Raw genomic sequence first — 144,179 nt, forward strand, 5'->3', positions numbered from 1 at the left:
CCATCCCGGCATTTGCCTGAAACGATTTAGGGAAATCACGGAAAACCTAAATCAGGATGGCTGGAGACGGGATTGAACCGTCGTCCTCCCGAATGCGAGTCCAGTGTGCTAACCACTGCGCCACCTCGCTCGGTGGAGCGGTTCTGTCACTGTCCTTCGCTCCCCTTCCGCAAAGCGAGTCCAATAAGAGACGCAGGATTCACTGAGGTGGCTAACGTAGCTCTAGAATGTAAAATCAGCAGTAGACAGTCTGTCTTTATCACTGATACATCTGCACAAGTAAGTGTTTTGTTCACTAAATCTTCTCGCGTTTACTATTAAAACCGCCGCGTTATAGGCTTAGTGGATTGGGAAAAAAGAAAAATGACCCAAAAGGTTCACAATATGTGGAACTGGGAATAGATGGACGGAAGTACCAGTTCATATTCGAAGCGGTTTGGAAGGATGACCACGATTTTGAAGCCATTTTAAACTACGACTCCATGTGCCAGTTTCAAGCCATAGTTAATTTCCAAACACAAGAAATGCAGATTGGGGAAATGTCTGCCATTTTGGCCGTGTTTTCGCTAGATGGACGAGATGGGTCGAGAACGAACTGCCACTTGGTGCTAATCCACTAAACGATGTACTACAGCGAAACCGAGAAAATTTTGGGTGGTACTAGGAAAATCGTTTTGATACAAGTGAAGATAGAACATTTAAGAGAGATATTTTCAGTGGAACCATTAACAAGACATGAAGCTTTAAATGATAAGCAGATGCTTGTGAAGCGCAATTTATCTCAGTTGAATACGACAGATGACGGTACGTTTTCTCCCGTGACTATAGATAATTTTGGAATAGATGTCAAAATTCCCTGGGTTTCCGTAGTCGTCATAGTGCGTAAGGCAGATCGAGATGTATTATCCCGCTCTAGACGAATTTGCGAGTTTGTTTGAAGAAAAGAAACAACTTTTGGCAACCTTCTTAACGTGCCATGGGATTCTTATAGGTGATGCTAAGCTTTATCATTTACATTATTTGCAGCCCGTAGTAGAGAAAAATATTTCAGATTTGCTAGAGTATAACAGCGATAGGTGCCGGGTTGGAGTCCTGAGAAGGAAAAAATTAATGTTTCGTCTGGTCATTTCAGTTAAAACATCTAGCCACTGCCGAGAAAATTCAATTTTCTTTCAGCCTCTGTTTTCACCTATAGTGATCGTCCTGAAGAAAATCTGTAATGGAGAAAAAGCTTGTCGTATTTGTGTAGAGCCCGCATCTCGTGGTCGTGCGGTAGCGTTCTCGCTTCCCACGCCCGGGTTCCCGGGTTCGATTCCCGGCGGGGTCAGGGATTTTCTCTGCCTCGTGATGGCTGGGTGTTGTGTGATGCCATTAGGTTAGTTAGGTTTAAGTAGTTCTAAGTTCTAGGGGACTGATGACCTAAGATGTTAAGTCCCATAGTGCTCAGAGCCATTTGAACCATTTGTGTAGATAAGCGAGCGGTCAATAAAGTCACAGAACCGGGTACTTGTCCCTTTCCAAGGATTGATGACACTTTGGATCACCTTGGCAAATGAAAGTTCTTCACCATCAAATACCTAGAGACGCAAAATAAATGGAAAAAGACATTGTTGTGTCCTCTGCGCGTTACAAGTTCCTATCAATGCCCTTTAGACTCCGAAACACTCCTGCTACATTTCAGTGTTTTATTGATTTATGTGGTCTTAAGCTGATCATGTGTCTAATATACCTGAATCACATAATTGTCTTTTCAAGTACGATGAGAAAACATGCAGAGCGTCTGACAAACGTGCAAACTCGTGTTGACAACTCTAATCTAAATCTAAAATTAAGAAAGTGCAGTTTTTCTCAGTTACAAAGTGCTATAAGTCACATAATAACGGCAGTAGATGTGTGACCAGAGCCGTGGTAAACGGGCGCAGTGAACGATTTTCCAGCGCCAAAGAACGTTAAAGAACTGCATTCATTTCTTGGATTAACAAATTACTATCGTCGTTTCTTGGAAAACCATACAGCCATCATGAAACCGTTCACAAAATTACCAAGGAAGGAAATTCATTTTGTTTGAACAGCGGATTGCGAGAGCGCCATTTTAAAAGTGAAAGAAATTCTTACAAGTTCACCTGTCTTGGCTTATGTGGATTTTGCGCTACCCTGTAGCTGTTGGCTACACTTTAAGTGGAATACAAGAGAGTCACGAATCGCATCAGTTGAATCAAACTGAAGAAAAGTATAACACCATGGAAAAGGGACCTCTGGTACTTGTTGCTGGTACGCATTACTTTCGGTGTTACCTATAAGAACGACAGTTCACAGTAATTAAAGACCACAGGAGCAGACTTGGTAGATGGGCCTTAAAACTTAGTGAATAGAACTACATAGTCAAGAACAAGACTGTTAAGTCAAACGAGAACTCAGAGTAGGAAAAGTAGGAACCTGAAAGTAAACGACATGCTTGTTGAGGAATTGAAAAGGTCACAAGAATCCGATGTTAAGTGTAAGTTAGGCTACTTCATCAGACTCTGTTACAAGAGATGACGTTTTATATAATTCCCAGTAGGTTCGTGGCATGTGGAACTGGAAATAAATGGAAGGAAGTACCAGTTTATATTCGAAGTGGTTTCGAAGCATGACCGCGATTTTGACACAAGTGTGTGTGTCTTTTCGAACTCTAGCCTTCGATGTGGTCCGACCGTTCCCCGTAAAAGCCCAAAATAACAGATATGCTTTATCTATCGCTGACCACGGCTTCGACAACTTATTATAATATCTGATGAACACATTACCGCTGAGACAGTCACGAAAGCATTTGTCAATCAATCAGTACTACCATTTGGAAGTTTAGAGGCTATTATAACAGCCCAAGGAGCAACATTTATGTCCAATTTTACAGTACAGGTGTGTTGACTGCTTAAAATAAAGAAACGGCTAACTACTCCGTTTAACTCTAAGAGTAATGTCAGGCTTCAGTTGAAAATGAAGCGGTATTTTCAACCTCTACTGTATTGGTCAGTTGCGGATGTTTCTCCAGCCGGATTGCTTGCAGTTGTAAAAATGTTGTGTTATTAGGTGAACAGCTCACATTCAGATTGGAATAGGCTATTGCAGTTTGTAATTTCATTGTACAATACCAGGAAACAAGAAGCAACAAGGTTGAGTCCCTTCTGGGTTGTTTACGGATAGAGAAGATAATTCAGCAGATCAATGCAGCCATGACGCGGAGGCAACAGCTTCGTAATGAAAAGAATGCTACGACGCCGCTATACCAAGTAGGAGATTATGTAATGTTACGACAAACCGCCGTGAAACCGGGAAGAACTAAGAAATTTACGTGACACAGGGATGAACGACTTCAGATACAACATTTCACGTTGTTCGTCAATGCCGAATTACAGCTCCCAGATCGGAAGATCGTATTTCATTTGTCGGCCGGAGTGGTCGTGCGGTTCTGGGCGCTACAGTCTGGATCCGAGCAACCGCTACGGTCGCAGGTTCGAATCCTGCCTCGGACATGGATGTGTGTGATGTCCTTAGGTTAGTTAGGTTTAATTAGTTCTAAGTTCTAGGCGACTGATGACCTCAGAAGTTAAGACGCATAGTGCTCAGAGCCATTTGAACCATTTTTGTATTTCATTTCGATCGCTTAACCAAATGTACAGGTAGCGACATACCATCAAACTTGTTTTACAAAAGCACAAATCACACTATCGTGAAGAAGAATGCAGCGTTATTTTGAAGGAGATTGGCAGAAATAAGATCCAGCCCTCCGCTGATCAGGAGCACCTACTGTCCAACCGCTGCTGAATAAGCGCAGCCTGGCACCACTCCACGTGCCTGGTCTTCGAGTAGACATAGGTAACACACTTCAGCATCGCTTGTGGACTCGTCCTCCTTTTTCGATCATAACTGAAGACAGTTTCTCATTTGCAAAAAAATCAGCTGGTTCCCGCATTTACTGGTCGAATTAACGCAACCTTTGTTCCACGGCATAAGAATGGGCTAACTGTACGCTGTCCCATATCCTATTCAGCTTTCATCTGTGCATTCAACTCAGAATTTCATTCCCTGCGCCTACCCCGTAATGCTAGATAATAGCGGACTTCCATTCAAAGCTTTCCGTTACTATACCGTGTGACCTAAATTTCACTTCTCTGCACAGTAGAAAGGAACTTTGAATGACATTCCTCTTATTCATCCCGAAATTTAGCTTCTCTCGCAGCGAGCGTTCTACCTTATCAGTTCTTCCGGATAGTAACAACACTGAATTGTTCAAGTCCTTGGATTAGTTTATGATACAGCAGCATCAACAGATTTCACTAGCTCAAGCAGCCGCCCATATTACGGCATTCTGTCATAATTTACGCAATATAACTGTTCTCGTAGTTACTCCCGACCTGCTTGTACTACGATACTGAGCATTACCATATACTGATGTTTCACACGCAATTTATCTGCCATAGTAGACCACATACAAAAACTCCAACTGATCAAGTTCCTTGGCCAAGTTCCAGTGCAAACATTATGACTACTTTTATTCGCCTACTCTTACGAACTATAATTTTCTAATCTCACTTAGAACTGTTTTGTTTAATTAAATCTGTTTTTTGTATTTGTCTTACGAATTGGTTGCTTTTGTGACTTTCAAACAATAGGCATTTATTTGTTCATTTGATATTGTTTTATTGTCATGGGTTGTTTTACAATCTGTCAATCCAGGTTAACTGGACTGACTTGTTATGCGATCAAGTAAATCTGGATAGAAGGAATCACCCTTCCGGTGTTTGTTGTGAATGGTTTATTATTCGTTTGTAAGATGCACCAATATAATGAAGAGGGTCATATTTTGCAGCTGTTAATTTATAGTTTTATTAGTCAAACCTATTTAATTACATACGTCATTCTGGTTGAAACTTAGAAAGATTTAATCAAGTAGTTGACTTGGCAGCCTCAGCACATTAGTATATTTTCTGTTTGTTTAACTTTTCTTGGGACAGATACATAGTTACAACGTTACTTAGAGGTGGTGATAAAGGACTCGAAATGATTATGAATTTTGAGTTGCAATGCTTCCATCCTCCATGATTACAGTTAAAACAAACTGTCGTGTTTCAAAATTCTGTTCTGTGATTTCGAGCTGCCTTATCGTCAGGTTGGGAAACAATTGGTTCCACCCTGGTGATTACCAGGTCACCGTAAGGGTGTTCGACACTGTGTGTCATTGTAGCACCGACCGACTGCATTCTGACAAGAAGGCCTCTCAATGTCACGTGGATTTTATTCTGAAACAAACTACATCTGGTACAGTAATTCTTCCAATGACGTTAGAAATCAATCAGTTATTTCCTTTATTAATTAAAAAAACAATAAAAGAACTTAAGAACTCGATCTGTAAACGTGTGCCTTGATGTAAGACTTGGAGAATCCGGGACAACAGGGAGATTGGTACAATGACTCATGGATTGGCGTCATTTTCCGCATGGAGGAGCACCCCGTTGACGGCCACCAGTTGGCGGATGGAGAAGAAGAATCGGAGGTCAGCTTGGCGGAGGAAGCATCGGCCAGCCGCGGAGAACATAGCGGCGCACCAGTTGCAGGAGCGGATCTGCGGTCGTCGCTGCGGCCTCTCTCTCAGCTGTGACTGGGAACGCAGCTAAGGCATCCTGTATGTCGTCACTGACCTGAAAAATTAGGAGGTCCGACGAATCGAATGCCGAATCCTGGCCGGAGAGGAGCTGAGGCAAGGCACCGGCACTGCCTTGCTGGGACGTGGGCTAGAAATGGATGGCGTACCTAAAACGTGAAAGGAATAGGGCCCATCTCTACAGGCACTGGGAAGTCTTCATGGGTAACTGGGCTGACGGGTAAAATAAGGCCACGAGGGGCTAATGGTCAGTCATTAAGCGAAAAGACGCACTGTAAAGGTACAGGAGGAATTTGGTACAGGCAAACACGACGACTAGGGCCTCCTCCTCAATTTGGGAATATTTGCATTGGGCATCTGTAAGGGATTTAGATATGTACAGCACTGGGCGTTCTGATCCATGTAGTAGACGGTGCGAAAGGACAGCACCAACACCATAGTCTGAGGCGTCCGTAACCAAGAGTAGAGGAAGAGATGGATTATATGGCGTGGGACACGCCACAGAGTGAAAACTCCGCTTTTAGGTTTGGAAAGTCGATTCACAAGCCGGGGACCAATAAAAAGGCACGTTCTTTCGGTATAGGTGGTGGAGGGGCGCCGCAATGTTGGCGGCGGAGAGAATGAACTTTCGATAGTAAGCAATTTCACCCAGGAAAGAAGGAAAATTGGTGGACATCGCGTGGACGAGGAAGGGCCCCTATACCGGCGATGTGGGAGGAGGTAGGTGCCATTGTGGGAAATGATATGACCCAGTTAGGAGATAGCAAGTTGAAAAAAGGAGCATTTAGCAAGGTTGTATTTTAGACCCACAGTCTGCAAGTGCAGGAACATTTGTCGCAGATGACTGAGATGTTTATCCGTGGTATGGACAGTGACGATGATGTCGTCAAGGTAGTTGATACAACCTGTCACATCCCGCAAGAGCTGTTCCAAGTAATGCTCAAAGATGGCTGGTGCACTAGCAATGCCATACATGATGCAGAAGCAGAACAGCCCACACGGTGTGTTGACGACGGCCAAGTGAGTAGAAGGTTCATCGAAAGGTATTTGGAGGTAGGCCTCGGCAAGATCAATCTTAAAAAAAAAATTGCCCTCCTTCGAGCTTGGAGAACTGGTCCTTGGGACATGGAAGGGTATAGTCTTCAGCCTGTAGCAGAGGGTTAAAAGTAGCCTTTAAGTCGCCATAAACTCGAAGACGCCCATCTAGTCTCTTGAGGATACCAAGGGTGTCGCCCACGAACTATAACAGACCGTAGTGACGACTCTCTCCCTGGTGATACGGTCCATTTCTTGTTGGAGAGGCTGCTCGAGGGGATGGGAACCTGCCGGGCGCAGAAGTACTTCAGGCAGGCAGACGGTTTCAGCTGGAATGACGCATGAAAATGTTGAACACAGAAAATGCTTGGCAAGAAGAGGTCCTGGAATTCCATGCACAACGTATCGACTGCCAGAAACGGAATCTAGGAAGACTCCAGATGAACACTGTAGTCTATGGCGAAGCCAAAGGCCCAGAAGGTATCCAACCCGAAGAGATCCGCCATGACCACGTTGTTGACCACAAGGAAGATAACTTCCTGGCGAACCGACTTATACAGGATGGAAGCTGCGAACTGACCCAAGAGGGTGATTGCTTGCTTATCATAAGTAAGGAGGCGTCGAGGTGTGGGCTCCAGGGGGGGAGGGGGTGGCGCCCCAATGTTCGCATAAGAGGAATAGTTGATCAGTGAGACCGCTGCTGCAGGATCCACCTGCATCTACAGCAGCTGATAGTTGATCTGAACATTGATCATCAGCTTGGAAGATCCCATAGACTGCACCTGGTTGATGTCCATGTGTACAGGCCCCCGATGGTCATTGGCTTGATGAGTAGGGGGCTACCAGAACTGACATTTCCGTTATGGGTACACGCTGCACAATACGCCCACCTGTCAGGGCAGTCTTCCTGTGCATGGTTCTTAAAGCATCATGGGCAGAACAGCAGCCAGAGGGGCTGACAGCACTGGCAGGGCACGGGGACCTCCGTGCACCGATGGTCTGAGCTGGGCCCATGGAGCCATCTGAAGGCACGAATTCCTGCACAGGGCGGCTTCCCTGACAGTGCTGTAATGCTGTGCAGAACATGATGGTCGGCCCCAGTCATCGGAACAGATGGTGGCAATGTCTCCTACCTCTGCCAGCGATTCTACAGGCTCTGAGGCGTCGTGGTGGTGGAGAGCCGCCCAGGATACCAAACACTTGTAGGCCGCCATAGAGACTTCGTACTTGAATGCTAGATCAATGATCTGGTCCAGAGTAGGATCGTCGAGTCTGAGGGCGTCGCGGCAGAAAGCCATGTCAGAGGCGGTCTGGATGAGGTGGTCGCAGACCATCTCGTCTGTGTTGGATTCTTTGGACACTCGTGTGTTGAAGTGACATTTCCCACTGAGACCTTGCAGTTCTGCTGCCCACTGGCGATAGGATTCACCAGCCTTCTTGTGTCACTGGTAAAATTCGGCACGGTCATCCAACATGTGGAACCTTCGTTAGTAGTAAGCCATGAGAACCTCACAAATCTGGGAGAAACTCAAAGATCCAGAGATCGAGGTTGGAGTTTCATCAAGAGAACATAGGCTTTGGACTGGTTCCAGGACAAAACGTAGGAACGACGAGCAGCCTCTTGGACAACCTGGTGGATCTGAAAATGCTGCTTGTGCTGCTTCTCGTATGTTTCCCAGTCTTCAGCATCCTCGTTGAAAGAGGGAAACGGCAGGACGACGGAACGGGGCGGTTTTGTAACAGTCCTGTAAATAAACGTTCTTGTGTATCCTGAGATTACTTGCAAATCTGTTGAAAACCTTGTAGTAAGTCGTGCACACTTTGGACCAGCTGCTGAAGTACAACGTCCGCCATGAGGAAGACACAAGCAGGCACCAACTTGTCGCCACTTGTGTTGTGACTGAAAATTCGCAATTTTTCACAAAAAATTACTTTTATTTTTATGTAAGTTACAAAGTTGATGACTGAACAACAAAAGAAAGGGTACAATAACGATGCCAGTAAAAGTCTCCTAATTGAGGCGAACATAAGTTTACTACTAATTTTCCATACAGGTTCGTGGCACCACACACACACTAAGAATCCAAATCCTAGACGAAAACGTAATCTTCAGCGGTCGAAGTCTAGGAGGTCGGCATCCAGAATGAACTGAACTTCAGGGCTGGTTCTATCCCCTAAATAGCTGTCTCCAGCCAATCAGGTTTTGGCATAGTGATGCTTCCTGTAGGTCGTGACTCGAGCCCCCCCTGCAGGAAGTAGTGCTAGGAATGTCTGTTTCCATTATCTTGTATGTAAGTAGCCAGAGTTTACCATGGTGCTTTTGGTACGCCTTGGACATAGACAGCCCCATCCTGTGTGGTGTAATATGGGTTGCTGGCCCTCACCGGCTACCTTGGCTCTAGCATGACACCACCAATCGTTGATTTTAGGTCAGTATTATTTCGTATCGCCAGCAATCGGTATTACACTTTGTAGTAGGGAGTGCGAGATAGGTTCGCCTTGAGCATCAGGCTTATAAAGTATGTGTTTGTGTTCCGACATATACAATGGAAACGACTATGTCCAGTCATAAGGAAGGTATGGATCTGACGTGCAGTACTGTGATAGCAAAGGGAGGAGTATGTCAAGTCATAAGAAAGGTACCGATGTATCTATTTCCAGTCCCACAGCAGTCAGCAGGGTGTATTTCCAATACTTCGTTCACTGTCGAATATTGCAATCATAACATTTAGTTGCAAGTACAGGGACAAAATATATATGAGGCCAGTTTTATCCTAGAACGATTGTGTCTATTCGTGTTTGACGTGCAGCGCTGGTGACCTGTGGCAAGAATGATTCACATTTGCCATTAACAGTAGGAGCTACATTTTGGATGACGTCATCAGATGACGTCATGGCCACCTTCTAGGATGACGTCATCGCCACCATCTTGTATAACAGTACTTGGGGTGACACCACCCATGTCCTCCTACTGCCAACAACATCCAGTATGTATATTCCTGTACAGGGAGACATTTTACTTGAAAGTCACTTGTCTGGTGTCGTGGGATAAGTACAATATTGCAGTGTCTGTGTTACTCTGAATTATGATCCAATGCCACTTCAGGCAGGTATACAGTATCTCATATGCTGATTTCTTCAACTAATTTTATTACACTCAACGTGCTTGCCTCGTCCAGCGTTGCCAGCAATATCACATATTATATACGAGGTGCAACAATAAAGTAATGATACTGATGTGAAAAAAATGTTGCCTACCGTTTTAGTCAAGTTTAGTGCACTCTTCTGATTGCACACACTTTTTCCAGCGCTTCGGCCATTGACGGTAACATTTCTGGAACTGATCTTCTGTAATATCCTCCAAAACCATCGTCACAGCTTTTTGAACATCTTGTGTTGTTTGAAAATTGGTGCCCTTTGACCGCCATTTGGACTCTTGGAAATAGAAAAAAGTCGCACAGAGCAATATCTGGTGAATAGGGTGGCTGTGGTACTTCTGAAAGTTGCATCGATGTGCCGCTTGGACTAGAAGCAGCTTATAGACCAAGGTCAAAGATATTATCCCTAAGCAACAATGCAGGGCTACCACATCTTGCAAAGAAAATCAGTCTCATTAGTTCATTGTCACACCTCATATATATTGTTGCTCTTCTGTGGTTTCAATACAACATCAGCGACTATAGCGGTCGCCCTAACATCCAAACAGTTTACCGTCACTGCGAATTTTGTGTGATCGTCCGTCACCTGGTTCTGTACAAATGCTAGGTGTGACATTGCTAACTATAATTCCGGCTTCTCTGTCAAGGAACGTGGAGTTTGCAGTTTCATGTTTGGCTTCACTTGTATATTGTGTTTGCCTGTTTACAGAATTTCTGCCACATCTCAACGATCATGGACATGTGTCTCTGTTATCCTGCATTCCTATCGTAAGAACAGCTGCAGCTCAGACTGAGCTTGACTAAACTCTTGATAGATGATACTTCATGACTCTTCATAGCATTTTTTCCGTTTGCGAATTTTCTGCATTTTCGGAATCACCAATTTTGAGCTATCCTGCTTGTGCATCATGTTAGCAAAACAACTAAAAGATACTTTGATTGGTTCAATGAGGTTTATCAACTCATAACTTATGAATTTACACAAACTGTCATATGATGACAATGTGGAGAGTGATCTCTAACTCCTAAGAGTAAACTGTTCCAAGGGACACAAACATACACTATGAGGTTTAAGGTGGTTTCACACAAACAGAACGCCGCTGTCACACCAACAGATTCTCCTGACATCAGCCTAATGTCAAGGTTTCTCAGGAAGAATGTTTTGATGGGCCACAAATGTTGCCTACTTGTCGTGCAACTGTTACGTTAAGTACACAGTGTAAATTAATACGGAAGTATTCTCCACTGAGTGCTATCGCGAAAAGATCTTAATATGTGCTGGAAGATGATACTAAATTAAAGTATTTTATTTTATACATACACTGCAAAATGAGTGATACATATCTTGTATTTTGCCAGTGGAATAGCGAAAAGAAAAACATGGTGTACAGCTGATTAGACAAGCAGAAGTTTAAAATAAGAATCGTAATAAATTGATGATGAACAGCAAGTAGCAGAAATATAAGTAAACATAGTTCAAGTACACTCAAACGGACCATCTAGGCATAGAGTAGGCAAACCATCAGCTTCTGTCAAGGTGATACTGGACGCCTAAATCTTGAATTTATCTTCGTAATTTATATTTGTATTTTGCTTAACAGTAAAGAAGTGGTTGTTTGAACATTCTGAAATCCTTCACAGTCTCGATTTCTCAACTTTTTCGAACTCAGCCTCTTTTTGCTCTGTGTTCCTCATCGTCAAGTGCAACAGCAATAATTGTAAACTGCTTTAAACTGAATATCGGCATTTTATGATAATCTACCAAGAATTACGAAATAGCAGCTCTGCTGAGTATTGAATGAACCAGCTGTAACGTCATGACGTTCTTTCGACATTGAAGTGCTGTGTAGTTTGAATGCTCACGAATTCCTCTGATCGTCGACGTTCAAAAACGTAACAGTTACGTGACGGTGACGTTTCAGTAAGTGTGAACCCACCTTTACTCTGACAGCAACGATTCCTATACTCATTTAGACTCTCGATTCAGGTAGACATATACACACGACCACATTATATTACACTTTTGAAAAATATAAACGCACGAACACCTGCCAGTACTATATCCATCACAATTATTTTTGCAGTTGATTCTCTTTTGTGAGTTGGTCTATTGAACTACATTCAGAGTTAGTTTGTCACATTCAAAATTGGTTACGTAGGAAATTTCGCTACCTGTCGATAGTATTTTTGTTAGCGTGTTTGACACTTCCAAAAGATATCAACAAAGAGTGGATTTTCGTATACAATATCTGGAGTCCGTTTCCTCTGTTAACGCTATTGTAGTCTCTTGAGTCAAAGCAGCTCAACCACAGTAACATCCTTGAAATTACTTCATTTGTTGGCATTTTGCAAACTGTGCTATAAGAATTTCCCACCGCACGTTTCGCACATTTTCTAACGGTATTATCACAGTTGTATTATTATGGTGACGTATTCGCTAGTTTTCCATGCCTCTGGTGACGCAGCTTTTAATCGAGAACTTGTTTTTCGAAGTGTATAATGATCCGTGGAGAGTGTTATATCTTCGTAAGCAGTATTTACTACTTTGTGCATTGTTTACGATTTCGGCGTAGACCAGAGTATAGCACTACTGTACGCTTTAGGAGTTTGCGTCATCGCGGTTCTCATAAGTTGTGTTGAGGACTGGGTGTCCAACTCGGAGTTGTAGAGATGTTTTTACGGGAGTTAATAATTGTTTTAATATTCGGTTTTGTTATTGCGAGTGAACATAACAAATATTCTGCCGGTGCAAATGTGAAATCTGACATTTTAAGTGAATCAGGAAATTACTTTAGAACACTGCAAAAACCGTTTAGAATGGCAAAATTAAATATGTTATGGTCCAAGGCACAATTGGTGAGTGACGTCATCTGCAGTATTAAGATTTATGTAGCGCTTTTACACTTGACAGGAGCAAATTAACAGGAATGATATTAAATGATAGAAGGTTTTAGTAGAATGTCGCGGGTTGAAACGAAGTATCAACAGTTATTCGTTAAGACGTTTCTCATCATTCTTATCACATTATGGTCACGTGAAGTGGCATAAAATTATATTGTTATCATTCTGCACGTATGCCTATATTTCGTGAGTACTTAAATCGGTGGCTGATGCTCAGTTTTTTCATTTAATTATCCCCTGGTTCATCCGATCGTTCTCCATTTGGTACACTGCTTGTGCCTTTTTATTGTTTTGCATATGTGGCTTGAAAGCAACTAATTGATTTATGCTTTACTTTTTTGCAAAGTTAGTAATTACAGGCAGGCACAGCTGCGATACGAGGCCTAATAAAGCGATTCCATGTGGATGATTTCTAGCTGTAATGAATTATAAGTAATCTTGACTAAACGAACATGTAATTCTGTCAGCACTCGTTACGTGTTGGGCGCCCCATTCGTGTAAGAATGTATTGTACCCTGTATCCATTCTTTCTTTGAATCAGTAATGCTGAATAATTTGACCTCTTTGAAAGGAATGCCACATGCAATTGTGAAATATTGACACTTTATATGGATCAGGATTTTTGAGTTTTCTGCACAAAAATTTGATTCTTGACTTTATAAATTTTCACGTGCAACAAAGAAGAAAAAAAAATACATTTACTTAGGGAATAGAATTACACTTCAGCTATCAAAGTGGAAAAAACATGTAACACCACCCATGATCACTGCAGTATGGGTCAAAGCTGATGTCTGGATTTGCTGGAGTCATTTGACCCCAAAACATTAGTTTCAATGGAGAATACATCCATCTGTTGGCAAAAGAAAAGAAGAAGTGAAGGGGCTGGGACTATTCAAAGGTGAAGTATGGAGGTCTACGAGAACTTTTGATCAACTGATAGAAAGCAGGACAGGACAACAGGAAATCATGTAAAACTATCTATTTCATCTTTATGGGATACCCATGTAAATAGATTAGGTTGTTTAGATGTGCTGTCACAGAGTGTTGAAAAATGTTAGTGCTACATGCAGTTCCAATACTGATGAATGCACCATTTAAATCTCACTCAATGGACTCAATAAATTTCAAAAACAACTTCATTAATTTTTAAAGCTAAGATTCGTCGAGTGATTTTCTGACACTGGCACCAGTATCCTTGGTGCTTACTTCATTTTACTTCAATGTATAATATTTTGCCCTCACTTTCTTCACAATTTAATTGCTTATAATTTTTAGCAAATTTTAGAAATGATAGCTGTTTCCAAACAACAAATCATGTTGTTCTTATTACACAATACTGTCCTATCCAGATTGCACCAATTAACACCAAGGGCATTACTATTTGAACTCGTGCCTGAAGATAAGCTCACATTGCCCATTGTTTTCTCTGCAGCCCCCCAAAAGGTCTTTAATTCTCCAACACCATGTATTTATCACTCTGTTTATCTCTCTGAAACCCATTTCTGTACAATGTGGTGTATTTATTTATTTATTTTATTTATTTATCCATCCGTAGACAATCAGGATTGTATGGATGTTGTCAACATGAGTATATACAATAAGTACACAAATTTATAATTGTCACAATCGGAATTCATGAATATTATAACAAGATGCATTTTTAAAGCACTTAATGACATAGTTGCTAATTTTTACATATTTCTATGCATTCACATCATCTCAAGTAATCATTGACAGTATAAAAGCACTTTTCTGAGAGATATTTTTTTAGCAATTTCCTCAGGTTATCTATTTTGCTTATGTCTTTGATGCCTTGTGGAAGTTTATGGTATAATTTAATTCCATTATATAACATGCTATTTTGAGTTTTTGATTTGTTTTTCCTATAGAGGTGTAAGTGTTGTCTGTGTCTGGTGTCATGTTCATGTATGGAACTGTTTATCGGGAACTGGTCAATGTGTCTTTTTATGTATATTACTGTCTGCAAAATGTATTCACACGGAACTGTCAATATACCCAAAGATTTAAATAACTCTGTGCAATGGGATCTACTGCTACTTTTTGTTATGATTCGTACGGCCCGTTTTTGCAACTTAAATATTGTTTGTCTGTTCTGCTCTGTTGATCCCCAGAAGGTTATGCCATAACTAATTATAGAGTGGACATACGCAAAATATGCAGTTCTAGTACACCGGCTACTACACACTGAATTTATAATCCTAAGTGCATAGCATGCTGAAGCTATTCGCTTTCCAAGTACCGTAGTGTGCTTGGTCCAATTTAGTTGAGAGTCGACATGCATGCCTAAAAATTTTGTTGATGGTACACATTCTATGTGCTCGTCATTAACTTTTAGCTTGCTACTGTTCGGTTTTCTGTTTAAGTGGAAGCTAATACTGTTGGTTTTTTTTTTTTTTTTTTTACATTTAGGGTTAATTTATTAGTCTCTAACCATTGGCATACATGCTTAAGTGTTTCCTCAGCTTTTTCATTGAGTGCACTTGGCGACTCAGCTTTGATTAGGATGTTACTGTCATCAGCAAACAGTACTGATTCACCATGTTTGACACTTTGTGGAAAATCGTTTATGTATATTAAAAATATACTTCCTTGGGGGACTCCTATGTTGATGTATTCTGGGTTTGAAAGGTGGAAATCTATAAATATTTCCAATTCCATATAACTGGTGGCGACATTCCATTACACCACATTCTTAACATAAATATTAATTTTCCAATTTCGTATTTTTTTCACCTTCCAATAATTTGGTTCTCACTGGTTTCCTCTTCCACTGTTTTTCACTTGTATGCTTTTGTTTTCAGTCTCTCCTTCTTGCATCCGTTGTTTATTAAACTGCTGTCCATATTACTGATTCATCCTTTGCTAAGAGTTATGTAGTGCTGCCGGTCGGAGTTGCCGAGCGGTTCTAGGTGTTACAGTCTGGAACTGCATGACCGCTACGGTCGCAGGTTTGAATCCTGCCTCAGGCATGGATTTGTTAGTTCTAAGTGCTAGGGGACTGATGACCTGATAAGTTAAGTCCCATAGTGCTCCGAGCCATTTTTTATGTAGTGGCCTCTCTCCCCTTTAGCATTTTTCATAGTTGATGTATGTATGTAATATGCATCCAAATACTGATTGGAGATTTGTCTAAATTATACAACACAGCATTTCTAAATTTTAGACAAAAATGCGTTTAATTAGGAATGAGTGTAGAATTTGGCCTACAGTAAAGATTAGTATTTTACCAGAGTATTATTTTGTACTCACCTAATCGTCACATTTAGATTTAGTTGAACCGAGTGAGGTAGCACAGTGATTAACACACTGGACTCGTATTCAGGAGTATGATGATCTAAACCCCCCTTTTGGCCATCCTGATTTACGTTTTCTGTGATTTCCTTAAATCGCTTAAGGAAAATGTGAGGATGACTGCTTCAATCAACATCGCTTATTTACTTGACCAGTCTTCCTTAATTCAAGAGGGTGTACCATCTCTAATGACTTCGATGTAGATGGGACATTAAGCACTAGTTTTCCTTCGTTTAAATATATTTTGCATAATGGGGGCAGGGAGAATTATCATCACACTGTAGCTGACAAAAGATTCTGTGCGACTTTCTCCCTCTTACTTTATTGTCTTGTTTCCTTCAAGCTTTCTTCCTTTTAACTTGTACCAGGTGAAGAAATAAGGGTTAGTAAACAACATGATACCAGGTGAAGAAATAAGGGTTAGTAAGCAACATGATACCATGCTGATAGACCACCAGTGTCATCCACATGCTGGAAACAGGAGCTTGCATGGGAATAAGGATTTTGAGTTGGCAAACACAAGAAAAGAAAATCAACCTGTTGTATTAATCACATAATCTAGACCAACACAGCCTCCTCGGTGGATCACCATTCCATTAGATCTGTATAGAATTAGCACACATGAATCAGGCCGCCACCTTCTCAATGGATTAGGCTGTAAACAAATTTTTCATGCCATCATATCCCAACCAACATTTGTAACAATTGAAATATGAGCCTATCGCAAAATCATGCAAACACCGTGACACATACAAAAAGTAAAGAGCATACCTTAAACAGGTCGCACAAATGACACCTTATTAAAGCACTGCAGAAACATTCACATGACACCATACTTGAAAGAATGTACTGATTGACAGCATTGTGTGCTATATCCAAGAAACCACGTATTATTATGACAGCAAATGTTTATTTACGGGTCTATCAGTTGATACTGCTTTGTAGCTGTAAGTTCTTCTCTGTCCCTGTTATTGTGTCATTTAGTGCTTGGAGCCATTTTTGTGGTTTGAGAATTTCCAGAGATTGAAGATGCTTCTGTGTGATTATCAAAATACTGTTAGCTTCTGTGATGAGTGACTGACCTCAGGAAAACATATGGATAGTGACGTATTGCCCTGACATATGTAGCCACATACATGAGGTGGTTGTGGCAATTTATCCATGTTGTGTTAGATTAGATTCATTTTTCGTTCCATAGACCCAAAAAATGAGATGATTTTCGTGGATGTGGAACATGTCACAAAATATAAAATAAAGCATTATTAATATAATACTTTCTACCCTGATAATTTGTCAGGAGATTGTCAAAATAGGTGAATACAATGTGGTAAACTGGAGCAGCTGATATTTACAGAATTAACACACTGTCAGGATGAAACACTGTTATGAACTATTAATAAATTTGTTGTTGTTGTGGTCTTCAGCCCTGAGACTGGTTTGATGCAGCTCTCCATGCTACTCTATCCTGTGCAAGCTTCTTCATCTCCCAGTACCTACTGCAACCTACATCCTTCTGAATCTGCTTGGTGTATTCATCTCTTGGTCTCCCTCTACGATTTTTACCCTCCACGCTGCCCTCCAATGCTAAATTGGTGATCCCTTGATGCCTCAGAACATGTCCTACCAATCGATCCCTTCTTCTAGTCAAATTGTGCCACAAACTCCTCTTCTCCCCAATCCTATTCAATACCTCCTCATTAGTTATGTGATCTACCCATCTAATCTTCAGCATTCTTCTGTAGCACCACATTTCGAAAGCTTCTATTCTCTTCTTGTCCAAACTATTTATCGTCCATGTTTCACTTCCATACATGGCTACACTCCATACAAATACTTTCAGAAAAGACGTCCCGATCCTTAAATCTATACTTGTTAACAAATTTCTCTTCTTCACAAACACTTTCGTTGTCATTGCCACTCTACATTTTATATCCTCTCTACTTCGAACATCATCAGTTATTTTGCTCCCCAATCAGCAGCAACTGATTTAATTCGACTACATTCCATTATCCTCATTTTGCTTTTGTTGATGTTCATCTTATATCCTCCTTTCAAGACACTGTCCATTCCATTCAACTGCTCTTCCAAGTCCTTTGCTGTCTCTGACAGAATTACAATGTCATCGGCGAACCTCAATGTTTTTATTTCTTCTCCATGGATTTTAATACCTACTCCGAATTTTTCTTTTCTTTCCTTCACTGCTTGCTCAATATACAGATTGAATAACATCGGGGAGAGATTACAACCCTGTCTCACTCCCTCCCCAACCACTGCTTCCCTTCCATGTCCCTCGACTCTTATAACTGCCATCTGGTTTGTGTACAAATTGTAAATAGCCCTTCGTTCCCTGTATTTTACCCCTGCCACCTTCAGAATCTGAAAGAGAGTATTCCAGTCAACATTGTCAAAAGCTTTCTCTAAGTCTACAAATGCTAGAAACGTAGGTTTGCCTTTCCTTAATCTAGCTTCCAAGATAAGTCGTAGGGTCAGTATTGTCTCACATGTTCCAATATTTCTACGGAATCCAAACTGATCTTCCCCAAGGTCAGCTTCTACTAGTTTTTCCATTCATCTGTAAAGAATTCGTGTTAGTATTTTGCAGCCGTGACTTATTAAACTGATAGTTCGGTAATTTTCACATCTGTCAACACCTGCTTTCTTTGAGATTGGAATTATTATATTCTTCCTGAAGTTTGAGGGTATTTCGCCTGTCTCATACATCTTGCTCACCAGATGGTAGAGTTTTGTCAGGACTGGCTCTCCCAAGGCTGTAGTGGAATGTTATCTACTCCCGGAGCCTTGTTTCGACTCAGGTCTTTCAGAGCTCTGCCATACTCTTCACGCAGTATCATATCTCCCATTTCATCTTCATCAACATCCTCTTCAATTTCTATAATATTGTCCTCAAGAACATCGCCCTTGTCTAGACCCTCTATATACTCCTTCCACCTTTGTGCTTTCGCTTCTTTGCTTAGAACTGGGTTTCCATCTGAGCACTTGATATTCATATAAGTGGTTCTCTTTTCTCCAAAGGTCTCTTTAATTTTCCTGTAGGCAGTATCTATCTTACCCCTAGTGAGATAAGCCTCCACATACTTACATTTGTCCTCTATCCATCCCTGCTTAGCCATTTTCCTCTTCCTTTTGATCTCATTTTTGAGGTGTTTGTATTCCTTTTTGCCTGCTTCATTTACTGCATTTTTATAATTTCTCCTTTCATCAATTAAATTCAATATTTCTTCTGTTACCCAAGGATTTATACTAGCCCATGCCTTTTTACCTACTTGATTCTCTGCTGCCTTCACTACTTCATCCCTCAAAGCTACCCATCCTTCTTCTATTGTATTTCTTTCCCCCATTCCTGTCAATTGTTCCCTTATGCTCTCCCTGAAACTCTGTACAGCCTCTGGTTCTTTCAGTTTATCCAGGTCCCATCTCCTTAAATTCCCACCTTTTTGCAGTTTCTCCAGTTTTAATCTACAGGTCATAACCAATAGATTGTGGTCTGAGTCCACAACTGCTCCTGAAAATGTCTTACAATTTAAAACCTGGTTCCTAATTCTCTGTCTTACCGTTATATAATCTATCTGAAACCTGTCAGTATCTCCTGGCTTCTTCCATGTATACAACCTTCTTTTATGATTCTTGAACCAAGTGTTTGCTATGATTAAGGTGTGCTCCATGCAAAATTCTTCCAGGTGGCTTCCTCTTTCATTGCTTAGCCCCAATCCATATTCAGCTTCTTCCTTCAGTTCCTTCTCTCCCTTTTCCTACACTCGAATTCCTGTCATCTATGACTATTAAATTTTTGTCTCCCTTCACTATCTGAATAATTTCTTTTATTTCATCATACATTTCTTCAATTTCTTCGTCATCTGCAGAGATAGTTGGCATATAAACTTATACTACTGAAGTAGGTGTGGGCTTCGTGTCTATCTTGGCCATAATAATGGGTTCACATGCTGTTTGTAGTAGTTTACCCGCACTTCTATTTTTTTATTCATTATTAAACCTACTCCAGCATTACCCCTATTTGACTTTGTATTTATAACCCTGTAGTCACCTGACGAGAAGTCTTGTTCCTCCTGCCACCGAACTTCACTAATTACCACTGTATCTAACTTTAGCCTATCCATTTCCCTTTTTAAATTTTCTAACCTACCTGCCCAATTAAGGGTTCTGACACTCCACACTCCGATCCGTAGAATGCCAGTTTTCTTTCTCGTGATAATGACGTTCTCCTGAGTAGTCCCCACCCGGAGATTCGAATGGGGGACTATTTTACCTCCGGAATATTTTACCCAAGAGGACGCCATAATCTTTCACTATGCAGTAGAGCTGCATGCCCTCGGGAAAAATAACGGCTGTAGTTTCTCCTTGCTTTCAACAGTTCGCAGTACCAGCACAGCAAGGCCATTTTGGTTAGTGTTACAAGGCCAGATCAGTCAATCATCCAGACTGTTGCCCCTGCAACTACTGAAAAGGCTGCTGCCCCTCTTCAGGAACCACAAGTTTGTCTGGCCTCTCAACAGATACCCCTCCGTTGTAGTTGCACTTACAGTACGGCTATCTGTAACGCTGAGGCACGCAAGCCCCCCCCCCCCCCCCCCCCCACCAATGGCAAGGTCCATGGTTCATCGTACACATGGTTAATCGTACACAAAATACCTAATCTTGACTGTTATCATGTGCTATTAAAACTGAAATTTAACAGATATTTTTACTTAAGCTGGCTTAACAGTCTCTGTTAAGATATTCATCAATGGAGTAGCCTATCAGAAAGTCTTTCAAACTCTTTTTACACCTTGCTTTATCAGAACCCAAGTATAATGGTTGCCTTCAATTTATTGAAAATGTGTGTTCCTGAATATTAGACCCCTTTTTGGACCAAAATAAGTGATTTTAGGTCTTTATGTAGATTGTTCTTATTCCTAGTATTGATACTATATATTGAGCTATTGGTTGGAAATAGAGATGTATTACTTGCAACAAATTTCATTAAGGAATGAATTTTTGTTTGTATTATGTTAGTGCTGGGATTCCATACAGATTAATGTAACACACAATTAGAACTCTTAACTTTACTAACAAAACTGTTAATTGTGTGTTTGGTCAACTAAATGTGAAATGTGGTAACATAGACATACAAAGCAAATGAGAGAATGCTCTTATTTTGTTTCACTTTTCACTTACTATCTACTAGTCACTTCATCAGCTGGTGTATTTATATTTATTCGCACATTTTGTCTCATAGATTTTCATACTTTTGCTGTATAATACTAAGCATTAAAGTTGTCAAAGATTTCAAGAACATCTTTCTCATACTTTTATTCAGGTCAACAGAGGCATCCGATCCCACACGTCGGCTTTGACCCGGAGTTTGGCTTGTGAGTGTGGCGTGTTTGTAGATGTCATCTTGTTGTGGTTTGTTGTGTTCTCTGGTGGTATATTCAGGGTTTTCGTTTGTGTGGTGTAATGGGCTCAGTTTGCTTTTGCTCATTATCCAGAATTGTTCGAGTGTCGGCTGTGTTTGTAGCGGAATTCGCTTCAGTGAGTTAACGATTTTGTGTGAAGGTTAATTTAGTGTTGTTCACTGTACATCATGTGGTAATGATCAGATGCTTCCATATTTCCTTTCATTCTCCCAATATTTATCTTAGTATCAGTCCTTATCACAGTATTAAATAGGTAAGGTGTTTGCGCTGATAATAGTACTTGCAACACATAAGAAGTAGGAGTTGAAAATTATTCCAACACACAGCTACCTAATTTTTCTAGTAAGAGCAACAACTAGTCAAGTAATTAAGCAAGGAAAGGAGGTTATGGTAGAAGTTCATGGAAGAATTTTGTTTCTGTTGTAGAGTCCTATTGAGAAGACTGCAGGGTAATGTCTGCAGTGCCAGTCAGTAACATTAGACAATCATTTGTCATCCCTAGTTAATATTTTCCAAGTGACGAAAAATCTTGAGTACATAATTTTTATATTTAGAGAAAGGTTTTCGCATGCTGTGTTGACTGCAATGCACTTTTTGAAATTTTAAACATAGCAGATATAAAATATTCAGGGTGTGAAAGGTTTACTAAAACTTGTATGGAAACTAGAATGAAGTTATAAGAGTTGAAACTACATAAAAGGAAAGCAGTAGTTGTGAAGGCAATGAGACAGGGTTGTAGACTATACTCCATCTCATTCAATTTGTGTATTGAGGAGGCAGTTAATGGAACTAGAGAAAAATTTATAAACTGAATTACAGTTAAGGGAGAACAATTAAAAACTTCAAAAGTTTTTTTATGACATTGTAATTCTGCAGGAGATGTCAAAGGCCTTGGAAGATTAGTTGAGCAGAATGGGCAGTGTTTTACAAAGAGATTATGAGATACTTGTAGAGAAACAGTAACAAACACAGAATAGAAGACTTTGAAATTAGATTAGATTTACTTTCATTCCAATTGATCCTTAGTGAGGAGGTCCTCCAGGATGTAGAACATGTCAGCAAAACAATAATACATGACAGGTGTCTACAACTCAAACAAATAAGCTAATTTACCATTTCACAGGTCCCAAGTGGCGTAGTCGTCATTTTTTAATGAACGGTATATGAAAGGATCATTTTACAAATACTAATGCATTGAATTTAAAGTAATTTTTTTTATTTATTTTTAAGGTAATAAATGTGTAATACAACTACTAAATACTTATTTACAATGAACACATTACTGCACTGAGCTCGTGCAGAAGTTAGATTGTACTTACGCACGCGCGCGCGCGCTCACACACACACACACACACACACACACACACACACACTTATTTACAATGAACACATTACTGCACTGAAATTGTGCAGAAGTTACATTGTACTAGAAACATTCCACATGGAGAAAAATTATATATAAAAAATCGGTTGCCTCTACTGAGAACTTCATCAATGGAGTAAAAGGAGTTGGCCACCAATAAATCCTTTAGGCTTCTCTTAAACTGAATTTAATTGGTTTTTAAGCTGTTTATGGCTGCTGGCAAGTTATTGAAAACGTGTGTTCCTGAATAATGCACTCATTTGTGTACAAGACTAAGTGACTTTAAATCCTTCTGAAGTTTATTCTTATTTCTAGTATTGATTCCATGAATTGAGCTGTTGGTTTGAAAAAGTGATATATTTTTAATGACAAATTTCATTAAGGAATAAATATATTGGAAAGCAGTAGTTAGTAACCCTAGTTCCATAAACAGGCTTCAGCAAGATGTTCGTGAGTTCACACCACATATAACTCTTACTGCACGTTTTTGTGCCCATAAAACTTTAGCTTGGCTTGATTAATTGTCCCAAAAAATAATTCCATATGTCATTATGGAATGAAAGTAAGCATAGTATGCCAGCTCTTTCATTTTTATATCCCCTATGTCTGACACAATTCGCTTTGCAAATAGAGATTTGATAAGACGCTTCAGCAGTTCTGTGGTGTGCTCCTCCCAGCTGAATTTATTATGAAGCTGTAATCCCAAGAATTTAACACTGTCCACTTCTTCTATCTGCTTGTCATCGTATGTTAGGCATATACTCGTGGGACACCCCTTACAAGTTCTGAACTGCATGTAGTGTGTTTTTTCAAAGTTTAGTGACAAAGAATTGGCTAGGAACCAGTGATTAATGTCCACAAATATTTTATTAGCTGATCTTTCTAAGACTACACTTGATTTGCTATTTATTGCAATGTTTGTGTCATCGGCAAACAAAACGAACTTGGCCTTTGGTAATGTTACTGGTGAAAGGTCATTGATATACACAAGAAAAAGTAAGGGCCCTTAAATGGAACCTCGTGGGACCTCACATGTAGTTAATTCCCAGTTGGATGATGCCTGATAGATTGATACATGTCTCTTTCCTAAGAACACCCTTTGTTTCCTGCCAGAGATATAAGATTTGAACCATTTTGCAGCATTTCCTGTTACGTTGTAATATTTTATTTACTTAAAAGGATATTGTGATTTACACAATCAAATGCCTTTGACAGATCACAAAATATACCAGTTGCATGCAATTTTTTGTCTAATGAATTAAGCACATTTTCACAGTAAGTGTAGATAGCCTTCTCAATATTAGAACCCCTTAGAAATCTGAACCGTGACGTTGACAGTATGTTATTTGAGATAAGATGGTTATAAAGCCAATTGTACATTACTTTTTCCAAAATTTTTGAGAATGCTGGCAAAAGTTAAATTGGACGGAAATTTGATGCTATTTCTTTATCTCGCTTCTTAAACAGTGGCTTAACTTCAGCATATTTCAACCATTCAGGAAATATTCCACTGATAAATGACTGGTTACACAGATAGCTTAATACGTTACTTAACTCCAGAATCACATTCTTTAATTAACTTTGTTGATATTTCATCATACCCACTAGATGTTTTTGATTTTAATGATTTTATGATGGATATTGTTTGTGCTGGGGTAGTGAGGGTCAAATTCATAATATGTAAGGTATTCCATAGCAGCATCTACAGAACCTGACAACCCCATCTTGTCAGTAACAGTTAGAAAATGTTTGTTAAAAAGTTCTGCAACACTATACATGTCTGTCACCAATGTATCATTTACTCTTAATGCTATTTGTCCCTCTTCATGTCTGGTTCTACCGGTCTCCTCCTTTACTATATCCCATATAGTCTTTATTTTGTTATCTGATATGACTATCTTTTCCTTGTAATATCTTTGCTTTGATGTCCGTAGTACAGTCTTTAATACTTTGCAGTATTTCTTGTAATGTGCTATAGCATCAACATCGGAACTGTTTCGGATTGAAGGATACAGTTTTCTTTTTGTTTTACAAGTACCCCTATTCCTTGAGTAATCCGTGGCTTCCTTGTAGACTTTGCTCTAACCTTGGTAAGTTTTGGGGGAAAACAGTGTTCAAATAAGGCAAGCACTTTATTAGCAAAAGTGTTATATTTTTCATTCATGCCATGAGCACTGTAAACATCAGTCCAGTGAATGTCTCTGAGGAGTGTCCTAAAATAATCAATTTTTGGCTTATTGGTTACCCTTTTGAGCTCAGATTTAACAGATTTTATATCCTGTTCAGTATTAACATTAAACAGAAGGAACTGCATGTCATGGTCTGAGAGACCATTGACTATTGGTTTTGTAATATGATTTTGTTCATTGGACTTTTCTTTTTCTATAAAGATATTATCAATGGCTGTTTGTGAGCATATGGCTACCCTAGTGGGGTCCTTTACAGTGGGAATTAAGTTGAATGATAGTGTTACTAACTCAAATAAGTTCTTATTGGGAGAGTCATTAAGGAAATGTACATTGAAATCACCAGCAACCATTATTTCTTTGTTTTTGGTTGTTAAATGAGCCAGTACTGCTTCAAGGTGGTTTATGAACAGATCAAAGTTACCTGCAGGTGCTCAATATACACTAAATATTACGAAGGATTTTTTGTGAAATTATACTTCTGTTGCACATGCTTCCATATGCTGTTCTAGGCAAAATTTATGAATTTCTATGTTCGTACATTTATGACAGTTCCTGATTGAAGCGTTAGCTCCTCCTTTCTCAATTTCTGATCTACAAAAGGGAGATGCTAAGCTAAACCCTGTAACGCTTAAAATTTCTATACCAGTGCTCACATGCTATTCAGAGAGGCAGATTATGTCAGCTGGGTTTGAAGACTCTAATTCATCTATGCAGATAATTAATTCATTAATTTTATTTCTCAGTCCTCTAATATTTTGATACAATAAAGAGAGCCGACATTTCACATTGACTGAGTTAAAATTGGGTAGAGTTAAAATATCTTCTGCCTGTTGTAAATTCTTAACCAATAGCTGCTTTTGCTGATGTAATAAACTAGGATTATGTTTGTTGGTTTCTTTCTCAAACTGAAGGTTTGTCTCAGTCCTAGCCTCTCTTAAAATTTGGTTTCTTTCTGTCCTTGCTACCCTAAAAAAGGATCTTTTCTGAACTCTATAACCACTGGTATTTTATCACTCATGACAGTGCCTCCCCCCTTTAACTTTCCTGCTATTTTCCCAGCCACTTTACCCTTCCCCCTTCCTGTTGAGGTGAAGGCCATGCCTAGTATCATCCCACCTATTGAGAGAAGCAACAGGAACCACACCAATGTGTGACCCTGCACCCAGCATAGGCAGCCGTTCCAACTCCAAATTAACTCTCTTGACAGAAGAATTCAATTGAGGTCGGTCATGGCGCCCAAGAACAGATACAAACTCAACACTAGTATGCTTCGATGCTGATGCATTCTTTGCCTGGTCACACTCTATACTGTACCCAGGATCTCTGTCAATACTATTACCTGCCCCACCCACTATAACCACGGTGTCTTCCTTAGTGAAATCTTTGCAAAGTGATCCTAAATCCTCTGTCACCTGCTCCAGGCCAGCACTAGGTTTAAAAAAAATGGTGACCTAGTATTCTAATACTAGTTCATCCTCCAAAAGTTGGCCAACACCTCTTCCATGGGAACTACCTAACAACAACACTTTCTTTCTCTTTACTGATTTCCCTACATTCTTACTTTTCAATTTGCTGCTGAAAGTTCGTTGTGCCCTGTCTACACCTGCAACTGCTTGAGGCTCACCAGCTTCTAACTGAAGCAACAGGTCAAATCTATTTTTCACATTCACCACGAAGCTCTCAGACAAAGTTCTAGGCCTGTTCCTTGTGTTGCCTGTTGTCAATTCCCACCTCTCTTTACCCTTCTCCCTTCTTTACCTATCAAGATCTCCCCTGGCCTTGTCTAACTCAGCCTGAAGGGCGGCAATTTTCCTCTCCTGTTCTCCTGTTCTAGTATCTTCCTGTCTCTACTATAAAACCACTGATGAGTCTCATTTACTTCCCCTATTCCCATGCCATTGCAGTCGCCCACACGAAAAAAAATACAGCACCCATCACACCAAAGCCCCGACCTAACAATTCTACGGCAGATCAAGCACTTTTCACTCATGATAAACGAAAATATGGTTCTGCAAATTTGGCCTATACGCAACTGTGTGTAAACAAAAACAACAGTGCAAAGTTTCTGGATTGACAATTTAAACTTTGCGCTACTTTCCAGAACTTCTAGTTAAATAATGAAGAGGTATGATACAGTTAAATTGCTGGAGAGAGCAAAGAACAACTAAACGAAACTCTATAGATTTACTGTGGCAAAACTTAAACGGAAAATATGACTGTACAATCTTTTCGCGTTTTCTGCCATATTACATAAAGAAAAATGAAACCTTCAATGGTACACTTAAAAGGCACACTATTACACCTATTCACCAAGTAATCAGTAGTAAACTATATGTTTTATAATCTAAAATGACTTAACTTTAAGAGAACACCAAAACTCGCGCTAGTCACCTGGCTGCAGGGTTGCAGAAGAGTGCAGAAGATAGACTGGGTAGTGTGGCTAACTGAAGAAGACGTATTGAATCAAATCATGGAAAAAATATTTTTATGGCACAACTTATCAATAAATGAATTGTTTGGTAGGCCACATCCTGAGACACCAAGGAATAGTCAGTTTGCTGATGGAGGGAATTGTGGTAGTTAAAAATTGTAGAGGGAGACCAAGGCTTGTCTACAGTGGCAGGTTCAAGTGGATATAGGGTGGGCTAGTTATGCTTGCACAGCGTAGACTAGCATGGAAAGCTTTATCACACCAGTCTTTAGATCAAAGACCACAAAAACAACCCCACTGAATGACAATCAGAGCACCACATTTGACGTCAAAAGACTTACCACAGAGAAGGAAACTTACATTTTACTTCAGAAAACTAAAAAGCTTGCAACAGCCCTATTTCCTTCAGAGTCAGTGTCTTATTTATCGCTTATGATATGGCATGAAGAACAGATTGGCATTTGCTATAAATTACTAATACACGGGACGTCATATCAACAGAGACAATCCCTGATATTTAAATGAAATATGGTTTGAAGGGCTTCATACTGACTTCTGTTGGAAGATCATGATGACTCCATTGCTGCTATATTACATTCATTATCAGGTGTCAAAGAGTTGGTTCCACATGTAGTGTAGGAGAGACCATTAAATGGAACACCAGCCACTGTTCTCTTTTAGAGGCTGCATTGATGAGGACCCTATTTTTTATGTTACATGTACAAGTCATCTTTGTGCTTTACTAATATAATCTTCTGCTGGTGGCTGTGCAAAAGAACTTTAAGTTTGGAAACTTCTAAATATCTGTCTTGGTACTGCAATGGAATGAGTAAAGACAACCATTCACCATACAAAATGGGGGCTATAACCTGTTAGCAAAGTGTCATCAGTGCATTTGAAATGTATCTCCTGGATATTCATAGTGGCCTTGACTGTGTGAAGAGCTCTAATTTCTCCATTTGAACCAGTTAAAATGGTAAATCTCAGATTCCTAGCAGGAGTCCTACCAGTCCTCTATAATAGTATCAATAAGTTTTTACCATGGTTCAGCAACCACTGTGCCCATGGCCATGAAACATTGCATATCACAGGGATCTTGGAGTAACAAGCTATAATTCACAACCAGATTGAATTAACAATTGTTTTGTTTCACCACCCCCCAAACTCAGATGATTCAGTTGCTGTACAGTTAAAAGAAAACTTGAGTCTTATTTCAAAAAGGTACATCACCCATACAATTGTAGTTGGGAGTGACTTCGATTTGTTCTTGAGCTGTTGCAAAAAAAGATGTTGAAAGCCGATGGTAGGCATAAAAGATCATCTAAAATTGTACTGAATGCTTTCTCAGAGGATTATTTTGAACAATTAGTTCAGGAACCCACTCAAAGCATAAATAGTTGTGAAAGAATACTTGACCTCGCAGCAACAAATAATCTTGAGCAAATAGGGAGCATCCTGTCAAATACAGGGATTAGTGACAAAGCAGTTATAGTGAGATTGAATAGCATAGCATCCAAATCCACCAAAAAATAAACACTAACTACAGCTGTAAATCTTGAAACTTTCCTGGCGATATGTTGACATGTTCAAAATCGGGTATCTGCCAGTTGTTTGCATCGTTCTGTCACAATATTTCGATAGTGAGGTACACTATCGAAGTATTGTGACAGAACGATGCAAACAACTGGCAGATACCCGATTTTAAACATGTCACTAAGTACAGCTATTTAAAAAAAAAAAAGCAGATAAAAATTTGCTCTACACTTTTCTGAGATAGTTCCTGCTATTGCTCTCTAAGCGTGGACCGAGTGTGGTTTGAATTCAAAGAAATGATTCCTGCTATTGCTCTCTAAGCGTGGACCGAGTGTGGTTTGAATTCAAAGAAATGATATCAATGGCATTTGAGAGGTAAGCAGTAGCAACTGAGACATATGGGACACAAAATGGGTCAGAACACTGTTCAGAAGCAATGAATAAAGCATTCCTAATTTAAAAGAAAATTATGTTCTCTTACCACTTTCCATTCTTAGTTCAGTTTCTTTTCTCAGGTGATGTGAAGCTGTGTGTTTTGCTTGTGAAACATTTTCTGTAGACAGGCTCCATAGCTTCAATGTGTTTAAAGAATATCACCGTAGAACCTCCAGCTGCTGTTGTAATGAATGTTTATTTCTGGACACCTACTTAAAATCAAAGAACTATCTATGTGTCACAGATTAACACAAAGCTTAAGGAAGGTGTCTGGACATCTAATAAATGTGTTTAAGTTGCTTCATCTCTTTGTGCAACTATTGTAATAGAAGCACTTACTGTATTCAAACATTATGAATCACCTCGAAGGGAACGATCTATTGACACGTTATCAGCATGGCTTCAGAAAACATCGCTCTTGTGCAACGCAGCTAGCTTTTTATTCGCACGAAGTAGTGGCCGCTATCGACAGGGGATCTCAAGTTGATTCCGTAGTTCTAGATTTCCGGAAAGCTTTTGACACCGTTCCTCACAAGTGACTTCTAATCAAGCTGCGGAGCTATGGGGTATCGTCTCAGTTGTGCGAGTGGATTCGTGATTTCCTGTCGGGAAGGTCGCAGTTCGTAGTAATAGACGGCAAATCATCGAGTAAAACGGAAGTGATATCAGGTGTTCCCCAGGGAAGCGTCCTGGGACCTCTGCTGTTCCTGATCTATATAAATGACCTGGGTGACAATCTGAGCAGTTCTCTTAGATTGTTCGCAGATGATGCTGTAATTTACCGTCTAGTAAGGTCATCCGAAGACCAGTATCAGTTGCAAAGCGATTTAGAAAAGATTGCTGTATGGTGTATCAGGTGGCAGTTGACGCTAAATAACGAAAAGTGTGAGATGATCCACATGAGTTCCAAAAGAAATCCGTTGGAATTCGATTACTTGATAAATAGTACAATTCTCAAGGCTGTCAAATCAACTAAGTACCTGGGTGTTAAAATTACGAACAACTTCAGTTGGAAGGACCACATAGATAATATTGTCGGGAAGGCGAGCCAAAGGTTGCGTTTCATTGGCAGGACACTTAGAGGATGCAACAAGTCCACTAAAGAGACAGCTTACACTACACTCGTTCGTCCTCTGTTGGAATATTGCTGCGCGGTGTGGGATCCTTACCAGGTGGGATTGACGGAGGACATCGAAAGGGTGCAAAAAAGGGCAGCTTGTTTTGTATTATCACGTTATAGGGGAGAGAGTGTGGCAGATATGATACACGAGTTGGGATGGAAGTCATTACAGTATAGACGTTTTTCGTCGCGGCGAGACCTTTTTACGAAATTTCAGTCACCAACTTTCTCTTCCGAATGCGAAAATATTTTGTTGAGCTCAACCTACATAGGTAGGAATGATCATCAAAATAAAATAAGAGAAATCAGAGCTTGAACAGAAAGGTTTAGGTGTTCGTTTTTCCCGCTCGCTGTTCGGGAGTGGAATAGTAGAGAGATAGTATGATTGTGGTTCGATGAACCCTCTGCCAAGCACTTAAATGTGAATTGCAGAGTAGTCATGTAGATGTAGATGTTAAGTGAATACTAACACTATGCTCAATTATTGCATGTACCATTCCTCCAGCCGAAAAGAGCTGTACATGAATGACAGGCATCATTGTATCTGACTTGAACGACAACTGCCAGACTGTTGCACCCATTGCAGTCAACAGCTGCTAGTAGAACCTCTTCTGTGTGTCAGATGAGATCTCCCTCCAGTTAGCCTCCCTTCCCAACTTGTCTGCAGTTTCTCTATTAACCATCTGGTGTTGGAGGTTGCAGTGACAAGCAGTCCATACTTTTGTACAAGTCTATATTTGCAAGCTGATCAGACCCAACTCAGGTGATGAAGTGGCATATGCTATCTCAGATATCTTCTCGTCAACCTTCTGCCCAGAGATTCTTGACCCTGGCACTGTCTGCCATTCATCGTTGGCTGACGTTGAATCAACAGGATAAAGTGTATCATATGCAACAATGTAAAGCACCTCAGGTTTTTTGATGGCAGCCAACTCCACCTTCATCTGCACACAACTGCCACAGTCCTCAGATAGAAGTAACCAGCTGTGTGAAAGAATCTAAAGAACTGGTAAAGTGTGATGAATTAAGTAAATTAGGCCTGTTAAATGAACAAAGTACCACGGTTGCTGTAAATATTGCTTCTGAAACTCCCTATTGCATAAGCTGTTGTCTTACTGAGCTATGTTTTCAGTGGTCACTGGCTTGTTATAATCAGGCAGTTGTGACCTTCATGACAGTAGGGCTCTACATTACAAAATTCTCATGTGCATCCCTGGCTCTTGTAAATACATAGACAAGCAAAATAGTTTAAAAAGCAAACAGTAATATGTACACACAAAATCTAGAGATCATACATTTCCAGTTAGAAGTATCAAAAGAAATAAGCAATGTTAACACTTTGCACAACTCAAATACTACAGTTGTTCTCACCAGTGCTGTGAAAGCTGACACATTGTCTTGAGGTGCTTGTCACATAAAACAGTGTAGTGCGTATGTGTAGCTTTTTTATAATGCTACAAATATGCTGAGCATCACCTCCAGTTTTAAGAAACTGTGAACTGAATGCAAACTACTTAGCAGAAAAAATTATGTAGTAGAGTCCTGATCTATTATAACTTTTATGCAAGCAGAAGCAATTGGAATTGGAGGCCAAAATCATTGTATGTCATAGAGATACCGTATATTGTCTCTCGTGATCCAGTCCATTATGCTGTGGAAACTTTATTAACTGATCATGAAACTGTGGGAAATTTTGTCTTGTGTTGCACATATAATTCCCTCTGAAGTAGCATTTAGACTTTTAAGACTCAAAATGTATTGATATAGAATTGAAAGTGATGAAGTAATATTAACATTTTGAAAGAGAACTGGACTGTAAAACTGAAACTACCAGTAGCTATGTGTTGGGTGACGCATCAGACTAGAAAAAAGAAATGTATGTAAACCTTTATCCATTCATGATACCTATTTTTTTTAAAATATGATTTTTGCAGAGATTAACAGAACCAAAGCTGAAGTCTTTGTATAGTGAACTGAAGATCCATGACAAAGAAGAACTGGTGTGGAAGAAGATGAAAGCAGATGGGTTAGACAAAGATGGCCTAGAAGAAGCAAAAATGAGAAAGCGTCTGATTGGTGAGTGATATTAAAATGGATAGTGCAGACAACACCATTCTGATTTGCTTGTGAATGAATAATCAGTGGATATTAACAAATAATTTCATAATGAGATTTTCAATGTGCAGTGGAGTGTGTGTTGATATGAAACTTTCTGGCAGATTAAAACTGTGTGCCGGACTGAGATCGCAACTTGGCACTGTTGCCTTTTGCATGCAGGTACCCTACCGCTGGGCTACCCAAGCACAACTCGCAACCCATCCTCACAGCTTTACTTCTGCCAGTACCTCATATTAGTTAATAGTCCACTACAGGTTGAAAATCTCATTCTGGAAACAACCCCCTGGGCTGTGGCTAAGCCATGTCTCTGCAATAGCCTTTCTAGGAGTGCTAGTCTTGCAAAATTCTGTGTAGTTTGGAAGGTAGGAGATGAGGTACTGGCAGAAGTAAAGCTTTGAGGACAGGTGATGAGTTGCACTTTTTTATCTCCATTGATAGAGCACTAGGCCATGAAAGACAAAGGTACCGAGTTCGAGTCTCGGTCTAGTACAGAGTTTTAATATGCCAGGAACTTTCAAATCATCTCATATTTTACTCTTGTCAGAATAATGCATTAATTATTTGCAACAAGATAAACAGTGTGCTGGACAGGGATCTTAATGGAGATAAATGCCGTATGTAGTCAGTCCCCTTAAAATTCTGCTTCACAGCTCAAGTGAAAGCTTTAACCTGCCATAGGTTTCCCTCAATTCTTTCCAGGTCTCCTTCAAGTGATGCAAGTCCTGAAGCATTACAGAAGATCTTCTGTAATGTGTTAAAGGAATGGAGGAGAGACAGTGGCACATTGAAACTGCGAGTTTTGCCGTAAGCGTACTTTATTGGTTCAGAAAAAAGAACTACTATTCACAGACAAGAGGTACTGTGGACTGAGTCTCAGTCCAGTGTATAGTTTCAACTTGCCACAAACAGTTGTTCTACCTGTTAAAACAACTCTCTAACAGTTTCTTATTCCAGTCCAGTCGTGGGTATATCCTGCCCTTTCAGACTCAGTGCCGCCTGTGAGAATATTCATGTTGTATAGGAAGTTGTGCACAGTGATTTATATACATGTGAACACAAACCTGCTGTCCATCCAAATGAATGGTCACTAACAAACTAGGTGACGAACAGAGTTTACAGCACAAGAGCAGAACATGCAGTTGACCACAACATGTTTGACTAACTGTGGCCATTTCACAAAGCTTGTAATGACCATTAAGAGTCAACAGAGAATTTTTCAGTTGAAGACATATTCCTCGGCTTCACACGTAGTAACTCAAGTTTATTGACCTGTTGAGTATGACAAAACTGGAGTCAGTAAGACAGCAGGAAGCATTAGGACTGGCAAAACCAAGTGAATTTTATCTCCATACGAGAGCATACTAAGTTATCCAGAATTGGCTGCCCTCCAGGTAAGAAGTTTCTCTGACACTAGTGACATGATGATTGTCACACAGCACCACAGTGAAAGATGGCTAATGACTCCTACCACAAAAAAGAATAGTGCATTTAATCATTAAAGATTGCAGCCAAATCGCTCTGTAAAATAAACAATTCATGTGCAACCAATAAAGACTGTTTTCAGCAACGCCACCAAAGCTAGATGATGAGAACTGAACTGTTACTGAATTCATTATATGAGGTGGGAATTCAGGCTACAAACAGATAAGTGTAAAAGTCTCAAAGACATTGTTTCGAACTTGAGTACCTTTGAATAGTAGTTAGCATTTAGTAGTAGATCAAAGTTAATGACTTTAACTTCTGATCTCTGAAAATTTCTGCATAGTATTCAGGATGAGTTTGCAACTAGCTCTTGTTTCTGAAGCTTTCAAGAGTTTTACTTAATACAGAACAGAAGCAGTTCCGATATCTGTCTCTATAAAGTAAACTTCACTTATATAGTTTGATCGCTGTGAGAAGTTGAGGGATATAATTTAGGGAAAAGAGATTACTCTTCCTCTGAAGAAGTAATAGATGTGCTAGAAGAGCTTTATATCCATGTAAATTGCCTAGACTAATATGAGTGTGATAACTAAGGTCTGTAGAAGACATTTCACCCCTGAACTTCCTCTAATTACTTCACCTAATAAAACCAAAAAATTGATGGTGCTGAGCCACAGTCATACCATATTGTTTGAAAGAATAAATGACCATTTGACTATATATTACTGTACATTACCTGCTTTGTGCTGACTTTACCTGATATGATGTGTTAATGTCCAAGAACTTTTAGCATTGTACTCAGTAACAGCATAAAAGCCGAAATCTAGATAGTACAGAGGAAACATCAGTAATCTACAGTCAAATGGTGGTCTCAAACAAAACCAACCATTTCAGTGACTCTCTCTACTCCTTCTCATCTCTGAAGACTTTACTAAATTACCACCCTTTAGAACAATGCTGCCCAGCCTTAACTCAATTAAGCTGTAACAAAATGTAGTGATGCACAACAGCTAGAATATTGGTTCACTACAGCCATTTGGATCTCCCTCCCCACAATATGAGTTTCTCTGAATTACATAGCTGGTGATCCTCCTGCCTCAGAAACCCAAAAGTCCTATGACACCCATCTCGCAATACCACCCACTTTACTTCATTAATGTACACTCAGACTTTTCTCTTTGTGGTCTCCCTCTCTCTCTGTGGCATATTCTCTTAACTACCTTCCCCCTCAACTCACTCCTCTTCATTATGTCTACACACAGCTTCCCCTGCCAGCTCCAGGTGGGCTCAATGTTGCCACATTCTTGTCTTGTTCCCCTACCACCTCTTCCTCCCAGCTGTAAGATTCCTTTCCTTCCACCCCTCCAGTCCTCATCCTTCCTTGGCCCTTTCAGAAATACCACTGTCTGCATTAGGAAGATCCTTGAACAGATCATCAACTGTTGTTTTAGGCAAGTTTCTAAAACATGGAATCTCAACTCTGTCATAAGAGGCAACTAAAAGGAGTCTCACACTTTTTGGTCCTATAAGTTCAGGTCCCATTTTATAGTATGACCTGCCACTTTCCAAATTCTACAGGAGTGCGGACCTTATAGGGAAGAAGCCTTACGTGGTGCATGAGTTCTCCATAGTGCCCTTAGATTCGATCCCCTGAACCTCTTGTCATGGCTTTGCATCTCCACCTGCAGTTCAGCTATTTGGGCGAGGACACTTTCCAGTGTATGTCACCTTCTTCTGTTGTCTCCTGTCCTCTTTCGCCCCCATGACAGTATTGGATTTCTCTGTGCCAATTATCCAGCACTGTAACCAGTCCTATGTGGTGGAGCTGTCATGTACCCATTTGGTCATAGCCTCCTGACAAGGATCACACTGCTGATGCCTGAGCTGTAAACTCCAAATGCATGCCAAGGAGTAGATGTCTGCCTTCCTGGGGCATCAGGACTCCCGGCAACAGCCATCATGCCAGGTGGCCTTAGCTGTGGCTGGGCAGCACCCATGGGGAGAGCCCCTGATCAGAGTGGGTGACATCAGTGCGGATGACCCCCAAAGCCTCAGTTTGTTGTTGAACACCTTGAGGATAAGTTTGGGGAAGTTACAGCGCTGTTAAAGATGAGAAGTGGTGCAGTCTTGATTCAGACAATATCCCCAGCCCAATCCCAGGCGTTACTCGCTTGTGACCTGCTAGGTGATATTCCTGTTTCTGTCACTCCCCATAGAAGCCTCAACATAGTCCAGGGGATTATTTTCCATCACAACGTCCTCTTGCAGTCTGATGACAAGCTCCACGCCAATCTAGAACGGCGGGGGTGTTCACTTCATCCGGCACATTTACAGGTGCCCAAAGACAACAGGGTTGCTATTGGTGCCATTATCTTGGCCTTTGAGGGTGATTCAGTGCCTGAAAAGGTCAGGGTGATGGTTTACTGCTGTGACATTAAACCATACATCCCTCCCCCTATGCAGTGCTTTAAGTGCTGGAAGTTCTGGCACATGTCTTCCCGCTGCACTTCTAGTGCCACATGTCGAGATTGCGGACGTCCACTGCATCCAGATATTCCCTGTGTGCGTCCTCCCACTTGTATCAACTGCAGAGAGCTGCACTCCCCCTGCTCACCAGACTGCACAGTACTCCAAAAGATGTGGGAAAACATGGAGTACAGGACCCTGGACTGGTTGAATTACCAAGAGGCTAAACGTAAATTTGAATGGTTACAGCCCTTTCAGTTTACGTCCACATAACGCAGCAGCTACATTACCATCGCTATGACAAGTACCAGTCATACCACGCTATATGCTACGAATAGTGGGCCCTCCAGGTCTCCAGAATACATCTGCCCCCTTGGTGGTAGGGGGAAAATCTCCTTCCATTGCTCCCAAAGTACCTACTTCGGGAGCAAGGGCCCCCCTCCCCCCCCGCCCAAATGCAGGGGACATCGATCCCCTGCCCCCAGCCGGAGAAGCAACAGCCTCCTCCGGCTCCTCTTGTGCGCAAGAGGCTCCTCAGGGCCCTCTCTTCCAAGTTCTCCACTAATGCCACAGTGGACACTTGCCAGTGGCTAAAGGAATCAAAAGCTGCTGGACGAAAAGCTTCACAGTCTTCCTCCATGATTGAAGCTGCTTTGGAGAAGTCCTCCTAGCAAAGCCCCAAAAGAGAAGCGAGTGGCAAGCAAACAAAGAAGTCTGCTAAGAAAAAGGACCCTCTGATGGTCCCAGCACCACCACTGTCTACCAATTCTGCACCTGTGGATGAGGTGGAGATCTCTGTGTCCCCCGAGGACCTGGTTTTCAGTAATACCTCATCCACAATAGGCATGGATACAAATACTCAATCGGTGGCAGCAGGTGACCCTGAGGCATAACTTGCCTCCTTGCATGCTTCATGCCTTCCCAACCTCATGGTAATGTCATCCTCCAGTGGAATTTCTGCGGTTTTTTCCACCACCTGGCTGAGCTACGGCAACTGTTAAATTTAACATCTGCTTTCTGCATTGCCCTCCAGGAAACCTTGTTCCTAACAATGCAGGCCCCTGGCCTTTGCAGTTATAGGGGATATTACGAGAACCATAGTGACTATAGTAGAGTGTCAGGTGGAGTTTGTGTCTATGTCCTGAACTCAATGTGCAGTGAACCTGTGCCCATTCGAACCCGTCTTGAAGCTGTGGCTATCAGGATGAGGATGACGCAGGAAATATCTGTCTGCAACGTATATCTTCCTCCAGATGGTGCATTACTCCTGAATGCATTGGCTGCACTGATTCATCAACTCCCTAAACCTTTTCTAGTTCTGGGAGATTTTAATGCCCGTAACCCCTTACGGGATGGCACTGTGTTACTTGCCAAGGTAGAGATGTTGAAACTTTTCTGTCTCAACTCGACCTCTGCCCCCACACATTTCAGTGACGCTCATGGCACTTGCTCGGCCATTGATTTATCCCTCTGCAGCCCATGACTTCTCTCATCTGTCCACTGGAGAGCCCTCTGTGACTTGTGTGGTAGTGACCACCTTCCCATCTTCCTGTCACTCCCCCAGCACCAATCCCCTGGATGACTACCAAGATGGGCTTTAAACAGTGCAGACTGGGAAGCTTGTACCTCTGCTGTCACTGCTGAATCTCTCCCACATGGTACCATTTATGTGGTAGTTGAGTAGGTCACTAGAACGATGGTTTCTGTGACAGAAAACACGATCCCTCGTTCTATAGGGTGCGCCGAGCAAAAGGCCGTACCTTGTTGGTCGCCAGAAATCGCTAAGGCCATTATAGAGCGTTGGCGAGCTCTAAAGCGACATAAGTGGCACCCTTCCCTAGAGAACCTAATATCTTTTAAACAGCTCCATGGCTGCATTCACCAGCTGATAAAAAGACAGAAACAGGAGTGTTGGGAGAGGTACGTCTCGACCATTGGGTGCCATATGTCACTTTCCCAAGTCTGGACGATCAGACATGTTTGTGGGTTCCAGACCTTGACAGGTGTTACTGGCATTAACATCAATGGCAGTTACCTACCAACCCAAACACAATTGCCGAGTGTTTTGCTGAGCAGTATGCTCAAGCCTCCGCGTCAGAGAATTATCCCCCAGCATTTTGCAACCTCAAACAGTGGATGGAATGGAAATACCTCTTGTTCACTGAAAGTCACAGTGAACCATATAGTGCTCCATTTACAGAGTGGGCGCTCCTCAGTGTCCTTGCACATTGCCTCGACACAGCTCCTGGGCCAGATCGGATCCACAGTCAGATGATCTGAAATCTCTCGTTCGACTGCAAGCAACATCTCTGCATCATCTTCAACCGGATCGGGTGCAATGGCCTCTTTCCATCGCAATGGTGGGAGAGCACCATTATTCCAAAGCTCAAACCCGGTAAAAACCCACTTGATGTGGATAGCTATCGGCCCATTAGGCTCACCAACATTCCTTGCAAGCTGTTAAATGTATGGTAAGTCGGCCGTTGTTTTGGGTCCTGTAGTCACATGGCATAATGGCTCCATGCAGGGCCGTTTCCACCAGGGTCGCTCTACCATTGATGATCTAGTTTCCCTTGAGTCTGCCATTCGAACAGCCTTTTCCAGACGCCAACACCTCGTTGTCGTCTTTATTGATTTATGAAAAGCTTATGACACGACTTGGCGACATCGTATCCTTGCCACATATATAAGTGCGGTCTCTGGGACCCGCTCCCGATTTTATCCAAAATTTCCTATCGTTAGGTACTTTCCGTGTCCAAGTTGGTGCCTCCCATAGTTCCCTCCATATCCAGGAGAATGGTGTCCTGCTGGGCTCTGTATTGAGTGGATCTCTATTTTCATTGGCCTTTAACGGTCTAGCAGCAGCTGTCGGGCCGTTGGTCTCACATTCTCTGTTTGCAGATGACTTCTGCATTTCATACTGCTCTTCCAGTACTGGTGTTGCTAAGCAGCGCCTACAGGGAGGCATCCACAAGGCGCAGTCATGGGCTCAGTTTTCAGCTGCGAAGTTGTGTGTCATGCACTTCTGTCAGCGTTGTACCGTTCATCTGGAACCAGAACTGTACCTTAACGACAATCCACTTACTGTACTTGAGACATATTGATTCTTAGACTGGTGTTTGATGCCCGATTGACATGACTTCCTCATCTTCGTCAGCTTAAGCGGAAGTGCTGGCAGCACCTCAATGCCCTCCGCTGCCTGAGCAACACCAACTGGGGTGCAGATCACTCTACACTGCTGCAGTTCTACAGAGACCTTGTTCAATCCCGCTTGACTACGGGAGTCTGGTTTATGATTCGGCAGTGACCTCAGCATTGCATTTACCCGACCCAGTGCACCACTGTGGCATTTGACTGGCATGTTGCACAGCATATATTCGTAGTTCTCCTGAGAATCTGAATTACCGTTTCCTTTTCCCATCCACAGTGGTTCATCTCTCGCATAGGAGGCCCAGGTCAGGGCTTACAATTGTGGTTGGTCTCCAATCTCTTCTGTCTGAAGTGGAGTCCTTGCCTTTACCACCTATACTCAAGGTCCATTCATGTACACCTTCATGGTGTATATCTAGGCCGAATCTTCTCCTGGACCTTACACATGGTCCTAAGGACTTGGTTAACCTCGCAACTCTTTGCTGTCACTTCCTCTCAATCCTTGACGTGTACCGGGACCATGAAGTGGTTTACACCAATGGATCGACAGCTGATGGTCACATTGGCTTCGCGTGTGTTCATGGAGGACAGATTGAACAGCACTCCTTGCCAGATAGTTGCAGTGTTTTCATTGCAGAGCTGGCGGCCATTTCTCGAGCACATCCACTCATGCCCTGGTGAGTCGTTTCTTCTATGCTCCTTTAGCAGCTTACAAGCTATTAACCAGTGCTACCCTCTCCATGCTTTGGTAGTGACCATCCAGGACTCCATCTATGCCCTGGAACGGTCCGATCATTCCGTGGTGTTAGTGTGGACCCCAGGCTATGTTGAAATCCCAAGAAATGAACCCGCTGACAGGCTGGTCAAACAGGCGGCTTGTTGCTGCTGCTACTACTACTACTACTACTACTACTACTACTGCTACTGCTACTCTCCTTAGCTCCTTTCAGAGTAGCACTGGCACCCAGCATCCCCAATTATTTGTTGAATATATTCCAGTATCTACTTTCCCCTACAGTTTTTACCTTCTGCAGCTCCCTTCAAGTATGATGCAAGTTATTACTTGATACATTAACACATGTACTTTCCTAGTATCACTTTTTCTTGTCAGTGTTTTACACATGTTCCTCTCCTCGCTGATTCTGTGGAGAAGCTCTTGATTTCTTATCTTATCAGTCCACCCGTTTGTCAACATTCTTTTAGAGCACCACATCTCAAACCCTTCAGTTCCCTTCTTTTCTGGTTTTCCTGCAGTCCATGATTTACTTTCATACAATGCTGTGCACTAAATGTACATTCTGAAAAGTTTCTTCGTGAAATTGAGGCCTACATTTGACACCAGTCAACTTCTTTTGGCCAGAAGTGCCCTCCTTGCCTGTTCTAGTCTGCTTTTAATGCTCTCCTTACTTCATCTGCCTTGAGTTATTTTGCTTCCAAGGTCACAGAGTTGCTTCACTTCACTTCACTTACTTACACTGTAGCCCCACAATTTTGACGTTAAGTTTGTCACTAATCTCATACTATTTGTGAAAAAGCCATTGCATTGGACTTCATGAAAAAAAAATTATTTATACCTAAAATAAGAGGAATGCAACCACCTACCTTTAAAGGATTGATGTGCGCAGCATGGATATACATGCACAGAAATGCACAGCTGAAAACACTGAACATTGGCTTTTGCTCTAGCGCTTTTTCTAGTAAAACGCATTCGTATTTGGGTGTCTGCATCGTTTTGTGTGTGTGTGTGTGTGTGTGTGTGTGTGTGTGTGTGTGTGTGTGTGTGTGTGTGTACTGCTTCTAGAAAGAGCAAGAGCCCGAAAGATAGTGTTGTTGTTTTCTATTGTGTGTTTCTGTGCATGCACCAATCTTTCCCTGTTTTACTTATGTTTTCATCCATGAATTTTCATTATTGTTGTAAATTTTATTTAGGTGATGTCCCACAACTTATAAATATTTGAAGAATATCATGATTACTAGATAACCTGCTGTTTGAATAAAAACTTGACCTTTTTTTTTTTTACAAGTCCGCGTACAACAGAAAAGCATCAATAATATTTGACTAGTTTTGTAATGAAAATAAACCTAATATGACGCCCTTCTAATGTGAAAAGTAATATACATATGTAAAAATTCATACCGTATAATAACGAAAATAATCAGTTTTTGATGATATAGTGTAAACAAATAGATAAAAAAGTCTATTCGCCAAGTGGCAGCAGGGGAACACTCTTGCGAAAGGATTTCACTTTTATAAGCTTTTGGAGCCAGTGGCTCCTTCTTCTGGGAGGAGAATTGAAGGGGAAGGAAAAGGGGTGAAGGAAAAGAACTGGAGTGGTTTAGGGAAAGGGATACTAGAAAAGTCACCCAGAACCCTGGGTCAGGGAAGACTTACTGGATAGGATGAGAAGGAAAGACTGATTTTTGGGGACTGCACCGGACAAGATTTGAAAACCTGCTTTGAGGTCTGTCTTTCCTTCTCATTCCATCCGGTAAGTCTCCCCTGACCCAGGGTTCTGAGTGACTTTTCTAAACTGTACCTCTTTCTCTAAACCACTCCAGTCCTTTTCCTTCCTCTTCAACTCTTCTGCAAAGGAGGAGCCATGGCTCCGAAAGCATGTAAAAGTGTATGTGTGTGTGTGTCTGTGTGTGTGTGTGTGTGTGTGTGTGTGTGTGTGTGTGTGTGTGTGTGTGTGTTTTCCCCTGCCGTCACTAGTTAATAAATTTTTTTTATCTATCCATTCACATTAAAATTCATATGTACTTCATGTATATTATAATATGAAGTCAGTAATAAAATGAAGTCAAGAGTGGATTTATTATATTCATATCCACTGCTGATAAACAGGAAATTCAAGCTACAAGAAAATGATGGTAAAAACATATTGTGATGTTTCTAAAATTATGTGGATAATAAGTAGAGATGTACATGAGCCACATAAACTTTGGAACAGTATGATGATAAGTTTCTGACAGAATTTTACATAATTATTTTAAACAGTACTTACACTGGTGGAGTGAAGTTGCTGGATTTGCAGACTTTTCCATTCCTTTTCCTCTTTAACTTTACATGCACAGCATTAGATGAGGCTTCATGATAACAGGACATTCCTTGTCTGCTCTAATTCCCAGAGACAAGTAAAAGTAGTTGAGCAGATAAATTAGTGAAGCAAATTGAAGATACTTCTTCTCCAAGAGGCGGTTGCAGATTGTGATATTCTTGTGGGTACTGGGTGCAAGGAAAACTATTTGATAGAAACAAAAACTTCCTGGTCAAAAGTTGAAATAAACTCAAAAGGATGGCCTTCTGAAATATTGTAATGTTCTTCTTCAAACTGTTCTCACAGTAGTGAAGCAGAGTAATTAGTCAACATGAAAAGTTAGGGGCAAAGGGGAAAAAAAGGTACTACTGTTAGTGAAATAGGCTGTGGTACCTCTCTTCATTCTCTCATAGGCAATGAGAAATGGGTCTCACTTTCCTGTTGTGCCTTTTGACACATATTTTCGTCCTCTGGCATGAAGATTCACTTGGATCTATTACTTGTTAATGTGCTCCATATTTTAATCTCATGTATTTTATACGGAGGAGGCCCTTGACCTATTACTCAACCTAATATCCATCTATAGTAATGATTGGTTAAAAACATATTTTAGGTTTCTGTGCAGGATTAGGTCTGCAGCCAGTTTTGATTGAGAAGAGATTTTGGTGTGGGACCAGATGACTGACTCATTTTTGATTTTGTGTGATTCAGATGTACAGCACCTGCATTATTGTTTTAGGTATTTGTTTGGATTTATTCTCTTAGTAGGTGCTAATTTGTAATAGATTTGAACATGTTTATGAAAGCACTTTATGTACAAGGCTATTATGTGAATACAGATGGCATTCTTAGTAGTTTATGATATATATTTAGGCTGTCTAAAACACTTTAAACTATATCCATTCCATTACGAACACAAATCTATGGTGAAAACTGTGCTGTTGAGTATTTTGAATTTCATATCCACCAACCATATTCCCTAAAAGCCCTGTAATTTTTTGGTATGGATGGTTGTGTGTAATGAAATTTAATATTTACTAGATACAATTAGCCATCATGAAAAGAATAGACCTTATTCACTTTAACAACAATATGAAAATGTTAGATTGCTACTCAGACTATAGAGGAGGCACTGAGTTGCAGATGCAATTAAAAGGCCACTAAACTTTTAAGCTTTTGGACAACTCACTCACTCACTCACTCACTATTTCAGAAGGATGACTTTTTGTTTGAAACTTGAAGTTTATCAATCTTTTCATTGTATTTGTCTGTGAGCCAATGCCTCCTCTGTGTGGTAACAATCTATCCTTTACATATTGTTATTCCACTTTCAGAATTCACTTCATATATATTTATTATGTATGTTAATAATTTCTTGCAGTAACAGCCTTGGTTGTTTTTTTAGCTAAATTTTTCTCTCTGCATGCATTTTAAAGTTATTTATTGTACATACAGGTATAATGAGTATGTAAAGTCTTCTTAGACACTTAGGTGACATCAATAATTCAAGAGTTTTCTTTTTTTACAGGAATAATGAGTACATATGGTCTTCTTGAACATTTTGAAGATATCAATGACCCAAAACAGTACAAGCAGCACAAGGCTTTTAATGAAGCATCTGAGGATTATATAAATAAAAGTCTATTTAAGGACAAGAAACTGAACAAGTTGTGGGAGAAAGCAGAAAAGGCGGGTTTCACAGGTGACTACATGATATTCATAAGATTTTTTAACTGCAGAAATGTATAGGTATGCTTTTTCAAGGTAGCTGAAATAGCATTTTACTATCCACTCTCTTACATGGTTGGATACACTTTGTTTGAATATGTTCTTATTTTTTAAAAGTTTTTTGACTCTTTGTAATGTAACTGTTTGTAAATCATCATTACATTTTGTTATTAAAATGTTATTGAGCCATTTTCATTAATGTACATTTAGAAAATAATAAAGTGCCCTAATTATTTTGCCTGTGCTTCCATACAGCTGAAGAGTTACAAGCCTTAAAAGAGGAATTTGGTCATCATCAGGACAAGATAGATCAGTATTATTCTCTCCTGCACGAAGTAAAGGAAGGAATGGCAGCAGACGATACAGACAGTAGTAAGCCATGAAATTCATTTATTATTCTTTTTCATTCTTTCTCATGTAATATATGGCAAAAGGTTGGCCCATACTTTTCTTCAGGAGGGGCAAACCATGAGCACTGCCTACATAAACGCTTGAAATAGAAAGCAGCACTCATAACATTTTGTAGAATAGATTTCTTTTTCATGTATGAAAGAGAAACCAGTTGGAGGAGGAGCCTCGAAAGGGAGAGCAGGTCATTCAGTTTGTAGACTAAGAGCATCTGTTATTGTAAGGATGAGACATAATATTGAAGTAAAAACCATCACAGTAGGATATCAAAGATAGGACCTTAGAAAGCGTTATGCTAGCAGTTCAGAAGTGATGAAAGGGACAGAGAAGAATTAAAGATAAAATGAAAAGGGAGGAGACTTCACAATTGCCAGAATATAAAGGAAAGAAATAAAGGCAAAGGAGAGGGAATTTTTAGAAGAGAGGGACAAAATAAATAATTATACATTAAAGAGGTAAAATTCTAACAAACAATGTGTAGGAGAGGAATGTAAGAAAGTATGGGTTAAGCTTACTTTGAATGTTATCAGTTCTCTCTCCTTGTCTGTAGGTCAAACAACACTGAGCAGATTTTCTCCTCAGATCACCACTAATGGAAGACTGTATTGTATGTCTCAATAAATGATTCAACAATTTGTTGCTGTTGTTGTTGTTGTTGTCGTCGTCGTCGTCATCCTCAGTCCAAAGACTGGGTTGATGCAGCTCTTCATGCTACTCTATACTGTGCAAGCCTCTTCATCTATGAGTAACCACTGCAACCTACATCCGTCCAAATCTGCTTACTGTATTCACCTCTGGTCTCCCTCTATGATTTTTACCGTCCACAAGTATTATATTGGTGGTCCCTTGATGCCTCAGAATGTGTCCTACCAACTGATCCCTTCTTCTTGTCAGATTGTACCACAAATTTCTCTTCACTCCAATTTTCTTCAGTACCACCTCATTAGTTACGTGATCTATGCATCTAATCCAGAATGAGATTTTCAGTCTGCAGCGGAGTGTGCGCTGATATGAAACTTCCTGGCAGATTAAAACTGTGTGCCGGACCGAGACTCGAACTCGGGATCTTTGCCTTTCGCGGGAAAGTGCTCTACCAAGCACGACTCGCGCCCCATCCTCACAGCTTTACTTCTTCAGTACCTCGTCTCCTACCTTCCAAACTTCACAGAAGCTCTTTACAGGAGACGAGGTACTGGCAGAAGTAAAGCTGTGAGGACGGCGCTTGAGTTGTGCTTGGTAGAGCACTTTCCCGTGAAGGGCATAGGTCCCGAGTTCAAGTTATGGTCTGGCACACAGTTTTAATCTGCCAGGAAGTTTTACCCATCTAATCTTCAGTATTCTTCTGTAGCACCACATTTCAAAAGTTTCTATTCTCTTGCCCGCATCTCGTGGTCGTGCGGTAGTGTTCTCGCTTCCCAAGCCTGGGTTCCCGGTTTCGATTCCTGGCGGGATCAGGGATTTTCTCTGCTTTGTGATGGCTGGGTGTTGTGTGCTGTCCTTAGGTTGGTTAGGTTTAAGTAGTTCTACATTCTAGGGGACTGATGACCATAGATGTTAAGTCCCGCTCAGAGCCATTTGAACCATTTCTATTCTCTTCTTGTCTAAACTGTTTATCATTGATGTTTCACCTCCATACGTGACTACACTCCATACAAATACTTTCAGAGATGACTTCCTGACACTTAAATCTATCCTCGATGTTAACAAATTTCTCTTCTTCAGAAACACTTCCTTGCCGTTGCAAGTCTACATTTTATATCCTCCCTACTTCAATCATCATCAGTTACTTAGCTTCCCAAATAGCAAAACTCATTTACTACTTTTAAGTGTCTCATTTCCTAATCTAATTCCCTCAGCATCACTTGATGTAATTCAGCTACATTCCCTTATCCTTGTTTGGCTTTTATTGAGTTCACCTTATATCCTCTTTTTTAAGACATTATTTGTTCCATTCAACTGCTCTTCCAAGTCCTTTGCTGTGTCTCACAGACTAACAATGTCATCGGAAAACCTCAAAATTTTTATTTCTTCTCCATGGTTTTTAATTCTTACTCCAAATTTTTGTTTTGTTTTGTTTACTTTACTGCTTGCTCAATGTACAGGTTGATTAACATAGGGGATAGGCTACAACCCTGCCTCACTCCCTTCTCAACCATTGCTTCCATTTTGTGCTCCTCGACTCTTATAACTGCTATCTGGTTTCTGTACTACTAGTAAATAGCCTTTTGTTCCCTGTATTTTACTTCTGGCACCTTTAGAATTTGAAAGAGAGTATTCCAGTCAACATTGTCAAAAGCTTTCTCTTAAGTCTACAAATTCTGTGAACGTAGGTTTGCCTTTCCTTAACCTATCTTCTATGAGAAATCTTAGCTTCAGTATTACTTTGGATGTTCCTACATTTCTCCAGAATCCAAACTGATCTTCCCTGAGGTCGGCATCTACCAGTTTTTCCATTCTTCTGTAAAGCATTCGTGTTAGTACTCTGCACCCATGACTTATTAAACTGCTACCTCACAATTTTCACACCTGTCAGCACTTGCGCTCTTTGGAATTGATACATTTTGCTCACCAGACGGAAGAGTTTTGTCATGGCTGGATCTCCCAAGGGTATCAGTGGCTCTTCCTGCTTACCCATTTTGCACTTCCTGTCAGTGTGAATTTTGAGACATTTGTAGTGCCTTTCGCCTGCTTAATTTATTGCATTTTTATATTTCCTCCTTTCATCGATTAAATTTATTATACCGGTATCTTGTGTTGACCAAGAATTTCTACTAGCTCTCGTCTTTTTACCTACTTGATCCTCTGCTACCTTCACTATTTCATCCTTGAAAGCTACCCATTCTTCTTCTTCTGTATTCCTTTCCTCTGTTCTTGTAAATCGTTCTTTAATGCTTCCTCTGAACCTCTCTTCAACCTCTGTTTCTTTCAGTTTATCCAAGTCCCGTCTCCTTAAAATCTTGCCTTTTTGCAGTTTCTTCAGTTTTAATCTGCAATTTATAACCAATAAATTGTGGTCAGAATCCTCAACTGCCCCTGGAACTATCTTACAGATTAAAACCTGGTTCAGTAATCTCTGTCTTGCCACTGCATAATCAATATGAAACCTTCTGATGTCTCCAGGTCTCATCCACATACACAACCTTCTTTCATGATTATTAAACCAAATGTTACCTGTGATTAAATTATGCTCTGTGCAAAATTATACCATCTACATCGATACCCTGCAAATCACGTTTAAGTGCCTGGCAGAGGATTCATTGAACCACCTTCACAATTCTCTGTTATTTAAATCTCTTATGGTGCGCGGAAAGAACAAACACCTGTATCTTTCCGAAAGAGCTCCAATTTCCATTATTTCATCGTGGTGATCATTTCTCCCTATGTAGGTTGGTGTCAACAAAATATTTTTGCAGTCGGAGGAGAAAGTTGGTGATTGGAATTTCGTGAGAAGATCCTGTAGCAGTGAAAAATGCCTTTCTTTGAATGATGTCCAGCAGAAATCCTGTATCATTTCAGTGACACTCTCTCCCATATTTTCCGATAATACAGAATGCGCTGCCTTTCTTTGAACTTTTTTGATGTATTTCGTCAGTCCTATCTGGTAAGGATCCCACACTGTGCAGCAGTATTCTAAAAGAAGATTGACAAGCGTAGTGTAGGCGGTCTGCTTAGTAGATCTGTTACATTTTCTAAGTGTCCTGCGAATAAAATGCAGTTTTTGGGTTATCCTTCCCCTCAACATTTTCTATGTGTTCCTCCCAATTTAAGTTGTTCATAATTGTAATTCCTAGGTATGTAGTTGAAGTTACAGCTTTTAGATTTGACTGATTTATCGAGTAACTGAAGTTTAACGAATTCCTTTTAGCAATCATGTGGATAACCTCAAACGTTTCATTATTTAGAGTCAACTGGCAATTTTTACACTATTCAGATATCTTTTCTAAATCATTTTGCAATTTGAATTGATCTTTTGATGACTTTATTACTAGATATGCAAACATCCTAAGATGGCTGCTCAGTCTCCCAAATCATTTACATAGATAAGGAACAGCAAAGGGCATATGGCACGACCTTGGGGAACGCCAGAAATCACCTTTCTTTTCCTTCTGTTAGTTACTACAAACAATGACGAATCTGACCGGAAATCACAAAACCTGTCACATAACTGAGATTATATTCCATAAGCATGCCATGTCACTACCAGCCACTTGCATGTTAAGGTTCCGAAAGCCTTCCAGAAATACAGACTCAATCTGAAATTTTTTGTCAATAGCACTCAACACTTCATGCGAATAAAGAGCTAATTGTGTTTTACAGGAACGATGTTTTCTAAACCCACATTGACTGTGTGTCAATAGACCGTTTTCTATGAGGTAGTTCATAATGTTCAAACACAACATATGTTCCAGAATCCTGCTGCACATTGATACTAATGATATGGGCCTGTAATTGAGTAGATTAGTCCTACTACCTTTTGTGAATATTGGTGTGACCTGTCCAACTTTCCAGTCTTTGGGTACAGATCTTTCCTCGAGCAAACAGTTGTATATGATTGTTTATGGAGCTAATGCATCAGCATATTCTGAAAGGTGCCTAATTGGTATAGAGTCTGGGCCAGAAGACTTGCTTTTATTAAGTGATTTAAGTTGCTTCACTGCTCCGAGGATATTTACTTGTACGGTAACCATGCTGGCAGCTGTTCTTGATTCGAATTCTGGAATATTTACTTTGTCTTCTTTTGTGAATGCATTTCAGAAGGCTGTGTTTAGTAACTCTGCTTTGGCAGCACTGTCTTCGATAGTATGTCCATTGCTATCGCAGAGTGAAGGTATTGATTGTTTCTTGCCGCTAACATACTTCACATATGACCAGAATCTCTTTGGATTTTCTGCCATGTTTCGAGACAAGGTTTTGTTGTGGAAACTATTATAAGCATCTTGCATCGAAGTCTGCACTAAATTTTGAGCTTATGTAAAAGATCGCCAATCTTGGGAATTTTGTGTCTGTTTAAATTTGGCATGTTTGTTTCGTTGTTTCTGCAACAGTGTTCTGACCCGTTTTGTGTACCAATTTGCTATCGATACTATTTCTTTTAATTCAAGCCACATCTGGTCTACGCTTATATTGTTGATATGGAAGGAGTGGAGATCGTCTCTCAAGAAGGTGTCAATGCTTTTTTGAACAGGTACATTTTTCGGGCAAGTGCTCTACCATCTGAGCTACCCAAGCACGACTCACGTCCTGTCCTCTCTGTAAAGTTTGGAAGGTAGGAGACGAGGTACTGGCAGAAGTAAAGCTGTAAGGACGGGGCGTGAGTCGTGCTTGGGATTGTCTCTCTGTAAAGTTTGGAAGGTAGGAGACGAGGTACTGGCAGAAGTAAAACTGTAAGGACGGGGCATGAGGCGTGCTTGGGTAGCTCAGATGGTAGAGCACTTGCCCGCACAAGGCAAATGTCCCGAGTTCGAGTCTCGGTCCGGCACACAGATTTAATGTGCCAGAAAGTTTCATATCAGTGCACAATCCACTACAGAGTGAAAATATCATTCAGGTATATTTTTCGTTTATTTTTGGAGGATTTGGGGATTAAAATATTCAATCTCACTACAACAACCATATGTTCACTAATCCCTGTATCCATTTTGATGCTCATTATTAACTCAGGATTATTTGTTGCTAAGAGGTTAATGGTGTTTTCCCAACCGTTTACTATTTGCGTGGGCTCATGAATTAACTGCTTGAAACAATTTTCAGAGAATGCATTTAGCACATTTTCGGATGATGTTTTTTTATCTGTACCTCCGGAATTAAACATCTGCTTTCGCCAACATATCTAGGGTAAATTAAAGTCACCACCAACTATAATCGTATGAGTCGGGTATGTGTTTGAAATCAAACCCAAGTTTTCTTTGAAACTTTCAGCAACTGTATCATCTGAATTGGGAGGTCAGTAAAAGGATCCAATTATTATTTTATTCTAGTTGCCAACAATGACCTCTGCCCATACTGACTCACAGGAACTATCTACCTCAATTTTGCGACAAGATAAATTACTTCTAACACCAACAAACACACCACCACCAACCGTGTGTAACTTATCGTTTCGGAACACCATTAGGTTCATTGCAAAATTTTCGGCTGAGGTTATCTCTGGTTTTAGACAGCTTTCAGTGCTTTCTATTAGTGCTTGGAGCTCTGGTACTTTCCCAACACACCTATGACAATTTACGACCATTATACCGGTGGTTCCTGTATCTATGTTCTTCCTATGTTTGGCATGCACCATTTGTGACTGAAGCCCTTCTTGTGTTTTCCTGAGACTCTAACCTAAAAAACTGCCCAGTCCACGCCACATTGCCCCTGCTACCCGGGTAGCCACCTCCTGCGTATAGTGGACATTTGACCTATTCAGTGGAACCCGAAACCTAACCTCCCTTTGGCACAAGTTGAGGAATCTACAGCCTACATGCTCGCAGAACCATCTGAGCCTCTGATTCAGACCCTCCACTCCAGCTCTGTATCAGAGGCCTGCAATCGGTCCTGTCGACTATGCTGCAAATGGTCAGCTCTGCTTTCATCTTGCAAGCAAGTCCGGCAGCTCTTACCACTTCTGTAGCTGCTTGAAACCAGAGAGAATCTCTTCTGATCCAAAGTTACACACATCATTGGTACCAACGTGAGCAACCACCTGCAGTTGGCTGCACCCTCTGCTGTTCATGACATCTGGGAGGACCTGTTCCACATCTGGAATGACTCCACCTGGTATGCACACTGAGTGCACGTTGGTTTTCTTTCCATTTTTGGCAGTCATGTCCCTAAGGGGCCCCATAATGAGCCTAACGTTGGAGCTCCCAACTATCAATAATTCCACGCTCTGTGGTTGTCCGGATCTTGCAGGCTGAGAGGTTTCGTCTGAAATAGAACAGGCAACAGCATCTGGCTCAGCAACAGTGTCAGCCATAGACAGCACCTGGAACCTGGTTGTGAGACAAACTGGGGAGGCCATACATGCGGCCACCTGGGAAGTCTTTCGCCACCTGTTACGCCCAGGAGCCACCTCCCAGTCGACCACAGGTGACGGGTCAACCTCGGTGCAAGCAGTAACTGGGCTGGCCACTTCTGAGGACCAATTGGAGGACTCGGACGTGCTGGACATCTGTTGGATCCCCACAGCTAGCCCACAACAGTGGTGCCCATCCACTGCAGCCTCAAGCTGTGTAACCGAAGCCATCACAGCCTGAAGCTGAGAGCGAAGTGTCACCAACTCGGCTCACATCCACACACTACAATTGCAGTCCCAGTCCATACTAAAGACCATGGAAAACTAAACTATGCAGATAAATGGACTATCGGCACATGCTGCGCAACTCTACTGCAGACCCTGACATAAATGCTGGAACTGTGTCTAATAAATTAGATTGATATGCAGATTCAGAAACCTAACTACCAAAGCACTCTGGTGAAAATAAATAATTTGCCCCTGATTAAGAACTTGTAATATGTCACAAAATTGGTTTACTTTCTGGCGCAAACGAAAACACGAAAACTGTGGCTATTAGATATTAAATTAACATGCAGAAATTCAAGAAACTAAATTATTAAAGCGAAGAAAATTTGCTCCTGGTTAGGAACTCGTAGAAGTCACAATATTGATTACTTCCCTGTAGCAGCTTGTGCCTCAGCCGGCTACAACTGCCTGACCAGGTGGCTTCCTCTTTCATTCCTTTCCCCCAGTCCATATTCACCTCCAACTTTTCCTTCTCTACCTTTTCCTACTATTGAACTCAAGTTCCCCGAGACTGCTAAATTTTCGTCTTCTGAAACTATTTTAGTAATTTCTTTTTCTCATCATACTGTTCCTCAATCTGCTCCTCATCTGTGAAACTAGTTGGCGTATAAACTTGTACTACAGTGGTGGGTCTGGGCTTCGTGTCTATTTTGGCTACAATAATGCATTCACTGTGCTGTTCATAGTAGCTTATCTGCATTCCTATTTTGTAATTCATTATTAAACCTACTCCTGCATGACCCATATTTGATTTTGTATTTATACCCCTGTATGCACCTTACCAGAAGTCCTGTTCCTCCTGCCACTGAATTCACTAATTGCCACTATATCATCTAACTTTAATCTATTGTTTCCTTTTTTAAATTTTCTAACCTACCTGCCTGATGAAGGGATCTGACAGTCTACTCTCCAATCTCTAGAATTCCAGTTTTGTTTCTCCTGAAAATGATGTCCTCCTGAGTGATCCCTGTCCAGAGATCTGAATGAGGACTATTTTACCTCTGGAATACCTTGCCCAAAACAATGCCATCATAATTTAACCGTACAGTAGAGGTGTATGCCTTCAGTGAAAACTGTGGCTGTTGTTTCCCCTTGCTTTCAGCCATTTGCAGGATCAGCACAGCAAGACTGCTTTGGTTGTGGTACACGGCCAGATCAGTCAGTGATCCAACTAGTGAAAAGACTGCAACCCCTCTTCAGGAATCACACGTTTGTCTGGCCTCTCAACAGAAACTCCTCCATTGTCGTTGCACCTACAGTACAGCTATCTGTATCACTGAGGCATACCAGCATTCCCACCAACGGCAAGGTCCATGTTTCATGGAGGGGGATTCAACATTTATGTGGAAACAATTCACTGGTTGTCTGTGTCCCTGATGTGAAGAATTGTATCTGTATTGCAGACTGAATATGTTCCAAGATTCTAACAGAAAAGTTTATTCAAACATTTCTATTATTTTGATAATTGCATGAATGTGCACTCTTCATATGTCAAGTGTCTAAGATCTCATCATAGTACTGATGTGTATATTCATTTGTGTTTAAATGTTGATATGTATGCCTTTCTGTTCAACAGATTCTGTAGATAATACATTAGACCGTTTCAATGCTCTTGAAGAACAGGAAGAGCCTGCAAAGGATCACAGGCACAAAGCCAACATGTTACGGTACAGTTTGGTTACAGTGATCATTATTAATTATAATTTTTTTTTAATTTTGTGACCTATTTTTTGTTTATAATTAGGCCTTCTAAGTCGCAGTGTAGCTTGTTGCTATTCATAAATATTGACTCCATCAGGGGCATCCTTCTAATCTATAATTTATATTTTTTCTTGCTTATGACACATATTAACTGCAAAGAAAAGCCATTTTCTGCAGTAATTGCCTGCTGCCTTACTATTGTTTTTAATTTTTGTGATTCAAAGGGAGTTTGCTTGGCGTGAATCATTTAAAAAAAAACAAGTATCATAAACTCAGAAACAAAAAGATACAATTTGCACAGTAAAAAAGATTTTTTTAAGAGGTGATAATGTGAAGTGTAAATTAGATAATAATGATGAATGTATTTCAAGCTCAAATGGTGCAGAATTTCTGATTATTTCCTTGATACAAATTCAAGCCAGTATCACACAGCAGAAGTTTGTTTGATAATGCAGATTAGTATTGGCTAGCATGCAGTTTGGACGGCTGTCTCACCTCCTGAAACTTTCACACAGTGTAAGGTCTGGAGCAGGTTCTTTGGTGGCAAAGTTTTTATTTCAGTTTCAAATATTTGTTGTACTGATTGAGAGTTACCTCAGAATGTGGGAATGATTTTTCACTACATGCGTCAATTCAAGCAGTAATGATGTCTTCACTCCACTGTGGAGTCACGCGCAGCAATCAAAATAAACTATGAGGTTAAGTTCCAACCAAGTATCTCTCTAGCATGGCTGCACTTGCCTTGTAATTTGTTCAAAAATGTTCAAATGTGTGTGACATCTTATGGGACTTAACTGCTAAGGTCATCAGTCCCTATTGTAATTGGTATTATAATAAAACCTGACATGCGTAATCACTAATAATCAGTAAGAGGAAGGTTTTCAAAGTGACTGAACTCGTTAGCTTGTGAGGAATAGCTGAAAGAAATGCCAAGAGGCTCAACAGTTAAAGCTGGCAATGATGGTGCAGAAAATAAGGAATTGTACTGTGCTAATTTGACACTTTTGGTTTTCATACCTTTTCCTTTTTTCTCATTCTGCCATTTGACTTGTGTTCTTGTCATCCAGTCATATTTTTTATTCTTTGCATCTCTGTTGTTTTGTGCTAACATTTCACTGCCCAACATTTATTATTGTGATGTCAATAGCTAAATCTGTGCAACGTTAGTAGCTACTTCTCTATTGTCAGTTGAATTTAACTCCTTTTTTTCCAGTTCCAGTAGGTAATATTGGTGGGTCACTCTTTGCTGTGTAACATCTTCCATTATCTGAAAAATGGAAGGGATTGGTTGTTAGTTACCATATAAAGGAGGTGTTGAGTGACAGACAGACACCATGAAAAGAGTGCTAGAAATATTTAGCATTTGGACAAAGTCCTTCAGAAGTAGAAAAACACACACACACACACACACACACACACACACACACACACACACACACACACACACACACAGAGCCACTGTGTAGGTGCTAAGGCCCAAGCTTGGCAATCTATCCCTTCCATATTGTTGTTATTCCATCCCAGATCCCCTATTATTCTATTTATACTGTTTTTTAATGCACATAATCTTTCACATTACTTAAACCAGCTACATGCAAGGAATAATGTATTAGGTTGGTGCATAAGTCTATAGCGTTTTTGTTTTGCATCTCACTATTCCAGTTGCTGTTGGTTCATTCAGTGATTGTCATTTTTTATTTGTAGTTCACTGTTGCTATTTGAGTTTACATATTGTTGTTCTGTCATTTGGAGATACTGAGTGGAGCTGTAGATGCTGGTGGAAAATGGTGTGCCAAGAGGAGAAATCAGAACATTTTCGACATACTCACCTGTTTGAGTTTAGCAGAGGTGTGACAGCAGCAGAGGCAGCCAGAAACATTTGCAGCATGTATGGGAATAACATCATTGGACAGTGTGCAGCAAAAACATTTTTTTAAAAAAAAGGATGATTGTTTTAACATTAGTGGATCTCCATGTTAAGGAAGAACTTTGGGGTTTGATGAAGGTCATTTAAACGTGTTAATCCACAATGATCCACGTCAGTGTACCTGAGGAATGGCAAATATGATGAAGCATGCATCCAAGATAATGTTATGCATCTGGTGGAACAGCAACTGTGGGTGTACTACAAATTGCTTCCCCATCACTCCTGACATTTATCGTCAACAGCAATGACGAGGAAGATGATAAGTGATGCTACTCCATGATAATGCCTGCCCAAATTCTGTTAGACTGGCAAAAAACACTGTACAGGAGTTGGGTTGGGAAATCATTCTGCACCCACTTTAGTCACCTGATCTTGTGTCCTCAGATTTTCCCTTTTTCCACTCTGTTGAAAAGCCTCAAAGATACTTCCTTTCTGGATGAGACTGTTGGCCCACAAGTGCTTCACCTCAAACCACATGATTTCTACAGTCACAGAATCAAAAAGGTACCCTAGCATTCGCTGACTGTTGTAAATAGTGAAGGGGAATACACAATGTGATCAAAAGTATCTGGACACCTGGCTGAAAATGACTTACAAGTTTGTGGCACCCCCCCATTGGTAATGCTTACAGACGTATGACACAAGTGACACCCAATCACCTGATCACGTTCAAAGCCCGTGATTTCCACGGAGTATGCCATTCTGCTCTCTCACGATGTCTAATGACTACTGAGGTCACTGAAATAGAGTATGTGGCAGTACCGTGCACATAATAAGAAAAATGTATGTTTTTGGGGGTGCCTGGATTCTTTTGATCACATAGTATATATTATTGATGGTGACTAAAGTCTCTGTGATGTGTATACGCTGGGTTTATTAAACTTGTGGAAAGACACTACGAACTTATGGATCAACCCAATACTTTTAGCATCCAAGAAAGGATACCCACTACATTTTTAGCATCAAATGTGATCAGGAATTGGATAGTAAGAATTGTGTGACCTGGTGCAGTGATAAAGACACTTTACTCATATTTGTGATGAGTGAATTTCAAGTGTCCATCTGTCCATCCTTTCAGTGACTTACCCAGGTCACTTCAGGTGAATGCTAGGCCATAGCCTTCAAAAGGGCCACGGCTAATTTTGCACTTTATGAGCTTATTTTCCATGTCGATTAACCTCACTATTCAGAGGAATTTTAAGGCCATTGAAATGAAGGATTTCATGTTTGGCAGCATGTTCAGCAACAGAGTGATCCACTTGTTTCTTGGCCACAGCTTGTCAGTGACCATTCATGCAGATAGACAGCTTGTTGGTTGTCATGCCTACATAGAATGCAGCACAGTGGTTGCACATACCCAGTATGGTGGCTGTTTTTTCTTTTATTTTTTTATCATTTTGAAAAATAATATTGAAATTTTTGAATTTCATTACCACCATATTTTTAGCTAGGCTTCCCTACCGGGATTGTCTGTTGGCGAGTACAATTTTGGGACGTGATTTACACCTTAAAGCTTAAAGCTATCAGGCTTCGTTTTGCTAAAAGTAAAATTTTAGATGCAGATTCTATTTTGAAAAACCAAATGTATTACACTGATTGGTGTCGTTAATACACGATCATTCACCAACACGCACTCCCACACAAAGTGAGCCACATTTACTTCTCAAATTCATGAAAAAAAACCTGAGGAAAAAAGGTATGATTATTCTTAATTACAAACACAATGAAATTAAATAATAATAATAATTATTATTATTATTATTATGCAAAATGAGCACAAATAACAGAACCTCTACTTAACTGCGACCTTACCGGACAATGGCTGATCAAAAAGAGAGAGAACAAAAAGGTTGCCAGTCCAGTTCATTTAACATAGATGATGAAATTACAGTGTCTATTATGCAGTGATAAAATCGTCTCATCACTATTGCACGAAAGCACAGAGTCACGAAAGCCACTAACACTTGGGGAACATTACACAGCCCCCTAAATTTTTAAAATTTTTTTAAGTCTTTAAAAAAAATTAAAAATTTACAACACTTCATTAACTTTTAGTCTTTAGATTGTCCATTTTATATTATTTTCATTTTATTTGTTTGAGTTGGAGCCTGTTTTAGCTTTGCTAGGAATGTAATTTGCCCTCCCATTTGTGTGCGATCCTGGTGAAACGACAGGAAAGGCATAGGCATCCAGTTCCTTTCTCATAGAATTTAAAAACATTACACATTGACAAAAGCGATCATTTAGTATGATTAATCAGGATGAACAAATTACATCATTAGAAAAAACATTAAGGTAGTAATTTTTAGGAATCATCATATGGGTTTATTACCATTGTAAGATTGAGGCAGACTATCCTGCTTTTGTTACCATTACTGTTTTTATTGTGATATTGGTAATAGTTATTACTGTGGTTACTCAAAACTTGAGCATTACTGCCCCAATTCAATTTCACATCTTCATGTAACAGGTCAACAGAATCAAGCGTTGACATTAAAAGTTTTACATCTGAATCTGGTACATGAAGTAGTTTTTCTTTAATTGATACTGGTAATTTTGAATTTAAAAGCCATATGGCTTTTTGTTTGGGCATTGGTTTATCCCAATATGTCGTCTTATTTATATACTTCTCAAAATATTTACGCAGTATACCTGCTTTACTATTGTACATCTCGGGATTATATACCTCACACCTTAAATTTTCTTGTGTTTTTGCTGACCAATACTTATTTAGAAAAGTTTTCTCGAATTCCTCATAGGTATGGCAATAATCTATTACTTCACTCGCCCATAAGGCTCCATCACCTTGAATATGGGTTGTGACAAACTGTATTTTCTGTTTATCATTCAATGACTTTGGTAGTATACCATGAAAGCTTTTGATAAAAATGACAGGATGTGCTGTTTTGTGATCAGGTGTAAAACTTTGGAATTGTCTGTATTTTAGTAAGCTCTCTTCAACAAGTATGTTAGAAAGAGAACTGGCCACCCCCTGTTCACAAGCTACGTGAACAGATTGCAGACTGAACATTGTTGCCGAACAGCTATTTTGTGTTGTTGCTTGAGATGTCATGGTCTGTGCCTCTGGCAACTTATTGACACTTAAATCAGCTGCACCTGCTGCATTTTTTTATTGCTGCCACCTCGCTTTTTAATATGTCTACTTCTTGTGTAAGTATCTGTTTCCATTCAGAAACCTGTTCGGTGTTTTCACTAACATATTTGCTGCAGACAAAGTTTTGTTTGTCACTATCTTTATGGTTACAGGCAGTTCGTTCCATAAACAATCTTGAAATTGGTCATCTTTTCATGTTCAACCAGTGTACAAAGTCAAGAGTAAACTGATTTCCTTTCTCCACAAACTTCGCTTGTACTGATTTCTCCTGTTCGATAGTGAGTGCCTGCATCTGTGTAGTCGTTTGCTGCACAGAATTTTCTAATGTACTTTGTGCTGCATTAACTTGTGTGACCTGCTTGGTTACATCATTGACAGCTTCGGGCAAATGCTTGTATATTTTTTGCATTTCATCAAATTCATGACTAATATTTTTGAAGTTAGTTTCAATTTTACTGAATTTTCTATCAAGGTTGTCACAGATAAGCGTGGCGACATTTTCTTGTATCTGATAGGCTGTGGCATTCAAATTTTTGTTTACTAATGTTGTTATATTATTTTGAATTTCAGTGGCCACAGTTTGAAGCTTTCTTCTTAAACGGCCAGTCTGATTTTGAAGTTTTGCGTCTAATCTGACAGTTACATTTTGTAGTTTTGTGTCTAAATTACCACTCATATTAGTTTTGATTTCAGTGGCTGCAGTTTGCAGTTTTGCATCTAAACTGTCTGCTACTGTTTTTCTGAACTTCTATAAAGTGTGCATTTTGTTCATGAACAGCACGATGTAAACCTTACATCAGTTCTCTGAAAATTGTGAACAGTTGCGCAAAATTAGTAGGTACTGATTCACTCTGCATGGGTTCTTCAGTATGTTCGGCCATAGGTGCATTTTCACCTGCTGATAATTCATTATTTTGAGTTTCGTGAGTCACCGTATTTTGCTCGTCACTCTCTACTTCTGATTCTACTATGGGTGATGTAGCCATTTTAATGTTTCTACCAACTTAGCCCATGAATTAAAAAAAATACACCTCACTGAATTTAATAAAATTGACCCGTTGTTCTAGAAAGCGGCCATCTTGCCGACATTATGTTTTGCAAAAATTCACAGAAAAAATTTGCAAGCTATTGTGGGCAATGTCGTTTAGAATTTAACACTCCGTAACTGACTTTTGCACACCAGAGTAAAGGAAAACAGTAATGTCCTTACCTCCTTTCATACTGCACTTCAGCAACATCTTGACTCATGGTTTTTTTCTTTTAAGGATCGTGCTCCGTATCTCATATTACCCAGCTCATTGAAATTGTCTCGTTGCAGCAGTTTTTCATGTAATAGATACCAAATTTACAATAGTATGTATACATACTTATAGACATAAGTCCTGTACTAAGGGAGCCATTTTTATGGTGGCCATTTTTTCTTTTATTTTAGCTTTTTTTAATGAAATATTGAAATTTTGGAATTTAATTACCACCATATTTTTTAGCTAGGCTTCTCTACTGAGATTGTCTGTTGGCGAGTATAATTTTAGGGCGTGATTTATGCCTAAAAGCTATCAGACTTTGTGTTGCTAAAAGTGAAATTTTAGATGCAGGTTCTATTTTGAAAGCAAACTAAACGTATTACACTGATTGGTGCCGTTAATACACAATCCTTCACAAACAGACACCCCCACACAAAGTAAGCCACATTTACTTTTCAAATTCATGAAAAAAAAGCTGAGGAAAAAAGGTATGATTATTCTTAATTACAAACACAATGAAATTAAATAAAATGAGCACTTAACTGCAACTGTACCGGACAATGGTTGATCAAGAAGAGAGAGAGCAAAAAGGTTGTCTGCCTGGGTCATTTAACATAGATAATAAAATCACAGAGAGGTTTTATTGTAATCACAGTGTCTATTATGCAGCAATAAAATCGTATCATCGCTACTGCACAAAAACACACAGTCACGAAATCCACTAACACTTGGGGAACATTACATCAGTCCTTTTAATTCTCTCCTTTTCTGCTTCTTACCGCCCTCCTCACCTCTCCCTTGCACTCTGTCTAACCTACAGCACTTCACTGACCACCATCCCCACCATACTATCCCTCCCCCTCCCTGTCCCAGTCTCGTCCTTACCTCCACGCAGTTGCCACTCCCATCATGCACTTGTGCTGCTGCTCGTAGTGTTGTTTCAGTTGTCTGAGACTACAGTCATGTGTGTGACTTGCATTTGTGTGTGTGTGCGTGTGCGTATGTGCGTGCACGCATATGTGTTTATTGTTGGTGAAGGCCAATGACTGAAAACTTTAATTGTGAAATTGTTTTTGTTGTGCCTCCCCTCTCCGAGTCAGCATCTCCGCTGTATGAAGAGTGCAATTAAATTTTAATAAAAAATAGTACTTACCAAGCAGTAACATCAACATGCAGACCAATATAGTCAAAGACATGTTATCTGCTAGAAACAAAGATGCATTTTTTGGCAAGAGATATAAAGGTTGGAGGACATGAGACTAATTAGAAATTTATTATTGAAGTTGACACACGTCTTCCATTCAAGGGAGACAGCAAAATATATGATTGTAATCAACAATTACATATTAGTAGCAGATGAGATTTGAAAATTGTAATAGCAATGAGTGTCATATACTTTCAGGTACTATGTACAGTACAACTAAAGGTGCATAAATATTTCCCTGTTGCTTGATCAACCACACATTCTCATTCTCATTCTAGAGGTTAAATGAAAAATTAAATACTATTAAACTTCTACTTGTTCGAAGGAAGTAGTAAAGACTTGAAATGCTGAATGACTAGCACTCAGTTATTGTGGTATTGAGCTGTGCATCTCCCCATTGTAGTAATCTTCAAATGAAGGAAATAGGCTCTACATTCCAATGTTACTAATAATGCTTTATCGCTGAAAGTTATGTGAGAATTGTTTTCCTAGATTAAAAACCTCTTTCTTATGAAAGAAAAAGCTGAATGACAATGGAATTCCTTTATAATAAACCTAAAGAAAACTGTACTTACTTCTTAAGATAAGTAAATTTTATATTTTTGTAGTGGCCCATGGTAGGTGACCTCTGCTGTGGCAAGGTTGAGTGGCAGAGTTGAATTGAGGCATTGGATTATCATCAGGATTTTGACCAATGGTGGCTCAAGAAAAAATCAGTAACAGCACACATTTTATTAGAACACAAGCTGCAGTATTTATAGTGTCAATCCATAGTGGGAACGCCCTCTTGGTGTGTTCTGAATGCAGCAAGTGTAGTAGTCATGATGCAGAAGGGGACCAGCAACCTGCTGATGGTGGCAGTGTGACTTTTCAATTGAGGACAGGGGATGCCGACAGATTTGGAAACCCACTGTGATTCACGTAGCAGATGGCAGTCCCAGTGGTCGTGCCCGCCCTTGTGAACAGATGTGTACAGTGTCAGTATGGAGTGGCTGCACCACCCTCTCATGAAAGACTGCCCTCCGGTGCAGGAGGTTGGTTGCAGCTGAAATGAGCTGAAAGATGGCCCACCAGCTGGAAGGTGCCAGGTCCACTCCTACGGACTTAGACCTAGCAATAGGCTCATCCCTGGTGGAGCCCAAGTCTCACAGTGGCTGCTTACAGAACCACGTCATCCCACCACATGGTGTAGTCCTCAGTCGTCCTCTCATAGATGCTGTTGCCAGACTGTGAACCCTTTAGCTAAAAATGATAGGTATTTATACAGGTTCAGTGTGTATATGGTGTGCTGAGGCACTGCTTCCATCCATTTAGTCTAAAGCAAGACATGGCCAGAAGGTGAAGCAACTGGCCTGCTATTGCCGTGTTTGTCGTGCCTTTCTGCTGTGTCATTGGTATTGCAGGTGCTGGCCCCAGCCTGTAACAAGGGAACAGGATGGTGGTATTGATGCATATGATGTAACGGTGCTGTGGTCAGCTCTGCACTTGCAGGCTTCCACAGCCCTTTTGCAACAGCCATGGCAATGCTGCTGTTTTACTCCATACCACTGAAAAATGGTGCTAAACCTTATTCTTTACATTTAAAGAGCCCTATAATGCAACAGCAGAGCATACACACAAGGGATTACTGTGTCTTATAGACAATGTGCAGCAAGTTAACTCTGCCTGCTGTTATGTGGGTCATTGATAGCTGGCTAGGCCAGTGGCTCAAACAAGATTGCCTCTGGCAACTTGAGCTTGGCGATGTCATACCAGTGGTCAGTTAACATACTGCACCAGTCAGCCCGCTTGAGGCAGGCTGGCAGTTGTGATTCACAACTCTGTTATTGTCCTTTCATTCTTATCTGGAGCGCAGAGGTCAATATGCTGATGTAGAAAGCTTATCTGGAATTTCACATAATTATGGGTCATCTTACAAGTACATCTACTTTGATAGAGTAGATCTTTACTTCTGATTGTGCTGGATTACAAAGTGTGAGGATGGCACATGCAAAAATTCTCACATCATAGTGCTTACAATGTTGTGAATGCAGTGATGAGGAACTTTGCACGCAGTAACAACATTGGAGAGGTTGGTAGTGTAGTGTTTACAGAAGGGCCCTTATGTCCAGTAACACATAATTTTACATTTGTGATTCATTCACTACCACAACACAATACACAAAGTAAATATTAATTACTTCAAAGATACTGACAGTAGTAGCCAAGTAACAGTCACAAAATAACCTACATAAAGGTTTTTAGTAAACTATCACAGCCTGCCTGCTTGACACCATGTAATAATTTAAAGTCAAAATATATAATATTTTATGAAATAAGAGCAAATTAGTACCACTTCAGAATTTCACCAAAATCAAAGAAATTATTAGAAATAATAATAATAATAATAATAATAATAATACAAATATTAAAGAAGAACTAAAAGAAAAATATAGACAAAGACTAACAAAAATTCCGAAAACAGAATTGACAGCAAGAAACAAGACAAAAGCTATAAATACTTATGCTATACCAATATTGACCTACTCATTTGGAGTAGTGAAATGGAGTAACACAGACCTAGAAGCACTCAATACACTTACACGATCACAATGCCACAAATATAGAATACATCACATGCATTCAGCTACAGAAAGATTCACATTAAGCAGAAAGGAAGGGGATTTATAGACATAAAAAAACCTACATTATGGACAGGTGGACAATTGAAGAAAATTCTTTATAGAACGAGCAGAAACTAGCAAAATACACAAAGCAAACACTCATATGAATACATCGGCTACAACATTGCAATTTCATAACCACTTCTACACCCTTTAGATCACATAACATCAACAGATACGAAGAAAGTAAATTGGAAAAAGAAAACACTACATGGCAAGCACCCATATCATCTAACACAGCCATACATCGATCAAGACGCATCCAACTCATGGCTAAGAAAAGGCAGTATATACAGTGAGACGGAAAGATTCATGATTGCAATACAGGATCAAACAATAAACACCAGATATTACAGCAAGCATATTATTAAAGATCCCAATACCACAACAGATAAATGCAGACTTTGCAAACAACAAATAGAAACAGTAGACCACATCACAAGCGGATGTACAATACTAGCAAATACAGAATACACCAGAAGACATGACAATGTAGCAAAAATAATACATCAACAACTTACCTTACAACATAAACTAATAAAACATGTTACCACATACAAGTATGCACCACAAAATGTACTGGAGAATGATGAATACAAATTATACTGGAACAGAACCATTATAACAGATAAAGCAATACCACTTAACAAACCTGATATCATACTCACCAATAAAAAGAAGAAATTGACACAACTAATTGAAATATCCATATCCAATACTACAAATGTACAGAAGAAAACAGGAGAAAAAATTGAAAAATGCATCCAACTGGCTGAGGAAGTCAAGGACATGTGGCATCAGGATAAAGTTGACATTATACCAATTATACTATCAACTACAGGAGTCATACCACACAATATCCACCCATACATCAACGCAATACAGCTACATCCAAACACATATAAACAATTACAGAAATCTGTAATTATTGATACACTTTCAATCACACGAAAGTTCCTAAATGCAATGTAACATATACTGTACAGTTGAAAGGAAGTCACGCTTGATCAAGGCCTGCGTCACTTTCCATTTTTAACCAGACATAACGTCTGAGAAAGGAAAGAAATTATAATAATATGTTCATAATGATTAGGTGCACAATAATGGTTATTTTGTTGATGCTGAATAGTAAGTAAAATAATGATGACTACTCCTTGGACTGCTTTTGTGAGCTGCACCAGCCTCCTTTCTCTTCCTGTCTAAAACATACTCTTTGATTGAGTATTATGCAAGAGTGCTGTGTCAAAAAGCGTAAAGCAGGGTGCATTAAATATGCATTTCCATGCACTTTATCAGTTTTTTTTAAAATTATCATTGAGAAGCAGAATCAAGTGTGCTTATAGTCTTGTATCTGACCAGCGTGGCAACTAATATTCTCTATTTAATTTATCTTAAGTGGATATTATTCAGAGTAACTTGGGAAAGTTGTATTTTCACAGTCTATAAAAATTTTCCTGCAGTATTGTGTAAAATTAGGAATGGAGCCTGCAGCAGTGTTATGTGTAATATGTCATATTTATATTATTCTGCTGATGCATAAAATTGTCTCCTGTGTTTAGACTTTTATAATTTAAAACAACACTGTGGTTTTCTAACATTCCATTATATAATAATTGATTGAATTTTAAAATTAATTGTAGTGAACGCCATCGTGACATCAGAGATGGATACGATCGCTTGCACCGAATAGCTGCAAAAGGCCCTAATAGCAAAGAATTTGTGGAACCAAAAGTACAAGGATTGTGGCAGATGGCATTGAATGGTAATTTTAGTACTGATGAATTGGAGTCTCTTCGGGTAAGACCCTCTAAAATATTGTCCATAAAAAATAACCTTATAAGTATTCCGTGCATGCAGTTGTTTCCACTGACCTCTCCCACTTTGTCCATCCTCTCCTGCAAGCATGGAGAGAGAAACAAGTAGCTAGGATGTCACACTGTTGTCACATTGTTCACTGCCTAGAAGAATGGAAGCAGATAAAAATATTTAATTAGACTTCGGTTTATTGGTAGAATACAGAGGAAGTGCAATCACTCTACAAAGGAGATTGCTTACAAGTCATACATGCGACCAGTTCTAGAACATTGCTCAAGTGTTTGGGACCCATACCTAATAGGACTAAGAGTAGATATTGAACGTATACAGAGGAGGGCAGCATCAATGGTTACAAGTTTGTTTAATCCATGGGAGAGTGTCACAGAGATACTGAAGGAACTGAACTAGAAGACTGTTGAAGATAGGCATAAACTATCCCGAGAAAGTCTATTAGCAAAGTTTCAAGAACCAGCTTTAAATGGTTACCCTAGGAACATACTACAACACCCTATGTATCTTTCACACGGGGATCATGAGGATAATATTAGAATAATTACTGCAAGCACAGAGGCATTCAATCAATCCTTCTTCCTGTGCCCCTTATGTGAATGGAACTGGAAGAAACCCTAATAACAGGTATAATGGGACATACACTCTGCCATTCACCTCATGGTGGTTTGTAGAGCAAGATGTAGATGTAGATATAGATTTAAATGTCCATAACTTGTTTAGTACTTTCAGCAGTCATTTTCAGAGATAGTGATTGTACAATACTTGACACTGATTACTGTAAGTGTAGTCACCACACAATGCTGGTTAATATTCCTTTTATGATAGTCTTGTAGGAATGGGGTAGAGGAGGGTTTCTCAAGCTGTGTTCTGTGGAACAGTGGTGTTCTATGGGAAGTGGATAGATGCCTCACAAAAAACTAGTAATAAAATGGCATTTTTTGACATTTTAATCATACAAATTATTTTTTAAAGTTTTGTTATGAGTTTTGTGTTATTATGTATGATTTAAAATCGATGTAATCATTGAATAAAACAAATTTTACTAACCTTCAAAATAAAAAACATGTTCCATCAATGCACCAGGTTTCTCAAAGTGTTTCGTCAGAGGATAAGTTTGAGTATCCTTGGGCTAGAGGAATCCTTCTATGTGGATGAATAGGAGTGCAATGTTTTATTTTTCTCCCTAGATGTTGCTCTTTGATTACTACATGTAGTAATGATCCCACCTATACATCATTCTGGTTGTATAAAGGTGGTATGGCTTCTGTTTAACAGGCAGCAGCAGATGTAATATAACATGTGAATGAAAGGCAGCTCAAAAGCACAGTTGTTGATTTCCTTTTCCATCCTTCTATGGCAACATTCAAGGACTATTCATTAATGAACTTCCAATTGGCTGCAAAAAATAAAGAAATGCTTGTACCCTCATGGCTCTTCTGTGGTTCGAAAAGGAGACTTTAAACTTGACATTGTGTCAATGAGCTCTCTGTCCCATTTCGTCAGTATGTAAACAGCAAGTAACTGAAATGGACAGTGTTGTTGCATCTCCCACTAGTTGCTATGTACATTTTCATATGCTTCCTGCAAGCAGTAGGAGTCACCAAGATTCATCATCGATTATATCATGTGTGGAGGGGATGGGGTTAGAGGTGGTGATGTTGTGACAGAGTGGTGCAGAAAATTCAAGGTTGGTCTCATGGGTGTGCATGACAAAAGTATTAAAGGCTGACATTTAGATGTGACTGGTAAATTTATGCAACATGTAGACAGAATTGTGTATTTGAGACATTGTTTTCCAATTTCTGAACTTTCTGAAGATATGCCTCACATGTCCAGGGCAACTCTCTCTAACATTGCCACGTGGAGGTTAGGTTACCATAAGTTTTATGCACAATGGGTATGAAAATGTCTAACTGATGTTCACAAAATTGAAAAATCTACATCCTCATAAATACTCTGCAAGCCACTGTATAGAGTGGTACCCTGTATGAATACTAGTCATTCGTTTCCTGTTCCACTCCGCAAACAGAGCAACTGAAAAATGATTGTCTCTATGCCTCCGTACAAGCTATAATATCGCTGATCTTGCCATCAGGGTCCTTACGCGAAATGTACATTGCCAGCAGTAGATTCTTTCTTCAGTCAACCTCAAGTGCCAGTTCTTTAAATTTTCTCATCAGTGCTCCATGAAAAGAGCATCGCCTTCCCTCTGATATTCCCCATTTGAGTTCCCGAAGTATCCCATAACACTTGTGTGGTAAGAAATCTAGTTGCGTGCATCTCAATTGCTTCAATGTCTTCTTTAATTTGAACTGGTATAGGTCCCAAACACTCAAACAGTACTTAACATTGGGTCGCACTGGTGTCCTTTATGCAGCCTCCTTCACAGATGAACCACTCTTTCTTAAAATTCTCCCAATGAACCACTTGCTTTCCCTACAACAGTGCTTACATGCTCATTCCATTTCATATTGCTTTGCAGTGTATTGCTTAGATATTTATAGCAGCACACTAGTGAAGCTTTTATATTTTTTACATTTAGACCTAGCTGCCATCCATCACTTCAACCAGAAATTTTGTCAAAGTCCTTTTGTATCCTCCAATAGTCACCCAACACCACCAACTTCCCATACATCACAGTGTCATCAGCAAACAGCCGCAGACTGCTGCTAATTCTGTCCACCAGATCATTTATGTATATAGAAAATAACAGCAGTCCTATCACACTTCCCAGTGCTACTACTCCTGATGATACCCTTATCTATGATAAACATTCTCTGCCGAGAGCAATATACTGTATTCTGTTCTCAAGAAGTCTATGAGTTACTTACATTTCAAGGAACCTTATCCATATTGCTGAATTCAGTCTGGATGAACCTTCAGTGTGCTACTGTGAAGAGGGGAAGGAATTCCTGAATGGACTTGTGACTGGTGTGACACATGAGTGCAGTACGTGAACTGTGAAACCAAGGAACAGTCCACGCAGTTGATGCACACTCATTCTGCCAATAAGCCCAAAAAATTCAAGCAGATACTGTTAAATCACATAATGCTAGTTACTGTTTTCTGGTATTGCAAAGGAATTTTGATGGCAGATATCATAAGGGTAATACATGAGAATACTGTGGCATCATGGTTTTATTGTGAGGCTCATCCAAAACACTGAAGGTCAATATTAAACAAAAGGCATTAGATGATTACAGAAGTAATCATTCCCCTTCACAATAATGTGCAACCACTCACTGCCAAACAAATGAAGGAAGGAAAAACTCTGGCTGGAAGACTTTTAAACATCCTTCCTATAGTCCAGAATTGGCACCAAGCAACTTTCATCTTCTCCCAAAGATGAAGGCCAAGTGGACGACTACACAATACTTCATGACTAACAACAAGATCGAGAACGCTGTTGACAACTGGCTGAAGCACAAGACAGCACCTTTCAGTGATGAAGAACCTAGTGTGATGGTACAACAAATGTTTGAATTTGAGTGGTGACTATGTGGAGAAGCATTATAAGTACTTATACATACAGGTTGTTATGAAATTCCCATTACAGACTTATCGAGCTTGTAGAGGGGAATGAGTACATAATATGTTGAACAGGAACCCACATCTGAGAACTTACTTTCTGTGCTACAGTTGTTTACTAGGTAGGTGTGCAACTGGGTTACAGGGTTAGTCATGGTGGCCGGGAGGGGAATGGGGTTGTTACGTCAGATCGGCTGATGTCATTTATCGTCTGTCCTACCTCTTTTACCATGTTTGAGCCTTGTTCATGTGCCTGTGAGTGTTAGAGTAGCATGATTGAGTACACATTTGCAGAATATACTGACGTGATCCTTCTGAATGGTGAAGCTTATGGTAATGGAAGAGCTGCTCGTTGCTGTTATCAGTATCATTCTGCACAATCACTTCCCCTTTCTGCCATAGTTACGCAATGACTTCAAGAAAGAGTATCTCCATCGTCAGCAGGTGTGATGGTGGTACTCCAAGGAGATACCGCATACTCAAATTGGAAGAGGCTATAATGCATCTCGTTGAAGAGAACCCATCAAAGAGTACACTAGCAATTTCTTGCTATTAAGGAGTGGAACTGTAAAACAAGTGATTTATTGGGTCACATCCAATCAGTTAAGTTACCTGTAAAAGTGGTCGCATTTCCAACATGTTTTCAAATTATTGTACCACGGAGATAGTGCATTTTGATACATGGTTCCCAATTCAAAATATTATCTACTCAGCTCCCTCTTCAAGTTCTAGAAGTACGTAATGAGAATTTCCAAACATTGTATATAAAAGGACTTTTTATCTGCTTCTTCTTCTTCTTCCTTCTTCTTCTTCTTCTTCTTCTTCTTCTTAATAGCAAACTGAAGGTTAAATTACAAATAGCCATTGTATGTTGTGTGGTGAAAGGTTCTTTATACCAATATTGAAATGATGAATATTGAAATTCTGCCCTATCCCCTTCTCTAATTCAACAAGGGAAACATTCCATCTGCATGCATCAATACTTGTTTTAGTCTCTTAATTTTTTTCATGACTCTTGAGCAATATGTATGTTGGAGGTAACAGAATTTTCTTCATTGTCCTTAATGTGCCGAACAGAATTTCATGAGAACATCAGTGACCTTTATCCAATGGTTTGTACTTTTAAGTTCCTTGAGCATCTGTGCTACTGTTTTGTGTGGAGTGAACATTCCTGGCATCAAGTCTCTCAACTAGTAGTGTGAGTAATTTCATAACATCTTTGTTTTACATAACCACCACACTTGCCCAGAAACCTTCCAATAAATCTTAGGATTTCATTCACCGTCCCTTCTTTAATTTTACATATTTGGCCCATGTCATTTCAGTTTGTAGTATTATCCCTAAATATTTAAATTATGTGATGTGCACCAGAAATTTACCACTGATCTTGTAACTGGATACTATCAGATTCTTTTTCTTTGTTATGAGCATTATCACAAATATATCCACATTTAAAGGTAGCTCCCATTCTTAAGACCAATGGAAGTACTAAATCATTCTGAATGTCCTTTTTGATCATCAATTTCCTGCTGAAAATAACATCAGCAGCAAACAACCTGACATCTTGGAAACGCAAGTGGTTCTGTTAACGATTCCTTTCAGAACACATGATGTTACTTATACTCTGTCTGTATAACATATTGGCTTCTGTTTGCACAAAGTCTTGAAATCAATCACATATTTGTGAAGGCATTCCACACAATTGTCTCTTGGTATCAGTCATTGGTGTCATACAGTATTGAACACCAGTTAGAAATATAGAATGTGCTGACCAGCTGTGAAGAATGTAAGCAGCAGCAGACTTGAAGATGATGCAGTGAAATACAGAGTACCAAAATACTGCTCTACTATACTCAATGAAATTGGGGAAAATCAAACATCTGGACAACATTTAGAATTTCAAGTCTTCATTGTTGTAACAGGTAATGTGCTGTATGCATTAGCTAAGCACATGAAAGCTTACCATCATGTGTGTAGTGTGTTTGGAATACTCTAGCAATTTGTCTTTAGCAGTAGACGGCATCTTGAAAAGAACTCCAGTTATCATCAGTGTTTACCCAGATGATTTTGAAGAAAGCCTTGGTGACAAACTGGTGCAGTTTCCTGAGCTGCCCAGAACTGATGTGGCTGCTGCTATTGGCAGCAGAGGCACAGGCCCCTAGAACAGCAGTATTATGAATAAGCTTTTAATGGATGATTCATAGAATTGTGTTTCCCAAATATGGAAATAGTCTTATACATTTACTTATCTTTGATGATCACCAACTGCAGTGGAGAACATTCTTTTCTAACTTTAAAATGCTTAAAAATTAATTAAGGAGCACCATGGGACAAGAATATCTTAATGACCTCACCTTAATGAACATAGAATGCGATTTGATGAGAGACATTGATTTGACCATTTTTATCTCTTAATTTTTCCAAATTAAATTGAGAAAAGTTTTTACAGTGCTGTTTTATTTTATATCCTGAACTTTATGGTCTAAAGCAAACCAAGGGCCTCATCTTAAAATTTGGTATGGACTCTGCTGTGGCTTAATCCGGCACTCACACATAGGCTGCAGTGTAATGAGATACAGTGCAGGGAGCTATTGAAATAGGCACAATTATTGTTAAATTCATACTTAATATTTAAATGCGATTAACATCACATTCAGTTTGATATTTTATCTGAACCATTGCAAAATGTACATAAGTATCAATATTTTGATACTATTGCAGAACTTCGTGCACTATTGCCCAGAGTTATCATTTGGAATCCATTTACTTGTTGTTAAATGATGATGGTTGTGGAAGATTCTTACTTCTAGTGGAAAGTCTGTTTCTATACAACCTTCAAATTTTCCAGACAAACATAGACAGGATAGTAGTTCCCACATTCAGTGATTTTATGATACTTATTCTTTCAAGCCATATTAACATGTTGTGTATTATAAATAGTACAGCTAATTAGAATATTAATTGTATTTCATTATAAAAAAATTTTGTGTTCTTTTAACATGCCTTTTCTTTTTTTTACTTTTTTTGACACAAATGTACTGTATGAATCCTCCTTTGCATCAAATATCTTATTTATTTGATAATTATCATCAACAAATGCAGTCCAAAGTTATCAGTTAGCAGCTTTTCATAAGCAGAAGCTGTGCATTCTGTTAAATAATTACACTAAGCTTCGACAGATGGCACTAACTTAAAGGACGATTCTGTTAAGTATTTATGCTAGACTGTGGCTGGTGGTACTCTCTTACAGGGTAATTTCCATACAGATTTAGCACCTTAAGACACTAGATGGCACACTAGGTTAGATCACTATAGTCATTTGCATGTATACATGTAATATGCAGAAAACATTAAAAGACCGATGACCTCAGCAGTTTGGTCCCTTGGGGGTGGGGGGCACAATAAAAAATATTGTATGACGTTCTTGGCTGTGTCATCACAGTCTACCTCCACTTGTGTATTTTGAACAGTATATTTGTTATTAATAGATGAAATTTTTCACAGAATCAAGGGGGGTCTCTTTCTTATCTCATTCCTATTTCTGAGCGTCTATTTTCATGGAACTCTACCTTCTATTCCTTCCTCTATGATATTTATTTCATTTGCCCACCATTATTAGATTTTCATCTCTCTTTACATTATACCCCATATTCTATATTTATCTCCTGATCTTCTTCTTGTGATGTCGACTTGTGTACCTTAACTATTGTTTGTTTTGGTTTGCTGTCAGTTCTGATGAGAATAATTCTGTCACTGCTGACAGTAATCTTTCCACCATTGTAGCATTTTCTGTTGGTATTGGCATAATGATCAATTCATTTGACTAGAAATCCTTAGTTTCTTTCCAAAATCACTTCATTGACCCCATTGTGCATCTAGATTCTACCTTTGTGTTTCCCTTTTCAGATTTTCTAACTTTCCTATTACATTAGACTTGACATTCCATGTTCCAGATCATATAATGTTACTACTTTATTGGTTTCTCAATCTTTCCCTCCCCTGGTATCCTCCTTCTAGAGATCCAGTTGAGAGACTAATCTGGAATCTTATCTTTTGCCAGTAGAGAGAGCATCATGATATTTTTCAGTTAGAGGCCATGTTTCTTGTGGATATGCACTGTGTGTTAATGTAGTGGCTTCCATTCTTTTCTACATTTTCATTATTTGATCATTGCTAATTCTTTTGCATTTAGGGCTAGTTTTCCACAGCAAGAGAGTGCTGTGAACCTCTATGTGCTGCTGTGGCCCCATTTGACAAGGCTGTGGCCAGAATGAGCTCAACTTCTTATATCGGAAGCCATCAGCGTCCATAGCTAATTATTTTTATCCACATTCTAAGCACTGATTGACTTATGGACTTCCCTGGCAGTGTAACCTTTGTTCGTGCAACCCCCTGGCCTAAATCTCCAGTAGTCCCTATCTTCCAACTCTTCTCACCTCCTTCCTGCCATCTCCCCACCCCTAACCAACTCACCCCAGCCGAGCTCACTTCTTGGAACCTTCTGTAGCTTTTAGTTTGTTTCTCCTTCTCTGAATCCTCCACTTTCCCCCTGTTCTCTATCTTTTACTTCATGTCTGGATCTTTCAGTATTGTCATCTAACCTGCTCCTGAACACATTTCCTTTTACACCCTAACATGATCTTTTGTAACACCACCCCACCTTTGTCTTCCCACTTCCAACTCTGTGTCCTTCCACTCTCCGCAGCCAAAAACACTGCTCACCCCAGTCTGGCATCACCGTTAGAGGACAGTAGTCTCTCTCTCTCTCTCTCTCTCTCTCTCTCTCTCTCTCTCTCTCTCTCTCTCTCTCTGTGTGTGTGTGTGTGTGTGTGTGTGTGTGTGTGTGTGTGAGAGAGAGAGAGAGAGAGAGAGAGAGAGAGAGAGAGAGAGAAACACTCAATTTGTCAGAATTTTTTGACCATTATGTGCCTGTCTGCTGCTCTGGCAAATAGTGCCGTGTGCTCATATACGTATTATACTTCACCTTTGATTTTCTGTTATTGTGCATTGGTACAGGGTGATCAATCCCTAAATTAACCTCCTGGTGGGAATTTTGTTACCCAGCAGCAGCACTCTTGGGGGAGTACATTTCCCCTCCACTGCAAGCTCTCTGTGTGTAGAAATCATGCACAGGTAGCAGGTGTTCACTAAATGACACAGTACAGTGTATTGAGTGAAAGTGTTGTATTTGCCATATGATATTTATGTATGATTCATATTTGTGTTCCGAATCAGCACATCCAGTAATAGGTTATTTCAAGAGGAATTTTATGATGTTCAAGTTCCTAATCAGAGCACAATTCACTGATTGATAAACAAATTTTGTGAAGCAGGAAGTGTTCTTGACAGAAAATGTACACAGTACTCACAGAAGGAACTCTGGATAATATGGGTATGCTATGGAAAGGTCTCCTAGAAAATCAGTTTGATGTCTTTCAGCAAATGGGAAATTCCTGTGGGTCTGTTCAGACAGCTTCAAAGTTATGAAGTTAAAGACCTACAAAACAAAGATCTTAAACTGGGTGACCATGCAAAGAGGCTGCAGTTTTGTGAGTGTGTTTTGGATAGGGTGCATGACAGAGAACGTAACCCTCATCTAACTTTCTTTTCGGATGATTCATGATTCTGCCTAAGTGGATACATTACTTCATAAAATAACCATTATTGGAATTCTGAAAAGCCTAACATAATACATGAGGCACCTCTGCATGATAAAAAGTGAGTGTGTGTGCTATTAGCAGTGAAAGAATAAGAGGCCCCATTTTTCTCCAGGAAACAATTAACAGTGAGAGATATATGGAAAACATTTTGCAGCCTTTTTTTGGCCAATTCACTAAGAGAGAACGTGCTTTCGCAACCTTTCAGCAGGACTCTGTGATGCCTCATGAAGCTAACTTCTCATTACAGGAAATCCATGACATGTTTCAAGATATGAGTTCTCTGTAATATCATGCGACATTCTCATTCACCCGATTTAATCCCCTGCAATTTTTATCTCTTGGGTGCATTAAAAAAAGGAAGGTGTACAAATCAAATCCTCACACTTTAGATGAACTTAAAAAGAAATTGATGCCATCTCTCAGAGGAAATGCAAAGTGTAACAAGCAGTTTCCTAAGCAGGTGTCAGAAATGGTGTAACAATGAAGGGAGGCAGTTCAAACATATCCTTGCTTAATATGCAAGAGTAATTTACTTTTCTTTTTTGTTACATATGCTGGAAATAACATACTTGACAAAGCATACTATATTTTCTGCGTACCTCGTCACCTGCGTCGCAGGCAGAGCAGCCTTTGGCCATATGCCAGAAAAGCACTTACATCTTTGCAACTTGATAATAGAGCAGTTTTGTTATCTGTATTTGAAGTTCTGAATTCATGCAATGTTTGGGTAGACCATTCCACCTATACTTTGTATTAATTTTAAAGGTTCTTCATAGTGTGAAAAGCCTGCTCTTTCCTTCAGAGTAGCTAAATTGTGTATTATATTTCAGTTATATGCCTGTGTTTATAATTTCACTAACAGTCAAGCAAATTATATTTTACTAAATTAAATAAATTCAAAAAATACCAACCCTTAAATTTGAAAAATCAGCTGTTCAGCAACAACAAATTAAAATTGTAAGTAAGTTTAAATATCATGGTGAAAACATATCTTGGTAGTCAAATGAAACTAATTTGAAACAAGCACAATGGAACAGCTAGCCATCTACAAGATGAATTATCTCTCAGTGAACACCAAATTCAAACACTAATACGCCATTGTTAGACTGAAGCAACATTGACAAGCAGAACATTATTCAGGTTAAATATCAAATCAACAACAGATAAATTGTAGAAGTCCAACAGAAAAATCATCAGAACAGTCATCAACAAAAAAACACCAAATAGAGGGTCAGTAGAGGTTGGTGCCAAACGAAGTGGTGTTTTGGGAAAGCGAATCAGTAATAGAGACAATGTGCAAAAAGATGATCACCTTATTTCGCCATATATCAAGGTTACCAGAAACCGAGCTAGTGAAACAAATATTCAACTGCTTTTGGAAAAATAAAACCTATAATAGCTGATTAAATCTAGGATGATTTAGAAGAGTTAAATATAACAATGCAATGAATTGCAAACGCGAGAAAAAAGAAGATTCTGAAGAACAGAGACATGTGACTTAAAGCAAAAATATTCAGATAAATACAATATACCGTGGCTGATGAAGAAAGGGCAGCCAAGTTGGAAAGAATGAAAAAGTTTTGGCAGCAGAAGAGGAAACTGAAAAGCAAAATTTCTACTTGGAGAACTCAAATGCTCAAATGTTGATGTAAACTAGATGTAAAAATAATCTCTGTTGGCAATAGCTTATACTGTGAGCAGAATGTAGCTACAATTCTTAATTAAATTAGTACATTTTACAGTGTTGATCTTATAGTTCCTTCTGACTTGTTCATATTTGTACTGAAGGTGGTTTAAGCCTAACAAAACTTGTGTTATAGGTGGAGTTGATGCACTATGAGAATCGTTTGCTGAAACTCCGGCACCTCCAAGCTGAAGCTGCACTTGGCGCAGGACATAGAGCTACTAAACCAGCAGGAGAGAAACCTACAACACTGGAGGACTTGGAAGACAGCATCAAGAAGCATGCTCGCAAAGCAGACAAGCTGCACGCACACCTTGAATCGAAAATAATAAACAAACACCTGGAACTTTAGTAAGTTGTCTAGTGTATGCTGCGCATTTAATTTCTAGCACACAGTCTGACTTCCATAGGAGTGGATTTTTTTTAAAAATTGTAAGCTTCTTGATTTAATGTTAGCTGTATTTGTTGAATAGTAGTATGATAATGATATGAGTTCTTAGAAGAAATGAAAAAAAATAAAGCAAGTTGTTATTATCTAGGAAGACAGAGGAATATTACCCAGTTGTAACAATCACTAAGCCTGTCATTAAATAAGTTTTGTAGAACAAGGTATTTTTCTCCTTTTTTCTATCAAACATTTTTTGAGTACTGCAGTGCCACTTGAGGTACTGCCTAGTAAAATGGTTAACATTGGTAGAGTTATTTCAGTAAGTACAGAATCACAGTTATTGAATGTAGTGAGATGACATGCTCTTGTAATATTTTATAAAAACTGGATAGGAAACTTTCAAAAACAGATTCATAGGAAATATTTCTGGCACACTGCTTGTCTTCCTTTTTCATATACAATTCTGGAAAAAGGTAGAATTTTTTCTGTGTTGTCATAAGCCTACAACCAATTATTTATCAAATGTTATACACAAACAAATAAATAAATAAAAATAAAAATGCCCACACTCAGGTGAAAGAGAATAAAATCACTATATAGTTTACATGTGTATTCTTTTATAAGGATGTAATATCTGCTTTTCAGAATGAATATTTTGTGGCTGCAGTATAAGTGTCATTTACACAAGCTGTGATTTATTTGTCAGCTCATTTATGTAAATCCTTTTATATTTTAGCAGCATGAAACGTTTAAGAAAATATCTTCTTATTTGCGGTCACACACCATAGTGGTTAAGACCTAGGACTTATGTTTGGGAAGAAGGTTTTAAATCCCTTTCTAGCCATCTTGATCTAGGCCTCATGTAGACAAGTTCTTTGCACATTTCAGTGGTCATCATCTGGTACATTTCATTCTGTTCTACATTATATAAAGCATACATCGCAATCATGTGTGATTTTTTTCTGGCAGCCATTGATGAGACACTTATTACACATGTCATAAGTGCAGTTCATAGTGTAAAACACACTGAAACCCACCTTATGACAAGCGCGATGATGATAATGATTATGATGATGATGATGACAATGTGACCATTGAATCATATAGTGAGTTAAAGAATGACTAAAGCAGAAAATAAATTTTATTTGTGTAAATTCCAATACAACCCTCAAAAAATTGTACAGGTGTGTGGTAAGCCATTCCAGCAGATTGTTAAGATGGTTCCTTCGTCAGAACCACGAAGTATATCCCCTGCCCCATCTTCATTGTGTTGCTAATGACATTGACAACAATGAACCGTTGAATTTTATTTTATTTTCGAAAGACTCTAAAATCCTAAAACTGTCAAGAATTATATAATCCCCATAGTGGGATTCATTATTTTCATTAAAGTGTTTATTAACGATCCTGTCAATAGTTTTAGTATTTATATCAGGTGACTTACTGATTCACTTTCAAACCTGGCCTACTGAGGACACAAAAAGCAGTACATAGTTCAGTGAACAGTGAATACAAAACTGGAATTGTAATAAAAAGTTCAAATGTAACAAATGAATTATTTAAATACAAACATACCTGAGTGACAGTGGCTGATCTTAATAATAAACATCAAAGTGACAACAAGTGCTTCATAAATGTTTACAGAATGAATGTCACAATTCACATGTGCGTCTTATCAAGTCAAAATCAAACTGGAGGTCAACATAGCCAACATCTACAGGAAACTTACAGTGGTTCTAGCATTGCGCCTCATCTACAAGCACATGTCCACAGCCAACGGGCATGTTGCGTTTTAAATGTGAATGTGTCTAAGCACCATTATTAAACCTCATGTCAGTACAGTGAATGAGAACAAAAAGTACAAGTAATACACAAATACAAATGTTAGTGTCGCATGGACGTGTTACATTTTTTAACATAAGACAAGAGTTTTATGTTAGAGTGCACGTCCACAGCTAATAGGCACATCAAATTAAAATATAGGGTGTTGCAGCACATTATTAACCAGTCATGTTTAATATAAAGTTTCTTTGCTTTTCTTTAAATTATCCATTTAGCTCTCCCCTTACCCATTTCATTGCTAAGTGTTAGTTCCCCACAATTTGAATTTAGGCTGTTGAGCCATTATTAAATCCGATTCTTTCCTCACTTGGTGGTGTGTCTCTTTTGATATTTAATTAGGAGCAAGCATTTTTCCCTCCACCCTTTACATATGTCTATTTTTTCCATTTTTCTGCTGAATATAATTTTAAATTAACTGGAATATGGAGATTTCATTGTAATTCTTACTCTCTTTGTGATTTCCTTATCAGCCCTGTTCCAGTTGTTCCCACATCAACATTTGGAATCTTAGCACTTCTATTCTGTATCAGATAAGTTAATTTTAATTTTATGCTTTAATTTTTATTAATATTATATATTTGTTTCACAGGTTTACATTTTTCTTATCAGCTTGATGTCATTTTAGGAGAGTTGACATCAGTGTACTTGTAGTCACTACAGCGAGACAAATGCATTTAGTGACATGTAATTTATGAAATACACTTTCTTGTAGAAAGTGGATCCCAATATCTTGCATTTATGAAGCATTTTTGTGGACTGGTTTGTAGAGGATAGAGACAAGAGAAAAATAAGAATATTTGTTATTTTATTATGATGTCTGTCTGCACACATGTACCAAGTGTGATCCATATGAATCTCATAGTGCAGATTATATTAAAATTGTAACATTTATATATTTAAAATAAAGTTTGTAATTTTGTTTGTATTTTTCTTGGTTTAGCCGGGAGATGGTATTTCCACTTCCAATTTTTCTCCTGATTATGGGTATATACGAACTCATCATCAGCCATTCTTTTCCTTATGCATTCATGAAATGTTGTACAATGTCTTGTATTACAAATAATACTATTTATTAACCTTTTACAGAATTGGTGAGCCATGGATGCCTTAAAAATAATAGCTGCCACTTTTCCCTTTATTTAATGAGCTAATTTTTCTTCATATCAGTCAGTTTTGATTATTTTTTTCCTCCACGAAACATTTATTAACAAATCTGTCACAGTTGCAGTACATCTGCTTCAAACCAACATGTTCATTCTCAAGCCTGATCTGAGGAGGCACTGAAAGCACCTGATCTTAAAAATAAACATCAAAATCAATACAGGCTAAAGTGATCCCAGATGACTGTCTCAATCAACACATCAACACATGCAAGTCAGAATCAAATATCACTGTATAAAGCATGTATTGCTATTTTGACATTTGTTCTTTGTTTTCAGTGCAGCCTCAGTAGACCAGGCTTCATAATGAACAAGTTGGTTCCAAACTACTTGCCAAACATGTTTACTGCAACTGTGGCAGATTTGGTAATAAATGCTTCATGAAACATTAAAAACATTGCTATTCCTGTACCAACAAAATGTTGAAACTGAAAAATATCAATGTAATGCTTTCGAATTTATGTTTAGTACTGCTGTTTATTTATTTATGGCAATACATGTTCCATAGATCCACACAGGATGTGGGATGAGTTAAAACACTTAATTCATTATTACATTGCTTCCATCAGAACAACAAACAAGATTAAGAATACAAACTGAAAGAATCCTTGTACAGAATAGAAACTTTTTTCAAGCAATAACTCCCTTAGCTTACCTTTAAATAGTACATTATTACCTTATAGACACTTAATACAGTCAAACCTCTGTACAACGGTTACCAATGTAATGATAAACCAGGTACAGTGATAACTTAATATGGCCTCGCTGATTTCCTATATGTACTATGTTAATTACCCCTCATTACAACAGTGAATTAAATTTAGCAACAACCTGTTATAACGGTGACAAAATTTCGAGGAATTTACTGTTTCCTTCTTCTAAGAAGCTCTCTATAGTGGTAGGTATTCTTTTTTGGCTATTAGACTTTCGGCACTTTATTTCCAGAAGCTTTGCTACATACTAAAGTAATGTATTTATTCCGGTGATAGAGAGAATAGTGTACAGCCGTGGGCAAGTGGTGCTGAGCGGCAAACGTCAAAGAGCTCCTATGTCTGAATGATTGTTTATTTTGTCCTTTGTTGAGCTTCAGTAGCAGACAGGAATGTTTTGTTGGGGTATTACCCAAATTGTCTCCATGATTTTTGTAATCTGTGTATTTTTTTAGTTAATGTAAACGCTTTTGCCTTCACCTAAGATTTGAACAATGGCTGGAACTCGGACACAATAAGGTTGAAGACAAAAATGGAGGTTTTGAAAGACACTGATAATGGAATGAAACAAGTAGACATGGTGAGGTAGAAAGGACTTGCACAATCAATGTTAGCTACATTCCATAAAAAATGAAAAGAAATTGAAGAAAGTTTAGTAGGTGGCATATTAACCCTTCAAGAAAAAGAATGAAGATGGCTGCTGCTGACAATGTGGACAATGGTACACTGCAGTGGTTTGATGAGATGCATGTGCAGAATGTACCAATTAATGGTCAGTTTATTTATCAAAAAGCCTTAAGATTTCACTGAGTTGCTTGGAAATTCTAATTTTGAAGGCAAGTAACGGGTGGTTGCAAAGATTTAAGGACAGGCATGGGATCATTTTTAAAGTGATTTCGGGAGAAGAAAAATCAGCACCTTCAGGTGATGCAGAATTTTGGAGAAAAAACGCCATGTGTAAACTGTTGTACAATGCAGATAAGGCAGGATTGTTTTATCATCTGATGCCAGAGATGATGATAGCCTTTAAAGACGAAAATTATAAAGGAAGGAAGCAGTATAAAGTACACACCTAACTGTTCTCTGATGCAACACATCAGGGACACACAAATTGACATCATTGGTTACTGAACGATCAGCGAACCCATGGTGGTTCAAAAAAAAGTAAGAAGCTTACCAGGTAAGAGAGTACATACTTTTTATTTTACCTTCCTTTAATTTATAAGTTAATTCAGTACAGTATAGCTTCAGCTGTAATGTTTTGCTACAGTCATATTGTAAATGTGATTTCTTTTATTGCAGTCAATTACAATTGAAAAGGATGACGTCTATTCTTTTAAGTGAGTGGCTGCTTTCACTTGATAAAGAGATGTCAATGAAGAATAAGAAAATTGCATTGCTGATAGATAATTGTAGTGCACATAACAAGCAGCCAGCGTTGAACAACATTGAACTACGCTACTTCCCCCCGAACTGTACTTCGATTCTTCAGCCACTAGATATGGGGATAATTAAGAACTTAAAGACAAAATACCATTCATGTTTAGTTCAACACATGATCACAAACGTTGAAAGAAAGGTGAGCAATCCCTACAGTTTCAATGTGAAGCAGGCTTGTGATGTGATTGCTAGTTCCCAGAACTGTGTACAGCCGAATGTGATTGTGAACTGCTTGAAAAATGCAAGAATTTCTGAAAGTGAAGATGTTGGTGAGAATGTTGTGATGGATGAAATAACGCAGGATGATAATCAAAGTGATCTGGAGATTTATTCAGCTGTTGCTAGTAAAGGCATAGATGCTTCAGTAGTTGAAAACTTGTCAGTGGATGATGAAGCGTTTGTGTTTGAAGCATATACTGATGAATCTACCATCTGCAAGTTAAAGGGTAATTTGCCTGGTGAGGATTCTGAAGATGATAGTGATGTAATTAGTGTGAATCCCCCTCCTCTGATGGAGCTAATAGGTCAGTTCGAAACCATCAGCAACTAGCATCTTCAATCCCAAGTGTTTCAGCGTGGCGATTGATTGTGTTAGAGGAGATAAAGACAGTATTCACAAGAGAGTCTTTAAGAAAAAGAAAGAAAGGAAAATAAGTGAATTTTTCTGTACACAAAAATAAGATATTCTACAGGTACAGCATTAATAAGTGAAGTGAACAAAATTTTGTTTCATAATTTGTCTTAAATTTATTTTTCATCAGAAAAGTACTACAGTAATGTACTTCACAGCCACGACCGACGACGATGTCGGCGAGGATGAGGATGATGATGAGGATGATGATGATGATGATGATGATTGGTTTGTGGGGCACTCAACTATGCGGTCATCAGCACCCGTACAAAGTCCCAATTTTTACACAGTCCAACTTTTTTCACAGTCCCATCAAGCCACTGTCATGAATGATGATGATGATGGAATGATGAGGACAACACAAACACCCAGTCCCCGGATTGAGAAAATCCCTAACTCAGCTGGGGATCGAACCCAGGACCCCGTGGTCCAGAGTCAGTAACGCTAGCCACTAGATCACCTCAGCCACGAAAGCATGGCTCCTTGCACCGAGTCATGATAACAAAATCTCATTATAACAATAACCCTGGTACAAAAATTTAATTTTTATGGGCCCACGAAATTCGTTATATTGAGGTTTGTCCATATTAAATGAAAATGCATTGAAGATTTTTGTGCTTGTGCATTTTACACCTTTTGCACTAGAGACAATTTTTTTGGATCACAATGCATGTCACATTTCGTACTGGTGTTATGATGGTGGTATGTTTCATTCATTTCATATTGAGGATTGTGAAGCATGAATGTCATGATTAAAAATATGTTTTATGAAGTACTGGTTAGTTTTCCGATTTGCTTAAAAAGATTGAGAGATGAGGTTCTTGGAGGCACTCAACACAAAATTTGGTCAACCTTTTTCTGACTCGTCAAGACTTTTTTCAACAGCGGTGAATTGCCCCGGAAGATTATTCCACAACACATAAGTTAAGGGAAACAGCCAAAGTAAGCAGATTTTGAGACATGTCTCTAGTTTGGGCGATAATCCGGATGGCAAATGGTGCTGAACTAAGCATTTTCAGGGTTTGGTGGATGTGGTGTTCCCAGTTAAATCTGTTATTTATATGTATGCCCAAAATTTCAAAAAATCTACTCTCTGTATCTTCTGTCTCTCATATGCAATGTTTACCTTCTGTGAGCTTTTGTAACAATCGAAATGAATGTAATTGGTTTTGCTGATGTTTATTGATAGAGAATTTACTGTGAACCATTTCAGAACAGCCTTAAGTGATTGGTTGGCAATTAATTCTATGTCAGGGGATGTCTTATTCTCTGTCACAATACTTGTGTCATCTGCAAACATTCTAAAGTTGCTTGTTTTGTTAGAGGATAAATGTAAGTCATTGATGTATATGAGAAATAGCAGGCGACCAAGGACAGAACCTTGTGGAACTCCATAATTTACTGTTCTCCAGTTGGACTCTCCCCATTTGTCCTCAGAGTCCACAGTGGCATGCTTTCTCTATAAGCATTCTATGATTGATGAAGTTGAAGGCCTCAGATCCAAAATATGCCCACAGGCAATTTCTTCATGTCAAGTCATTCCAAAATGTTATTGGCAAATGAAAATATAGCTTCAGTTGTGGAGATACCTTCTCTGAATCCAAAGTGGTTTTTACTAATTATTGCTAAGTTTTCTAGGTGACTGATCATCCTCGCATATATTAATTTTTTGAGGACTGTAGAAAGTGCATTCAAAAGGGAGATGACACAATAGTTTGTAACTTATGAGGTGTTGCCATTTTTGTAGAGGGGCTTTACAATAGCATACTTCATCCTATCAGGGAAGATACCTTGTCTGAAAGAGGCATTGAATGTATTTGCAAGGACTTAACTGAACTGATTGCAGCAGGCCACCAGTTGCAGTTTTGCTTTCTGAAGAAATAATGGTTTTTCTTACTTCCTGTACTGTTATAGGTGGAATTCTGGAAATGACCTTCCAGTATTTGTAAAGCATCTTCTAACGAGCCATTATGTCCTGTTTTCTCAGCAACACTTAAAAGGTGCTCATTAAAAATTTTTGACACAGTCTTGTGATTTTGTACTTGTCAACCTTCATTACTGAGAACAATGTTTTGAGACCTACTGGGGCAATTTGCACCAGTCTCACCCCATATCACTTCCCATACCATTTTGATTTTGTTACTATAATTATTGATTTTGGAGCACAGATACCAACTTTTTGACTTCTGAATAAGTTTACTTAGCATTTTACAATATTTTTATAGTGATTTGGCTGGTTGTGGTTGTCTGAATTTTTTGTGAAAATGTACAGCTTTAGTTTCCATTTGCACTAATTCTTAATACCAGTGGTTATCCGGGGCTTTTTGGCTTTTTTTGTGGTTTGAGTCTACGGGTGGGGGGGGATGCTTTCAAATATCAGTGCCACTTCATTAGTGAAAAGAGTGTACTTGGAATTGGCACTTCCTAAATTATACACAGGTCTCCATGTTGTGGCATGGAGATGTGATTTAAAGTCTGGATAGTTTCATCATTAATTGTCCTAGTTATTTACCTATTGGGGCCACTATCATTCTCATAGAAACTTGCACTATTTGTATTTGTAGTGAGTGTTTGTCTATCATGATCAGAGAGGCCATTCAGAACTCGCCTGGTAGTTGTATTGCCTATTTCGGCCTGGTCTATAAATATATTATTGATCAGTGTGTTTGAACATGAAGCTATTCTAGTAGGGAAGCTACTACAGAAACAAGACTATATGTGGACATGAGATTTTCTAGGTCTTATCTGTCTCAAATTTGTTAGAAAGTTTACATTGAAATCCGCGAGCACTATCACATCTCTTTTGTGTCTGAATAAGTATATAAGGAGAGCTTCTAACTTCTTTAAAAAGCGACTAAAGTTCCCTGAAGGTGCTCCATACAATGTTACTACTGATATATTGGAGTTATTCAAAGACAATTTTATGGCACATGCTTCCAAATATTGTTCTAAACAATAATTCTGCACATCAATTGCACTACATGTGACAATTTTTTAACGTAACTGACAACACCCCTTCTTTCTTTACACTCTCTACAAAATAATGTTGCTAAGTAATAATTATTTATCACAAGTTTTTCTATACCAGAATTAATACGGTGCTCACTAAAGCACAGAACATGGGCATAATCTATACTTTGTGGCTCATGGATATTGATTATAAATTCATTGATCTTTGTGCAGAGGCCTCTAATGTTTTGGTGATAAACTGACAGCTTTTTTTAGAAGAAGCAGTTACATTGTTTCTCTAAAAAAGTAGTTTCAGTTGAAGGTCTAGGCAAGGTATTTTTCACTGCTGCCCTTTTCTCCAATTTGGTCTGTTTCCACACACTGATAGATTGGGAAGAAGCACTTTTACCTTGTTTCTTCACCAGCCAGTTGTCCAGTGTTGTCTGCCTACACCTAGCCCTACAATTATCTCATGTAGTGGTACACTCTTCATTCATATCTGATTTTCCTGGGTTATTATATCACAAATGGTAGTCACTAAATGATTTTTCCAATGCCAGCTGATGTGAAGGCCATGAATAGTGTAAAGTTGTCTACCAAATTTGTGAGCTTCAATCCGATGAATATTCACAAAACTGCTGCAGATTTCTGCCTAATGTTTATTTGCAGCTATTACTGCCTTGTTTATACAGGTGGATTGTATTAAGTCATGCCTGTGTGGAATATCAACTACAATTACGTTAGAATGCTTCAGGTGATATTGAGCTGTTTGTAACACATTAGCAGCATGCAAACCTTCATTGTGTGCAACGTCATTTGAACCACCACAGATCAGAGTAGTCTTTCTTTGTTATATTTTAAGAAGTATCTGTTACTGTTGATAGTATTTGGTCAATGCGAGCACCTGGTTTGATATAATATAGGGCACATACCTCCTTGTTAATGTTTTTTTATTTGTTGGGCAATACCTCTAAGATGACTATCACCCAATAAAAACACTTTTCTTCCAGAGCCATTTGTTGTGTTAGTTACATTTTTCGCCTTATTGAGTGTTGGAAATGTACTGTTTTTATTTCCAAGTGCCAATTTCAGCTGGAGTGGACACACGGGTTGTGTAATTTTTGCAATCTTTTCCTCTTGGCTTATGGTTTGATGGTTGTCTGATAAAATGCTTTGATGCAGCACATGAGAATTTTTTACTGTAGATAACACAGTACATATTCTATGATTTGTGTAGCAAGCAGTATGCAGGGGGAAGCAAAGGTATTACTAATGTTATCTATGGCTGCTGTGTACACTTTTTCTTTGTTACAGCCACTTTCAGTTTGCTTGGCAGTTTTCAGTGTATTATGTTCACTTTCAGTATTTCTCAGCCTGTCAGCAAGCACTCTCCTCATCTGATCTGTGCACAATTTCTTCCAGTGAGTTAATAGTTTCAATGAGTTTGGATTTATCAGGGTGCTCATCACATGTTACATACTTACATGTTGTATTGAATAGTTTTTTGCTGTGGTTTTTTTGTGTAGCACAAGACTTGGAACTTTGCAGAACATTGCTATTGTATTTCTTTTTACCCTTGATGCCTGATAACTTCCGAGAATTAACTCTTAACTTGTTGCCATCTTGAGATTGATTTCAATGGAATGAACTGTCTAATGAGTATGGAATAGGGACTGAGAGTAAATTGAAGAAGGACTAAAATAATGACAAGTATGAGAACAGAGAAGAGCAAGAAACTTAAAATTGGGATTAGTGATCACAATGTAGACAAAGTTAAGAAATTGTGCTACCGAGGCAGCAAAATAACCCATGACATGACAGATAGTGCAAGGAAGACATCAAAATCTGGTTAGCACTTACAAGAAGGACATCGCTGGCCAAGAGAAGTCTACTAGTATCAAACATAGATCTTAGTTTGAGGCAAAAGTTTCTGAGAAGGCACATTTGGAGCTCAGCATTGTGTGACAGTGAAACATGGACTGTGAGAAAACTGGACTGAAGAGAATTGAAATGTTTGAGATATGGTATTACAGAATAATGTTGAAAATTAGGACTAATAAATTAAGGAATGAGAAGGTTCTCTGGAGCATCAGCAAGGAAAGGAATGTATGGAAAATGCTGACAAGAAGAAGGGACAGGATTTAAGTACATTTGGTGAGACATCAGGGAGTAACTGTCATTGTACTAGAGGGAGTTATAGAGGGTAAAAACTGCAGAGGAAGGCAGAGAATGGGATCCATCCAGCAAATAACTGAGGTCATAGGTTGTAAGTGCTACTTTGAGATGGAAAGGTTGGCATAGGAGCGGAATTGGTGGCGGGCTGCATCAAACCAGTCAAAAGATTGATGACTCAAAAAAAAAGTGGGGGGCACTGCTAGATGGTGAATTCAGTTATGCTACTCATTTCACATTAGTTAAATTTTTCTGTAAGTTAACAATTTAAATTTCAGCCTAGATTCAGGTGAAGAATATGATGGTCATTAGTTCAGGCTGAGTGTATGCTCGGAAAAATGTGTTTCCTTTACAGTTTTCACTGTTGTTAACACTAGACTTGTCTGTAAACAATAGATGTAATTCTTACATCCTTTTCTCCTCAAATTTCATTGGTTTCTGTCCATTCACCCAAACCAGACTTCTGATGCTTCTTGCTCCTCCTCCTCCTCCTCCTCCTCCTCCTCCTCCTCCTAATGTAATTTCTTACAATGAAGAAAGAATCTGTGGTTACGAAAACTAGGAATACTGCTTTTTATTTGCATATTTGTGTTGCTGTTGGCTGAAAAGTTGAGTCTGTTGAAGGTAAGTATTGGTCCGTTCATCTGTATTTTATTGAATAGTTCGTGTAATAATTATACCAATACTGATACTGATTACGATGAAACCCCAGAAAGACAGGAAACTGTTGTGAAGGTGTAACAGCAAACTAGCAGTGCAGGATAAACAGAACCAAAATGAAAAACTTGATTTCTGATGAAGAGTATTGTAGGGAGCAGTCAAATGAAGACCAAACACCTGCCATTACCGGACTAGTGAATGGTTCCATTGAGAAGGAATCGCCATACACAGTAAGAAATTTATGCCACTGTGGACAAGATGATGAATTCCTGTTTCATAGAATGTGGTCAGCTACTATCAAACCCACAACCACTCTTGCACTTCCTCATCCAACTGAAACTGGTGTGTATGTCTCTCTTTCTTCAGGTCACCAAATATGTGAAATCGCGCTGTGTAAGATCCTGGCTGTACAGAGGATGTTGCAGTGTTTCCCAACCAAATCACTGAAGCGTAGCCTTTGTCCAGTAGGCAGTGTTGGCACATGTTTTATTGTGCAACAGGGTGATTCTGTCCAACAGTCTAAGAGCAAATGGCAAAGCCAACAGTGGAAACATCCCATATCAACTCTTCCAAAAAAATCAAAAGCTGTTTACACAATTACCAGCAAGGTCATGAAGACCTCATCCTTCTTCCAGGTATTGAAACAAGATTTTCTACAGTCTGTAGTATTCAAAGGAGCACATATCAAACAATCCAGGATGGAATGTAACAATATAATGAGAAGGAAAGTTGCTACTCTCTACATAGCGGAGATGCTGAGTAGCAGATAGGCACAACAAAAATATTTTCACACTTTAAAGCTTTCGACCAATGGCCTTTGTCAACAATACACACACACACACACACACACACACACACACACACACACGACTGCAGTCTCAAAGGAGCTCATAGTGTTTTGTATGGTTAATGCTCTGAACTCTGGCATCAGCCAAGATATTGAAACAAGATTTTTTTAAAAATACATATAACCATATATTTTTCATAACTGCATTCAGTAGCTCTTGGAAATTCAATTACAGTGATACAGCATTTGTCAGTATTGACTCTGAAATCTTTTGCAAAAGAATCTCAGAAAAGTACTAAAATTTGAAAGGCATCCAGAGTTGGATATTGTGGGTAAATACTGCCAGATAGAGCTCTCGTGCCAAGCTCCATCATTATATGTTGCAAGATGGGTGTATGCTATTAAAATATAAGATAAAATCTCATTTCCCATGTGACATAGAGACAGGGTCAGCTATGATTCTTGTATATGGAGCAATGGTGTTTGCTAGCTGGGCCTTAGGAAAACTATTTAAAGTGTCTGTACATTTACAGATTTTCGTGGGAACTACTACAGTTTTGTCAGGCAGTTTTTCATTTAAACCTGCCCATTTCCTGCTTACTTCTAAAGATTGAAACAGAAATGTCAATCATTCACACTTTATAATGATGAATTGCCCAGTTCATGGAAAACAAGAAACTACTTTATTAATTTTCTTAGATTTGGAAAAAAGATAGGAAAAAACAACTGACTTGCCTTTCCCTGAAGTATTCTTAAAGTAAAATACCTGCTGTCGGGCAAATGTGTCAATAGATACTACTCGAAATTGTGATTAAGATGGTATACACTTTTCGAATTGACTGGCGACATTCACCCATAAAATAATATTGTTCTCAATGTAAAATAGTTTTACACTTTACGTAAGCATTTTCTCAAATTGTTTGCCATTGACTGCAAGGCACATTTGCAATCACCATTTGAGAGATAAATGAACAGATAGAAGTACATTGAATGATAAGCTGTTGCACGCCATGACAATTAGCCAGTGCATATCGTCTGATGGATTTGGAGCTTCACAATGGACTCCAATCTTTCAATGCTCCCCAAAGAAAGAAATCAAGATAACTCAAATTGAGAGAGCTGGCCAGCCATTGTACTACAGCATTCCATCCTATCCAGCGGTCAGGAATCTTTTCATTCAGTATTTGTGTTGCAACATAGAAAGAGTGAGCTGGGCAGCAATCATGCTGAAACCACATACACTGTCTCTTCTAGAACAACAGAATGCTCGCAAAAAGTGTTTGTACATATTTCAATTTAACTCCTCTGGAATGAAGCGAGGTCCCACAATGGAATTTTGTATGATGCTGCACCAAATGTTTACACTCCATGGTCATTGGTATTGTTCCTGATAAAGTGAGCCTGGATTTTCAGCTGCCCAGTAATGCATGTTATGTAAATTTACTGAACTGTTGTTCGTAAACATTGCTTTGTTGGTAAAGAGCACCTGCTGGAAAAATGTAGTGCCATCTCCCAGGTGCTGCAGAGCAAACCGACAAAATACATTGTTCGAAATCACATCCTCAGAGTGACTGATGTAGTGACACATGATAAGGATGAATTTATGTTGATAAAAGATTCAAAGTACCCTCTTCTGGTTGACACCACCATGCAGATTGATAAGCATCATAGCCAGAATAGTTTCCTCTAGTGTTCCATCAGTTGCATTCTTCATCCTCGTCTTCTGACATTGAAGCTGTCTGTCTCCACTAGTGATCTAATAAGTCATGCAACCATCTGGCATGATGGATGGGAATGACCATGATAGACATCCCTATACCACCGCACCATTTCAACAGCATTTCTTTGCAAATCGCTGCATAAAAGTTGCACATTTAACTTCTCCTCATTGGTGTACATGTCTGCTTGCAAGGAATGTTGATACAGAAATGATCTGCTGACAGAAAACACTGTTCCTGCTAGTTCTGTTGTGGGGCAAGTAAAGTGTCAAAAGGCTTGATAGAATGATGCATGTTTACAACACAATAGCTGATTCTGGCTAACTAGCCTTACGAATTTGGAATATTTCTCTGATTATTTTGTGAAGAGTTACAACCACAAAATGAACAAGTGTTATATCACTGTACTCATATTTTCAACTGCTTCGGATGCCAGTAAAAAAGGTATATCATTTTATACAAGAAATCATACATACTTCAAAATCTTAATCGATACAAAAGTTAGAGTTTATCATCTAACAAAACTAAATGCCCGTCGCGTACTATCATTTGCTGAAAACTTCATTTCAACATCTGAAGCTGTTCCTAAAATAAAAGGGATGCATCTTATGTGACTATCCCTGTATAATAAGCAGAATAAAACAAGATGTGTATGAGAGAATGAGATGATAGCATAATGAGTATTGTCATTGTCATTAACCTTTTGCACTCCATCCCTGTGATCTTATTTAAATCGTTTCAGCCTGCCTGTGAGTGCACCACAGACAGTTGCACAAGTCTTTACGTGAAAACAGTGAGGGCTCTGACCAACAGATGTGTTACACATTGAAACAAAAAGTGCACTTTCATTCAAATATACACAGACAGGGAAAAAATCACAACACCAAAAAATAATTAATTTAGGGTAATGAAATTTCATGAATACATGTGTCTAGTTAACATGTGTAAGTGATTAACATTACAGGATCACAGGTTAATGTAAGTGTGAGATAAGCTGTTGCAATTCTTGAATGCTGGTATGTTAATAACAGGTGTAACTGCCAGACTGTTGCATGCAGACATGCATGCATTGTGTTGTACAGGTGCTAGATGTCAATTTGTGAGATGGAGTTCCACCCTGTTGCATTCAGTTGAACAAAACAGGGTTAGTTAATGCTGTTGTGGATGATGCTAGAGTTGTCGTCTGATGGTGTCCCATATGTGCTTGATTGGAGACAGATCTGGGGATAAGGCAGGCCAAGGCAATCTGCCAGCACTCTGTAGAGTGTAATGGGTTACAACAGTGGTACGTGGGCGAATGTTATCCTTTTGAAAAAACACCCCCTGGAATGTTGTTAATGAATTGCAGCACAACAGTTCGAATCACGAGATTGATGTACAAATATGCAGTCAGGGTGCATGGGATAACCATGAGAGTTCTCCTGCTGTCATATGAAATTGCAACCCAGACCATAACTCCAGTGTGTCAAGTATGCAATGAGTTTTCCCTTGAAACTGCCGAAGTCGCAAATGGTGGTGGTTTGGGATCAACGGAATGCACAGTAGAGGGTATGTGGCTCAGAGCTGTCCCTGAAGTAACCAATTTGTAATAGTTTTTTTTTGTGACAGTGTGGTGCCAACTGCTGCTCAAATTGCTGCTACAGTTGTAGTATGATGCACTAGAGCCATACACAGAGCACAATGATCTTTCTCTTAGTAATGCCACGTGGTCATCCAAGCATGGTCTTCTTGTGACTGAACATTCTCATGATCTTGTGATTTAATGAGCATTTCACTCTCAATTAAGTATATGGCCAAAAGAGTCAGCCTTCAGGAATTGTGAAACAAACCCTGTTGTCTAGGACCATGTGTCACAAAGAGCGCAGATTCGCCACAAGGTGGGGAAATACACAGAAGTTTCTGGTGCTGAATGAGGTCTAAGCACTGTAGTGTGCGAGTGAGACAGATGAGACCCTACGTCATAGGGAAACCATGTAGAAGCTGCTTGTGGTAAGGGAGATGTAGCTGTCTTAAATATAGCGGACCTAAGATTGGCAATAAAGGGTAACATTTATGAAAACTACTTTATTCTGTAGTAATTCAGGGAATGAAGCCACAGTAATTTTAAGCTACCATCTGTAATAAATTTTCATGGTGATCCCAATATAACTTGAATATTGATTATATCCCCCCCCCCTCCATGAACCATGGACCTTGCCGTTGGTGGGGAGGCTTGCGTCCCTCAGCGATACAGATAGCCGTAGTGTAGGTACAACCACAACGGAGGGGTGTCTGTTGAGAGGCCAGACAAACGTGTGGTTCCTGAAGAGGGACAGCAGCCTTTTCAGTAGCTGCAAGGGCAACAGTCTGGATGATTGACTGATCTGGCCTTGTAACAATAACCAAAATGGCCTTGCTGTGCTGGTACTGTGAGCGGCTGAAAGCAAGGGGAAACCACGGCCGTAATTTTTCCCAAGGACATGCAGCTTTACTGTATGATTAAATGATGATGGCATCCTCTTGGGTAAAATATTCTGGAGGTAAAATAGTCCCCCATTCGGATCTCCGGGCGGGGACTACTCAAAAGGATATCGTTATCAGGAGAAAGAAAACTGGCGTTCTACGGATCGGAGCTTGGAATGTCAGATCCCTTAATCGGGCAGGTAGGTTAGAAAATTTAAAAAGGGAAATGGATAGGTTAAAGTTAGATATAGTGGAAATTAGTGAAGTTCGGTGGCAGGAGGAACAAGACTTCTGGTCAGGTGACTACAAGGTTATAAACACAAAATCAAATAGGGGTAATGCAGGAGGAGGTTTAATAATGAGTAGGAAAATAGGAATGCGGGTAAGCTACTACAAACAGCATAGTGAACGCATTATTGTGGCCAAGATAGATACGAAGCCCACACCTACTACAGTAGTACAAGTTTATATTTCAACTAGCTCTGCAGATGACGAAGAAATTGAAGAAATGTATGATGAAATAAGAGAAATTATTCAGATAGTGAAGGGAAACAAAAATTTAATAGTCATGGGTGTCTGAAATTCGAGTGTAGGAAAAGGGAGAGAAAGAACTGAAGGAAGAAGGTGAATATGGATTAGGGCTAAGCAATGAAAGAGGAAGCCGCCTGGAAGAATTTTGCACAGAGCACAACTTAATCATAGCTAACACTTGGTTTAAGAATCATGAAAGAAGGTTGTATACATGAAAGAACCCTGGAGATACTAAAAGGTGTCAGATAGATTATATAATGGTAAGACAGAGATTTAGGAACCAGGTTTTAAATTGTAAGACATTTCCAGGGGAAGATGTGGGCTCTGACCACAATTTATTGGTTATGAACTGTAGATTAAAACTGAAGAAACTGCAAAAAGGTGGGAATTTAAGGAGATGGTACCTGGATAAACTGAAAGAACAAGAGTTTCAGGGAGAGCATAAGGGAACAATTGACAGGAATGGGGGAAAGAAATACAGTAGAAGAAGAATGGGTAGCTTTGAGGGATGAAGTAGTGAAGGCAGCAGAGGATCAAATAGGTAAAAACACGAGGGCTAGTAGAAACTTTTGGGTAACACAAGAAATATTGAATTTAATTGATGAAATGAGAAAATATAAAAATGCAGTAAATGAAGCAGGCAAAAAGGAATACAAACGTCTCAAAAATGAGATCGACAGGAAGTGCAAAATGGCTAAACAGGGATGGCTAGAGGACAAATGTAAGGATGTAGAAGCTTATCTCACTAGGGGTAAGATAGATACTGCCTACAGGAAAATTAAAGAGACCTTTGGAGAGAATAGAACCACGTGTATGAATATCAAGAGCTCAGATGGCAGCCCAGTTCTAAGCAAAGAAGGGAAGGCAGAAAGGTGGAAGGAGTATATAGAGGGTCTATACAAGGGCGATGTACTTGAGGACAATATTATGGAAATGGAAGAGGATGTAGATGAAGATGAAATGGGAGATACGATAATGCATGAAGAGTTTGACAGAGCACTGAAAGACCTGAGTCGAAACAAGGCCCCAAGAGTAGACAACATTCCATTGGAACTACTGACGGCATTGGGAGAGCAAGTCCTGACAAAACTCTACCATCTGGTGAGCAAGATGTATGAAACAGGCGAAATACCCTTACACTTCAAGAAGAATATAATAATTCCAATCCCAAAGAAACCAGGTGTTGAGAGATGTGAAAATTACCGAACAATCAGGTTAATAAGCCACAGCTGCAAAATACTAACACGAATTCTTTACAGACGAATGGAAAAACTAGTAGAAGCCGACCTCGGGGAAGATCAGTTTGGATTCCGTAGAAACACTGGAACACGTGAGGCAATACTGACCTTACGACTTATCTTAGAAAAAAGATTAAGGAAAGTCAAACCTACGTTTCTAGCATTTGTAGACTTAGAGAAAGCTTTTGACAATGTTGACTGGAATACTCTCTTTCAAATTCTAAAGGTAGCAGGGGTAAAATACAGGGAGCGAAAGGCTATTTACAATTTGTACAGAAACCAGATGGCAGTTATAAAAGTCGAGGGACATGAAAGGGAAGCAGTGGTTGGGAAGGGAGTAAGACAGGGTTGTAGCCTCTCCCTGATGTTATTCAATCTGTGCATATTGAGCAAGCAGTAAAGGAAACAAAAGACAAATTCGGAGTAGGTATTAAAATCCATGGAGAATAAATAAAAACTTTGAGGTTCACTGATGACATTGTAATTCTGTCAGAGAGAGCAAAGGGCTTGGAAGAGCAGTTGAATGGAATGGACAGTGTCTTGAAAGGAGGATATAAGATGAACATCAACAAAAGCAAAACGAGGATAATGGAATGTAGTCGAATTAAGTCGGGTGATGCTGAGGGAATTAGATTAGAAAATGAGACACTTAAAGTAAAATTAACTGATGATGGTTGAAGTAGAGAGGATTTAAAACGTAGACTGGCAATGCCAAAGAAAGTGTTTCTGAAGAAGAGAAATTTGTTAACATCGAGTATAGACTTAAGTGTCAGGAAGTCGTTTCTGAAAGTATTTGTACGGAGTGTAGCCACGTATGGAAGTGAAACATGCACGATAAATAGTTTGGACAAGAAGAGAATAGAAGCTTTTGAAATGTGGTGCTACAAAAGAATGCTGAAGATTATATGGGTAGATCACATAACTAATGACGAAGTATTGAATAGGATTGGGGAGAAGAGAAGTTTGTGGCACAATTTGACCAGAAGAAGGGATCGGTTAGTAGGACATGTTCTGAGGCATCAAGGGATCACCAATTTAGTACTGCAGAGCAGCTTGGAGGGTAAAAATCGTAGAGGGAGACCAAGAGATGAATACACTAAGCAGATTCAGAAAGATGTAGGTTGCAGTAGGTACTGGGAGTTGAAGAAGCTTGCACAGGATAGACTAACATGGAGAGCTGCATCAAACCAGTCTCAGGACTGAAGACCACAACAACAACAACATTGATCATATCTATAATAGCTTAGGAGTTACTGTTAAAGTGTAATTAACAAGTTTTGTAACAAAGACCTGAGTGCTAAAATCTGAACGCTTTGGTTGATCTCAACAATCAACATTTCATATAGAAGCACATCATTAAATGACACATGTTGTAAATATCAACTCTGTAACTTTATTTCTTCGAAAGATATAGTAAATTTAAATTATCAGTGTTTTCAGTTAAGCAGGAGATCATCATTTCCTCTACACAAAACACATTGAACAATGACAGCATGACACCTTATTGAATCATTGGGTTATAGAATATTTGTTGTAGAGTTTAGTACATAATAGTTACTTTTGTTCTGTATTTATTTATCAGAAAGTACAGCGGTGCAAGGCTACTGACCATGACATCCATAGCTAAGAAGGAAATTGTAATGGTTTTATGTAAAAGAATTTAATATTTATTATGTAATGGATATCACTCTTACTTTATTTAAAACGTGAAAGTGGTCAAGCTTTGATTATTTAAATATGTTAAAATGTAAAATAATGTAGAATAAGCAGTAGCCAATCAGATGGACGGCGTCAGAAAATGGGACTGCCCTCGTCATTTGAGTGAGTATGTTCGGCGTACGGGAAACACGGCCGGGAGACGGGCAGAGGGACAGTGCTGGTGGAGACATGAAAGCAGATGGCCGATCTACAAGTAGTTAGGAAGTAAAATGACTTAGAAACGTATGCGTTGTGTGATATCACGGGACTTAGTCTCTGAGCAGTGAGCAGCTGCACGCCTGGTGTGAACTCTAACTTTTTGCATAAATAACAAGATGGAGTATTGGATTTATGTTTCGCTATGAGATTGTGAATGATCAAACTGTGTCAAATGAATATGTGCTCGAGTGTAACAGTAACTCTAAATATGACCACTTTTGCTATTAGTTTGCTTTCTGAATAAACATCATTCTAACCAAATCATAACTGTGTGGCTCACATCATTTATTGGTCATTAAGTTAGCTCCCGAAATTATTATTACTGTTATTATATGTTATATTCACATTGTATGTTTCATACAATTTCACAAATTTGCCAGCAGCCAGACAATTTAACAAAGTGTCATAAGTGCCTAATTTAGGGTGTGTAATGTGACATGTGTGGTTCAACCACCAGGCGAGGTTGAGCCAAGACATTTCGACAAAGAGAAACTGCAAATGAGCGCAAACATCTTTGGGATGTTAGCTGTTAGCTCGCAACCTTCACTGCCAGCAATCATGTACATTAGCTACATTCCTGCCAAATCTTTCTGCAGAATTGCAGAAGGGACATCAAGCCTCCTGTAGCCCTGTTATGCAACCTTGTTCAAACTCAGGGGTGTTAATAATGTCTTTGTCATTTCAAAGGCATTCTTGACTAACATCAACTCACCATATCCAATCTCTAAGGTACATAATGCTCATGACACTATAGTGTTTATTTAAAACAAAGCTGATTTGCATCCCCAAAGTGGTGCTACTAGCACCACTCTTAACTGACCAGTGCTAGATCAGAATAGACATCAACTTTCAGGTGTAGAAACATGCCTACGAACTTTTGTTTATGTTGCCCAATTCCTTCTTGGTGTTGTGATTTTTTTCCCTTCAGTGTATTTACATAAGCATTACAATACAAAACTTTTCATGGAACGATATTTAGTGAAACATTCTTCAGGTTGGAGAGTTGGATTTTGTGTGCATGTTTGGCAGTAATACATATTTTATGCCTCCCACCTTTCTTTTTTCTGTCTGAACACATTGTACAATCCCTATTCTTGTTCCCATGAAGCTAATCAATTATGTGAAATTATTTAAGCTTCCTCATTATCAGAAGTTGAAAGATGTCTTTTCTGACTTATCTTCTTTCTTCACCAAGTTTCTTATAACAGTTTTACAGAATTCTTTGTGAGACAGTTTTTGGATTTATCTTATTTATTTTTTAGTTTTTATTCCTCCCACCCTTCAATGTGATTCATGTATAGCAAGTAGCTGTTTTCATGTCCTACCTCCAACAAACAGAAGTACAATTTTCATTACCACTTGAGACTTCATTATAATCCATAAGTGGAAATAATATGATGAGACTGATCAGCTCTGCCCTTCTTTGAAGTATAATCAGTAATCACATTGGTTTCATTATTTGTTCCATTTCCTTTCTGTTCCTCTTTTATGTAAGTGGCACTGTGTTATTTGCCTTGTACAAAGCGTGAGAACAGTTCATGTGTCCTGTCATTCCAGAACCATCATATTGTTATTGTGGAAGCATTTTATTTCATGCTTCTTTAAATATAGAATTCCTTTCTTGATGGCAGCTGGAAGATTCTTGTGATTGGCCTGGATTGTTCCTGTGAGGTGCATGTTATGTTTCAATAGTTCTTCAGCTAATATGACACCTACGATATATAAAAATGGTCAATGTACAAATGATACCATGATTGCCCTGTAGTATTTCTTATGTTATCCAGCAATTGGAGAACTATTCCTCCAAAATAGTTAAAGTGTTGATGAACCTATGACTCTGTTGTTATAGCACCAAAATTAGGTATCATACTGCAGAGATAACCTTTTGGTGCACCTGAAATTTTGTAAATTCTGAACCCCTATTTTGTTGGTTTTTGAGGATTGTACATTTTGTGCAACATAGGACCTTTAAACAATACTGTAGATTTTTCCGCAGCTGGACACTTATATGATCTATAAATGTTGAGAAACCTGCCAGTATTATCAAGTTTTGGGGTTTATTTTATTTATTAATTAATTAATTTTTAACTTTTAACCCCCCACAAGGTGATTCACTTTACTCAGACTTGACTGAACCTGAGTGTTGAAATTTGAAGCACCCTCTGGATTAGAGACATGAAACATTCAGAAAATCTACATGAATCTTATGTGACTAAAGCAGTCAGAAAAGAAGGCAAATGATTGTAACAAGTCTCTTGAAAAAATATGCTGCAAGTTTTTTCAGTCTTGGAACACCATGAAGCATTTAATTTTTGCCGTGGTGACATTCCTCCAGCCCACCTTGCAAATTGTTGTGGAAGTAATGTCACACCCCATACTTTTACTGTAGTATACCTGTTTGTTTCAGCTGCTGATTGTTGATACAGGTTGTTTGTAAAAATTACATGAAATAAACCTAAAAATTAAACAAAAGGAACCAACTAGTAATGATGGAACATTACTAGTTTCACTGATTTTTTTTAAACATCGAAAAGAAAATCTGCAAATTCAGTCATTGTCACTCCACATTCACCATGAATCTTCAGCTGGATCAGTAGAAACATGAATATTTTCACTGTTTTTGTCATAATTTTCATGCAAATTGTTTACAAATGAATTACTATAATCATGAAAATCATTGTTTCTCTTGTTTTCTGCTAGAGATTCCTGTAAAAGCTCTACAGTCTCTTCCTCAGAAACGGCTGTACATGAAGGGCTAATCATTTTCCACATGCTAACTTGAACATAATAATTATCACCTTTCTCTCAGCACATATGCTGCAGTTTGACACGAAGTTTACACAGGGCTTGTTAGATAGCAGTACTATTCAGCATTCATGCCAGTACAGTCAGATTTGGGTATGGAGCATATGGGAGTTACAAAAAATCATGTCAAATGTGAGGCAAGACATCAGAGTGGAAAACAAAATTCACAATGTTGAACGCCACTTGCCATTGGCTTGGCAAGGATCAAGTGTACGAAAGTTTCAGATTGTTTCAAAGAAAATAGTGTGATGTGTTCTAATACTAGTACATTTCTTTCATCTGATATTTCCTCTGTATCATCTGTCTTCTGACTGTGTAGCTTAATGCAACCACATTGGCAGTGATGTTTGTTTGATGAGTTGCTTTCCTGAATTCTTAAGTACAGTTAGGAAAATTCTCTCAGCATTGGGTAAATTATTTTACCATGCACTTTGCTACATCATATGTAATGCATATTTTTTATTTACTAGATAGTTCCTATACTTTATGTTTCAAATAAAGCTTAATACCTCATACGGGCAGGTTTTAATTGAATCTTTTTTTGTATTGGAGAAGAGTGTGTGAAACTCTTAATGAATAGAGCAGCAAAATCCTCATATGAAGTTCCCTTTTTATTATTTTTCCCCTTTTAAGTGAGATTTCCATGGTACAAAATAAATAACTGCTCAGTCATAAAATGGAGGCAGGAAGCTAGATTTGTGTTCAAATATTAGTCTACAAAATAAATTCACCCTCTCTAGTCTTGAACAAATGGAAAGTAGCCTGACGTAGTAATAAAAGTCTCTGAGTTATATTTAAAGCAAAATTACTAATGAAACATAGATCACCAGACAATCTTGTGGTTTAGTGAGCTGACCTGTTGCAAACTAATCATGATAGTTATGTTAGAATTGTAATCTTGTCCCCTCACAAATAATTACCACGGTTTCATGGCTATTACATTATGTGCTGATGTTGATAATAACTCACATGATGAATTGTGGGAACTGACTATGTCGAATGATGGGTTGGTTGTCGGTAGCAAACGAAAATGCTCATTCAAAATTTGCTATGGTTCATAAATAAATTTAGATGGTGTTTTGTTATATTAGGTTAGAATTTAAACATATCTTTAGAATTTTCAACAAAATCAAAACATATATACACAAGTAGGTTATTGTGATGATGAACATATATATTGGACTATACTACATATCAGTCTATTTCACCAATCGTATTTTGATGTTGAGATTCTGTGGCTTTGCCATCTCACAAGCACATTGTCCCATTCCAACCTAACCAAGGTCCTGTGCTTTGCTACAGGTAAGTGTGTCACCATATCTAGTTTTTTTCTGGTTAGCAGATGAATACAAAAATCAGCAACCTACCTTAAAACTCATAATAATCAGACCAGTGAAAATTATTGTGGCACTCTCCATATGATGGAAAACAAATGTAATCTGTGGTGTCTTGCCCCACTCATTGCTAATAGGGTGCCTACGGGATGCAGTATTCTCGGAATGCTATACAACAATTCAATCAAATAACATTAGGAGTTTTATTCCCAGAAAGCAAATTGACAATCATTTAACTTGGCTATAGCAAATGTTGCTAGCGAGAGGTGACATGAAAACGATACAGTCTGATTGTGAAGCACTAAACACATTGCAGGCTTAGGCCAATCTAAGTGGCCGAGGCTAGCAGGAGCTGTGTATATATTCACTTGCTGCAGGAGGCACGCGTGGTGTGGCGCAGTCTGATTCTGTGCACCATTAGCCGCCCTTACATCAGCACCTTCTCTGCTCCTGCATGCTGTCTCTTTGTTCCGGTGTTTGTGGTTGTGCCAGAACATTCCCCCCCCCCCCCCCCCCCCAAAGCGACAGACCGTCATCATGTATTCAATGTATTCAGTGTGACAATGGCAAGGGATGTGACAACGGCAAGGGATGGGCTGGAAGCTGTAGCTACAGGGGATGGCCGGCTTCTAGCCATACCCCACCATCCAGCCTGCACTCTTTTGGAAACATCCCCTGGAAAATGACCAGAAAGGCACGCATGCACCGCCTGCTGCCATGAACCAGATGAAGAAGGCAGCAACAGCTGTGATGTGGGCAGGTCCATATTCATGGATAGGATGAGAGGAAGCAAAGGCTCCGTCCCCTTCGTGTCATCTCTCAGTGTCATGCTGACACCCTCCAGCAACTGCTGTGGCCATACTGTCCTCTGAATCTGTGAATCTGGGGGGGGGGGGGGGGGGGAGGGGAGGAGGGACTGAAAGATCATCAAGTACATGACAGAGACAAAGTTGATTTTGATGGTGGCGATGCAAACCATCTGGACCTGAAATAAGATACATGCAAGCGTCAAATCGACAGACAATCTCGCCTTGCGCCCAACGTCTGCTGCTGCTAAAAAACCTGTAAAAGCAATATCATGCAGTGTGAAGCGATACTTGCAGCCTTCCTGTTGCACTGGGTGCTAAGGAGGATGAAGCAGGAGGAGCAGCGTGTGATGGCAGCGGCCGTAAAGCAATTCCGCCAGCGATGGTCCATCTTGTGGGTGCAAATGATAGGAGGCAAGAAACAGCTGCAATGCTTGATCCCTGGTGTGTGCAGAGTGAAGTTTAGCCCTCTGTTGCTTGAATGCTCTGACAAAACCTTCAGCTTTGCTGTTTGACTGTGAGTGGAACGGTGCACTACGTAGATGCTGTCTGCCATTACATTCACAGAATGATTGACATTCATGTGACGGGAACTGAGGTCCATTGTCTGACACTATTACTTCAGGTAAACCTTCTAGGCAAAAAGTCGAAGACAACACCTAAATTGTGCTTTATGTTGTTGTTGAGTTCATGGCCACAGCAAAAGGAAACTTGCTATATGAGTCAACCACAATTAACCAGTGAGTGTTCCAAAAGGGGCCCGCAAAATCTATGTACACACGTTGACATGGCGATTGCAACTCAGGCCAGTCAGAGAACTTTTGTGATGGAGCAGACATATTTGCTGCATATGCATGACACTGTGAGTCATCTGTTCAACTTGGGCATCAATTTCCTGCCAAGTTCAATGTCAACGCACTTCTTGTTTCATACAAAAAATCCCCCAGTGTCATTGGTGAAGTAACTGTGACACTTCCTTTAGCAAAACTTTAGGGATCAATACATGTGACTATTCATTGTCATTTTGAACAAGAATCACACTGTTTTGTACAGTGAGGCTATGCTGACATGCAGAGTATCAGAGCACTATAGAGTTCTTTATACTATTCAACGAGTAAGGCCAAGATGTGTAAATATAATTGAGCAAAATGTTCACATCTGGATCAGGTTCCAGGGCCTGTGCAATTTTCTTATAGTTCAGCGGAAAAGCCTGAAGCAATTCAGAATCTTGAGCGTCAATGTGATAACAAGACGCAGCAGAAGCATCAAAGTCCATGTCGGGGCCAATCAGAAGGCATGAAAATGTGTCCGCATTACCTCGTTGAGCTGTCAGACGATACACAATCTCATACTGGTATTGAGACAACCATACAGGAACTGGTTTTGTCAAATGAAACAATGACTGCAGTGGCTTGTGATCCATTACTAAGTAGAATTTTCTGCAATACAAATAGTGGTGGAATTTTGTGATACCGTACACAATAGCCAATGCCTCTTTTTCAATTTTTGAATAGTTACACTGAGCTTGGGATAACACTTTTGATGTGAAAGCAATAGCTCTGTCTTTATCACCAATTCTCTGCAAAAGCACTGCACCAAATCTGTAAAAGAATTAAGGCACCTACACATAAAAAAAAAAATCTGTGGCAGGCAGACAGAGTTTCGTGATAAGACTCGTCACCAGTTATGGTGCCTTGCCCACTCTTTGCTAATAGGGTCCCTATGGGAAGAAGCATTCTCGGAAAGCTATACAACAATTCAGTCAAATAACATTAGTAGTTTTATTCGCAGAAAGCACATTGACTATTACTTAACTTGACTATAGCAAATGTCAGTAGCGAGAGGCCACATGAAAACAATGCAGTCTGATTTTGAAGCTCTAAATACGTTGCAGACTCGGGCCAATCTAAGCGCCCGAGGCTAGCAGCTGCTGTGTATATATTTACTTGCCGCAGAGGGCACGCCTGGTGTGGTGCAGTCCGATTCCACGCACCATTAGCTGCCCTTTCTTCATCGCCTTCTCTGCTCTTTGCATGCTGCCTCTTCGTTCTGGCGTTTGTGGTTATGCCAGAACATAATCAGTTCACATCTTCCATTGAAATAAACCTTTAGATTCAGCAATTCTCGTTTGCACCATATACTGTCACCCAATCTTCATGCAATGCAAGAGCCACGGGGAGCGTAATTGCACTTCAGCCACCAGTTTGGTCCATGGGTGAGTCATTGTCACTTTGTATTCTGGTTCTTATCTTTGATCATTGTCTGATATTATTGGCTAGCTGTTTTCTCAACCCTTCTGTACTCTGTAAGCTACACATCAAACAAAATATAAAGCATTTTGTGTGAAATGTGGTTTACAGTTTCTCATACACTTAAATTTGCTTTTGTATGTTTCTATGCCATTAAATCTGTACAACCCATCTTCAACACTCTCGATGTTCCTCTTCATGACTAAATTGTTTTGTTAATGTTTTTTCTAAGAAGTGAATTATTTGTTCATATAATTCCTAAGATACGACCTGGCAAACAAATGGTAATGAGATGGGGAGCTATTAATATCAATGGGGGCTACTCTGGGAAGAAAGTAGTGCTGGTAGAGGCTGCAAGTAAGATGAGGTTGGACATTTTAGCTGTTAGTGACATTCGGGTAAGGGGTGAGAAAGAAGAGGAAGTGGGAGAATACAAGGTCTACCTGTCAGGAGTCAAAGCAAGAATAGCACAATGGGGTGTAGGGCTTTACATCAGGAAAGAAATGGAACCCAGCGTAGTTGCAATAAGGTATGTAAATGAACGACTGATGTGGATAGATATGACAGTGTCTAGCAAGAAAATTAGGATTGTGTCAGTATATTCGCATTGTGAAGGGACAGATCAAGATAAGATGGATAGTTTTTATGAGGCACTCAGTGATGTAGCTGTTAGAGTAAAGGACAAGGACAGTGTTGTGCTCTTGGGTGACTTTAACGCCAGGATTGGAAATCAAACAGAAGGGTATGAAAAGATTATGGGTAAATTTGGAGATGATATCGAGGCCAACAGGAATGGGGAACAACTCTTGGATTTCTGTGCCAGTATGGGCTTAGTAATCACAAACTCCTTTTTTAAACATAAGAACATTCACCGGTATACTTGGGAAGGCAGGGGAAGCAGATCTGTCATTGACTATATAATAACAGATCAGGAAGGCTGTGAGGGACACACGTGTATTCAGGGGATTCTTTGATGACACTGATCATTATTTAATCTGCAGTGAAATTGGGATTGTGAGGCCGAAAGTGCAGGAGGTCAGGTCCATATGCAGGAGGATAAGAGTGGAGAAACTTCAGCATAAGGAAATGAGGCACAAGAACATAACATCGATCTCAGAAATTTACCTGTTAGTTGAGTGTAGTCAATTACAGTCATTGGAAAAGGAATGGACAAGGTACAGGGACGCAGTACTAGAAGTGGGTAAAGAATGTCTTGGAACAGTAGTGTGTAAAAGTAGGATGAAGCAGCTTGGTGGGATGCCACAGTCAAGGCAGCCTGTAAAAGGAAAAAGAAGGCGCATCAAAAATGGCTACATACTAGAACTCAGGTAGACAGAGAAAGTTATGTTGAAGAAAGAAACAAAGCCAAACAGATAATTGCAGCATCCAAGAAGAAATCTTGGGAAGACTTTGGAAACAGGTTGGAGACTATGGGCCAAGCTGCTGGAAAACCATTCTGGAGTGTAATTAGCAGGCTTCGAAAGAGAGGTAAGAAGGAAATGACAAGTACTTTGGACAGGTCAGGAAAACTGCTGGTGAATCCTGTGGATGCCTTGGGCAGATGGAGGGAATATTTTGAAGAGTTGCTCAAAGTAGGTGAAAATATGATCAGTAATGTTTCAGATTTCGAGGTAGAATGGGATAGGAATGATGATGGAAATTGCATCACATTCGAGGAAGTGGAGAAAATGGTTAATAGATTGCAGTGCAATAAAGCAACTGGGGTGGATGAAATTAAGTCGGAACTCATCAAATACAGTGGAATGTCAGGTCTTAAATGGCTACACAGGATAATTGAAATGGCCTGGGAGTCAGGACAGGTTCCATCAGACTGGACAAAATCAGTAATCGCACCAATCTTTAAACATGGAAACAGAAAAGAGTGTAACAACTACAGAGGTACCTCTTTAATCAGCGTTGTGGGTAAAATCTGCTCAGGTATTGTTGAAAGGAAAGTGCGAGTATTAGTTGAGGACCAATTGGATGAAAATCAGTGTGGGTTTAGGCCTCTTAGAGGCTGTCAGGACCAGATCTTTAGCTCACGGCAAATAATGGACAAGTGTTATGAGTGGAACAGGGAATTGTATCTATGCTTTATAGATCTAGAAAAGGCATATGACCGGTTTCCTAGGAGGAAGTTATTGTCTGTTGTACAAGATTATGGAATAGGAGGCAAACTTTTGCAAGCAATTAAAGGTCTTTACATGGATAGTCAGGCAGCAGTTAGTTGACGGTAAATTGAGTTCATAGTTCAGGGTAGTTTCAGGGGTAAGACAAAGCTGCAATCTGTCTCCACTGTTGTTCATATTATTTATGGATCATATGTTGAAAACAATAGAATGGCGGGGTGAGATTAAGATATGTGAACACAAAACAAGCAGTCTTGCATATGCGGATGACTTAGTTGTGATGGCAGATTCGATTGAAAGTAATATTTCAGAGCTAGATCAGAAATGTAAGGACTATGGTATGAAGATTAGTATCTCCAAAACGAAAGTAATGTCAGTGGGAAAGAAATATAAACAGATTGAGTGCCAAGTAAGAGGAACAAAGTTAGAACAGGTGGACAGTTTCAAGTACTTAGGATGCATATTCTCACAGGATGGCAACATAGTGAAAGAACTGGAAGCTAGCTGTAGCAAAGCTAATGCACTGAGCACTCAGCTACAATCTACTCTCTTCTGCAAGAAGGAAGTCAGTACCAAGACTAAGTTATCTGTGCACCGTTCAATCTTTCGACCAACTTTGTTGTATAGGAGCGAAAGCTGGGTGGATTCAGGTTACCTTATCAACAAGGTTGAGGTTATGGATATGAAAGTAGCTAGGATGGTTACAGGTACTAGTAGATGGGAACAATGGCAGGAGGGTGTCCACAATGAGGAAATCAAAGAAAAGCTGGGAATGAACTCTATAGATGTAGCAGTCAGGGCGAATAGGCTTAGATCGTGGGGCCATGTTACACGCATGGGAGAAGCAAGGTTCCCCAAGAGACTCATGGGTTCAGCAGTAGAGGGTACGAGGAGTCGGGGTAGACCAAGGAGAAGGTACCTGCATTTGGTAAAGAATGATTTTGAAGTAATAGGTTTAACATCAGAAGAGGCACCAATGTTAGCAGTGAATAGGGGATCATGGAGGAATTTTATAAGGGGGCTCTGCTCCAGACTGAACGCTGAAAGGCATAATCAGTCTTAAATTATGATGATGATGATGATAATTCCCCCCCCCCTCCCCCGATATAAGGCCCCTACACCTCCCCTCCCCCGCCCCATGAACCATGGACCTCGCCGTTGGGGGGGGGGGGGAGGGAGGCTTGCGTGCCTCAACGATACAGATAGCCGTACCGTAGGTGCAACCACAATGGAAGGGTATCGGTTGAGAGGCCAGACAAACGTGTGGGTCCTAAAGAGGGGCAGCAGCCTTTCAGTAGTTGCAGGGGCAACAGTCTGGATGACTGACTGATCTGGCCTTGTAACACTGTTCTGGTACTGCGAACGACTGAAAGCAATGGGAAACCATGGCCGTAATTTTTCCTGAGGACATGCAGCTTTACTGTATGATTAAATGATGATGGCATCCTCTTGGGTAAAATAGTCCCCCATTAGGATCTCTGGGCGGGGACTACTCAAGAGGATGTTGTTATCAGGAGAAAGAAAACTGGTGTTCTACGGATCAGAGCGTGGAATGTCAAATCCCTTAATCAGGCAGGTAGGTCAGAAAATTTAAAAAGGGAAATGGATAGGTTAAAGTTAGATACAGTGGGAATTAGTGAAGATTGGTGGCAGGAGATACAAGACTTCTGGTCAGGTGAATACAGGGTTATAAATACAAAATCAAATAGGGGTAATGCAGGAGTAGGTTTAATAATGAATACAAAAAATAGGAGTACGGGTAAGCTACTACAAACAGCATAGTGAACGCATTATTGTGGCCAAAATAGACACAAAGCCCATGCCTACTACAGTAGTACAAATTTATATGCCAACTAGCTCTGCAGATGAAGAAATTGATGAAATGTATGATGAGGGAGACGAAAATTTAATAGTCATGGGTGACAGGAATTCAAGAATAGGAAAAGGGAGAGAAGGAAACATAGTAGGTGAATATGAATTGGGGCTAAGAAATGAAAGAGGAAGTCGCCTGGTAGAATTTTGCGCAGAGAATAACTTTAATCATAGCTAACTCGTGGTTTAAGAATCATGAAAGAAGGTTGTAAACATGGAAAAACCATGGAGATACTGACAGGTTTCAGATAGATTATATAATGGTAAGACAGAGATTTAGGAACTAGGTTTTAAATTGTAAGACATTTCCAGGGGCAGATGTGGACTCTGACCACAATTTATTGGTTATGAACTGTAGATTAAAACTGAAGAAACTGCAAAAAGGTGGGAATTTAAGGAGATGGGACCTGGATAAACTGAAAGAACAAGAGGTTGTAGAGAGTTTCAGGGAGAGCATAAGGGAACAATTGACAGGAATGGGGGAAAGAAATACAGTAGAAGAAGAATGGGTAGCTCTGAGGGATGAAGTAGTGAAGGCAGCAGAGGATCAAATAGGTAAAAACACGAGGGCTAGTAGAAACTTTTGGGTAACACAAGAAATATGGAATTTAATTGATGAAATGAGAAAATATAAAAATGCAGTAAATGAAGCAGGCAAAAAGGAATACAAGTGTCTCAAAAATGGTATCGACAGGCAGTGCAAAATGGCTAAGCAGGAATGGCTAGAGGATAAATGTAAGGATGTAGAGGCTTATCTCACTAGGGGTAAGATAGTTACTGCGTACAGGAAAATTAGAGAGACCTTTGGAGAAAGGAGAACCATTTGCATGAATATCAAGAGCTTTGATGGAAACCCAGTTCTAAGCAAAGAAGGGAAAGCAGAAAGGTGGAACGAATATATAGAGGGTCTGAACAAGCGTGATGTGCTTGAGGACAATATTATGGAAATGGAAGAGGAAGTAGATGAAATGAAATGGGAGATATGATACTGCGTGAAGAGTTTGGCAGAGCACTGAAAGACCTGAGTCGAAACAAGGCCCCTGGAGTAGACAACATTCCATTAGAACTATTGACAGCCTTGGGAGAGCCAGTCCTGACAAAACTCTGCCATCTGGTGAGCAAGGTGTATGAGACATGTGAAATACCCTCAGACTTCCAATCGCAAAGAAAGCAGGTGTTGACAGATGTGAAAATTACCGAACTATCAGTTTAATAAGTCACAGCTGCAAAATACTAACGCGAATTATTTACAAATGAATGGAAAAACTGATAGAAGCTGACCTAGGGGAAGATCATTTTTGATACCATAGAAATGTTGGAACACGTGAGGCAATACTGACCTTACGACTTATCTTAGAAGAAAGATTAAGGAAAGGCAAACCTACGTTTCTAGAATTTGTAGTCTTAGAGAAAGCTTTTGACAATGTTGATTGGAATACTCTCTTTCAAATTCTGAAGGTGGCAGGAGTAAAATACAGAGAGCGAAAGGCTATTTACAATTTGTTCAGAAAGCAGATGGCACTTATAAGAGTTGAAGAGTATGAAAGGGAATAGTTGTTGGGAAGAGAGTAAGACAGGGTTGCAGCCTATCCCCGATGTTATTCAATCTGTATATTAAGCAAGCAATAAAGGAAACAAAAGAAAAGTTTGGAGTAGGTATTAAAATCCATGTAGAAGAAATAAAAACTTTGAGGTTGGCCGATGACATTATATTTCTGTTAGAGACAGCAAAGGAGTTGAAAGAGCAGTTGAATGGAATGGGCAGTGCCTTGAGAGGAGGGTTTGAGATGAACATCAACAAAAGCAAAATGAGGGTAATGGAAAGTAGTGGAATTAAGTCAGGTGATGCTGAGGGAATTAGATTAGGTAATGAGACACTTAAAACAGTAAAGGAGTTTTGCTATTTGGGGAGCAAAATAACTGACGATGGTCGCAGTAGAGATGATATAAAATGTAGACTCACAATGGCAAGGAAAGCGTTTCTGAAGAAGAAAAATTTGTTAACATCGAGTATAGATTTAAATGTCAGGAAGTTACTTCTGAAAGTATTTGTATGGAGTGTAGCCCTGTATGGAAGTGAAACGTGGACAATAAATAGTTTAGACAAGAAGAGAATAGAAGCTTTCGAAATGTGGTGCTACAGAAGAATGCTGAAGATTAGATGGGTGGATCACATAACTAAAGAGGTATTGAAGAGAATCAAGGGATCACCAGTTTAGTATTGGAGGGCAGTGTGGAGGGTAAAAATCATAGAGGGAGACCAAGAGATGAATACACTAAGCAGATTCAGAAGGATGTTGGCTGCAGTAGGTACTGGGAGATGAAGAAGCTTGCACAGGATAGAATATCATGAAGAGTGGCATCAAACCAGTCTCAGGACTGAAGACCACAACAACAACAACAATAATTTCTTCCCCAGTAATGTTACATTTCAAAACAAATGATAATGGTGGCCCAGATTTCAGCTACATGGGACTGTCACTGACATGTAATGTCACATTTGAAAATCTGCAAAGATGTGTTTTACTTTGTGCATTTGACTCACAGCACCATAAAAATTTTACAGATGGGAAGTATTTCTGGTTGTTTTATCAAAGATAGTTGGGAAGACTGCACATCACTGGGCATCCAAAGTGAAATGAAGATTTCTTCATTCATTAACCAAGATGAGACAGTGGTTAAGCCCTTTGGCCATGTATTCAGGAGAAATGGATTTCAAATCCCTGTCTGACCACTAAATTATTTCATACAAAAAGTGTTCAATCCAAGCTTTTGCTACATTTATAATAAATGAATATTTCCGAATTGGTCAAATGTTAAACACAAAAATTCTTCTTCTCTTCTTCACATATTGCTTTAATATATACTTATGAATACTATGCCATTGGGCACACAGCATTTTGGTGACAGAACATGTGCACAGTGAAGAAAGAATCCACTCAGATACAAGATAGACCGATGGCTTTTTGAACTTGTCAAAAGGATTGAATCTATGAGCCCTTATAAAAATCTGCCAGGATAGTGTTTTTAGAGATAGTCCTTAAAGGGCTTGTTTACAATGGCATCTTGCACTTGCAGTTTTCAAGTCATACATCCAGGTATAATGACTAGGTCTATGCTCAGTGCAGCAACTCTGTTCTTTACTTCAGGTGTGAAATGACCATAGAAGTCATCCAACACTGGGTAACTCCCATACTGAGCAGTGCACAAGGTCTGTGGCACTGACCATTAGTTAGCCAAGCCATCCTTAATTCTGTTGTCATGCAGCATTTTCTTGGCAAAAACCAGTAACCAGTAGGAAAAATATCCTTAGCCTAAGTTTTAACTTATAATCAACATGAAGAGGGCAGCTTTTCTGCCTATTCTGTGACTTAAACATCACAGTAACGTTAGTTCTTCATTTCCTGTTGTTCTTTATGAGATACTTTTTGCTCCTTTATAGTCACCTGTAATATTGCTTGGTATATCCTGAGTGGTAGGCTTGTCTTTGCTCCTTTATAGTCAACTACCTGTAATACTGCTTGGTATATCCTTAATGATGGGCTTCTCTTTTGTGTTATTGATTTGGTGTAGAGGGTAAGAGTATTGCAGCTGTATTTGGATTCCACACATCTGGAAGTTGACAGGTCTGTGGGTAAAATGTTTTGGCGACCCCTGTGCTATTGAAGTAATTTGTTGGATAGCGAGGCCACTACTACACATCAACCTGTAGCATCAACAAACACGCACGTGGAATTCTGTGGGTGATACAAGGGTGGTTTGAAAAGTTCTCAGAATGTAGATTAATGTACTTGGTTCAACGATATTCCATTGCCTTGATCCCATCTCGAAAATGAGTTTCCTCCAGGCTTGCAAAATAGTTGTCAACTCTGGCTATCGATTCTTTGTTTGAAGAGAATCTTCGTCCACCAAGAAAAATTTTCAGTTTTGGGAAGAGATGGAAGTCTGATGGAGCCAATTAAAGTGAATAATCAGGTGTGGCAACAATTTGTACCTTAGTTCGTGTAATTTTGCCAAGACGAAGACACATGTGTGCGGACGAGCATACACTTGATGGAAGGTGACTTACTTCCTTGATAAACGTGGCCTTTTTTTGCGTATCTTTTGTTGCAATTTGTCCATGAGGTTAGCATAGTATTTTCCAGTAATTGTGAGGAGATCATCTACAAATAGAATACCCTTTGCATCCCAGAACACTGATGCCATGATCATTCCCACTGAAGGAATTGTCTGCTTTCTTTAATGGTGGAGAATCAACATGTTTCCGTTGCTGTGACTGTTGTTTTGCCTCTGGGGTACAGTATTGCACTCAAGTTTCATCTGTGATCACAAACCAGCGCAAAAAATCTTGTTAGTTTCTCCTAAAACAGACCAACCATTTTTCTGATATGTCCATTCTCATGCATTTTTCATCCAGCGTCAAGAGTCGTGGCACCCATCTTGCAGATAATATTTTCATTTCTAATTCTTTAGTTAAAAATTCATATACCCTTTCATATGACATCTGGCAATCGTGAGCAATTCCACACACTTTCAATTGGCGATCCTCCGTGACCATTTTGTGCACTTTTGACATGATTTCTGGAGTAGTGGCACATTTTGGCCGACCACTGTGTGGATCGTCATCTAAGCTCTCCCAACCAAATTTAAATTCATTTGTCTACTTGGCAACAGTTGAATATGAAGGATGTACTTTGCTTTCATACCATTCTTTACGAAGTACTTAATCACTGCTCGAATCTCGATTTTTTCCATCTTTACAAATCACTACGCGAGAACAACAACAGAGCCGCTCTACAGCTCTCTTCCAAGACCACTGACACTGCAATTGTTTGTCCATTGAATATTTTGTGGTTGTGTAGGATGTTACGTCTTTGTATCGTTGCATCACATAGTTTAAAAAGTTTTGTTATAATGGAAATAAATGACCCAAGAAGACAAAAATTTTACGGCACTTCATTGGGTCATCAAAAACGAAAGTGTAAGGCTGAAACAGAGAAAGCTGCAAAAAGAGACGACATTGTTAATCAATGTGCCACTCGCAACATAAACAGTATTTGGGGAGTCAGAAGGATGTGTAGATGACACTAGGGCTATATTAATTGACAATGAGCAGAGTCAGGATTCTCAGATACAATGTACGTCCTTACCTGGATGGTTTCACTTATAACTTATTAAGGTTGTTTTCGTGTAGTACTGAAGAACGACCCTCTGGTTCAAAAATTAGTGCAGTTTTTCAAAATTTTGCAGATGTCGGTATGCAATTAAGACGTTGTTTAGAAGCATCTGTGGCATCAGTGACGCAGAGGTGGAACCACGTTGATCTAGAGAGAGATGTCAGTAAAGCCCGTTTTACATGAGTGCTTTCTGGTCAAAATCATCTACTCGAAGAGCGTGCACCTTTTGTACATGCGTGTAAATCAGCAGTCAACCACATCAGGAGTGTGCCAGTAACGTCAGTAATCTATAGATTCTGCGAAGTGTGGTGTTCAAAATTTCCGAGTACAACAGGACCTTGATAATCCGGCTTGCTTGAGGATCTGTAAATGCCAGATTATCAAATACAGCGGACTATCAATGCTACGTCTAAAAAACTGGTTTTAAAAGGGATATAAGTTTAATGCTCCAAGTTTTAGAAAAATTCAATAGATATTAATAATTTTTGTTTGCCAGTTAAGAAATAAAATAACCACCACTGAACTGAAAAGTTCAGGAAGAAGCTAATTAATTAAAATTTATACCAAGAATTTGGTGTAGTATAATTGTCTTTAGTAATAGTACAGTTATCTGACGTTGTAGACGGTGTGGAATATGTTGGACTGGAAACTGCCACTGACGGTTCAGCTGAAATTTTCATCTCAGCCCTCTGGAACATTACAGAAATGCTAGCTTGTTTATTGGATTGACCTCATTCTTGAAACAAAATTATGTTACATAATATGCAGATTCAGAACTACAGAAGCATTGTATTGTTCGCTACTCTCAGTGAATTTCACAAAGGTGTTTAAGGCACGTAAAGCCTCAGCCAAAGAGAAGCGAGTCGTAGGCGCTCCTTCTTCTGGTCACAGTCAGTGTCTATACTGTGGGTTGAAAGTGCTTTCTTTGTAATACCACGTCGTCAGTCACTTCTTCAATGGCTATATTTTTGTCAATTGAGAACTAACATTCCGTTGAAACCCATTTAAAACACGTATTTTTCGATCCAATTTGAAATAAAAAGGGATCACTGATGTAAACAAAAGGTAATGGTATAGGCAAACCTATACATATAAAATTGTTACAATGAAACTGGTTACTAAATTATAATTATATTGAAGTATATAGGTCCTTTAATTGGTAGGAATATTTAGGATTAACCTAATTAGGTGAAATCTGGAACAAATGATTGAGTACAATGGTCAAAGTAATTTCTTTGAAACTGAGATGGATTTGTGTTTAAACAGTGTCTAAATTAAAGTCTGTTGTATTTAAAGGAAAAACGAACTGAGAAAATCAAAATTGATTAGAAGATTAAAATGTAATTAGCGAAAATGTTATAAGTGGTGTGTAAACGTAGGCAGTTCTTTAGGTGTTTTGTCAATAATAAATAAAAGACCTACTTTGCTACATTCAGTGGGAGACTTGTAAACATATACATTGGTAGGAACATTTTCCAAACCATGTATCTTTTGAATTAATAAAAAATATTGTTAATATTTGATATTATGAGCGTTTGTACACTCTTAAAATGTTATATGCTTGAAAGTTCATTTATGTATTTGCTCTATAAGAGCTAGTGGAACTCTTGAAATGTTTCATTAATTTTGAGGTAACAGCTTTAATTGTAATTTTATTAAAGAAACCTTTATAGCAATACTGAGAATTGTTTGGAATTGTATATAAAAGGGGCACCCCGTTGGCACAAAAAGAGGGCAGTACTTTATGATCATTTGATGGAGTAAAAACGTCAGTGTCTTATGACATTTGGTGCAAGAAGCATGTAATTGCTTATGTGAGTAGTTTATGTAAACTCGTGCAGTGTACATGAAAAGGTTAAAAACTAGGTGATATAAAAAAAGAAGTTATGAAACAATGTTTGGTTTAGTCATTCTTTGCATAAAACACTAAGTTACAGTGGACACACAGTAACTCAGTGACTGTTGCAGCAGCGGATCGACAAAAAGGACGTGATGAGTACAGCCCACAATATTATATGAAGTTTAATATTTAATTTTGCAGTATTTGGTCTGACAATTCGTTTTTTGAAATGTATTGAAGTTGCATTATTAGCAAATAGTAGTCAAAGTGAAACAACCCAACAGCCGGAAAATTTCACACAATGGCAGTCCATTCATATACTACTTCTGCTGATAACGCACTCAGTTCAATAGTGGAAGCAGAATTTATCACTTGTATAATTTCATGGCGACCAGTTGCCAAATCATCATCATTTACATGGCTTTCCATCTCGGCTTCTTCGACCAGTTCAGGACATAGTTTACTCTAGGCCCCGTCCAATGCTGTATTTTTCACAGAAGTTCAAGCAACTGCAGCCGTGAATCTAGCATGTTTAATGTTAAAATTGTATTGGAACTCTTTGACGCTTGAATGTGAGTTGAGCAGATTTTGTACAAACATACCTCGGTACCGGCACCTGAAAATTTGCATTCTTGGTCCAAAGGTTGTATTAGTGGTGTAACATTGGCAGGAAGAAATGTGCTAAAAATGTTACCTGACACAATTTCTGATTCCTGGGGGTGAGCATGGCAGTTGTTCAAAATTTCACAGCTGGAATGATGTGCTGAACGACTCAGTCCTTGAAGAACTCAGCTGCCATCCAAGTATGTGCTCGTAAATACCCAACACATGTGAAGCTACTGATGACAGTGCCACTAAAACAGAGTGATTAAATACGGTTTTCCGAAACTCCTTCCCCCAAGGAAGACGAAGTAAATATTCTTGAATTCCAATCAAGAACAACTGCCAAGACGAGAAACACAGAAGTAGATATCCTCGATGTAGCAAAGCAGCTTAAATCACTTAATAAAGGTTGTATACCAGTCAGGTTCCTATCAGGGTATGCTGTTACAATAGCTCCATAATTAGCAATCGTATACAACCAGTCGTTCACAGAAATATATGTACCTGAAGACTGGAAAATTGCTCAGGTCACACCAATACTCAAAAACGGAAGTAGGAGTAATCCGCTGAATTACAGGCCCATATCACTAACGTCGATTTGCAGTAGGGCTTTGAAACATATATACTGCAATCGAACATTATGAAGTACTTCGAAGAAAACGATTCATTGGCACATAGCACAGATTCAGAAAATATCTTTCCTGTGAAACACAACTAGCTGTTTATACTCAGGAAGTAATGAGTGCTATCGACAGGGGACTTTAAATTGATTCCATATTTTTAGATTTCCAGATGGATTTAGTCACTGTTCCTCACAAGCACCTCCTAACCAAACTGCTTGCCTATGGAATATCGCCTCAGTTGTGCGACTGGATTCTCGATTTCCTGTCAGAAAGGTCACAGTTCGTAGTAATAGAAGGAAAGTCATCGAGTAAAAACAGAAGTAAAATTCGACATTCCCCAAGGTAGTGTTATAGACCCTCTATTGTTCCTGATCTATATTAATGACATAGGAGGCAATCTGAGTAGCCGTCGTAGATTGTTTGCAGATGATGCTGTCATTTACCGTCTTCTAAAGTCATCAGACGACCAAAACGAATAGAAAAATGATTTAGATAAGATATCTGTATGATACGAAAATTGGCAATTGACCCTCTGATTAAAGAAAAGTGTGAAGTTATTCACATAAGTACTAAAAGAAATCCGCTAAATATCGATTATGCTGTTAAGTCACACAAACCTGGCGGCTGTAAATTCAACTAAATATTATTACAAATAATCCAGATTGGAACAATCATCTAGATAATGTTGTGGTCAGAGCAAACCAAAGACTGTGATTCATTGGCAGAACACTTAGAAGGTGCAAGAGGCCTATTAAAGAGACTGCTTACACCATACTTGTCCTCCCTATCCCTATTCTGGAGTATTGCTGTGCGGTGTGGGATATGCATCATGTGGGACTGATAGGTGACATCGAAAAAGTGCAAAGAAGAGCAGCTCGTTTTGTATTATCGCGATATAGGAATGGCAATCATTAAAACAAAGGCGTTTTTCGTTGCGACGGGATCTTCTCGTGAAATTTCAACACATTTTCTCCTCTGATTGCGAAAACATTCTATTGGTACCCACATACATAGGGAGAAATGATCATCATGATAAAATAAGAGAAGCCAGGGCTCGCTCAAAAAAAAATTTAAGTGCTCGTGTTTTGCGCGCACCTTTCGAGAGTGGAAATGTAGAGAGACAGCTTGAAGGTGGTTCATTGAACCCTCAGCCAGGCACTTTATTGTGAATAGCAGAGTAATACCACAGATGTAGATGTGTGTCATTTTTAGACGCCTTGGCTTCTGATATTTCCCTATCACAAACAAATGGCAGTTTGATTGCCTGAAGCATTTCCCCACACTAAGACGATCATATGTCTTGATTCTTTTCAAAATAATTTGCACTGTACTCCTCAGCTACCTCCAGGGTTGAATTTGGCGAACACCGTCATACCATACCAGTCTTATCAGCGTTGTAAATTTGGTTTTTGAAACGTTGTTTTGTACTCATTAGCAGCAGCCCCATCAGGGGATTTAATTTCACCAGAATGTCTAGTTTGTGGGTGCCATGACGAATATTGAAATTAAGAATCCATCCTTTCGAGAATGAAAGAACGTCATCTGTGGGCAGATCTAATTCCTTGTGAAAGAAAATGGTCTTTTCAATTAACATAGCCCCGTTATTGACTTTCCCTCTGCTCTCTTTTCACCAAACCACTTATACAAATTTCATCAAGGGTTTCCAACTTAGGTTTTCTTTTTTGAGTTTGCCTAATTTCTATACTCTTAACTGAAGCAGATTGTGAGACAAATTTTGGAAACTGATGCTTTCGTTTTTTAACACGATATATAGCAGAAGATACGATATTAAGCCTAGTTTACACGACGACACTAGGTTGCAGGCCATTGCGCATGTGCGCCGCGCGTTTACGCAACTCGTCTGTGAAAGTAAACACTTTCGGCGTGTTCCAACTTTGACGACACTAGTTGCATGACTTTTGTGGTTATGTGTGTTCATAGAGTGTAGACAAACTGAAATATGAAGTGGGAAATGGAGAATAATGTTTGCTTTTTGGATATCTGTGCATTGCATGTGTTTGTGGTATTTCAGTGATGCTGATTACAAAGATAAGCAACGTATTGTCGTCACGTGCGGTCAGAACATAGCTAGTTCGACATTATCTGAGCTGCAGGGCAAAATTTACTAAATTAGCAGCACATATACAAGTGAATAAATAAATGTTGTTGACAGGAGGGAAGGCTATACAAATCGAGAAGCTACAGTCTTTAATGAGTATTCATCTGTATAAAACGTCGCAGCAGTGCTCCCCATTCACATATGTTTGAATTTTCAAATACTGCCACTGTACACATCAATCTTCAGGAGAGTGGTTTGCAAACCATCCTCTTCTTAATGCAGCCTGCTTCGAATAATTTCTGCTGTTAATGTTAATAATCATACTGTTAATAATTATTGGTGTTAATGAAAAAGCGTCATCACCAACTAAAACCGCATCTTATACCATACCGAGTGTGCATGCAATATGATATGTTATTTCAGTTCTGGCGACAGTGCGTCATACATTACAATATCTTTATTCTTTATCGCATAATTAACGCTATTTAGGAGAAACGTTAACAGCTCTGGTGACAATCTAAGATAATTTAAAAAATTCTTGGGTCTTCCATTACAAATTATTTCAGCAAGGATGCTGAGCAACCGAGCTGACGTCTTTCCTTAATCCAGTCACCGATCAAAACATGTTTCTTTTTTTTTTTTTTCTCATGCAGTGATTCTACACAAACTTTAACTCCATCAGCTGCGACGTGCAGCTGCCAAAACTTTCATTTCAGATACGACTCAGGAACCCAGAAAACGACGAAACTGAAGTGTATACCGGTTTCTCCGTGTCTACAGTCAAATATGAAACCATTTGCGTGCAACTCATTCCACGCAACTAGTGGCGCAACCCGATGTCGTCGTGTAAACTAGCCTTTAAATTCACTCATGATATTATTTTGATTCCCTCCTTTTTGCCGTATTCTTGTGCTGTCCAGTTTTTGGTGGATTTTCAACGATACGTTTGCGTTTCACCGTTTTAGGCCCACTTTACTCTGCTTCGAAAACATATTCACTGTGCGTACGAACTGTTTGCACTATGACTTTGTTAAACAAATACTAAATAAAACTGCACAACTATGATGCAAATGTAAGTATTGTACATTATAGTTTAGTGAATGAAGAATCGTTGATACTTGCACAAAGCTAACAATGCAACTGGCTTATCTTGGCGAGAACAATCGCTCAGTGAGTCAGGAATTATTACTGAGTAGGCGCCGCGCCGAAAGGTTCTGATGTTTGTTGAAGACGTCCGACTGTACTGCCAAAAGCTCCGAGTTAAAAATACCAGAAAATATCCGACGCATGCTGGACTATCGAGTCTGCCGTATCATCGCCGTCTTGCTGTATACTGCACACAGCGCATGTGCAGAAACAGGAGAGTATGGCGGCTTCTACTAATATCGGAAGTTAACAGGTTCTGGGAGATCTCACTCCTATTATAAAAACAGATTTTGTACTTTCGTGTCGTATTAATCATTATTATGTTGTTTGCTTCGTTTTTGTGACACAACGAAAAGGTTGCACGAGGTCCTGCTATATTTCCTACCACTATTCTCCTACAAGAGAGACTAAATAACTCAAAGCAAAAAGGTATTTTCGTTATACTGAGAAAAATCCTACAATATACCTAAATAAGAACGTATACAGATAAACATGTTTAATGAAAATTACTTCAACAGCGAAAATATCAGAACTATTTGACGAGAAAAGTAATTTTCGATGTCGTTTGGCACTTAGGAAGAAAGCGAGTTACAGAGAATAAGGCAAAAAGTCACTACTTACTGCGTTCTAGATATTGCTTGATATGTTTGCTGGTATGTATTTTCTCAAGCAAATAAATGTACATGTTTTGAAATGTTTGAATGCTTTGGGAGGCCGAACATGATATTAGAAGGTATCTCATGACTTTTGTCACCTCAGTATATATATATATCTATATATATATATATATATATATATATATATATATATATATATATATATATATATATAATTTATTTATTCATTCTAGCCTCCTGAAGATGGATCATTCTGAAAGACAGTAATGGATCACCCATTCATGGGCTATCTGAAACGTGAGGGTCTGTGGTGACAGAGGCCATTCTTCCATTTACTAACCATTTGCCAGAATTACAGATGGTGGTGGGACTTGCTTTTAACTTAAATTTGACCACAGAGGCAAGTGCTGAACTAAAGGCAATTCAGCAGTATTTGAAATCATTTCAGTGTGTCTTGAAGTCTTCAGTGTGGTGCAAAGTATTAGCCATAAAATTTAAACTTTCATAGCCGGAAATACCACAATTAATAAGAGAATTTCGCTGTAGTCAATAGCGGGGCAGGCCGTAAACCGGACAGTCAGAGAAGCTACAATCCACCTCCAAAATGTCATCAACAGATGGGGACGAAACGTTGGATTTAAATATAAACTCTCTTCGACCATAGCAAAATAGCCCATAACATTTTATGAATTGAGAACGTATTAGTAACAATAAACATTCGTAACGTTGTCTTTCAAGCAAGGGAAACCACAACAGATGCTGAAAGTGCAAGATTAAAAGTTAGGTGTCTAAAGTGCCAATGTTGAGTCTAGTGGAAGAAATAATTAAATAGAGAAGTAGTTGGGGTAGTGTTTACACAGAAAATTGCAAGGTAGTAGAAAATACAAGGTGTTGCAGGTTGCCCTACTCAAAATTTTCTCTTTTATTTAGCAGTTCATGCAGCAGTCTAGCTGTCCTGCAGAAAACATTTATGAACCATCAGTAACAGTCGATTAACGTGAGTAATAATTTTAATGGTTTCATGGTACACGGTTTTGGATATCCTTTTACAGCACTAACCTTCTTTAGGATTTACTTCCTTGGGTAATTTCCAATTATGGAGCCTCAGGGTTACTAACCAGTCATTGTGCTTCTATAGGGAAGGTCCAAAAAAATTTAATTTTTGTAGTAGGTGAACAATTTAACTCCTCACAGAGCCATCATTACAGAATTCGTTAATTTTTGGAATGTACTGGTAACAATATTTCATCCCATGGGCATTCACTTGTACCCAAATGCACACAGAGTGTAGTGCTTGACGCCACCTTTTGTTGATCCTTCATGACGAGTGACACCTGGTAACATAACGTCGTCAAATCTAGTGTCAAAAATATTTTTCCCTTCCCAAATTATCTAGAATTTGATCTATTTGGGAAAATGGGTAAATTGTGTGGGTACAGCGATCATTTAGGTCGTGGTAATCAGCTTCTATCCACCATTTCTTTTTATCACTGATGTCCTTTTTCTTCGTGATCATTATAATTGGGAATTCCATTCGCTAATGCTTGGAACTATTATATTGTCTTCTAACATTTTGTCTACCCCTTGCTGCAGTGTCTGCCTCTGTTCTTACAGCATTGTGTATAGGCTAGAGCAGATTATACACCACTTATTCTCCGGTCATGACAGTGAAGATCGTATTGTAAAATGCTCAAAAGGTCGGTTAATATACGTTTGTGAAAACTGAGACGTGAGATTAGGTGAGGAAACCTCAGGGGACACAAATACAGTAAAACATGATTAAATTTTATACTCTAGGTAGCAAGGTTATGTTGCATTTTTATCTCTTTTTGTATTTATTTGTTCCAGTGAATCTTACATGTTCAGTACAACACATGAGATATAGGACAGATCAAGACAAATGTGTCTTCATGTTTATGTGATGTGTTCTATGTATTAATGAATACGTACTATTAAACCACTTTAGCTAGAAAATTAGAACTTAAAATATGAACAAACTAATATTAATGTCTACAGTCTTTGTATGCTACAAGTAGATATATTTACAAATATTTTTTAAATAGTAAAGAATGTGGCTCATACATGTAACATTAACTTTCTTAGGCTATCAAAAATTTTAGAGGAACTCTTCCAGACTACAGAAGCAATGCATTAATAGATATTCCTTTAATACCATTCTTACTTTTTGACTATTTATTACTTTAATTTCTTTTGATAACTTATCGTAAATAAATTTACCATTGTGTAATGTTCATTTTTGCCACAATTTGGTTTTTATTTGAAGCATGTGAAATTCAGTTTTCTGTCTTGTGTTGTGTTGATGCAGATTTTCATGGCTGGGGAGGACAGTAGGGTTTCTTGTTACATATTTCATAATAACCATTGCGCTTTCAAAGATGTAAACACATGGAAGAAGAATACCCATTCTTTTATATACTGATCTGCTGTTTTTTTTTCTTTTTTTTAATTCCAGCTATGATTCTCACTGTTATTGTCTGCATCTTGATCCGTACTTCAGACTAGAATGTATATTATCATAACAAAACTGTCATTAGAAAGTCTTTATGAAAACATTTTCAAGCACTCTCATTAAACAGCACATGGTACTTAGTCTCTTATGCTATCAATGTGGGTATCCCATCTAAAGTTATTTTAGAGCCACATCTCCAGCAATTTTTGTATTACCACACTTGCGCTATCTGTATCTCATATCTGCATTTTTAAATCCTCGTCACTGGATTTCTAGATGTTATGAAAATTTAACACTTATGTTTTACTTTTATTTATTATTAGTTTGTTGTAGCTGAACCAGTTCACAACACTAGTTAATGTCTCAGGTAGTGTTGTACTTAACATTTCTGCTGTCTTCCCACTGACTGAGATGTTTGTGTCATCTGCAAACGGGATAGCGCTATACCACTGTTTGGTTAATGCTAGGTCATTTAATCTTACTCAAATAGTAAAAGAACATAACAGTAACAACAACAAATAAAAGAGAAACTAGATACTGTGATTGCTACAAACTATAGGTTAGAAATGTTGTTGCCACAAAGTGAAGAAATGTCTCCCAGTGGTGGCTGGCTATCATGTGCTAATGTGATACAGCAAACTGTAAATATCACTCTAAAATTATGCCATTTCGCTTCGAATTCGAGCCAGAAATCGCACTGCAGGCGAATGGTATACCACTGACCGGTAAATTTATGGGCCAAGGTCCGATTCAACATTTTTATATTATTTTCTTTCATTCGTCGCATTGTGAAACTATTAGTTATAAAAATTGAAAATAATAGTTCAGATTATATACGTTATATTAATATATTCGATTTAGTTAAGATTACTACCCTTGTAAGTCAAAAGCTCTTAGGCTACATGGTGGTAAAACAAGCGTTTATAGAAGGAAATTTAGAACGAAATTGTTTTCTGTAGCTAATCTGCTAAAGAGACTCCTTTCCACCACACCTTTAGAAGCGAAAGCGAGATTTAAAGAGTTAAGTAGACGTACTTTAAATTTAAATCCAAGAACAGAGGAGCATGGGATGGGACTCACCGATTTGGCTTATGTAATACTGAAAATTTCGAAATACTTGCAAAATATTTTGATCAGCACCTTTATTGTCCAGAACCAATCCATACGCTCAAACACTCAAATACTCATCAAAATCTGCACGAAGACTTACCCGCAGCTGTCACAGAAATTGAAGAACTTATTGAAACCCATAAAGCTAGTGGAGAAGACTCTATTACAGCAGAACATTTGAAACTGTCACTACTCAGAATTAAATAAATGAGCTATAATGAATCTTTGAGAAAACTTTGAAAACAGAAAACCTTTCATAGTGGAGGAAGGTGGCCTTGATACATCCACTACATAAGAAAGGGAATAACCAACTGCAGAAGATTTCTTGCAACCAGTTGCAAATAACATATTTTCTAAGGTTGTTCTAAACATAGTAAGAACAAAACTTGAGAGAAATTTAGATGAATGTCAAGGTGCTTTTAGGAAGGGCACATCATGTTCTGAACAAGTACTTAATGTGAAGTCAATGATTTCCCACAGATTACTAAATCCTAAAGGTCAGTATTTTTCTTTGAAATTGTGTATAGCGTATTGTGCAAGCATACACTATGAGTAAATGTCACTGTCAGGATTCAGATGTGAGCGAGTGATCTGAAGTATTCACTTGTAATTTGTGGCTGAAGGTTCAGTTCCCACATATGCCAACTTTTTTTCATTTTATTTCTCGAAATGTTAAATTGTTAATTATAAAATTTAAATATATTTCAAGAGTTCAATTTATATAAGTGAAATTAATATTTTCAATTTAGTTATGATTATTATCATCTCAGACTTCGAGAAATGTGGAAAGACAATGTATAGAGAATATTGAAAATAATGTTCCATGTGCTTTCACTGAAACTGAATTGTAAATATCGCCAGTCTGGGAAAAACCCAATGCAAGACTGGAGGACATCAGAGAAGCAACACCTACGAGTATTACGAACCAAGACAATAGTAAAAAGCCAGCAAAATCATCAGGTGGTAATTTTCCAAAGAGAGATAACGTTGATAATGATCCCAACATAGCTGCATGCAGCTCAAGTGTAGACAACGAGTGTGTCAGTGAAACAAAATCTATCATAAGAAAAACCGAACACAAAGGTAAACAAGTTGCTGGACATAAACTCTATAGAAGGCGATAATAGAGATTGGTAGGTAATGAACAGCAAGCGGGGAGTCGAAGAAATTTGACTGTAGCGAAACAAAAAACCGAACTGGCCAAAACCATTGCAGACACAGCACAAGGAAATAAACTGTCGTACAAGAGTTGCTAAAAATGGAAAATATGGTGAACAGTATAAGCTTACTTTTAAATCTGCAGTGCAAACATCTGAAAATGTCAGTAATAAGGGAAGACACAAAGTCATAATAGTTACTGGCGATGGAAAGGAATACTGTATGGCGAAAAAAGAGCCTAGTTCCCCCTTGACAAACTAACTGGTGGCACAACAACTAATACTCTAACTTCTTATTCAGAGTCAGAGCAGCTATACAGCTGAATAACTGGATACAAAGGGATAACGTAATAGCTTAAAAATTGCTGTTCATTTCGACTTAAAACATGAAAATAATGAACAAGAACTGTATGGCTCAAGAACGTTATGCTAAGATGTATTTTATTCCAGAGGACGCCCAGTGCTGCAATGAGATAAACTCCCAATACCAAGAATATTCCAGTTGAAAAAGAAATGTTACCATTGAAAAAATGCAAGCTTAATTACAGCCACAGTAAATGTTCAGAACATTAGAACAAATATTGATACATTATCGTTGTTTATTGAGGAAGTGACACACAATGGCCAGCTGGGGTGGCCGACCGGTTCTAGGTGCTACAGTCTGGAACTGCGAGACCGCTACAGCCGAGGTTCAAATCCTGCCTCGGGCATGGATGTGTGTGATGTCCTTAGGTTAGTTAGGTTTAAGTAGTTCTAAGTTCTAGGGGACTGATGACCTCAGAAGTTAAGTCCCATAGTGCTCAGAGCCATTTGAACCATTTTTGAACACACAATGTAATAGGTATACATGAACAATGGTTCGCTCAGCCAGAAATAGAATTCTATGGATATATTGAATATCTGCAAGTGGTGAATGCATAGCGTAGAGAAACTTCTATTCACAGTAGTGTGTCTGAGTAAGCAAATAGTAAGGTTGGTGTCAAGAAAATTGATGTAAATAACTTTTGTATGTTCTTGGATCTAGAATATGCTATTTTGAGGCTAGCAGAAGCAGACTTCTGTGCTTTTGTGTACCAATACCCAGATGGCAATTTTGAAAACCAACAAGAGGAGTTGTCTATCTTGATATAGTTGTCACTATGATGTAATTGTGATTGACCCAATGCTTGAGGATCACAGTGCAGTAATCATGACACTTTGGACAAACTCAGTAAGTAAACAACACACTCACAGCTGTTATGTGAATCATGTCTTCAGTGGTAGGGTTATTACAAAGAAAAGTTTAGATGATTCCAAAACCATAGTGCCTTCCACAGATTGGCATAAAATATCTGAAGAATTGGCGCTAAATGATACATTCGGTTCCATGTTCCAGACCCTTAAAGACAAATGGATGAAAATTTTTCATTAAAATCCAAGAGCAATCTAACTGCCAAATCAAAATACAAACAGAAAACTTGAAAGTAAAGAGCTGGTTCGCCCCTAGATTAGCTAAAATAAATTCATTGTATAACTATTAAATGATAAAGTCAAAGAAACTAAAGATATTGGCTTTAAGAATAGACAACATTGCCGTTATTTACAGGCCAAAAGGATACACAGAAAAGAAGTACAGAAAGCAAAGAATGAAAGCAATGCCAGATTTTTTGAAGAAGCTCACCATCTTTGCAAGGTAGCATGGGTTCTGGTTAATGAACATAGCAAAAGCCCACTTCTTCCCCCAATTCTTGTAGTCCAAATGAATTTAGTAAATATTTTACAAATTTAGTGGCAAGCACAGTAGGGGAAATTCCTGAATTTGGAATAGATCCTGCAGTTGCTGTGAAATTTGCCGACCGCGATGGCCAAGTGATGCTAGGCGCTCAGTCCAGAACTGTGCGAATGTTACGGTTGCAGGTTCGAATCCTGCCTCGGGCATGGATGTGTGTGACGTCCTTAGATTAGTTAGGTTTAAGTAGTTCTAAGTTCTAGGGGACTGATGACCTCAGAAGTTAAGTCCCATAGCGCTCAGAGCCATTTTAACCATTATGCTGTGAAATTTGAAAATAAATGTAGCATTGTAAAGTGGAAGAGAGAGAATCCAAAAGACATAATAAAAATAATATAGTTATAAACACCCACAGAGCCCTGATATTTACTGCATGTCCTGTACTATATGAAGAAATATAATCTGTGAAATTGCTCTGTCGCTGACAGTCGTAATAAATATATGCCCCGATGCTGAGGAATTTCCAGACTTCCTGAAAGAAGCAAGCACAGAGCCAGTTTACAAATAAGGTAATTCACATGAAGTTTCAAGCTGCATGCTTATAACACTAGTGCTTGCTAAGGTGATGGAATCCATAATGAAATATGAGCTATTAAATTATTTTGAAGGATGAATAAAACGTTCTCGGTTTTCCAGCCGCGTCAATTCAAATAAAATGCTCGAGCTTTCGAAGGCCATCTCCGCCATCGTCGTTAGTTCACTGACTGCCGGGGCTGTTACAATCTCTCGCTTCTATAGGCATGATGACATCATCAGCAGCCAATCACATCGATCCAATGTGGCGCGCGCGCGTAAGTCGACCCGGGCAGCTCGTGGCAGCACCGGTGACGTCAGGTGGCGCTAGGGGCAGGCGCCACGTTTGAAACTGCCGCTCCCGCGTCGCGCATCTGTCTCTGCTTTCTTTCGATGTCCAGCGCCCGTCCCCATGCCCTGCTGAGTGTGTATCCCTGGTCTCTGTTGAAATTGTTTCTGTTTAGGCGAATCTCGGCCGCTTCCTTTATAACGGAGTCCCAATATGTAGAAGCATGAGCCAGCACTTTCGTATTTTCAAAGTGTGTCTTATGTCCGTTTTCTAGGCAATGCTCCGCTATGGCCGACTTGTCAAGCTCCCTTTGTTTTATACGGCGCTTGTGCTCAGTACAACGCTCCGCAACCGTGCGAATTGTCTGTCCAATGTACATGCTGCCACATTCACAGGGTACACCATACACACCGGACACTCGGAGAGCAATGTCGTCCTTAACAGGGCGCAACGAATCTCGTACCTTGGGGACGGGCCAGAACACTGGTTTTAGCCCGTGTTTCTGCAGCAGACGTCCCAACTTTCTGCTAGTTGCTCCACAGTATGGCAGGAATACAGTCCGTTTGGCCTCTTCTTCTGATTCACCAGCTGTCTTTCGTCGGCGGCCCTTGAAAGCGTTTGCGATGTCTTTTTTGCTATATCCATTTCCCCCGAAAACATGTTTTAAGTTCTGCGTTTTATTCATGTATGCCGTCGCGAAAGACTCCAAGGACACATAACTTTCCTCTACGGTGAGGACATAATGCGCAGTGTGAGAGTGCTAGAAAAACTGCGGAAAAGAGATCACATCTGCTGAGTTCTTTGGCATTTTTACAACGCTGCCGGGACAAGGAGGTAATTCCTCGCTTTGCAGTCGTCAAGCATCACATTCGAACTGCTGCAGTGGACAGAATTTTGAAGAGGACCAGTCTCGCCATAGTGAGACAGCGGATACGGCAGACAAGATACGAACTTGATCATAACGCCAGGAACCTGCTTCAGTGTCATCTGTCCTTGTCTTCAACATTGTCACCATTCGATTGGGAGTTGGTGGATGTAGCTACGGCAGCGCAACAACATGCAAGTTTATCCAAGACAACGTCGAAGCAATGTGCCAAGTTCGACCGACTGGATCACGGAAGAACTGTTGTGAAACCCGATAAGGCCCATAGAAGGGTTGTTAATCTCCCCAACCAAGAACTGGACGACGGCTCTATATCAGCGCTGAGTAAAGGCCTCAACTTTTCTCCAGCTCCACGACGGCTGCCAATATTGGATATAATTAGTGGAATAGAGCAGTGCATTAGGAATCTTTCGCACGATGCAGCTAAGGACGTCAGGCTAACTACCAGCCATATTCTGGCGAAAGCTAAGCCACCAAAATCGAATATAAGTCAGGAGGAACGACGTTGCTTACGGTTATTACGTGAGAATGAAGACTTGGTTGTCTTGCCAGCCGACAAAGGGAATGCTACCGTGGTTCTGAACTCTGCAGACTACCACCTGAAGATGTTGCATTTATTAGAAGACCCCACGTACCGCAAGCTTAGTCGTGATCCCACACAGGCCATTGTCAGAAAGACGGGGAAGTTATTGAAAGATTCTGGCTTACCAGATGAAGTGGTGAAGAAATTAACGCCTCGCGCCGCCAGAGCTCCCAGGATTTATGGTTTACCAAAGATACGCAAGGAAAGTGTTCCCCTGAGGCCCATTGTTAGTGCAATCAGTTCGCCTACCTACAGACTTGCTAAACATCTGGCAGGATTATTAGCACCATTTGACTATATCTCACATAAGGCCCTGTTCAGCAAGCTAAAATCATATGGTATTGGGGGAGCTGTCCTATAGACTTTCGACTCCTACCTGAATAACAGATGGCAGATAGTATCAGCGCTAGGAGCAGACTCAGGCAAAATTAAGTTAAAACACAGTTTGCCACAGGAGTCAATAATAGGGCCTGTGTTGTTCTTAATTTTCGTCAATGACATAAGCAATAGTGGGCACAACTTCCAGCTGCAGACAATACAGCTTTGTTCTCAGAAGGGGAAGATATAGTTCAGGACGTTCAACAAGCAGAAATCCTATTCATTGATGCCAGTGAAGCAGTGGTCTAGCATGAACAAGATGAAAAAGAATGAAGACAAAACAGAGAGCATGACATGAAGCCTCAGTGACACTGGAGCACTGGCTGACACAGCAGCTGTTGAGTTTCTGGGTTTTTCATTGATACCAAGTTGATCTGTTTGTTCTAAACTCTCTCAGATTCTATACCCCTTGAGGAAACTGAAAAGTGTAACATAAGAACAGTACTTACTAACAGTATCCTATCCAACGTTCCACAGCCAGGTTAGCTATGGGCTGTTATTTTGGGGCCATTCTAATGGCTGAAAGAATGTGCTTTTATTGTAAAGGAAAGCAAAAAAAGATTCATATTAGGGTTCGAACTTTCCAGCAAATATGTGTTCAGTTTTCTTGTTCATACAACGACAAACAAGACGTACAGAAGGAGAAATGAAGTTCTTCAACATAACAATTGCAATAAAGACAGTTTGACAGTCCAAAATGGCAATTGAAAAGACAGAATAGCTTCCCAATTGTGGACCTAAAACCATTTAATGCTCTATGTAAGAATATTCAGTCAGTACCAACAAGTTATAACTAAAATTTTGCTTGTTAAAATAGCAACCTTTGTACAGTGATGGAGAATACTTGTCTGGTGATAGAAGAGTGTCTACCTGAGTTAGAACTCAGTGTCAATGATAGTAGCAGCAACTGTGGTATTTTACTGCACTGTGTACTAATATTAATCGTCTTATTATTGGAAAGTATATTGTAATCTGGTTGTTCACTGTACGTTTTATAGTATCGGTTATAGAATCATGGTTTAAATAGCAACATTGTATTCATTTTATTGTGGTGATGTAGTAAACATGAAACTGTCTATTCAGCCATGGGTGGTGAGTTAAATAGAACTGGTAATAAAAGTAAGAAGGTAACAATTGATGCTATTGTGTAGGTTAAATGAAATACGTCTCTGTAAGTGGCGCACAACTCTGTGATCGCCCGTTTTTTTTTTTTTTTTTTGGACATTCAGATACTCGACTCCTTTAACTTTCGCGATTGCACCTCTATGGATATTTTTGCTACCTTCTGTATACAATGTTTCTCGTGCACCATTTTCCTTGGTACTGCTTCCACTCCATCGGTTAGACACTATACTGTGCATAATGGGAGGTAGTGTTTAATACAGTGGTTACATGTACCTTTTTCTACAGCGGCAGTTACATGGTTACTAATGCCTTTGGCAGATATATCCTTTCCAACAATTATTGTTTCGAAATTGTAGCTTTCCTTAAATCTGTTGTTTCCATTTCAATGTGCAGTATTTTTCGTTTCTTGGCCCTAAAATGGGTTTTATCTTCTGTGGCTAGTTCTGATGCTTCCTATCGATTACGCCTTCAAAATTTACTTGTTTCCACTTGACTGCAACCATTCACTTTTGCTCATGTTCTGATCTGCTATCCTTTTCTCGGTGATCTCCTCGTTTCGGCTTTATTGCCCTGCGTAACTTCACTCGTATGTTTCTGAGCTACAAATTCCTGTCTGCACAATTGACTACATTGTGTTACTGAAAGAAATTTTGGAAGCTCTAACTGTGAAATTCGTGAGTCACTTGTAGATCATCAGCAATTATTGATCTGAAATACACTGTTCCCTTAGCGTTCATCAGTCGGTTCTCTATGCCTTTAATTCGTATGCTTCCTTTTGGACTGTATCACACCTGTTCCTTCAAGCATTTATTGTGTGCAAGGCTAATTTATGCTCCACTGTCTGTGAATAACCACACGCTCTTGGTATTACTTTGCGGACTCTGTAATTCAATAAATTCATTTTTGTTCTTGCAGTCTATTGTCAGGACGCAACCTGGGTTTATTCCCTGTGTGACTGTTAATACGTTGGTACTAAATCGACTGCACGTACTCGTTTTCAACATCTGCGGTTTCGTGCGACATGGCTAATTCTGCTACACTTTGCTCATCTGCTTGTGCTTCAGCAGCAGAGGCGTGCTTGTCTCGCGCTATTCGATCATCATGTCGAACCGCGTGCTCTGCTAGAACACGAATCCGCCCGGGCGCCCTTGCGGCGCCTGCTCGTCAAGTGGGGCCCACCGGGCACTACACTGTTGCGGGGGGCCAAATGAAATCACCGTGGCCCGTGTGCAAGTAGTTTTTTACCTCGCACAGTATTTACCGACACAATACTTCATTTCCGGTCTTATATTACTATATCTGATGGCTATAACATCAGCAACAAGATGGTTACTCAAATATCCACTGTTGCTTGTAATTGTTAAATCAATGTATTGTTACGAGCATTGAAGAATCCCGGTATCTTAGATGAAATGAAAATAGATAATATTATTAAAGGTTATCCTACTAATTAGCGAATTTTTGTAATACTAACCTAAGTATTTAAACGATTTTATTGACTCACACGGATGTCAGATGGTGTAGGGACACAATGTCTATGGATTTCAGCCTCCAAGAATATCGCTGCAAAAAGCAGTATCTCTGGACCTTGGACAGTGTGTTCTGACACGCCAAGTGTTTAGGTTGTATCTGTCTATGTAATGCGTGTAAATAAATATCGTGTATGTGAATCGGTAATGTTGACAGTCATTACACATCGTGTTCGTTACCCAAATTCTCCAATGGTTATACAACAGCAGAAGTGTTCTCATATTGTATATTGTATGACGTTTATCTTTTTCTCAGCAGGTACTCCTTTCCCTAGGCAAGGTTAAGCTCCCGACTGTGGCTTATTTGACAGACATTTTGTTAAAAGTCACCAGTTTAGCCGGCCAGAGTGGCCGAGCGGTTGTAGGCGCTACAGTCTGGAACCGCGCGACCGCTACGGTCGCAGGTTCGAATCCTGCCTCGGGCATGGATGTGTGTGATGTCCGTAGGTTAGTTAGGTTTAAGTAGTTCTAAGGAGACTGATGACCTCAGAAGTTAAGTCCCATAGTGTTCAGAGCCATTCAACAGTATAAATTTATTATTTCATGGACCAAACGCAAACCTGTGTAATGGTCAATACTGTATCGAATCGTTCATTAAAAGCGTTGCAGTTATTGAAATCTTTCTAAATTCCAATCATCCTTCTGGTTAAGCTTAAAGACGATGTATCCAATGTTATGAAATAAAGCGGTAACAAGTTTATTACCTGCCTCGTCCACATATCTGTGCCAAAAGGCGTCTCCTTCATACACACATGCAAAAATAAATCCAGAAACAAACTTCACAGTAGACATAATTTGAGAGTGTCTTTACGTTCCGTGGTTTCTGATTTCAAAGTTAACGTCACACGTAAAGCAGGCAGATCCTCCTGAACAATTCTGAGGGAGGGTTGAGCCAGTTAAATCCATACTGGAAACTTGTGGCTTAAAGTGTAAAATATTTTACTATTGCATACTGGACCTACCCATTGTGCAAAAGCTTCATCAGCTCTTTTGACGTGGTACAGGTGAAACGTAAACCATTATAAAAGCATTAAGGCTATTAAACCGTTTGCATTGAATTCAATTACTTCCACGTTACAGGGCATACTTATTATGTTACACCCATTTTTTTTACATTACGCGTTATTTTTCTTTGTAATGGATCAAGAACGCCCTGTACCTGGCGTATCAAAGCTTCACGATTGTCGAACGAGTGCAGACGATTCAGAAAGCAATTCCGCGCGTGGGTGGCCAGTCATTCCCGCCTTCCCTGCGCTGTCTGTTCCAGTGCGGAGCGCTGTTGACACCCGGTCTCGGCCGGGATAACGGCGCATCGCGGCTCCCGCTCCCCCGTTGCCGGCACGCTTGAGCTCAATTGCCCGCGCCGCGGGCACCAGGATGGAGTAGTGGTCGGCCGCGGCCGGGTTCGCTCGTGCAAAGGTGGATTCACATTTGCGGGAACGTCACCGTCGCTTTTTTGACAGTTGCCGATTTACATATAGGCCCACTTACAAACGACAAAAATTTTTAATATTGTTAAGCAACCTGCTAGTTTAAATAAGCCTTAAGAACCTCGACAATACAAGCTCGACAATGACTGCGCTTACAAACGACAAAAATTTTTAATATTGTTAAACAACTTCAAAAAAAAAAAATGTTTCAAATGGTTCTGAGCACTATGGGACTTAAATGCAGTGGTCATCAGTCCACTAGAACTTAGAACTACTTAAACCTAACTAACCTAAGGACATCACACACATCCATGCCCGAGGCAGGATTCGAACCTGCGACCGTAGCGGTCGTGCGGTTCCAGACTGTAGCGCCTAGAACAGCTCGGCCACTCCGGCCGGCGTTAAACAACTTGTTAGTTTAAATAAGCCTTAATAACCTCGACAATACAAGCTTGGAAATATACATAGTTTACTTGGTGACTGAACGGAAATTTAACGTTAGGTTTCTGTCTGGTGCCATCTTCATGATTGCTGTAAATATTTTGAAGTAAGCTGTCAGAACGGCAGTCTACAATACAATGTATGAAATGCTATGATTCCGAGAATGTTGTCGGCTTCTACTTAACCCTACCTGTGAAAATAACAGGACCTCTGAAAAGCTGTGATAAACTAATCAGCAGTTTCTTAAATACTGTAACATGTGTGGGCCTCAGTATGTAAAACCCGACTCTACTTAATTTCTTGTAGAAATTACGGGGAAGTATTAAGTCAACCCCCCCCCCCCCCCATTACTATAATTAATGTGAAAGCTCTGTGGTCTTCACTATCTGAGCTTTGATTTAATGACATCCGTTTAACAAAACCTGTTGATACTGGGAATATTTTACATTTTTAAATACATGTTTATACGAAAAGAACATAAACAGAATATCTAATAATGTGTGAAATTCGCTTCACAACAGTTTAAAAATTTTATTTATTTATTTGCGAAAAAAGTAGAAGAAACGAACTTTTGTTTGTCTTATTTACTGTGCTGCAGCTTGCACAATATCAGAGTTCCCACTCTGTGCAATCGAATTGTAAGTGGCATTGAAAATTTTGCATTAAACTTCTTAACTAAGTTTTTTCTTCGAGGAAAGGTTATTTGTATTTTATGTTGGAACAAAAGGTGCATTTGCATGTAGACATTACAGCAATGTTCACAGAAATGACAACACACCACAGCGGCTGCCAACAAGACTACTTAAACTTTGCAGTCAGTCCTCCCTGCCCACAGAAACAGCTAAAACGTTATAAGTCGGATACGAGTCGATCCAGCACACCTCACTGCAAGAAACTGCAAAAATTATTTGATTTTTAAATTAGAAAGACAGTGTCAAGAATATTCAGGAAATATTTGCGTCCCAGCTAAAATTCCGGCGACCCGGGAAACAGAAGCCAAAAAAGGGATTGTCCCGTTTTCTTTATGAGACGAATTCGAGCTAGCAGGTGTGCTTCTACCATTCACTGACAATGAAATTAAATTATTCTGCATTGTCGTTCTTTCATAGCACAGTTGCATCGAGTAATCCGAGTTCATCAGTTCATCGCTCCGTGTTTAAGGGAAAAATCTTTGCGCTCGTGTGCCGCGTTTAAAGTAAAAAGCTTTGTGCTCATGTGCGGTGTAGTATGATAGGATGTGCATACAGTCTTTCTTTCTTTTCTTTTACATTTTTTTCTTTTGTTTTGATTGTTGGTTGACTATTTTGTAAATGCCTTAACATGAATAACAGTGAAAAAAGCGAACATGCAAAATTAAGTGGGGGCGGTATTTCGGAAATTATCGAAGGAAAGACGAGAACGAGATGCCAATATTCTACAAACGCGTGGCAGAGTAGATAAATTGTTGGCAAAAAATGTTGCTGGTTCGACTTCGCATTCAAGTAGTACAAATGATATTTGTGGCACTGAAGCTGTTGTAAAAGAAGTAAATACAGATGAAACAAAAGTTAAAAACCAATAAAAGCAAATTGTTCCTGATTTCGAGTGTCACGAAAAACTAAGTGTCGAGTCAGACATTAGAAAAAGAAATAACCTCGTTAGTGATGATCCTGCAGAATGGTGTATCAATGAATCAACAATCGACATTCTCTTACTACGTGGCATTAATCAAAATTGTAATGGTGATTTTTCTGATTCAAGATCAATAGGCGATAAAACCAGGTATTTGAACAAAAATGTATTTTACCGTAAACTTTTAAATGGTGAATCAACTATGCATGATTTTTTGGTATACTTCTGTAGCACTGGCCCTGTATTTTGTCCACCAAGTAAATTGTTCGCAGGTAAGGCTGCGATTGCTACTAATGGTGTTGCAGATTGGAAAAATATTTCTAATATTTTATCTCATCACGAGAATTCACTTGAACACAAAAATTCTGAGTTGTTGTTGTTGTGGTCTTCAGTTCAGAGACTGGTTTGATGCAGCTCTCCATGCTACTTTATCCTGTGCAAGCTTCTTCCTCACCCAGTACCTACTGCAACCTACATCCTTCTGAATCTGCTTAGTGTATTCATCTCTTGGTATCCCTCTGTGATTAATACCCCCCACGCTGCCCTCCAATACCAAATTGGTGATCCATTGATGCCTCAGAACATGTCCAACCAGCCGAGCCCTTCTTCTAGTCAAGTTGTGCCACAAATTTCTCTTCTCCCCAATTCTATTCAATACCTCCTCATTAGTTATGTGATCTACCTATCTAATCTTCAGCATTCTTCTGTACCACCACATTTCGAAAGCTTCTATTCCCTTCTTGTCCAAACTATTTATCGTCCATGTTTCACTTCCATACATGGCTACACTCCATACAAATACTTTCAGCAACGCCTTCCTGACACTTAAATCTATACTCGATGTTAACAAATTTCTCTTCTTCAGAAACGCTTTCCTTGCCATAGCCAGTCTACATTTTATATCCTCTCTACTTCGACCATCATCAGTTATTTTGCTCCCCAAATAGCAAAACTCATCTACAACTTTAAGTGTCTCATTTCCTAATCTAATTCCCTCGGCATCACCCGATTTAATTCGACTACATTACATTTTCCTTGTTTTGCTTTTGTTGATGTTCATCTTATATCCTCCTTTCAAGATACTGTCTGTTCCGTTCAACTGCCCTTCCAGGTCCTTTCCTGACTCTGATAGAATTACAATGTCATCAGCGAACCTCAAGGTTTTTATTTCTTCTCCATGGATTTTAATTCCTACTTCGAATTTTTCTTTTGTTTCCTTTACTGCTTGCTCAATATACAGATTGAATAATATCGGGGATAGGCTACAAACCTATGTCACTCCCTTCCCAACCACTGCTGCCCTTTCATGCCCTTCGACTCTTATAACTACCTTCTGGTTCGTGTACAGACTGTAAATAGCCTTTCGCTCCCTATATTTTATCCATGCCACCTTCAGAATTTGTAAGAGAGTATTACAGTCAACACTGTCAAAAGCTTTCTGTAAGTTTACAAATGCTTAATAAGAAAAAAGTCACTTGGAACAATAGATAACCATTTCGAGTCATATGTTGAGACAGTATACATGTGCTGGCGCAGTGTGTTGGAAAGGGTGTTTCCAGTAGTGAAGAAGCTAACAAGTCGTGGACTTCCCCTACGTGGACACGTTGAAAGATTCCATTCATTACAAAATGATCAATTTATGATGCCTCTTGAATTTTTAGCTGAGTTTGATCCTTTTCTCGCAGAGCACATTGAACGATATGGAAATCCAGGGCAGGGACATACAAGTCTTTTTCTTCAGCAATCTATGCTGAAATATTAGAGCTTCTTTCTGAACGAATAAAAAGAATTATCGTAAGTGAAATAAAACAGGCCAAATATTTCACTATAATCCTCCGGACATTTCACATATTGATCAACTATCTTTCATATTAAGATATGTGAACGAGAATGGTGAACCTGTTGAACGTTTCCTTCTGTTTTTACCAAACCCAGGACACAAGTCCGAAAACTTAGCTGAAGCCGTACTAAAAGTCCTGTCTATAAACTCCATTGATATTACTGACTGTAGAGGCCAGTCATATGACAACTCAAGCAATATGTCAGGAACCTACACTGGTTTGCATGCACGCATTAAAGAACGAAATCAGAAAGCGCATTATGTCCCTTATGCAGCACATTCTTTGAATTTAGTCGGCAGCAGCGCTGCAAGCTGTTGTCGGGAAGCACGTTCATTTTTCAGTGTAGTGCAAAACCTTTATTCTTCGCAGCGTGGGATATACTTCGTTCTTTCATGAAACAAGAAAGCAAAACGGTAAAATGTTTATCAAAAACACGTTGGTCAGCAAGAGAGGAAGCATGTGTAAGTCTATATGAAAACTGGGAGGGCGTTATCAATGCCCTGACAGATAATGCCAATGATACGTTTGAAAAAACCACTTGCGCGAAATGAGGCTTCAGCTTTATTGAATCAACAGACTGGAAACCGTATTCATGATGACAGTTTGGAAAGACATATTCCAGAGATTCAATAGCGTAAATCTGAAATTTCAAATTTTGAATATTGATACTAAACTAGTGCATGACTTATATGAATCACTTATAGGATTTATTGCATCTATTTGTGGCATGTTCGACTATTACGAAAATAAATCCATGGAGATTGTGACTGATAGAGACTATGAATGCACCTGTAAAAGATCACGAAAACGCAAACTTCATGATGAAGAAGCGGACTCTGAAGAAGTTTTTCTGACTAGAAGGGAAAAATTTAGAGTGGAAACATTTCTCCCAGTACTTGATAACTTGTATGCCGAATTAGTGAGGAGGAAGGAAAGCTATAGAACGCTGTTGGATTCCTTCACAGTTTTCAGTAATCTTAAGAACAATTCACCTGGCGATGTTGCTGAGCGTGCAGCAAAATCCCGAGCACCATATGGCACAGGTTTAGAGCCTTCCTTTCCTAGTGAATGTGTACATTTTGCGGAACTTTTGAAATCTTCTGAGATTAGTGATATACTAGTTGAAATGAGTAAAATTTTACGAAAAGAGAGGTCACAGTTCATGTTTCCGAATGTTGACATTGCTCTTACAATATTTCTATGTATGGCACTTGCAAATTGTTCAGCAGAACGCTCGTTTTTGGCTCTTAAAAGACTGAAATCGTACCTACGTTGTCTGAGGAGATATTGAACGCCTTGTTCATTCTTCACATCGAAGCCGACCTCCTAAATGATAACCGTCAGAGGTATGAAAATATGATCAACGAGTTTTCTGCCGTCAAAGCCAGAAGCAAACTTTGCTGACTGGTGAGTTTGTTTATTTATTCATATTATTTTTAAAAATTTGAGATTATAATGTAATTTTATTATAACTTAGAGCACATTCATTGCATTTACAAACTATGTATTACCTGTTTATTTTACGCGGAACTAAAACTCGTTTACGTGCAAATGTGACCGAAGGCGCCCGACAATAGTAAACAATACCGGCATGACCCAGGCCGCTCGGCCCTGTACAGTCAAGTCATACAGCTAATGTAATATATTACAACTGATGCGTATTCTTGGCGTCTGCTGAGATGTCTAGTTATCGCGGAAACATACGTTATCAGAGAGTACGCTCAGATGAAAAAGTGTTAATAAATAACATTGTTCAGTTCTGTCGATAAATACGTAAAAACTTAGCTAATATCATTAGAAAGAGCTATGATGACAGCAGTAGCTGCAGTACAAAACTGTTCAGCCCTTACAGGGATTAAAGGATTGCGTACACTTACTATGCAGCATCTAGCTATAGTCTGTCGGTAAACTGAAGAGCGAGCGCGCGAGTCCCCACTCTGCCAACTCTACTACGTCACAGGTCGCCTCTACAGGCTGTTCCACAACGTAGTACAGTCCCTGCCGCGGCGCGCGCTTTAAATATGTGACGACGCCGTGTACAGGTACGTCCCGGCTGCGTTTATTTTTAGACAAATGCGTTAAGAGCATAGGAAAACAAAAGACAATAGCTTCTTCGAAACAAAACATTATAGAGTAAATAATATTAACATAAGAACGGAAGTCAGGATTCTACTACAAACATAGAACCGAATGCCTAATCATATGAATGTATGTTCCTCTATTCGTGAGACGAACCAATATAGTGCAATCAGTCTGTAGAATTTAAGGCTGGTTCTTACTTTGTGTTTCTACTAAAAGGTAGAAGTTTTCTTTGAAGGGCTGCATTAAAACTTAACAATTCTTGCAACACAAAGAGTGTTTAAAAAGTAACCAGAAATTTATAATTACGTGTGTTGTATTAGTTCGATTCGCACTGTTTTTTTTTCACTGTCTTCGTAAACATGTCTGAAAAGTATTTCCAGGTAAATACCATTTCACGCAATGTCTTGTGTAAAACATCTTTCTGCAACGAAAATGTATTTTTTGTTTCACGCCAGTGAGTAATTTCCGTAATGTGGACATTATTTTTCGGTTTATGTAAGAGTCCTCCATCCTTTGTCGAATGACCGATTTTGTGATACTGTCTATAACGATGGGTTTCCTCCCTAAATCATTAGTAAATAATGCGCCTTGCGCCTTGTATTAGCGTTCCTTCCTTATGCGTCCTATTTTGGCGAGGCTGACGTTTGCATAAACTGCATCCCTTTGATTGGGACTGGTAATATTAGCCAACAGTTCTTTTTGTGTAGCCTCCTTAACACAAGCTTTAATAACGTTAGAGACGATCGAACGCTCGTTCTGCGCAAATATCTCTTTCGTATTCTGCACATTTTCTTGCAATTCAGGGCGATTATCCATCTCTTCCGGATACTGAAGAATATCCATGAGTACACAAACTCAACTGACTGAGATTGGCAACTAAGATCCCACGAACAGAAACGACGTATATCACTGCACGCCGAACTACACCGCTAGATAGGTAACGGGCATCTGATTTTGGGTTGCCCTGTAGGCCAGTGGCAGGGTTCTTCCGGGAAAGGCCACTTCCCCCACCAAAAGCGCTGCTCGCTCTTGAGTTTACAGACAGGCTATACATAGACCCTAATACTTTACACGTTAACTATTTGATTGTAAGACAAATTTGATTTTTCCACTCTAGTCCGTAAAATTATGTAATGGCAAATCCAGTTCTGTGTTTGTTCGTCTGTATTCAGTTATTAGTTCTGCACCTAATCTTTATTTCATTTTACTTTCTTGCGCTTTCCTATAGATTCACGTATTGATACCGAACATGTTTTTTTAATCTGCTACACATTCAAGTTATTAGCTCGTAAAATGACAGTTTAATTTTAATTTTTGATGCATATCTGTAAAAATACTTACTAATTTCTGATGATATGACACGTTCGCTTCAATTTTTAGATCGCAACACAACTTTTTATTTTCATTTTCAACGGTGTCTTATAAAAGAACATATTAAAAGTGAATGTATAACAAAAATCCATTGTCTCCTACACGCTCTACTGAATTTTTATGTCATAATAGAAAAGTTATGTCCCTTGTGTTCGTCTCTGTTGTCTTTCGACAGAAGAATGTGTTAACACAGTGCAGTTTTAAGTTGGTTTTATCCGCTGCCGTTCACCAAGTACGGTTCAGGAACCATGTTAGATTTTGATTGAGCGCGACTAGACCGCTGACGCGTCCTCCAGAACAACGAATAGCAGCGTTCGGAAACAGCTCACAGCGCTCCCACCCAAAACGGCAATTGTGAAGTGATCGGGTAATAGTTATTGTTTAAAACATGTTTTTTTGGGGGAGGTGTGGGGGAGGGGGCGCTTATAATATGGTGTGCGTAGGGGCGCAAAATTTTTAAATCCGACACTGGTTTTTGAGCGTCGGCGGTCAGAGGAATTCCTGAGCTTTCACGCTACAATGCACGTCAACGTCGAAAGAATATCGAGGCGTTACAGCTGGTTCATAAAATACTCACCAGAGGCGCTATTCGTAGTTCAGGGTTAGAGAGCCTGTATACAGAGAGAGTGGCCATAAGTGAAGTTGCCCGTGATTGGTTGATTAGCTTTGGCGCCATTTTTTTTTTGCCAAACGTCTCTCGCGCTTCCTATGTTGAATTGAAATTCAGAGGACTTTTGGAAACGATTAAAAGGTATTTGAATTATTGAGAGAATTGTTATGGGTTGTGCATGCATGTTCGATTTAGATGTTTATTGTTTTTAGTACGTAATTAGCGTTTGCGATCTTAAATACGAGTTGAAATAATGAAGCTTTAGTGATGAAGTTCGAGCACACTGGTAGCAGCACAAGCTTTTCTGAAGCCAATATCTGACAGTCCTTGCTGGAAACGGGAAGTTCCTGTAATTGTTGTGCCATGCTCATTCGAGAACACTAGGCATTATTTTGGTTTCAGTATTATTGCCTGACTGTTGACGCAGGCTAGTTGCAAGCACGTTTTCCGCAGTTGTCGTGGTTGCTGAAACATCATTCGTTGTAAATAATTGTAGGTACTCTTGAAGACAGTTTTTAATAGGCCTACTTACTGTGGGGTAGAAGGGATACGGTAGTATTCTTGTTATATTTGGTCGTTATTACAGTAGCCTACATTTAACATTACCTGATTTTTGTAATCTTTTTCGTTTGTTATCTACGAGAGATATTCAGTATATGAAAGAAAGTCGTAAGCAGTTGTTTACTTGTGACGTGTAAAAAGTTTGAAGACGTGACAAGAAGTACTAATACGTCTCACGTCACTAGTAAACAACTGCTTACGACTTTCATTCATCTGACGTAATACAGGTACGTTAAATCTTTAACGTTATGCACTTCCAATACAAAACAAATGCTATACACTATATTTTTTATTTACGGTACTTTCATTGCAATGTGTCTAGTAAACGAACTTTAAAGGAGATCAATGCAAGTAACGAATAATTTTTACAGCCACTGTATCAAATTTTCCTGTGCTGTACGTAGCAGGCTACTATGAGTGCATTATAGCTGTAAAGAAAGGCATTTAACGAATGATTTCGCCATATTGTCTTATGCTTTTCATTCGGTGAGTGTGTACTCCACTACTGGCCATTCAAAAGTCCCGCCCGCAGTTTGGCAGAAAAATGGCCGCCGTATCGTCCGGTTGGCAACTCTCTCCCTATACAGGCTCTTTATTCAGGGTAGATCGTAAGAAAATGCCGAAATTTAGTTTAAAGCAGTTTATAATGACTGCTACTGCACCATGCGATGAGGAACAGAGAGAGGAAAAACTCTGGATTAGAAAAATGTTAAAACAATCGAGACTGTGAAGGAGAGTTCCATATTCCTTACAAGGGGCGGGAAGAGAAGGAGTCTTCATTCTTTAAGTAATAGTAGTAGCAGCTTTATTCATCCGTAGATCTCTTTTTACAAGGATATAGGACATGTCAAAGTATTTACAAGATCAGACGAATTTAAAATAAGCAAATTCACGTTGTTGTTGTGGTGGTGGTCTTCGGTCCTGAGACTGGTTTGATGCAGCTCTCCATGCTACTCTATCCTGTGCTAGCTCCTTCATCTCCCAGTACGTACTGCAACCTACATCCTTCTGAATCTGCTTAGTGTATTCATCTCTTGGTCTCCCTCTACGATTTTTACCCTCCACGCTGCCCTCCAATGCTAAATTTGTGATCCCTTGATGCCTCAGAACATGTCCACCAACCGATCCCTTCTTCTAGTCAAGCTGTGCACCAAACTTCTCTTCTCCCCAATCCTATTCAGTACCTCCTCATTAGTTACGTGATCTACCCACTTAATCTTCAACATTCTTCTGTAGTACCACATTTCGAAAGCTTCTATTCTCTTCTTGTTCAAACTATTTATCGTCCATGTTTCACTTCCATAGATGGCTACACTCCATACAAATACTTTCAGAAACGACTTCCTGACACTTAAATCTATACTCGATGTTAACAAATTTCTCTTCTTCAGAAACGCTTTCCTTGCCATTGCCAGTCTACATTTTATATCCTCTCTACTTCGACCATCATCAGTTAATTTGCTCCCCAAATAGCAAAACTCCTTTACTACTTTAACTGTCTCATTTCCTAATTTAATTCCCTCAGCATCAACCGACTTAATTCGACTACATTACGTAATCCTCGTTTTGGTTTTGTTGATGTTCATCTTATACCCTCCTTTCAAGATACTGTCCATTCCGTTCAACTGCTCTTCCAAGTCCTTTCCTGTCTCTGACAGAATTACAATGTCATCGGCGAACCTCAAAGTTTTTATTTCTTCTCCCTGCATTTTAATACCTACTCTGAACTTTTCTTTTGTTTCCTTTACTGCTTGCTCAATATACGGATTGAATAACATTGGGGAGAGGCTACAACCCTGTCTCACTCCCTTCCCAACCACTGCTTCCCTTTCATGGCCCTCGACTCTTATAGCTGCCATCT

General features: G+C 39.2%; 1 protein-coding gene across 2 annotated transcripts; it reads left to right on the forward strand.

The window, feature by feature from the left end:
* Nucleotides 1–12,365: 12,365 nt before the first annotated feature.
* LOC126267944 (alpha-2-macroglobulin receptor-associated protein) lies at nucleotides 12,366–79,876 on the forward strand. 2 transcript variants are annotated; one of them, XM_049973262.1, is made up of 8 exons: nucleotides 12,366–12,690; nucleotides 32,488–32,629; nucleotides 44,276–44,449; nucleotides 44,731–44,847; nucleotides 53,745–53,835; nucleotides 65,663–65,819; nucleotides 76,858–77,072; nucleotides 79,541–79,876. In XM_049973262.1, coding segments are annotated over exons 1-8 (1,083 nt in total). In that variant the 5' UTR covers nucleotides 12,366–12,504; the 3' UTR covers nucleotides 79,542–79,876. The 2 variants fall into 2 exon arrangements, with proteins under 2 accessions (XP_049829219.1, XP_049829230.1); XM_049973273.1 differs by lacking the exon at nucleotides 79,541–79,876 and having other exon boundaries at nucleotides 12,378–12,690; nucleotides 76,858–77,073.
* The last annotated feature ends 64,303 nt before the right edge of the window (nucleotides 79,877–144,179 follow it).

The sequence above is a fragment of the Schistocerca gregaria genome, chromosome 1 (assembly GCF_023897955.1).
Source record: "Schistocerca gregaria isolate iqSchGreg1 chromosome 1, iqSchGreg1.2, whole genome shotgun sequence".
NCBI classification, from domain to species: Eukaryota; Metazoa; Arthropoda; class Insecta; order Orthoptera; family Acrididae; genus Schistocerca; species Schistocerca gregaria.

Bases quoted from the DNA above. Each gene is read 5' to 3' on its own strand.
- LOC126267944 (XM_049973262.1), top strand. From the start codon at position 12,505: ATGTTTTTACGGGAGTTAATAATTGTTTTAATATTCGGTTTTGTTATT. The intron at 53,836-65,662 runs GTACAGTTTGGT...AATTAATTGTAG, and splicing joins CACAAAGCCAACATGTTACG to TGAACGCCATCGTGACATCA. The intron at 65,820-76,857 runs GTAAGACCCTCT...CTTGTGTTATAG, and splicing joins ATGAATTGGAGTCTCTTCGG to GTGGAGTTGATGCACTATGA.